This window comes from Vipera berus (genome assembly GCF_964194415.1).
Source record: "Vipera berus genome assembly, chromosome: 2".
In the NCBI taxonomy this organism is placed as follows: domain Eukaryota; kingdom Metazoa; phylum Chordata; class Lepidosauria; order Squamata; family Viperidae; genus Vipera; species Vipera berus.
In genome coordinates, this window is record NC_138203.1 from 266,064,128 (window position 1) to 266,206,430 (window position 142,303).

A 142,303-nucleotide genomic window follows, 5' to 3' on the forward strand; every position below is an offset into this window, starting at 1 on the left:
AAAGGGGTTCTTTAATATACCACTTGTAGTAGACATACTCAAAATTACTGTAATTCCCACAATATTTTGAATTTTGCATGGAACTCTGAGGAAGATAGGTGGTTAAGAAATACGAAATATAAATAAATATCCATTAAATCTGCATTATATTGTTCTGTTCCATTCTATGGGGTTCTTCAGTTCTGATGGTATTTTTGGAAAAGATGCTAAGGTTGCATTCCCGAATCTAGAATTATGCCATTGTGCATACTTTCTGACCAATAACAACTTTTGGAAAGTTTCACAGTATAAATTCTCTTTACAATAAATAGCGCGCAATAGAACTGTGAAAATTGTAGGATAGGGTACTCTCTGCATTATGGGCTCCAATCCTTTATATCTATTTTTTTTTGTCCCGTTCAATCGTGTCTGGTTCTCGGAGACTGCTTGGGCAAGTCCCTGCATGGATTTTTTTTGGCGTTTTCGGATATTTGGTTGGAAACCAACCTTGCATCCTTATTATACATGAACGCAGCCCGATCAGAAAAAAAAATCGGTCTAGAAAACTCATCACAAGAGGAAGAGGATTGTTGCGTGGACAGTCTAGCGCTTATTCTTTTTTTTTCTACTGCTCTTGAAGAGTGGCCGCTCTGCGCTCTCGAGCTTGTCTCTCCGGGAAACCGATCGAGCGTTCTTTCTGAGTCTGCACGTGGGGTTACATTTAGAAGCCGACGACAGGTGGTAAATGGACTGAGAGCAAAGGTATTTTTTGATTTTTATTATAGACTATGTCGAATATAGCGATTAGGATTATGATTCGAGCATTTGGACTTTAAGATGCAATCACGAGCTCCTCCACTAAACTGTTACACTACACTTGGGGGGGGGTACTTAAGAGTGGTAGAAATTGCATGGAAACTTAAACTGCTCGATTTTCTCAGTTCAAAGCGAGCTTAGTGAGAGGCATTCACAGAAATCCTTTTCTTCTCAAAAACTCGGGCGCAACGTTTCTTCAAGTGTCTCTTACTCCCGATTTGGAGGAAATTCGATTCCAACCCTCATTATTCTCAGCCGGTGGAAAGGGCTGTCTAGAATGAGGCAGATCGTCAATCTAGCACACCGAAGAGCTTCCAGACCGGAGAAAATCGAAGTAGATGCAATTACTCTTCTGCAGAAGTAGACCATCTGCTTCTTTTTGGTGGAATGGCGACATTCCATGGTGAAAAAAGCAAGGTTCTACATTTAGGCAGGAAAAATCAAATGCACAGGTATAGTATAGGTGGTACCTTGCTCAATAGCAGTAACTGTGAGAGGGATCTCGGAGTCCTAGTAGACAATCACTTCAATATGAGCCAGCAGTGTGCTGCAGCTGCCAAAAAAGCCAACACAGTGCTAGGCTGCATTAACAGAGGGATAGAATCAAGATCAAGGGAAGTACTAATACCACTTTACAATGCTTTGGTAAGGCCACACCTGGAATACTACATCCAGTTTTGGTCACCACAATGTAAAAAAGATGTCGAGACTCTAGAAAGGGTACAGAGAAGAGCAACAAAGATGATTAGGGGGCTGGAGGCCAAAACATATAGGGAACGGTTGCTGGAATTGGGTATGTGTAGTTTAACGAAGAGAAGAGTGAGGGGTGACATGATAGCAGTGTTCCAATATCTCAGGGGCTACCACAAAGAAGAGGGAGTCAAGCTATTCTCCAAAGCACCTGAAAGCAGGACAAGAAGCAATGGATGGAAACTAGTCAAGGAGAGAAGCAACCTAGAACTAAGGAGAAACTTCCTGACAGTTAGAACAATTAACCAGTGGAACAACCTTGCCTCGAGAGGTGGTGAATGCTCCAACACTGGAAGTTTTTAAGAAGAGACTGGACAGCCATTTGCCTGAAATGGTATAAGGTTTCCTGCCTGAGCAGGGGGTTGGACTAGATGACCTCCAAGGTCCCAACTTCTTCTTCTTCTTCTTCTTCTTCTTCTTCTTCTTATTATTATTATTATTATTATTATTATTATTATACCAAGACAAACCCATTTCGTCACATTGATAAGAAACTTCGTCGAGAGGCGAGCTAGATCTAGAGCGTTTTTACTTTTCTGGGGGACGAGTTAAGCAGCATTTGGCCAAGTTCAGTATACGGAGTAGAGAGGGAAATGTATGGCTCTGGAATTGTGGTTGAATTTCAGCTTGTATCAACCCAGATCATTATGGCCAATGGTGATCTATTATTTGGGAACATTTATATTTGTTTCTGCATTAAATTATATATCGAAATATACAGAACAGTATTAACCGTTTTGGAAAAATAGATAGATCCACGTTAAACTAGTTCGTATTAACTAAACAGCTTGGGAAAATTATTTACATTTTCATTTCATACATTTGCATTGTATATAAATATAGCTGCATACATTAATTCTTTCACTATTTACTCCAGGTTTTTTCTCCCCTCTTTCTGGGTTTAAAGTTATATGGAAAGAGACCTGTCCCTATTTATTTGACAAAGTACCAGACCCCAAATCAATAATTTTAATATTAGAAAACATTTGAGATAATGAATGATTGATTAGGGAAAGTGGCTTTTCCATATAAGATGAAAAAACATCAGCTTGCCAACCAGCAAAAGAAGGTCAGAAATCTCAAGTGGCCCTCAAACGTGTTTATTCTTAAGATAGGGTATGAGTGATTATTCTGGGATCACCTTTTGATTTTTATGATCAAGTGTATGTGTTCTTTCAAATACAGCCTCCGTTTATTTTCTAATTATGGAACAAGGAGGTTCCTGCTTTGAGTCAGAACTTGATTTTTGTCCTGAGTGTGGTACTGTCCTGCCTCTGCCAGGTATCCAGGATAAGGTGATATGTCCCTGTTGCTTTTTCAACATTGATGTGCAAGGTAAGTTCTGTTTTGTAGGTGTATATTCATCCAGGAGCATAGATACCAAATTCTAAGCATACTTTTCAGCGTTCTTTTATTAAAAGAAATTGGTAATTATTTTCTATCTTTCCCATCTGAGTTCATTCATTTAATACTTCCACCATTTATTTCTGCACTTGAAGCAATGAATGAAATCTCAGTTTCATGCACTATTAGCGGGCGGGGTGTCTATTACTGTAATGAACATCCATTTAAATTGGAAATTACTCATTTCATGTTTAAATATGGAAACGTGTTTATTCTGAGTCCTAAATGTGCTTAATTTTTCAAAACAACAGAAGAGATTAGTGTATCCCTTATAACTAGAATCTATCATTTCATAGAAAACACAATCTTTGAAAACAAAAAAAATGATACAAAAAGTGGTACCCTTGATTTAGAAAACTAGTTGTCAGGAAAAAGTTGTAATTTAATCCTCTTCCTGATATGCTAGATTTTTATCTGTTGGAAATAACACAGCTTTAGTGATCATGTGTTCCACTCCAAATTGTGAGAATATAAGGAACATTAGATGAAATATAAAACCAGTTTGGTATAGAGGTTAAGCACCAGGCTAGAAATTGGGAGACTCTGAGTTCTAGTCCTACCTTTAGGCATGATGCCAGCTTGGTGACCTAGGTCCAGTCACTTTTTCTCAGCTCTAGGAAGAAGAAAAAGAAGACAAGGGCAACACACTTCTGAAATGTTGCCGGTAATATTACAGAGATTTGTCTATCAACATTGACTTAAAAGCAAAAAAAAAAAGAAGAGAAAAGAAAAATTGACAAGCTTGAATTAAGGAGCATTTTAATCATTCTTCATACATTTTCCTCTTTGCATAGATTTTGAAAAGAGAGTCATCCATACATCTGTCACATTCAACAAAATAGATTTTTCTTCTTTGAGTGCAGAGGACGGAAAAGAAGTTAAGGGTCCACTGGTGAGTGAATGAGAAGACTAGTTATTAGTTCCATTAGGCACCATAGGCAAGATGGTGTCAATATGCAAATGATGAAAATTACATGATTTGTGGCTCTTTGCTTTATTTGCATAATTACGTCACCCTTGCAGATCCTGTCTGGGTCACCCTGTGCTGACATGGGAAATAACAGACCCCACCCTGCCCCATCAAACATTTAAAATAAGCTTTGACTGTATTATATTTTCTGGAAACAATTTTAAGAAATAATCAATCTGGAATAGCTGCAGAGAAGGAAAATGAACAGGAGAGCAGAAATGAATTCCTTTGCAGTGGGGGTCATGTTTACCCTTGAGGAAAGACCAACTCCATTCTTAGATTTTTTTTAAAAAAAAATTGTGTGTAGGAGGTTACACGAGACATAAGCTTGTATAAGGGCACCTTGAAAGACTCTGCAGCCTGTACTTATTGCCTCAGTTTCACCTTAAGGATTCTGCCATACCAACATCAAAAGGTTTACTGAACTCTTTATTTTGTCCATTTCAATCTTTTCAGATTGACAGAAAATGTCCTCGGTGTGGGCATGAGGGCATGGCCTACCATACTCGGCAGATGAGATCTGCAGATGAAGGACAGACGGTTTTCTATACCTGCATCCAATGCAAGTAAGAGCTTGTATATTTTAGATTTAGATTTTAGATTTTATTAGATTTATATACCGCCCTTTTCCCGTAGGACTCAGGGCAGTTTACAGGGTGTTTAAAACATCAATACAAAAATTAAAAAACAATTAAAAATGATTAAATTCAGTCCCTGAAATAAAAATATAAAAACCCCAATTAAAACTCTCAGCCTGGGCCGGAAAGCTCAAAGAGCCAGGTCTTCAGGTCCCGGCGAAATGAGCGAAGGTCGGGGGCAGTCCTAAGCTCCACGGGCAGCTGGTTCCAAAGGGCAGGCGCACCCACAGAGAAGGCCCTCCCCCTGGGTGTTATCCGCCGGCAGTCTTACCGGCGGCACCCTGAGAAGGCCCTCCCTGTGGGAGCGCACAGGACGAAGGGAACTTGATGCCGGCAGCAGGTGTTCCCTCAAATATCCCGGACCCAAGCCATTTAGGGCTTTATAGGTCATCACCAGCACCTTGAATCTCACCCGGAGGGCAACCGGAAGCCAATGCAGCTTGCGGAGTAAAGGTGTTACATGGGAGTATCGGGAAACCCCCATCACAACTTGCGCAGCTGCATTCTGCACCATCTGAAGCCTCCGAGTGGTCCTCAAGGGCAGCCCCATGTAGAGAGCGTTGCAGTAGTCTAACCAGGAGGTCACGAGCGCATGAGTGACTGCGTAGGGCATCTCGGTCCAAGTAGGATCGCAACTGGCGCACCAGGCGAACCTGGGCAAAAGCCCCTCTGGTCACGGCTCCTATGTGATCTTCAAAACTGAGCCGTGAATCCAGGAGGACGCCCAAGTTGCGAGCCCTATCAACGGGAGGTAACACCCCACCCCCCATCGTTAACGATGGAATAGATTGGTTATATTGCCTCCCTTGACTTGCTTATGATGACTAGATATTTTAAATTAAGTCCCATTTGTTTTGTCCCAGCTATATTGTTTGCTTGTTACAAGACTCAACATTAAATGTTAGGATTAGCCCTTAAGACCATAAACTATTTAGGATTTATATATTTTACTATTTTATTCAGGGATTATCTAAACCTGTACAAATTCCCCCAAAAATATGGCACATTGTTTTCTGGTTTACCAGTAGAAGCTGTGAATGTTGTTCTTTTTTTTTTTTTAAATAATTTTTATTAATTTTATTATTTAAAAACATTGGACACAGTACCAGCGAGCTGACAAACCTTTTTGTCTACAATGTTTAAATATATATATATATACATGTATATATGTACATCAAAAATACACTTAAATACACTTAGATTACAAATCGATAAAATACCACAATATTTAAAACAGTGAGCTAGTCTGTAAAACCTAATAGAGACCTTTCTTTTTATCCATCCAAAGATACAATTTGTTCCAAATTCTATAATAGTCTGATTGATCTTTATTCTTTAATTCCAAAGTTAATTTGTCCATTTCAGCGCAATCCCAAATTTTCCTAATAACCTCTTTTTGTCCTGGGATCTCATTCTTTTTCCATTTTTGCGCAAATGATAATCTAGCTGCTGTGATAATATGGATCGTTAAGTATAGCACATCTTTAGGATATTTCTCTTTCGTGATTCCCAACAAGAAAAGTTCTGGACTAAACTCCAGATCTTGATTCAATATTTCTTTCAGCCAAATCCAAATCATTCTCCAAAATTTTTGTGTTTTACTGCAAGACCACCACGTGTGGAAGTATGTTCCTATCTCTTCAGAACACTTCCAACATTTGGGAGATGCTGTTGTGTACATTTTTGCTAAGCGAGCTGGGGGAAGATGCCATCGGTAAAACATTTTAAATAAATTTTCTTTATACGATGAGGCCAGTGTTATCCTTTTATTTCTATCCCAAATTGTTTGCCAAGTATCTAGGTCGATGTTATGTCCTAAATTGTTAGCCCAGGTCAACATGGGGTCTTTCACTTGCTCTTCAAACAGCTTATATCCCAAAAGTAATTTATAAAAATTCCTTATTTGTTTAGAGTCCGGTCCCAATAATATTTTGTCCAATGCTGTTTCAGAGGTATATATCCCCCATTCATTTTTATCCTTCCTAAATCTCGATTGGATTTGTAAGTAGGCCCACCAATCGAGTTTTATACCTTGTAATTCTAGTTCATTCCTAAGTTTCAATTCCCCCTCCTCATTCAGAATATCCTTGTATGAGATTATGTTACCCAAATCAAACAGATTTGGGTAAACTATCGCTTCAAGGGTGGATAGCCAGACCGGAATTTTGGTGTAGTTGTGAGATCTAATTTTTTTCCAAGTATTAAGTAGCGCTTGCCTGATCCGATGTCTTTGAAAATGCGAGAAAAGACCTTGTTTCTCCGTCCATAGGAAAGCATGCCAGCCATATTGCAAATCGTGACCCTCTAAAGTTAATAGTCTTCTATTTCTCAAGATTACCCATTCTCTAATCCAGCTCAGGGCCGCGGCATGGTAATATAATTCCCAGTCTGGCAATCCAAAACCCCCATTTTCCTTCGTGTCCTGTAAATATTTCAATTTAATTCTTGATTTTTTCCCCTGCCAAATAAAACTTAGTGATAATTTATCCAAATTTTGAAAAAATTTAGAGTCGAGTTGAATTGGGATATTCTGAAACAGAAACAGGATTTTAGGCAGAATATTCATCTTAATGACAGCGATTCTTCCCAATAATGAGAGTTTTAGGTTTCCCCATCTTTCCAGATCACCTTTTATTTGGTTCACTACATTATCATAATTATCCTTTTTGAGTGAAGTGCATCTAGCCGTAATGTTAATCCCTAGATATTTTATTTTCTTGACTATTTCTATATCCATGATTCCGGCCAGATTACCTTTTTGTTTATTGGTCATATTTTTAACAATCATCTTGGTCTTATTTCTATTTATTCGCAGTCCGGCAACCTCACCATATTTAGATAATTCTTCCAATAGCTTTGGTCCCGTCTGACATGGATCCTCCATAATAAAAACCAGATCGTCCGCAAAAGCTTGCAATTTAAAGGTTTCCTTTTTAATGGTTAATCCTTTTATCTTTGGGTCATTTCTTATAGTTCTCGTTAATACTTCAAGAGTCAATATAAAGAGCAATGGTGATAAGGGGCAGCCTTGCCGTGTTCCCTTTTGAATTTGAAACTTGCTAGATGCTTCCCCATTAATAATTATTTTTGCTTCCTGATTGTCATAAATTGCCCTAATTATATTTATAAATTTTTCACCCATATTCATAAAGCTAAGCTGTTGGCACAAAAAAGACCATTTAACGTTGTCAAATGCCTTTTGGGCGTCTAAGAAAAGTAATGCCATCTGTTGTTCGCTATGTAATTCATAGTACTCCAATGTATCTAATATTATTCTAATGTTGTGCTTAGTGTGTCTCTTAGTGAGAAAACCATTCTGATCTGCGTGTATGAAATCATTCAGAAATCGTTTCAATCGTTCCGCTATAATTGATGTAAATATCTTGTAGTCCGAGTTAAGAAGTGATATGGGTCTGTAATTTTGGATTAATGTATGGTCCGTGTTATCTTTCGGGATAAGGGTTATGTTTGCCTCTAGCCAAGATTTAGGCGTCCTTGCGCCTTCTAATACTGCGTTAAATACCTCCACTAGGGGTTGAGCTAGGATATTTTGTAATTCTTTATAAATTTCTGATGGAAGACCGTCGGGTCCCGATGCTTTATTATTCTTTTGTGCATTAATAGCTTTTATCACCTCAGATAGTCGAATTTCCTCATTTAACATATTTCTGGTATCTTCTGTGACCTTGGGTAGTTTGGCTCTTTGAAAATATTCCTCCATTTTCTCCACACTTGCCTGACTATCTTCTTTGTATAAACGTTCATAAAATTCCTGGGCTATAATTTTTTTTTTTTCCTCCTGGTGGAATATTCTCCCTTCCTCATCTCGTAATTCGTGAATCCAGTTTTTCCCCTTTTGTTTTCCCAATTTATATGCTAGCCACCGGCCCGGTTTATTTGCATTTTCAAAAAAATTTTGTTTCGTGTTTCTCAATTGTTGGGCTAATTTCTCTTTGTCTAGAATGTTAAGTTTGTGTTTAATCAGATCCATAGATTGCTTGATATTCTCTTTTTGTGGATCTTGTTGGAGTATAACTTCTAAGCTCTTATATTCCTCTTCTAATCTTTCCCGTTGTTGTCTTTTCCCCTTATTTTTATATACCATATATGCCCTCGCTACCCCTCTCATCATTGCCTTAGCTGTATCCCAATTGTTTTGTACTGAGGTGTCTATAGCTTTATTTTCCTTAAAGAAAAAACTTAGTTCTCTCTCCATCTTAGATTTGAATTCGTCTTCTTTTAAAATTGCTCTTTGGAGCGTCCATCTGGGAATTTTTTTGGAGCCTTTCCAGATAAGTTTAATAGGATTGTGATCTGCCCAAGTACCTGTCGCTATATGTACCTCGTCTATTTCTGAACTAATTTCTTTCGTCATCCATACCATGTCTATTCTAGACCATGAGCTATGTCGGTTGGAGTAATATGTATATTGTCTAGCCTTACGATTTCTTTCCCTCCAGACATCTTGGATATTTAGTTCCTCCGCCAAGTTGAGAAAAGATCTCGGTAGAGTTCTTCTCTTCTTTTTCCTAAGCGTCTTTCCCATATAATCCAAATTTGTATCTAGGATAGCATTAAAATCTCCTATTAAACAAATCTCCTCATAATCAATGCTACATATCTTATTGTGAAGTGTTTTGAAAAATTGTTCTTGGTTATGGTTTGGGGCATATATCTCTACCATCATGACCTTCCTGTGATTTATTATAACCTCGACTATCAGTATTCTACCCTCTTTATCGTTATAAATTTGTTTTGCAGTCAATTTTGGGTTTACATATAGTGCCACTCCTCTCTTTTTCTTGTGTCGGTCTAAGGAAACGAATAGGTTCCCTATTCTTGGTTGTACTAACAAATATTTTTGTTGTTCCTTTATATGGACTTCTTGTATTGCCACGATATCCAATTGTTGGTGAATAAGCCTATTAAAAAATTTCCGCCTTTTCACTGGCGAATTCAATCCATTAATATTCACAGACATAATACTACACTCACCTCCCTTCATCTTACTTATTTCTGGTTTTTGTGGATCTCGTGATTCGGGGCTCTCTCTCTTCCTTGTCTCTAGTTCCATGTTTCTCTGTTAACTCACCGGATTTGTTCCTTCTATCCTCTGTAGCTAAGATCTTCCCATCCATTGCCACACGTATTGTATCTCTTTCTCTTACCTCCCTTCCATCTTGATCTTCTAAATCTGCTTCCTCTTGGCTATGGAAGTGACGTTTATAGAAATCTTCTGCCTTCTCTATCGTGTCCAGTCTATGCCTTCTATCCTGCCACGTAACTAGAATACCCTCTGGAGTTAGCCATCTAAAGTTTACATTTTCTCTTATTAATTTAGATGTTAAAAATTGATAGCCGCGTCTCAGATCCCTCATCCTTTTAGGTATCTGTTTAAGGATGGTGATTGGTTGGCCCCGAAATTCTAATGGTTCCTCTCTAGATCTATGCAGAAGCTCATCCCGAATTGATTTTTTAACTAACCTTACATGTACTTCTTTTGGGAGGTTGTGCCTTCTCGCATAATTAGTTTGGACCCTGTATGTTTCATCAATTTCCGCCAGCATTTCCTCCTTCCCTACACCGAGTGCCTTTGCCATCAGTTCTGCCATCATGACCAACAGATCTTCCCCTCTTTTTTCTTGAACGTTTTGGAAGCGTAGATAATGAGCAGCCTTTTCTGCTTCCAGAAAAATAACTGTTGTTTCTAACTCCTTATTAGCCTGAAGGAGTGTTTCATTTAAATCATCTACTCTCTTTTCCTCTTTTTCCATTCTAGCTTCCATATCTTGAAGTCTTTGTTCATTTTTGACTAATTGTTGTTGAATCCCTTCAAATTTATCATCTATCGCTTGGATCTTCCCCTTTAATTCACCAGTGTCGTTTCTTATTTGGCCTATTTCTCTCTTCATCTCCTCGTGATTTTTGGCCATTGCCTCGTGTAGGTTTTGCAAAAGGGCATGTAAATCTTTAAAGGAATTCGAGTTAGATCTTTCCCTTTGCAGCATATCCTCTATAGATTTCTGATTGGAGGGACTTGAGGCCATCCCCTGTCCCTGTGCTGCCGCCTTTTTGCCAGCGCTAGGCTTAGTTGCTCCCGAAATGCTTGTCATGTTTCCCCAATTATAGCAGCGTTTTATCAATGTGTAATACCCTGAGTGTTATATAAACCTTTTAACTCTATGACAAAAGATATATAAAACAGTTACCACCAGATACTTATTACCAACTAAGCAATTTATATAATAGAATTCTATAGTATGAATATATTCAAAGTCACGTTCTTCTTCTTTTTTTCCCCCGTTTCCGGCGCAGAAATTGGCACCTTTTCCGTCTTCCTCTGCTGTCAAAGACCAGTAGGTGTCCCACTAAACAAACCTCCAGTTACTAAATTGCTAAATCAAATGGCCGCCCGTGACAAGTAGAGTAGAGTTTCAAAAGTTTCAAAAGTTCACGAATTCAAAATTTACCAGAATAGACCAGACTAGACCAAGCTGATCGCTTTCCACGCCCGACAATCCAGAGTTCAGTCTCTAAGGCTCCAAAGCTCAGACTTTGACCTGTTGTAGCTTATCTCCAGCTAAAATACAGTCATATAGTCTTCGGCTTTCTTTCCCTTGCTGTTTTTGCCAAACGCCTCCCTCAAGACTTCTATCGCCGCTTATTCCCTCTCCATGAGGCTCCCACTTCGAACCAGTACCTCTTTCACAAGCGCTTCCTATTTAATATTCGGATACACTCTCCGTCAGCTCCGCTCTACCGTTGTCCCGCTGCTTACGTGCTAGCTCCGTCCCTCTGTCAGATCTTCATGTCGGCCATTACTGGCCTCCTTCTCCCCGGTTCGCTCGCATCAGACTTTCTCCGGATCTTCAACACGAACCGCCGCTCATGAAGGTTCTCCGGGCTGCCTGCAACTTCGGATGTCCCTACAGGACCTCCTGAAGCTCCGAAAAGCCCCCGCGAACACTGGGTGAGAGGTTGTGCGTGGAGAGAGCTCCGTTCACACAGCCGCCCGCTCTGACAGTTGGCTCCGCCCCCCCGTGAGAGCTTGTATATTTTAGATTTAGATTTTAGATTTTATTAGATTTATATACCGCCCTTTTCCCGTAGGACTCAGGGCAGTTTACAGGGTGTTTAAAACATCAATACAAAAATTAAAAAACAATTAAAAATGATTAAATTCAGTCCCTGAAATAAAAATATAAAAACCCCAATTAAAACTCTCAGCCTGGGCCGGAAAGCTCAAAGAGCCAGGTCTTCAGGTCCCGGCGAAATGAGCGAAGGTCGGGGGCAGTCCTAAGCTCCACGGGCAGCTGGTTCCAAAGGGCAGGCGCACCCACAGAGAAGGCCCTCCCCCTGGGTGTTATCCGCCGGCAGTCTTACCGGCGGCACCCTGAGAAGGCCCTCCCTGTGGGAGCGCACAGGACGAAGGGAACTTGATGCCGGCAGCAGGTGTTCCCTCAAATATCCCGGACCCAAGCCATTTAGGGCTTTATAGGTCATCACCAGCACCTTGAATCTCACCCGGAGGGCAACCGGAAGCCAATGCAGCTTGCGGAGTAAAGGTGTTACATGGGAGTATCGGGAAACCCCCATCACAACTTGCGCAGCTGCATTCTGCACCATCTGAAGCCTCCGAGTGGTCCTCAAGGGCAGCCCCATGTAGAGAGCGTTGCAGTAGTCTAACCAGGAGGTCACGAGCGCATGAGTGACTGCGTAGGGCATCTCGGTCCAAGTAGGATCGCAACTGGCGCACCAGGCGAACCTGGGCAAAAGCCCCTCTGGTCACGGCTCCTATGTGATCTTCAAAACTGAGCCGTGAATCCAGGAGGACGCCCAAGTGGCGAGCCCTATCAACGGGAGGTAACACCCCACCCCCCATCGTTAACGATGGAATAGATTGGTTATATTGCCTCCCTTGACTTGCTTATGATGACTAGATATTTTAAATTAAGTCCCATTTGTTTTGTCCCAGCTATATTGTTTGCTTGTTACAAGACTCAACATTAAATGTTAGGATTAGCCCTTAAGACCATAAACTATTTAGGATTTATATATTTTACTATTTTATTCAGGGATTATCTAAACCTGTACAAATTCCCCCAAAAATATGGCACATTGTTTTCTGGTTTACCAGTAGAAGCTGTGAATGTTGTTCTAAAGGCAATCTTTGGTAGCCTCACACCTGGTCATTCCCCGTGATGGAAATATATCTGAGTTCCAGGAGGACTTTAAAGACTTAATTTACAATTCATTTTAGTCCTCACCTAATGACAGTAAAGCAGCCGTAAAGTGCAATGTCAAGTGACCATGACCCTTAATGATAGAAATTCCAGTGCTCCTGCTTGCTGTCATTAAGTGAATCACTGAAGGTTGTATAGCAAGGGCTTCAAGAGATTGCAGTTTGCATCTTCCTGCTGGCTTCTCCCTTGACTTTGCTTGTAGGAAGCCAGCAAAGAAGGTTGCAAATGATGATCACATGATAATGGGAACCTGTGACTTCATAATTTGAGCTGAGCATCAAGCACCCAGATTGCAAGGTCACCATAGGAAGATGGCATACAATGACTGATCATAACTACCACTCTTGTTCATCTCCAGTACTCATCTGAGTTCTTTTCAAAGATATGTATTGGAGATACCATTTGATGATGGCTCCAGATTTTTCTGCAGAATAGGTCTCAGATGAGTCTTCATTCTCTTGCCTATTCTGCTTTTGAAGTTCTGAAATAATCTACCTTGTCAGGTTATTTAAATTATGTCTAAAACAAGTGGGAGAGTTGTACAGATGTTATAATATTAATTGCTGTGTAAAATGATTACATGAGTCATTAATTACTCCAGCATATGTTTTTAATCCGTAGTCAGCAGTCGCGTGGAACTATAATACATCTCAAGAGTATTTATGCTGTTTGTTCTTTAAATTCTAGGTTTCAGGAGAAAGAAGATTCTTAATCGTGTTTGCCAAGATATATGGGGGAGAGTACTTAAAACTCCACTCGTGACAGAGAATCATTTCTGGATTTTTATGAAGAGACTGTAACGTTCTTAGATACTTTAGAAGCATCTCATTTAAACTGGATGATTGACAGATGGTGACTGGTTGCACAGTTCAAATGAAAATGGAAACAGCAAAAACGGGACAAATGGCCTTGCATAATTTCAAATCTCCTTTACCTCAATTGTTTTGATCAGTGAAAGAACACTATTGATAACATGGGTTGAGTTGCAAGTTTCTCTTTATTGCTGCTGTTACCTGTATTTATTTCCCTATAAATTCATGTTTTTATTGAATTTTACTGGTTCCTCCTGCTTCTATAAGCTTCTGAGCTTTTCACAGGACAAGGAACAAGATTGATCTTCCACTTTCCTTTGGATATGTTATGGCTTTCGTCATGCAGGTCTGAATTCTGTTTCAAAATGGAATTAAGAGGATTCTGTGGGGTGGTTGCTTAGCAATGCAATTGTATGAACTAATAATCCTATATTTTGCAAAGTGATCTAATTCTTCTGTTTTGTGGCTCTTTAAGAAATTGATGTGAGACTTTAGTAGCAATTAAATGAACATGATAGGAATAAATAATTTGTAGTCTTTCATGAGACATCATGAGGAAGCTATGCAAATGTTCTGATTTTTGTTATTGTGAGTCTCAAAAGTACCTCCCCTTAAAGGAGATGGGGCTGCTTGTGTAGTTTTTAGATATTGTACTAAATATCGATGAATAGGAGACACTATTCAATCACTTTTGCCTTTATTGGGACTTTCCAGGCAGTTCTGCATCCTCCATACTAGTTATTCAGTGTCCAATCTTTTAATAGGATTTGAACTCATTGGCCATTCACTTGTTGATTACTGTATTACTGTGCAATTAACTTTTAAGTTATCTTGGCCTGGCTGCCAGTAGCTTGCAGGAAAGATAGGCTTATAAAAGCCATATAATAATGCCTTCCTTTTCTTATATCCCTTCATATTAGAAAGTTTTCTGATTGAGGCCTGTAGGTTCAACTTCCGTTAACAGTTGAACATAGATCATAGCATGAGGCTGCCTAACCTGAATAATCCTAGTAACAACCAAACATGTTACATAGTGACTCCTACTGGTCAGTAGCTAACATAACATCAAAGCATCTTGAAGATTTCAAAAGGGTTACTAAAGTCCATTTCAGCTGGATACCAGTACTGTTTGATACACAGTCCTTTTGAATCATTGTGGGTCCTTAGCATCCCAATGCTGTTTTCTATCAATCTTTCCCCTTGGGTTTCCAAAATTTGATTTTCTTGATAGCATTCAATACAAAACAGAACACTGGGAATTGGCTTGTATATTGAAAAGTCATTGGGTTGTTTTAATTCCAATTCCTCTCCAAGGTGTGGGCTTATATTACACTTCTCTAATTAGGGAGGGAGGACAGAAGCGTACTCTTTGATGGTGTTGCATAATTTGGACAGGTGGGCATCTTTTTGGCCAGGGGTCAGCAACCTGAAACAGTGAAAGAGCCACTCGGAACCGGTTCCCTCACAAAAGGAAAAACTGGGAGCCGCAAAAAATGTGTGCACATGCGCATACATGCGCGCATGCACAGAACAGGGTTTGACTGAAGAGTGGAGCCAAGGCGAGATATGCACCTACCCTGCATATTTGAATTGATTGGTTGAACTTTTTTAGTCCCACTTTTTTTTGGACTGCACATGTCAGAGGACTGGGAGCCGCAGGAGCCGGCTGAAAGAGCCGCATGCGGCTCCGGAGCCGCAGGTTGCAGACCTGTGTTTTTGGCTCAACTCATGCACTGGTGTTAATGCATTGGGACTACACACTTACCAAACTGATAAAGCAGTTTCCTAATAGAATCTTGAAAAAGCCATTATAGTTCTTGTTTAAAGTCTGGACTAGTTAGCTGGGGCGTAGTTGGAAATCTTCTCAAATACAGGTATCAAATGTTGCAGGAAATGAGTGATCAGCTATTAACGGTAGAAAAAAACCCCTTCAGATTCATAAGAGTTCATTTGTCAGATAGTAGTTTGAATTCCAAGTCAGGAATTTGCCTTTACTGGCTTGCAATATTAAAATATTGAAAATGACGATACCATCAGAAGGTTGTCACATATTCCAGGATAGGTGTAGATGTTATATAGGTATCTGGTGATACTCCATACATCCAAGTTACAGAAAGAAAAAGCTTTTATCAAGCACTGCCTGCATTTTGAGATCCATGGTTTGCTTTGTACCATTCTAGGCAGCAGAGATTCCTGATGCTGTGTGCAGAGATTGTCCCTAGAAAGAGGTGTTCCTTAATGGACCATTTGAAAATTTACTGTGATGCAAAGTAGATCTGACCAGAGTCCTAAAGCATTTTTACAGATAGCAGCCCTTCAGAAGCCAGTGCTCCAGGGGGCAGCTTTTGTTTGCATAAACTGACAATGAAATTAACTGACCTTGCATTTTTGTTCCAATTATGTCAGGTAAACGTCAGGCAATAATGTGACAATTTGAAGTTCTTCGATAGTTTTAGGTTAAGCGTCTTGCTTAGCAATGGAAGGTTTAGGCTCAGTTGTGGTTGTAAGTCAAGGACTATCTATAAATGTTTCTATGATAGAGGTCCATAATGGGAGCTGATCCAAGGCAAATGGCTTACATAGACATAATGGTCTGTTTCATTGTGAAGTCTTTAACATTTTAACCCTTCAATAAACATGAAGTAGTATTTGGTGAGTCAGCATTTCTAAAGCTGGAAGTGTTATTTTAAAGGCTACAGGATTCTTTATCATCAACATTAAATTCCTGACAATGCCCCCTAATAGAAGTCGGCTGTTTTACTTTATTGATTCATCAAACAAAAATTACAAATTCAAAGAAAGAAAACAAAACTGACAGGGACCACAGGCACGCCAATGCACTTGATGCACGTCCCCTTAGGGCAGGGGTAGGCAACCTCGGCTCTTTTATGACTCATGGACTTCAACTCCCAGAATTCCTGAGCCAGCATGGCTGGCTCAGGAATTCTGGGAGTTGAAGTCCATGAGTCATAAAAGAGCCGAGGTTGCCTACCCCTGCCTTAGGGACTTCTTAAAATGTGAAGCGAGGTCCACGGGAGTTAAGTTAGAATGAAAGCTGGAGAAAGTTAAGAGCTGCGACAGCTGAACCGGGTAAGACATTCCAGCCATTAAACATTTCTATTACAAAAATCGGATTATTTTTTTTACAATCGAGTTTCCGTGGTAAAGCTTCGGGGCTGCCGTAAACAAAAGCCCGTCTTTTCATCGAGTCCGAAACTAGGATTGTGACCGTCATCTCTGCAGAACCAACCATGCCCCCACCCCCACCCCCCACCCCGGTCTCTAACGCGCTCAGGCGGCTCGCTTTCCTTTGGGGCACACCGGAAGTGAGTCTGGAATCTCCACGGGGATCGCTTAAGGCAACGCACATGCACCGGAAGTAGGAAGTAGGGGTTGGAAATCGACCGCCGCTGCTCCTGCTTGTGAGGTAGAGGCGGCGACTCCAGCGGGAGGGGTGGGCGCTGCGGCTGAACAGGCGCCGGGAGGTGAGGCTTGAGGAGGGCTCCGTCGAGCCCTGGATCGGGGCTCGAACGGAGATTCTTCCTTCCCGCAAGCAGCTCCATCGCAGACGGGCTCCCGCATCGCCGCAGCATGGCCGAGTCCACTTCTAAAGTGAGACCGACCACGACCGTCACCGAGACGGAGGTGACTGAGCCGGTGAGGAGAGGGCCGGGGTGGGGTGGGGTGGGGGTGCAGCCGGCGGCATGGCAACCGTGATGACGATAGAGAGGGAAGAGCCCCGCCCGCGGAACGTCGGCGCCTGCGGTTGTCGTGGCAACCACGAAGCGTGGGGGGGGGAAACTTCGGCGGTGGCGAGAAGGGCCGCGCGGCTGCGGCGCCAGCTGGCCCGGGATGGAAGGGAAGGGTTGCCATAACTTGGCGGCCAGTGGCTCTAAGGAGCGGAGGGCAGGTCTTTTGCCAGGTACTGATTCGCTGAGCGGAAGGTCTTCTCTCCGAGTCGGAAGAACATCTGGAGCAGGGGTCTTCAAACTTGGCCCTTTTATGACTTTTGGACTTCAACTCCCAGAATTCCTCAGCCAGGCACGCTGATTGAGGAATTCTGGGAGTTGAAGTCCACAAGTCATAAAAGGGCCAAGTTTGAAGACTCCTGATCTGGAGGGTGGGAGGAATGCTGAGGCTGCCCTTAACACCTTGCTGCAGTGGGAAGCAAGACCTGGTCAATAGAAGTCCATGTGTGAACTGAACCCGACCCGGTTTGAACCTTTTAATTGAGTCGGCATAATGGAGTAGATTTGGAAATAAAAGAGACTTCTGTCTCAGAATACAATCGCCTGGAATTTGGCAGATTATCACATAAATGATAATGTGACCCAAGTAGTAGTAGCAATAATAATAATAATAATAATAATAATAATAATAATAATAATAATAATAATAATAATAATAATAATAATAATAATAATAATAATAATAATAGAAGAAGAAGAAGTAGAAGTTGGAAGGGACCTTGGAGGTCATCTAGTCCAACCCCCTGCTAAGACAGGAAACCCTATACCTGGGATCAGCAACCTGAAACAGTGAAAGAGCCACTCAGAACCGGTTCCCTCACAAAAGGAAAAACTGGGAGCCGCAAAAAATGTGTGCGCATGCGCGTACATGCGCAGAACAGGGATTCATTGAAGAGTGGAGCCAAGGCGAGATATGCACCTACCCTGCATATTTGAATTGATTGGTAGAAATTTTTTAGTCCCACTTTTTTTTTTTGGACTGCACATGGCAGAGGACTGGGAGCCGCAGGGGACGGCTGGAAGAGCCGCATGCGGCTCCAGAGCCGCGGGTTGCAGACCTGTGCCCTATGCCATTTCAGAAAAATGGCTGTCCAGTCTCTTCTTAAAAACTTCCAGTGTTGGACCATTCACCACTTCGGGAGGTAGGTTGTTCCACTGGTTAGTTGTTCTAACTGTCAGGAAGTGAAGAGAGGAATTCTGGGAGATGGAAGTCCACAGGTCTTAAAAGTTACCAAAGTTGAGAAATAGCAATAGCACTTAGACTTATATATATCGCTTCAGAGTGCTTTACAGGCCCCACTGTAAAGCGGTTTACAGTATTAGCATTTCCCCCCACCCCACCCACCATCTGGGTCCTTATTTTGCCGACCTTGGGGAAGATGGAAGGCTGCTGTAGGAAGAAAAGTCTCCATCATGGTTCCTCCAAGCGGGGAATAAACATGGCAACTGCTTTGGGAAGAAGGTTGTAGTTTATTGCAGAGGAAAGGCAGACAGAAAGATGGATCCAACAGGAAAAGAATTGCTGAGCACATGTGGGTAGTGGGTTTTTATACCCCCTGGACTCTATTGTCTGGAGTTATTTCCTGTTCCAAGCTTTGTATTTCCTTTGTCACGTATTCTGTCCTGAGCCTAGGTGTGCCACTCTAGGATTCTTGCTGGTTGTCTGTCCAAGCCCACCTCCCTGGGGCAGGGGTATGTAGATTTTAGAAGTCTTCTTAGCTTCAACCTTCCTGAATGGTTTACATCTGCATTTCTATAGAGTTGGTTTCCGCTTGGGGGAGGGAGACTTGGGACTTGGGAGAAGGGCGGTATATAAATAAAATAATAATAATAATAATAATAATAATAATAATAATAATAATAATAATAATAATAATAATAATTATTATTATTATTATTATTATTATTGTTATTGTTATTGTTGTTGTTGTTGTTATTATTATTATTATTATTATTAAAACCTGGGCATGCTTTTCTGTCTCTTTAAGATCCTTTTAGGAAATATATTTTCCTGCCCTTTTAATATTTCCTTCTCTGGGGAGTTGACTTCCCACACTGCTTTGAATGCTTCAAAAGCCAAGATAGCATCTGCGCTAAAGGCACTGAAAATGAATCGGATTGATTTGAAGTTCTCTGATTCCGAGAACAGTTTGATCAAAGTGTTGTTCATAGAAACAAATTCCAGTATAAACTTAATCCAGAGATTCAGCTGAACCCCTTATGAACTGAATCTCCAAAAAGGGCGTGTGTATAGGCATATTGATCAGAAGCTAGACCTGTGGTGAGATCCAGTAGTGTTGCTTGTGCAATCTAAATTATTTTTAGGTGCACCTATTGTCTTTTTTTTTTCAATTATCAACTGTCTTCACAGACATTATTTATTTGAATTTTACTTCTACCTTGGATATTACAAGGGGCTGAGAGAATTTGGCTCGTGATCACCTAGGGCTAGGCCACTTACAATATTGTTTCAGTTGCAGAAGGTCCTTGACTTACAACCGGTCGCTTATTGAATAAAGTTATGACAGACCTACTTTGGGCTTATTTACGGTCATTTGCAGCGTCCCGCAGTCATGTAACAATGGTTTCGCTGAAAACCAGCACTTCCTCTCTTTTTTTTTCCCTTTTGGCAAAACTGTGCCCATAGCGAACCATGGATGATTTTGTAGATTGTTGATGAGTGTATCATATCAAGTATACCATTTAAATTTTCTCTATTTTAAGATGCTTTCTGATAGGGAAGAAACGTGCTAGACACTCTGATGTGATTATTAATGGATATAGTATTAAAGTACTACATTGTCTTGCAGCAGTGCTGCCCGTTTAAATGTTCTTCTGCTAGTGCTCTTCATAAAACCTAAGAGCTCTTATGTAGAATTCAATTAAGCCTTGGGTTCTCTATCAATATCTATGGACAGCTCATATTTCTGCTCCAGAACCCATTAAAATATAAAATGTAATTGTCTCAATATATAATGAAAGGCTTCTTTGTTTTGTCTCCATGGGCAAGATAATGGCATAAGATATTGTGGTATAGGTGGGATTTGATCCAAAAAGCAGCAGCAATTAAACTTTGAAGTTGTCTTCAGAACTGTCTGGAGTTGTCTTTACTGGCAAAAATAAAGAGGTTTTTCCTCAGGTACAGAGGTATGTAGAAAGTATTTCCCAGAATTGAAAATCAAGCTGCTGTAATATTGAATGAGAAATTCCTTCATTATCTATAAATCAAACCCTCTTCTCTTCTGCCTTCTTGCCAGGAAAATCGTAGTCTCACTATCAAATTAAGAAAACGAAAGCCATCCAAGAAGGTGGAATGGTCAAGTGACACAGTGGACAACGAACACTTGGGGCGGAGATCTTCCAAATGTGAGCACTGCCCTTCTCTACCATTGTTTCCTAAAATACTTCTCCCTTACTTGTATTTCTCCTGATGTGCGTGCATCATCCAGGATGCACTAATTGAGGGTAACTCATTTTTTACATTGTTTTAATCCACCCCTTTCTTCAGAGATGTGTACATGTAGATTGTTGGCTTTAGGGTTACTCTCAAGTGTTCTTAAGGGCCATATGACTCTTCTTTAGACTGGTCATCTTCTACCATACAATATCAGAACATAAGCATAGGTAATGAGATCCAATTCCACAGTATACTGACAAAACTAGTGGAAATAGGGGAAACATTTCTGGTAAAATAGGTGGAGTCCTGTATCATCATGTATGCTGGCCCATACATACTCCATTGGTCCACTTGCTATAATGGACATGCTCCATGGTTGTTTCTTGATAATATTTAGAATATAATCTTTAAACTTCAATTGGAAATGATAAGCTTTGGGGACACCAGGTTGCTTATGGCATTGTAACTTGGAGAGGATACTAATTGCCTCAACCATAGGTACTTAGCAGTACTTATTGGAAATTGATGAGAAGGCAACTTGAGATGATCACAGTAGAATATTACTATAACAAAAAGTGAATCAACTGGAGAGATGCTCTTTGTCCTATTTTTAATTACTCCCTGCGGTTCCCTGGCCAAATAAATGAGCAGCAAGAAGAATTGCGACATAATTCAAACATCATGTAGAGTCTTTACTTTTCCTTGATGGGTTGGTGGGTATAAAGAGGCTAAGAACTTGCTGTATCTCTACTATCCTGGCACCCAGATGTATCAATAAAGTGAATTATTTGCTTCTGGCTATCCTGATCTGATCCCTATAGATTCATATGGGCAGTGCTTTTTTTGTAAAAGAAAAAGGTGCCGGAACTCACACATGTCATACAAACCACCTTGCCTACCCTACAAGGTTCCATCCAAAAAAGGTGCCGGAACTCCGTTCTGAGCGTTCTATGAGAAAAAAAGCCCTGCATATGGGATAGAGAGAAATGTTCTGAGTTTGAAAAGGTCTGCATAGTCTTTCATTTTCTAAAAAGTGAAAATTGTGAACAAGTGACTATTCCTTTGTCTCCTCTTCCATTGCTCTAACTGCTAGTGAATTCTTGTATTTTTGTGCTTATCTCTCTCGTGTTTTCCTCCTTTCTTTCCTTCCTTCCTTCCTTCCTTCCTTTTGTTCTTCCTTCTTCACTGTCTTCCTTCGATTCCTTATCTTCATGCACCCAATATTTCCGCTTCATATATTTCACTCATTTTGCGTTTTATTAAACGCTGTCCCATGCCATTTCAACGCTCACTTTCCTCCTCCTTCACAATCTTCTCATGTCTCTTTATTCTCCCTCTTCTTTTTTCTTTTTTTTTTTTTGTTCCATTTTTTTTATGTCCTCGATGTATTGCCTCTGAGTCCTTTTTACCTTCCCCCTTTTTTTTTTTGGCCATTCCTCTCCACTTCTTCCCTTTTCTCAACACAGGCTGCTGCATCTATGAGAAACCCCGGGCTTTTGATGAGAGCTCAACAGAAAGTGAAGATGAGGACGACGAAGGCTGCGGCAATGCCCACTGCATCCGAGGCCACAAGAAAGGCCAGCGGGGGAAGGCACAGTCTAAAGCGGGAGATGGTGCTGGTCCAAAGGAGAACAACTCCAAGAAGGTGGAGCTACCTGACCAAAACCACGCAGGGGCGATGCAGCACTGAACCGTACTGGGCCATGGGGCAATGAAGGAGTTCCTCCACTCTCCCCCAACGAAGGACTGACACTGCCCCAAATGAGGCGAAGGATGAAAAGAAGGGGAGGCCTATACATCCAATTCTCAGCTGTCTTGTGCTGGTGCTGCCTTGACTGTGGGTAAGGGGGAGGGAGGGGAGAGAGGGCACGCACACCCAGCTCCATGCCTGTCTTGTGTCAGTGCTGCTACTGTTGTCTCTATCCATCTGTGGCTGGTGAGTCTGTCTGGTGCCACCCATCCTCACCCTGCCCAACGAGGAATGTATTGGCAGGACCTTCTTGGGTGCTGTGGCTGATTTCCCCCCCCCCCTGCATCTTAATTAAATATTTGTTATCAGTGATGAATGTGATGGGGAGTGGGGTCTGCTTTGAGAAGAGCAGTGAGAGAGCTTCAGCCAAGATCCTTTCTCCTTCCCCTTGTCTCCCTCAGTATCTCTGCTTTCTTCCTTTATTGCAAGCTCCTTGCCCCTTGTTCTTTTTTCAGCCCCGTGTCAGAAACCTACAGTCCACCTGGTTAATCCTTGCTTGGATTCTTCTTGTGCGCTTGAACCTGCATCACTGTCGGCTCCACTGCCTCCCGCTTGCAGGCTCACTCACGCAAAATCACTGCTTCTGACGTAAAGCTGCCTTAAAGGTGCAGTCATCAGATCCCTCCACCCTCTTAGGCTCCTAGTTCCTGGAAGGGGGTAGGTTCCACCTCCTCGGTGATAACACGACAATCTTCACTTGTTTTCAGGTATCTTCTTAAAAGGACATGTTTCCCCTGTGATGTTTTCTTTTAAAAAAAAAAAATCTTACAAACGTCTGTAAGAATTCTTAGTAGTGGGAATGAAAGGAATGGAGAGGGTGCAAAGGACGCGGGAGATGGTTGGAAGCACTGCGATTCTTGCTGATTTGGGACTGAGAGGAACTTGAAAGATGTCAAAGAGGTGAATGTTGTATGCAGAGGCACGGGCTGACGTATGGACTCAAAGAGAAAAAGGAAGTTGGGCCCAGTCTTTATGATTGATAAAATCCCCATGATCACCTTGCACAATCCCTGTATGTTCTATTCCTTGGGCAAAAGTTCCTATTAAATAAGACCTTTCCTAAAACCACACGGGGCTCAGCAGGAGCCTGAGGTACGGGACCTTTTCTTGCGCTGCATGAACATTTAATTACTCTGGCTACCTGTGGTTTTATGTGGGAGAAGAGACAATTGTACACTCTCGAAATCTTTCTCTTTCCTCCGTGTGTTTATCTTAGCACCCTGCTGATTAAAAAAAAATACATTCCACAAGAAATGCTCACAGCAGTGTAACCTTTTGGACGGGCAAGCAGACTTGGGCTCACTAGTGAGCCTTAGGGCAGGTACGTTTCTCAGCAGCCACGATGCCTGAAGAACTACCTCTTTCAGAGGTTAAAGTTGGAAGGTGCGTGATCATTCTCAGTGGAAACCTTTAAAATATGAAACCAAGGGATACAGGTCTTGCCCCTTAGTGAGGCTTAACCCTGTTAATTTTTCATCACTTATTTGCTGAAGTGGGTTCTTGCTTAGGGAGAAGTCTATGCAGGAAAGTTTGGGCTTCGGAGATGCCTGTTGTATTTTGTGTTCTCACTAGAGGAAAGTTGGATTGCAAAATAACAGAAGAAGGCTGGACCTCCTGGCATTTTGAGATAAGCCTCATACTTAGCCACTATTTTTAGGCAAGTTGCATGGCACAATATGATAAACACTGTGGTTGATTGAGCTTATGGACTTCATTAGGTGCCCTTTGCTTTTCCCCCCTCTACAATACAAACTTTTGAGTAAACTACAGATGTACAAATCTGAGCAGGTTCTATAAGCTTGTATAGTATTATTGTCTTTTTTTTCCACCAAAGAAGTAAGATATGTGTCTGTTTGCTCATAACCAGCTGACAAAATAGACTACGCCTCTGTGACTGCCGTATTTCAAAGCTAACATGTTGTAAAACAGGACATTGGATGGAAGAGTTCGGTGGACTGGCCCAGCAAACACAAGAAATTGCTTATAAAATGCTATAAAATATTTTTTTGCAGGAAAGCACACATTGGGTAAAATGATTGGGAGGTTATTTAGACAGTTTCTTGTTGGCCTTGTTGGAAAATGTTCATATTTTGAAAGCATTAAAATTTATAGTATAGATTCATACATTTGAACTAAAGCCTTGGCTTCCTGGATCCCTACAGCAGCCTAAGAAAATTGGCTCTGCGTTTAATCAACACCACCATCTCAAGGTCGTGCACGACGGAGGGCCAAATTTTGCATGTGACAGATTTGTATCATTCTTACATACAGCAATTTAATTCTAGTTCATTGAATAAAAGTCATGCTTGGCAGATAAACAAGCTGCCTACATATTTCCGAGGATGGTGGCCTTAACATTAAATAGCATAATAGAAATAACATGCATAACGTTGGGGAAAATTGGTATGCATTAACGCTAGGAGACCAGAAATTCAATCAAAGAACTTCTTCACCCTCCCAAGTTCTAAACCTCCTTGCACTTTCAATTTCATCAACTTAAGATTTTGCTTGAAACTTTTTGAGAGTTAGGATTTTTCCTGGTTTAAAACACTCCTGAAATAGCTCTAATCTAAATAAAGTACATTGCCATAAATGGCCAAACTAAAAGTCACTGGTTATTTGGGTCAACCATTGTTTGGATGATTTTGCTACAACTGTCCCTGTTGTTATGAACTGCCGGGTGTTGTTTTGAAAAGCTGTGCCATCTTGTCAAGCTCTTGCATCTTGACGTGCCGAGCCTGTGCCAAAATTGTGGTCTGAACACTTTAAGTTGTATGGGTTTCGCTGGTTAATATGTCTGATTTATGTTCGTTTGGAACTGTGGGAAAGCTGCCTTGAGCTTCTTGGAGAAGCAGGATATAAATATATACTGAAGAATAAAATGTCCGTCCGATGAATAAGATATGAAGTTCTTAAATGGATGTCCCTCAGAATATAGGAAAATGACTGATGCGCTGTATCTTGATCTGGTAACTTAAGGTTTTAAACCTTTTTCTAAGAGGGGTGGGGGATCTGAGCAGCACCTGGTCCCACAGAATGACGGATTACAAGGTCCCTGTGTTTCTGAGAAGTCATCAGCAATCTAGCGGAAGATTCTTCTCTTACCCTGTTCTAGCAGTACTGCAGATGTTCCTATTTTAAGTATATGTGCATTTCAGCCAGGAAAAAGTTAGTTTATTTTTCCCATCCCACAAGACATTGGGGAAAAGAAATGTGTAGTTCACTGCATGCCACAATTTTTTTTTTATGTAAGGTAAAGGTAAAGGTTCCCCCGCACATGCGTGCTAGTCGTTTCCAACTCTAGGGGCCGGTGCTCGTCTCCGTTTCAAAGCCGAAGAGCCAGCGCTTGTCCGAGGACATCTCCGTGGTCATGTGGCCGGCATGACTAGACACCAAAGGCGCACGGAACGCTGTTACCTTCCCACCAGAGTGGTTCCTATTTTTCTACTTGCATTTTTACGTGCTTTCGAACTGCTAGGTTGGCAGAAGCTGGGACGAGTAACAGGCGCTCACTCTGTTACGCGGCACTCGGGATTTTTTTACGTACAAACCTCTAAAAGCAAACACCTCTAGCAGCATCAGTGAAAAAGATACACCTTGTTATTTTTATAGACCAAAAGGGGGAGCAAGGTCACCAAGCAAGCATAGTTCTAAAGAAGAATTTTACAAACAGGTGGAGAGTATAAAGTTATAAATTGCTGGAATGACTGTATTAAACACGAGTTTGTTAAAGTAATTCATAGTATTTTGGTTCCTTCATAGCCAAAGCAAAATCAGAGAAGTCACAGTATTATGGCTTAACACCTTGTGTTGGCCTCTCTAGAGACTTATCAGTTAATATAGTTATTTATCATTTCCAGGATCAGAAAGAGCACAGACCTGAAAATGAATTATTGGAGACCACACGTCCTGCTTGAAACCTTCTTAAAACACGTGTTTTCTAAGAAAGAAAGTTGAGCTGGATAATTTTTATTGTGCTGTTGTGTTTTTATAACGTGGCAGGTATTTCAGTTCCTGGGGGCAACCTTGGTTTTGGATCTGGTGCTGCTTATAAACAACTCTGTGCGTTTCGCACTTGAAGAATCTGAATGGTAATATAAATTCTGCCTGAAGTATAAAAGTCTGTTTTGCATAATTGATTCTACAGTGGCTGATTTGTCTAACTCTGGGATTAGTCATGTAGAAAAGCAAAAGCTATGCAATCACACGTAACTGTTTTGAACAAAATATAGTTTCAGCAGTGATCCAGTATATGTTGCCATGAAACCACTCAGTTTTAGCTTGGCAGGTTGTGCTTTTCTCTCTTCCTTTTTCTGGTGTTTCACAGGGAAGCATTATCATAACAGCAGATGGATGTCAGCTGCTCTTTACATATGGCATTCCAGAATGGCAGGACAAGGGCATTTAACTCAAAATGCTGTAGAGCAGGGGTGTCAAACTCATTTTTATTGAGGGCCGCATCAGCATTGCGGTTGCCCTCGGGGCCGGGTGGGTGTGGCCTACTGGGTGGGTGTGGCTAGAGTGGGTGTGGCCTACTGGGTGGGCATGGCCAGCTCTACATCGTTCGCATGGGGGGCTGGGCAGGAGTGGGACAGATCTGAGGGTCTCTGGGCCAGGGCCAAGGCAGTGGGGGCCGTTCCCTCACTGTTTCCAGGATGGCTTCGCGGGCCACATGAAACCACTTTGCGGGCCGGATCCGGTGCCCGGGCCTTGTGTTTGACATGTCTGCTGTAGAGAATTCATAGCTCAATGCTACCCAGCCTCTCTTCTGCCAGATCATTGCTATCCATCAGGTGGAGGCGAGGGAGCCAATTGTAATGGATATCAACCTCATCATACGGAAGACCAAAATCACAAAGGCTCGCTTGTCATTTCTTTTCTCACATTAGCAACTCACCTAGGTGATACACAAGCTTAAAACTATATTCTAAGAGGTAAATCCCACTAAATTACAAATGCAAATTTTGAGGCGCACATGGAAAAAAAAATTGGCTGCCGATGAGGCCTGGACATCCAGCTAGGTGGAGAACCAGCCATTGGCAAAAGGTCTCCAAATTCTGTGAGAAAAGTAGGGTTGCAGGCTGTCCCTGTGTTTCTGTTCACTGCTTAGGCACCTTTCAAAGTTGGTGCTGGGGTGCCCCTTTCTACTTAAACCGGGCTTCTTCCTACGACTTTAAGCTGAACTTGCAGACATTTACCAGCTGATCCCTCCCCTTCCTGTATCACACAAATCTTTGGCTGAAGTTAAAATGATAAACGATGAGGCTCCTGCATTTGCTCAAATTGCAGAACCAAGATGAATGATAGTGCAGTGCAAGAGAATTGGTGGTGTGTGTGGTGGGGCGGTGTGTGTGTGTGTGTGTGTGTGTGTGTGTGTGTGTAATCATTCAAAACACCCTACTTTGAATCTGTTCTCTTTGAGCAGGTGCAGGCACAGAACGCTAGCATGCCTGTTATTTATGGCTGTCGGATACAGGAACAAAGATTAAAAAGAAATAATTAAAAACTGGGATGAACACTTTCCTGTTAAGACTTCAAAAGGTTTAGCAGCCCTTCTCCCGCTTCTTTTTTCCTCCCATGTCCTTAATAGTGTGCTCTGCTCGGCTCCAGGCGAATTCCTTTTTATTTTCCTATCTTTTCTTAATAAAATAGTGCTGTAACAGCTACAAAACTACTGCTGAGGTTTTAACCTGTCTAGATAATATAAGAATCTACCATTTTCCCCCATTGCTTTTCTAGATTAGGCTAATCCTATCTGGCCAGCAAAACTCTTAGCCTTTCTGTTTCACTGCTGCCATTTGATGGTTATCCGGATTCCTGCCTCCCAAATACGCTAGTACAGACAGTCCTTGACTTATGACTTGTCATTTTGCTAAAAAATAATAATATATGACCTAGGTTTGAAATTGCAGCACCTACCCCCCCTGCATGGTCACACTACCTCACTCTGGGCACTCAGCAACCTGGTTGCATGTGCAGTTGTTTGCAATGTCCCCAGGTGATGTGAACGTGTTTTGTGATGGTTTCGCTGAAATTTACTTGCCACTTTTTGGCAAAAACCAGCCCATAGTGAACCACTGGTTCACTTAACCACGTTGTTTGCTTAATGGCCACCGCAAAAATGTTAAAATCGAATCAGTCGAAGCAATGACCCTAATGTTTGACTGTCACGACTTTACAACTGTGATAGGCAGGTTCCATTAAAGTCATCACTCGAGGACAACTTGTAATATTTTAGAAACAGAGCTGCTGTTTAAAGTGATGAGAGCCCCCCCCCTTGAAATGGGAGGAAAAGAAGCAGCTGTCATTTCAAGATAAATCTTCAGTGTTTTTGCACAAGTGACGCCTTTGCATTCTCCAAGCGGCCTCCACGCCAACATTGGATGGAAACTGGCTGTAATCAGGTTGTCATCTGCCTTATAATATATCATTCCGGCATGCTGAGGCAGAGAGAGACCACGCTCATGTAGGAACAATTAAATAGGTATTTTGAACAGGCCCCAACTTCTGGGATGTATTTCAATCTAGGCTTTGCCTGAAGGGGCCTTTAGCAATGCATTATAATTGGAGGAGAAGGTGAATTTGTTACAGGAGGTTTTCTACTTGTTTCACCTCCCCCCCCCCCACACACACTTGAAAGTGATTTAAGGTCAAGGCTCCCTGAAGTTGAGCTCATTTCCTGTTGACTCCATGGGTGCATTCATGTCGTTTTTCTTGGCATGTGCTTGGAATGGCTTTTTTTGTTGTTCTTCCTGAATGTGGTTTTACCTCTCGGTTTAGCCTCTAGCCCTGGGGTTTCTAGTGGTCTCTCTCATCCAAGTATTCACCTGGCCTGACCCTGCTGATCTTTCTTGGGTTAGCCAAGGTTGATTAAGTGCTGCCACTATCTGGCTGTGCTTTCTCATATTTAGCAGATTACAACTCCCATAAATATCAGGCATTTGCTTCTGTAGACCAACCCCTCCACAAAGGTGCATAAATCCAGCTGGCTAAACAGTTGTTCTCTAAATGTCCAACTTAACCCCTCTCCCCTGTATGTTTACACATTCCAGATGGCAATGGCAAATCAGATAAAATATATTGACTGGCTCCACACATTCTATTAAACCATATTCTCCTTTAATGAAGATTTCTTAAATATGATACAAATGACTAGATTCATGGCATTGAGCCAGTCACACCAACTGCATTCTGGCTTGGCTCAACTGCAGAATTACAAGTGAATTGAAACAATTCCATATTTACATACCGTTTCCCTGAAAGTAAGGCCTACCCAGAAAATAAGCCCTAACTTAATTTTGGGGTGGTGGGCCTAATATAAGCCCAACCCCAAAAATAAGCCCTATTTTTGGGGTGAGGCACACACTTAAAAATCAAGCTAGGGCAGGGGTGGAGGTGTGGATCTGCCCGTGCGCTCCACATCCACTCACCTTGCAGCCAGGCTTCTCCACGCCGGCACCCTTCTTCTGAGGCATCTTCTGCAGCCAGGCCTGCATTTCTCAGTCAGGCCTGCATTTCTGGAAAGGCCACTGTAGCCTAGAACTGAGCCATGGATTGAATCCATAGCTTGGTGCTCGGCTGCAGAGGCCTTCCAGAAAGGCCTAACTGCGAAATGCAAGCCAGAATGCAGCTGCAGAATGAAACTGCTTCTTCAGCTACAGAAGTGGGCCAGCTGGGCAGGGCTGTCAGTGCAGGAGGTGAGTAAAAAAGACGCCACCACCCCGAAAATAAGACCTGATGCCTTTTGGGGAGGCAAAAAAAAAGACCTGGTCTTGTTTTGGGGGAAACACGGGTAGCTCTGTAGAATGAACACCTGCATTATTTATTTCTTCATTTCTGTAGCTGTTAAAAAATGATTTATCAGCTTTCAAGAAGAACTCTTGTGTGTTGAATTACAGCAGGGATCTTCAAACTTGGCCCCTTTATGACTTGTGGACTTCAACTCCCAGAATTCCTCAACCAGCGTGTCTGGCTGAGGAATTCTGGGAGTTGAAGTCCACAAGTCATAAAAGGGCCAAGTTTGAAGTCCCCTGAACTACAGCATCCTTTCCTAAAGAAATTGTGAAAAAGTTTTCGTAGCTGCTACTAGAAATACCAGGGGTGGTGATGAAGGAAAAAACAGTGTCTGCACAATCAGAGAAAGCCCTCTTCTCTTTTTCCAGCCCCATTTTTGTAACCTAGTCCCGATTTCCATTTTTACTATTGGTAGTCCTCAACATACGACCACAATGGGACTGTAACCTCTCACTAAGCAAATTTTTCTGTCCTTTTTTGCTGCAATCCTTAAGCGGATCACCCAGTGGTTAAGCAAACCAGGCTTCCCCCATTGACGTTGCTCATTGGAAGCCAATTAGAAAAACCACAAATGGCAGTCATAGGATCCCAGGACACTGCAACCATCATAACTGGTGGCCAAGTACCAACATTTTGATCCTGTGATTGTGGGGACGCTACAACGTAAGTGCAAAGACTGTTTGTCAGTCACTTTTTTCAGCACTGTTTTTAACTTCAAATGGTCACTAAACAAATGGTTGTAAGTTCAAGGACTACTTAGATTCTGTTGCTATTAGAAAAGCAGGAGCACTACAAAGATGGCAACGTTTCTAGTCAGTGTTTTGGATTTCTGATCTGTATTGTTCTGCAAATTGATTTATTCTCCCCATTTCTACTGTGCACAGTCTAGACTCTAGAGCCTCTTGATGGCTTGTATCAAGTATTGTATGTCCTTCACAGTTGATATTGGGCAGGAGGGGGGGAGAGGCAAATCATTTAAATGCTGCCCAAGGATTGACTCCAGAGCTTACACTTGAAGTTATTATTATTGAAAATTCCAATACAACAATTCCTGCAAGAAGATGCCCCAATTGCCTTGGCGGTCAGCCTTTTGATTTGCTCTAGGTTTTACATTCAAGTCCAGTGCCATGAAGGACCCGAATACATTTACAATCAAGCACAAATTAAAAATCACTCTATTACAGATAAAATAAAAACAATCCAGTGTTAACTATGTGATAGTAATGCAGTCTCCTCCGCCTTCGTGCACGTGTGTACCATTCAGTAGGGGAACAAGAAATCTTGTTAATTCGTTTTAAAATTTTTTTTAAAAAGGCAAACAAAGGTAGAACACTCCAGAGGTTTCCCCATAAGCAGGCTCTGGCTCAACTTTATAAGAACTGGTTGACATTAGTGACATTTCTTTCCCCTCAAGTCCTAACGTTTTCACCTGTTGGTGGTTTAAGGAATGATTGTACAGTGATTTTTCAGCAAAATTTGATTTCATGCCAAAAATGCTCTCATTTTTGCTGCTCCTCAGTGATCGGCATAGAATGGGTTTGTGAATGGTACTCAGTATTTGTTCTTGTTTGTTGAACGAGGCCACTGAAGCCTGGTTTGCACGTTCTGCTAAGCAGCAAACAATCCAGGTTACCCCTTTATCCACACTGTGGTGTCCTTGGTGTACTAAAGAAAAGAACAACTCGCCTCCTGGAGGTGTGGGTGCTCAATGGCTGGAGGTTTTCAAGAAAAGATTGGGCAGCCATTTGGACGGGATAGTACAAAGTCTCCTGCCTTGAGTAGGGTTAGAAAACCTCCAAGGTCCCTTCCGACTCTTTGGTTCCATGAATGCAGAAGGTGGAAAGAGAGTTCCCATCAGGAAAGAAGATGAAGGAAAGTGACCAGTGAAATGAATTCTGGGAGTGAAATGGTAGACAACTAACTCAAGAAGCTCCAGCCCAGGAGCCTCAACTTTGGCCCAGGAGACTTTATAAAAGATCTTCTTCCTGCCTTGTGCTAGAGAAGGTGAAAGAAATATTGCCCACAATATTCTGCCAGTTTACAGGAAAATTACATACTTTACAACCTTTTGCTGACTGGGACTGCTCCTGGTAGCTGTGAAAGTGATGCCAGGCAGGTTTGTTGAAATGGCATTGTACACCTTTCTGTGTTTTGCAGGATTGCAGCTCCAGTGCCCTGGTTGCCCATCCTTACCTGACATCCGTTTCCCCTCTCTGGGTTAATTTTCAGTCTAGATTCAGCAGCAACCTTAAAACAAAAACCCACCAGCTTCTTTCTGTCACGTCACCCATATCTAGTGACGCCTGGAGGAGGCAGAGGGGGATTTTTCCAGAGTGCTGGCTAGAACTCCCAAGTCTTGGCCTTAAAAAAGTAAAGGCTTTTTCTCTAAGTGAACCCATCCCAAAATCTGGTCTGCTCAGTTATGGGTGGGACTTCTTCTGAAGTAGAGGCAACTTCAATCCTGAAATTTGGTTCTACTGTTCAGGTTCTGTTGAAGAGGATATGAAGAAATGAAGTCCGGAGGTTTCCAGGCATCTGCAAAGGACTTTTTTTTTTCTCAATGTGTCCAGAATTCAGGACTGGCAGCAACGTTAACTTCTCCATCCCTTCCATGCAGTGGGTTTTGGAAACCAGAGACAGTCACTTGGAAGAGCTCTGGTTGAATATTCAGGTGAAAATGGGTGGTGAAGGTTCCAAACCTTAGCTATGGAGAGGGGAAAAAATAAAGTATAAATCGGAAAGAATGGAGACAGCAACATTCCCATTATTGCTTTGTGCCAATGTCTCAGTGGGGAATCAGAGGCTGTTTGTAGGAGAGGTTGCCCTTTGGCATGTAAGCTGATGATATGACACATTCATACCACGCTAACCTGCATTTGTATCTAGGTGAAGCTCGGTTAGTGTTAACCTTGTTTTGTTTTTTAGTAGCTGAGTGTTATGGTTCAATATATTATGCTGCTGTGATATCACTTGGCGTTCACAGGATTGACAGCCACTCCCCAGCCAAAGAAATACACATTTCACATGTCTCAAGCAGAACCCTCCTCAGAAGTGCTGGCCAATTTATCACATAGCCAGATAATTTCCCCATAATTTCTCCCTATCCACGTGGAAAAGTTTTTGTCCTTTTTGGAACTTGTAAACAATGTTCTAACTGAAAAAGGCAAACTAGGAGCTGTGAGCTGAAATGGAGACATGGGAGAAAGACAATTCAAAACCACTCTCTCATTAAAACGGGAATTTGTAGGAAGAAAGATTTTCCAGGTGCTATAACAAATTGACATAGAGGAAATACCTCTTCAAAAATCATCCTTTCTGTAGAGAAGTAAAAAACAACAACAAAAACCCCCCTAAAATTGTGCTTACTTTGTTTTTCTGTTTACTTAAATTTATTTAATCTATTGTTTCTGGTATCTACTGTCTCTATACAAGCTCAATCACTATGTGTTTTTATTCAACTTGGAATCTTTTTTCATCAGTTTTATTTATTCATGCCACTTGGCTTACATGCTGCTCCAATCATTCACTGATTGTGACAGGCTACATTCCAATCATGTGTAAACAAGGTTAAAATAACAAATGATAAGAATAAATAATATAAGTAATAAATTATTCTTATGGCAAAGAGTCATGACGTGTGTATTCCTCTTAGATCATTTTTCCTCAAAGGCCTGTTGAAATAGCCAAGATTTAATAGCTTTTGTGTATGAACAAATACAATCGTCCTATATTTTGATTTTCTTCATCACTGAATGCTTTGTGAGTAAGTAAGGTTAAAAAGCAATGCGTACTTTCTCTCTTTTTCTTTTTAAAATAAAGTTTTATTCATTTTGAGGTCTTATCTCCTCAAACAAAGAAAAGGAAGCTTGGTGTTTCTAGCTCCAACCTCATTGTTACACTTTTCCCATTTCCCCCCCACTGCTAGGCCCTATTTCTCTCACATACTGGTGGTCCTTGTTTAGCAACTGCAGTTAGGTGAAACCACAATTGTGCTAGTGATGTTACGTGAGCTTTCCTATTCCTTTACAGACATGTAAAGGATTGGTTCTATAGTTACATTGTCATCGCCATCTTAGCTGCAAAGAATAGAGTAGAGTAGAGTAGAGTAGAATAAGAATAAGAATAAGAATAAGAATAGAATAGAATAGAATAGAATAGAATAGAATAGAATAGAATAGAAAACAGAACAGAATAGAATAGAATAGAATAGAATAGAATAGAATAGAATAGAATAGAATAGAATAGAATAGAATAGAATAGAATAGAATAGAATAGAATAGAACAGAATAGAATAGAATGACCTTGGAGGTCTTGCAGTCCAGTCCCTGCTGAGGCAGGAGAACCTACGCCATCACAGGTGATTGTCCAGTCTTTTCTTTAAAATCTCCAGGGATGGAGCGCCCACGATTTCTGGGAGTAAGCTGTTCCACTGGTTGATTGTCCTCGCTGTCAGGAAGTTTCTCCTTAGATCCAGGTTGCTTCTCTCCTTGATCAGTTTCCAACTATTGTTTCTCATCATTCCCTCTGGTGCTCTGGTGAACAACCTGACCCCCCTGCCTTGTGGCAGCCCCTCAGATACTGAAACACTTCTATAATGCCTCCCCTATTTCTTCTTTTCTTTAGACTAGTTCAAATTCTTCATTAAACCAGGACTACCTGTATTGGACAATCATTTGTCTCAAATAGTATAGGCCAGCGTTTCCTGCTTGAGCAGGAGGTTGGGCTAGAACATCTCCAAGGACCCTTCCAACTCTGTTATTCTGTATAAGATGGACAGGGGGGTGCAAGGTCCTGCCTTCTGTAGAAGATAGGTAATAGAGGCAAGAACCTCTGATTTGCCCATCAAAGCAGGTGGAGGTAGAGTTTATAGACCCAGAAGATCTCTAGAAGATGAGAGATGGGTCCTCCAACATTTCAACCTATGGATCCAGCTCTGCTCCCATGTGTCCAAACTCAGTACATTGTTTAATTCATCAAGCAATTAATTCAGTAAATGACTTGTAAGGGTGCAGTCTTTGGAAGCATTCAATAAATCTTGTTTATCAATATTTCCAGTTTCCACAAAAGACAGGATTCCTAACTGCACATTTTGTTTAAAGCAGGACACTACATATTTTAGTTTTGCTTGTTGAATAAAACAGATTAGGTGGGCGATGATGTGAAATCTTTCTGCTGGAGACCTGGAGAACACTTTTTTCCAGTTGAGAGATTCCTAACCACATCATTTTTTACAAATAGCTGTGCTACCTGGAGCTGGTGGAGTTATGATCTAAGGACTCAAAACTATTGTTGATAATATTGAGTTACACAGATGAAGAGCTTGGCAGGACACCAAGCACTTCCTATATACTATGTTGTCCAAAACTGTAAAAGAAAACCCTTCCAGAATGAGTTCACATATCGCTAAGCAATTACGTGGATTTTTTTTAAATCACTGGATACAATGGTATGTGAGAATGACCTTGGAAGACAGGAGAAAGAACCACTATCTAGACAACAAACAATGTCTGAATTTGAAGGAGAGGTAGGGATGAGAAGGCATCTCAGAAGGGACCATCCCTTTTCAGGAGAAAAGTGAGAGAGGAGAGAGGTACTTTGAGATTTGCAAGCTTCTGTGACTATAACTTTACAATAAAGGCAGTGTTAATACTCATGGTTGGTATTTCCTGTCTGAACCATCCCAAAGGAGTGGCATCACTTTTGCAAATCTCAAAGTACCTGTTCCTTCCCTTACTTTTATTTTCTCTAAAACCTAGGGAAGGTCCACCCCCACTCTTCCTTTGGATTCAGATTTTATTTGAGGGGTCGTTGATGCTTGGAGAGCACCAAAGACCCCTCATTTCAACCCTGAGCTACAAATATTCTCCTATTTTATAGGTATCAGATTTGATTTATCAGACCACTGTCTAGGCTGCAATTCTTCCTCCTGTCTCCCACAGTCATTTTCACATTACGTTTAGTACAATGTATGAATGTAGCCATTACAACTTGTAAGCTACAATGTATGCCTTGCTTGTTGTGTCAAATATTTATTAAACCATAAGCAAATTATAGCTTATATATATGTGATGCATGAATCAGTTCTAACCTGGCATAAGAATCACCCAACTGTAGAGTAGTTTACACATTGCAAATAAGCTGTACGTAGAATGTGTTAAACCATAAATCACTATGTGCAAACCACAATAGCTGAGCTCACACCTCACGCTTAGCCAGCCCCAACAAGCCACACAATATCTTGGCGCAATGTGTGAATCCTGCCCAGTGACAGTAATAGGCCATTGACTTTGGATGCAGACAATTCCAGATTCCGCCTCTTGAAACTGTTTCTAGAAAAATCCCATGTGATGGGAAAATGATATTTTCAGAGTCATCTGAACCATGAGATGGGCAGAAAATAAATTAGATATATTAGATAGATAGGTAGATAGATAGAAAGATAGATAGATAGATAGATAGATAGATAGATAGATAGATAGATAGATAGATTTGTTGTTGTTGTTAGCTGCGAAGTCGTGTCCGACCCATCGCGACCCTATGGACAACATTCCTCCAGGCCTTCCTGTCCTCTACCATCTTCTGGAGTCCATTTAAGCTCACGCCTACTGCTTCAGTGACTCCATCCAGCCACCTCATTCTCTGTTGTCCCCTTCTTCTATTGCCCTCGATCTTTCCCAGCATTAGGCTCTTCTCCAGTGAGTCCTTCCTTCTCATTAGGTGGCCAAAGTATTTGAGTTTCAACTTCAGGATCTGGCCTTCTAAAGAGCAGTCAGGGTTGATCTCCTCTAGGACTGACCGGTTTGATCGCCTTGCAGTCCAAGGGACTCGCAGGAGTCTTCTCCAGCACCATAGTTCAAAGGCCTCAATTCTTTGGCGCTCAGCCTTTCTTATGGTCCAGCTTTCACTGCCATACATTGCAACTGGGAAAACCATAGCCTTGACTATACGCACTTTTGTTGACAGGGTGATGTCTCTGCTTTTTAGTGTGCTGTCTAGATTTGCCATGGCTTTCCTCCCCAGGAGCAAGCGTCTTTTAATTTCCTGGCTACAGTTCCCATCTGCAGTGATCTTGGAGCCCAGGAAAATAAAATCTGTCACTACCTCCATTTCTTCCCCATCTATTTGCCAGGAATTGAGAGGGCCAGATGCCATGATCTTGGTTTTCTTAATGTTAAGTTTCAACCCAAGTTTTGCACTCTCCTTCTTCACCTGCAACAAGAGGCTCTTTAGTTCTTCTTCACTTTCTGCCATTAGAGTGGTATCATCTGCGTATCTTAGGTTGTTGATATTTCTTCCGGCAATCTTAATTCCAACTTTTGATTCATCTAGCCCTGCCTTTCTCATGATGTGCTCTGCATATAAGTTAAATAGGCAGGGCGACAGTATACAGCCTTGCCGGACTCCTTTCCCAATTTTGAACCAATCAGTGGTTCCATGTCCAGTTCTCACTGTTGCTTCTTGACCCGCATATAGGTTTCTCAAGAGACAAATAAGATGGTCTGGTACTCCCATCTCTTTAAGAACTTGCCACAGTTTGTTATGATCCACACAATCAAAGGCTTTAGCATAGTCAATGAAGCAGAAGTAGATGTTTTTCTGGAACTCCCTAGCTTTCTCCATGATCCAGCGTATGTTGGCAATTTGATCTCTAGTTCCTCTGCCTCTTCGAAATCCTGCCTGTACTTCTGTTAGTTCTCAATCCACATACTGCTGAAGTCTAGCTTGTAGGATTTTAAGCATGACTTTACTAGCATGAGAAATGAGTGCAATGGTGCGATAGTTTGAACATTCTTTGGCACTGCCTTTCTTTGGAATTGGAATGTAAACTGATCTTTTCCAATCCTGTGGCCACTGTTGAGTTTTCCAAATTTGCTGGCAAATTGAGTGTAGCACTTTTACTGCATTGTCTTTTAAGATTTTGAATAGTTCAGCTGGAATACTGTCACCTCCACTAGCTTTGTTGTTGCTCAGCTTGTCTAAGGCCCACTTCACTTCACATTCTAGGATGTCTGGCTCGAGGTCACTGACCACCTCATTGTGATTATCTGGGACGTTAAGCTCATTCTTGTATAGTTCTTCTGTGCAATTTTGCCACCTCTTCTTAATCTCTTCTGCCTCTGTTAGGTCCCTGCCATTTTGGTCCTTTATCATGCCCATTTTTGCATTAAATGTTCCCTTCATCTCTCCAATTTTCTTGAAAAGATCTCTGGTCCTCCCTATTCTATTGTTTTCTTCTATTTCTTTGCACTGTTCATTTAAGAAGGCATTCTTATCTCTTCTAGCTATTCTCTGGAATTCTGCATTCAATTGGGCATATCTATGTTTTTCTCCCTTGCCTTTCGCTTACCTCCTTTCCTCAGCTATTTGCAAAGCTTCCTCAGACAGCCATTTTGCTTTCTTGCATTTCTTTTTCTTTGGGATGGTTTTGGTTGCTACCTGTTGTACAATGTCGCGAACCTCTGTCCATAGTTCTTCAGGCACTCTGTCTATCAGATCTAATTCCTTAAATCTATTTGTCACCTCTACTGTATATTCAACAGGGATATGATTTAATTCATACCTGAGTGGCCTAGTGCTTTTCCCTACTTTCTTCAGTTTAAGCCTAAACTTTGCAAGGAGAAGCTCATGGTCTGAGCCACAGTCAGCTCCTGGTCTTGTTTTTACTGACTGTATAGAGCTTCTCCATCTTTGGCTGCAGAGCATATAGTCAATCTGATTTCTGTGTTGACCGTCTGGTGATGTCCATGTGTAGAGCCGTCTCTTGGGTTGTTGGAAAAGAGTGTTTGCTATGACCATTGTATTCTCTTGACAAAATTCTATCAGCCTGTGCCCTGCTTCATTTTGTACTCCAAGGCCAAACTTGCCTGTTATTCCAGTTATCTTTTGGCTTCCTACTTTAGCATTCCAATCCCCCATGATGATAAGGACATCATTTTTGGGTGTTAGTTCTATGAGGTGCTGTAGGGCTTCATAGAACCTGTCAATTTCATCCTCTTCAGCACTGGTGGTTGGGGCATAGACTTGGACTACTGTGATATTGAATGGTTTGCCTTGGATTCGAACTGAGATCATTCTGTCATTTTGAGGATTGTATCCCAGTATTGCTTTTCCTACTCTTTTATTGACTATGAAGGCTACTCCATTTCTTCTGAGGGATTCTTGCCCGCAGTAGTATACCTGATGGTCATCTGAATTAAATTCACCCATTCCTGTCCATTTTAGTTCGCTGATACCTAAGATGTCGATGTTCAGTCTTACCATCTCTTGTTTGACCACGTCCAGCTTGCCTTGATTCATGGATCTTACATTCCAGGTTCCTATGGAGAAAAAATCTTTACAGCATCGGACTTTCCTTTCACCACCAGACACATCCACAGCTGAGCGTCCTTTCGGCTTTGGCCCAGTCGCTTCATTCTTTCTGGCGCTACTAGTACTAGCCCTCTGCTCTTCCCCAGTAGCATATTGGACGCCTTCCGACCTGAGGGGCTCATCTTCCAGCATCATATCGTTTTGCCTTTTGGTACTGTCCATAGGGTTTTCATGGCAAAGATACTGGAGTGGTTTGCCATTTCCTTCTCCAGTGGATCACGTTTTGTCAGAACTCTCGGCTATGACCTGTCCGTCTTGGGTGGCCCTGCACAGCATAGCTCATAGCTTCATTGAATTACGCAAGCCCCTTCGCCACGACAAGGCAGTAATCCATGAAGGGGAGATAGATAGATAGATAGATAGATAGATAGATAGATAGATAGATAGATAGATAGATAGATAGATAGATGATAGATAGATAGAGTAGATAAAAAGAAATAAAGAAATAAAGATAGAAGATAGATAAATAGATACATATAGATAGAAGATAGATAGAAAGATAGAAGATAAATAAATAGGTAGGTAGGCAGGCAGGCAGGCAGACAGGCAGACAGAAAGTCAAGACAGACAGACAACTTAGCAGGACCCTATGGGATGCATGCATCAGCCCCCAGTCCTGCACCTTGAGCTAGAAAAAAGTCTGACCTGGTATAAAGCAGCTTTGTTTGTTCTTTCTGCATTGCTTTCACTATTCTGGCCTTGCTTCTTTCCAGCCATCAGTCTTCGGGCAGGAGGATTTTGCCAAGTCACCATAACTACATAAGAAATCATGGACCAATTCAGAGACAGCAACATTACTTGCATTCAAAATGGCGGTGCCTGCTGTATGAATGGCTGCACTGGGTTTGGCATTCTCCACTGAAAGGTATCTTCAGAAAACTCACACAAAATCTCTGGGAGGGTGTGTAAATCCTGTTCTAAGGGTAACTCTTTTTATGAACATAAATGAGGATTATTATTTTTTAGAAAGCGTCCTAGAGATTCATGTAATACTGACTTAAAATGCTCACCATTTGGGAAGTATGAATAAGTGTAGTATGCGTAATACAAAATAATTTTAAATTTAAATTCACAGAAACTGAAGGAAACAAGAGCCGGTTTTAACACTTTAAGCCTAGAAAATAACAGTGGTGGAAACTCCTTGTGGCCACTTCTTCACAATTAATTTGTAAATGCCACAGGGTCATCCAGCCATCCTTATGGCAAGATTTAAAAAACCACCTTCATTACTTATTATTATTATTATAAAATCTTTTATTCATAAAACATGAAACTCAGTCAACTGAACACTCAAATTGACTGGCACTAATGGTTGACATGGGTTGCTGCCAGCATCCTAGGTACAGTATATTATTATTATTATTATTATTATTATTATTATTATTATTATTATTATTATTATTAATTTCAAAAATTCCATTTCTATATTGAACAGTGTGTTGTCTAGGTATACAAGTATTAGAATATAAAAATCTTGCTTATCTTTGCTATGTTCTTGGCCATTTCTTTATTTAAGAAGCTCATCTACTCTTATTCCTAAATAAGAACATAAGGATTTCACAACAGTCTTTTAACCACACATGATGCTTCATTTTAGTTCTGTCCCACAATTCCACTGAGGCTGGGACTGCCATAAAATCTTAAACCATAGACAACCCTACACAATCATGCGTATACAACATGATTGCAGCCACAATTTAGGCTAACATTGTATGAATCTGCAAGTTCCTGAAGACCTGGCTATACCATCAGACTTGTCAGAAGGGGTCCCAGAGGACAAGGGAGACCTTGCAATGATTTCCTGTCTGTGGCTAATTTTATTTCTTGGTCTTGTGCTTTTCACAGTTTTTAATAACGGCTGTTTTGATGTATTTATTGGTTTTCTTTTTTTAATTACCTCTAGAACACCATACAGAGTCATGCTCTTGTGAGATGAGTGGCTGTACAAATATGAAAAATCAATAAAATAAATGAATCCATCTGGTGAGATCCATGTTTTCCCTTCATACATCACAGACCAACTATATAAATTCGGGGGTGGGAGGGGAGTGAGCCTGATTGCTGCTTTTATCGGTTTTTTCCCCCAAAAGAAGAAGAGAGTGTGACTCACCAGCTGCAGAATTCTCTGAAGCTTTCCTAGGAAGAGACAGGGAAGGAAGATAGCATTAGACAGGTACATAAAGAGGATTATTTTTGCACACCTGTTGATGAAGTGAGGCAAAGGCAAATATAGAGCTCACGGGCAGATTTTCTTTGGTTGACAGCAACTTTGAAATGTTCTTGAATAGTAGTAGCTCGGGTTGGTAGTTGGGATGTTGGTTTGATCTCCAAGCTTGACTGTCAGAGCATGCACAGTCTTATTGTGCTGAGGTAACCCAGGAGTAAACATAGTAAACAGTGGTCTATATTAAATGGTGGTTTATCTTACACTATCTACCATATCATATACCAGGAACAATATACATACATGTGTTAATAGAGCAGTCTCCAACACACAGCAGTTACAGCAGGAAACAGAAGAGAGAGAACACAGCAGCAAAGCCTTCCCTTTTATACAAAGGCTCTTAAAGGGATACAGACCCAGATGAGTCATTCCCAACATTACATCATACATTTTACATTACATCAGCTGTTTAGCTTTTAAATAATTACCTTGATATTGGCCATTTGGTTGCAAATGGACTGAAGATGTCCGTCCCCCCAACCGAATGGAGGTGAAACATTTGCAACCAAATCACCAAGTTTGGAGATTAAACCAACAGCTCGACAACAACTTTCCTTTATCTGGCTATATTGAACCAGAGTTCCCTTCCACCAAGCCAGTTGCATTGTCTTTGCCAAAGATGGGGAAAAAATGATGTAGATAGAACAACTGCTGTTCAAACATATTGGAAGGTGAAAACCAGCAGCACAAGTTAGAATAATGTGAAGATCATGCATAGAAGAGTGATTGAAAGCGTTGGACTAGGATTTGGGAGACTCAGGTTTAATCTCTCCTCAACTGCAGAAGCTAGCTGAGGCGCTCCGGGCTGTGCCTCCTCTCTCACCCAAAAGGCCAAGAGGGATATAATCAGGGCTTTTTTTGGTCATAGAATGCTCAGAACGGAGTTCCGGCACCTTTTTTGGATGGAACCTTGTAGGGTAGGCAAGGCGGGTTGTATGACGTGTGAGTTCTGGCACCTTTTTCTTTTACAAAAAAAGCACTGGATATAATAGTGAAGGTATTGGATGGAGTGGAGAGATCAAATCCCTCTCTCCTCAACCACGGAAGCTCCCCAGATGAATAGGCCAGTCACTCAAGCTCAACCCATCTCATTTCACCGGGCTGTCGTGGGAACCGTACGCTTTTCATTTGTAAACTGCCCAGAGTTGCTTAGTGAGATGGGCGCTGTATAAATTTGCTTATTAAATAAATAAATAATAAGTACTTCAGGAGGACAGGCAAGAATGTAACAAACAAATTTTAATTTAATTTAATTTAATAACATTTATATACCGCCCTTCTCCCTGAGGACTCAGGGCGGTTCACAGGGCAGAATAAAATAGCGAATACAAACATTAAAATAAGATTAAACAAATTGCCCTAGTTAAAAACAATATAAATACAACACTAAAAACCCCCAGAAAAGTTAAAAAACGAAAAATAAAATAACCCCAACACTCCCCCTCAGGCTAGGCCGGCTTGTACAAACAGAAATGTCTTGAGATCGCGACGAAAGGAGCGAAGATCGGGCGCCATCCGGAGCTCAACCGGTAGCTGATTCCACAGCTCCGGAGCGCCCACAGAGAAGGATCTCCCCCTGGGGGCCACCAATCGGCATTCTCTGATCGGTGGCACCCTGAGGAGGCCCTCTCTGTGGGAACGCACAGGGCGCAGGGAGCTTGATGCCGGCAGCAGATGTTCCCTGAGGTACTCCGGCCCCATGCCATGGAGTGCTTTAAATACCGTTACCAGTACCTTGAATCTCACCCGGAAGACAACTGGCAACCAATGCAGCTCACGGAGCAGAGGCGTAACGTGGGAGTATCGGGAGGCTCCCAACACCACTCTCGCGGCTGCATTCTGTACCAGTTGGAGCTTCCGAGTAGTCCTCAAGGGCAGCCCCATGTAGAGAGCGTTGCAGTAGTCCAGACGAGAGGACACGAGCGCATGAGTGACCGTGCATAAATCGTCCCGGCTAAGATAGGGCCGCAACTGACGCACCAGGCGAACCTGTGCGAAGGCCCCCCTAGTCACGGCTCCTATATGGTCTTCCAAAGTGAGCCGTGAATCTAGGAGGACCCCCAAGTTGCGAGCCCTATCTACGGGGGGTAATAGTTCACCCCCCATAACTAGAGGTGGAATGTCCGAATAAACCCGGGACGAAGGTATGCAAAGCCACTCAGTCTTGTCGGGGTTGAGTTGGAGTCTGTTCCTCCCCATCCAGACCCGAACCGCCTCCAGGCAACGGGACATCACGTTGAGGGCATCACTGGGGTGGTTTGGGGTCGAAAAGAAAAGTTGGGTATCATCAGCGTACTGATGATACCCAACTCCAAAGCCACGAATGATCTCACCCAGCGGCTTCATGTAGATGTTGAACAGGAGAGGCGAGAGGACCGACCCCTGAGGAACTCCACAAATGAGAGACCTCGCGGTCGACCTCTGCCCCCCTGCCAACACCGACTGCGAACGTCCCAAGAGATAGGAGGAGAACCACTGTAAAACTGTGCCTCCCACTCCCAATCCCCTGAGACGCCGCAGCAAGATACCATGGTCGATGGTATCGAAAGCCGCCGAGAGGTCTAATAGGACTAGGACAGAGGAATGCCCCCTGTCCCGAGCCCTTACTAAGTTGGTAGCCTTATTCATAGTAAATAGACCAACTCGTAAAGGAGGACAGAGATAACCAACAGAGGACAAGAACAGCAGAAATACCTCAAGCAAAGGTTCTTGCTTTTGACACTCAGCACATCTCACTAGTAGGCATGTTGGCTACTGAATGGAATTAGGTCACCAGATAAGATGCGTATTTGGCATAAAAAGATGATAGTTGCATTCTTACCCAAAGCCTTTTTGAACATCCCAACTAGGGATGGGGACTTAATTGCCAAACCCTTTGCAGAGCAGCCATTGGAGAACGCTGGACTTAGCATAGGAGAGTGCGTAATTTTAAGAAGCCATTTTTCAGGTTAGGGTAAGGTCAAGAAGTGCCCTAGTCCAGTCTGGGAGGCTTTCTAGTGTGGAAAAGCTGGAGAGAATCCCAGCTGGAAGGGACCGGTAGAAGCTGGAAAGAGTCCGTTTCTTCAGCTCTTCCTGGAAAGATCCATTCTCCAATCTACAGCAGATAATTCTCTAGGAGTCCTTTGGTGTTCTCCCAGCTTGATTGTTTTCCTATAGACTTTTCATCACCCAAACTAGGTAACATCATCAGTGCTAATAAGGAACCGGGTTTGGTCTCAGTTTATATTCTAAGAGGCTTGGTCTGTCAGTGTTGGTGGCGTTGGCCTTAGCGATTCTGTGGTTGGGCTGTTGGCTTCTTTGGCAGTTTCTTGATTGGGGTATTGTTTACTTGATTGTTGGTCTGATGTTAATCTTGGCGTTAATCTATATTCATCTGACTGCTGATTGCTGGTGGGGAGGTGTTTTGGTCTTTTTGTTGCTTTTTTTGCTTGTTGATTGTCTCTTTTGCACAGCATGTAGATGTTGTTTATCTATGTGACTATCGATGGTCAATTTGTCAGAGTGCCAGGCTGCCAGGAATTCTCTAGCGTTTTGGGACTTGGCTTGGTCTAGGATTGTCTGTCCAAGTGTGGAAATAAAAAGTTTTCATCATATCTTTTGACTGTTTAGTCTTCTGCTTGTTTGTCCTACATCCGTGGTGGCGAACCTATGGCACGCGTGCCACAGGTGGCACGCAGAGGCCTCTCTGTGGGCACGCGCGCTGTCACCCTAGTCCTAGGCCTTCAGCTGGGTTTTATAAAACTTTTCTCGCGGGGAAAAAAAAGATCTCGCAAAGTTGGAATTGATTGATTGAACTTTTTAGTTACCACTGCAGCCTCGCCCACCCAATGGGCCACGCCCACCCAATTGGCCACACCCAGCCAATAGGCCACACCCACCCGGCACCCGATGATACATAAGTGGGCTTTGGTTTGCAGTTTGGGTACTCCATCTCTAAAAGGTTCGCCATCACTGTCCTACATAGTAGCTGTTCCAGTCTTTACACTGTATACGTAGATGACACCTGTTTTTTCTTCTGCAGCTGCTGGGCCTTTTGTTTTGTTTTGTATGTTTCGGAAGGCTTTAGTTAGTTTGTGTGCTTATGCTGATTCCATGAAGTTGTCACAGTCTGATGTTGGTTTCTGAGATGCTTTTGATGTACAGCAGTGTTATCCTTTTTTATGGCTTGTGTGTGTTATGCTATATTGGGTTGATGATGAAGTTGCATGGATATCCATTTTGTTGAAAGATGTTGTAAAGATGATCTATTTCCTTTTTCTGCTGCTCAGAGTTGCTGCAATGTGTTTGTGCTAATCTAAATAGAGTTCTTAACAGCTTCTCTTGTGGGAGGGTGCGTTGTTACCTTGGCAGTGGAGCACTTGATTGATGTGGGTGGCTTTTTTCGGTACACATGTATTTCTAGTTTGCCTTCATAGTCTCTGCTGAGCAGGATATCCAGGAAGAGTAGTGAGTTGTTTTCTTCTTTCCTGGTGAATTGAATTCCTTTGAAGATGTTGTTGATGGTTCTGTGGGTGTTCTCTAATTGGTCTTTTTTATTATGATGAAGGTGTCATCTTCATATCTGATCCATAATTTGGGTTTCATTTGTGGGAGGGCTATTGATTCCAGACATTGCATGATGACCTCAATTATGAGTCCTTAAAATGATTATAGTATGGGACGCGGTGGCTCAGTGTGTTAGGACGCTGAGCTTGTCAATCAGAAGGTCGGCAGTTTGGCGGGTCGAATCCTGAGTGCCGCATAGCAAACTGAGCGCCTGTTACTCGTCCCAGCCTCTGCCAACCTAGCAGTATGAAAGCACGTAAAAACGCAAGTAGAAAAATAGGACCACTATGGTGGGAAGGTAACAGCGTTCCGTGCGCTTTTGGCATCTAGTCATGCCGGCCACACGACCACAGAGACGTCCTCGGACAAGCGCTGGCTCTTCGGCTTTGAAACGGAGATAAGCCAACCCCTAGAGTTGGAAACGACTAGCACGCATGTGCGGGGAAACCTTTACCTTTACCTAAAATGGTGTTCCCATAGGTGTACTTTTTGTTTGTAGGTAAGCTTTTCTGTTGCATTGATCCTGGGTGTTCAATTTTCATGTATTTGATTAGATCAAGTGTGCCATGGAGCAATGTTGCAATAGATTCTTTAGCTAATTCTGGGTCTATCGATGTGAAAAGAGCTGCGACATCAAATGAGACCATGGCTTCATCTTTATCTATTGTCACGTTTTTGATTCTTTGAAGGCACTGAGGTGGGGAATTGATGGAGCATTTGCTTTCCCTTGTGAGGAGAATTCTCTAGACATGTCATCATAGCTTACAAATTTACAAGAGCGGAGAAATTATTTGCAAATGAGGAAAGCCGAGTGACCTACCTAGAATCAGCTACAGTTTTCCCCAAATAAAGGTCATTCTAAACTGAACTGATGTTTCGCAGATCAAATATATTTATTAAACAAATTTATATGGCCACCCAACTCACAATTAGGTGACTCCTGGCAGCTTACGACATGAAGAATTACAACATAAAACCTCACCACCCTTTAGAGGCACCTTGGATAGCTCAGCTCAGCATAGGTCTGTTGAGTGCCTTTCACTGGTCCTGATTTGTTCTACTTTTAGTTTTAATAAAAAAAGACCCCCGTTCCCACTTTTACACAGACAATTCCACACACACACGAATTAGCACAAATGTTATTTTAGAGAAATATATCAAATATTAATTATTCATTTTTATTCTTCTCAGTTATATAAGTACAAGAAGTAACAATTTTGTATCCCCAAGGTGGAGAGTTCATCTCCTCCTCCTCCTCCTCCTCCTCCTCCTCCTCCTCCTCCTCCTCCTCCTCCTCCTCCTCCTCCTCCTCCTCCTGTTTTTCATTTATTTTTGTAATGGAGGTAGAAGGGGATAGTTAGTTTTCATTTATTTAGTTAAAAAAAACCTTTTCAAAAGCAATATTTTTGTATTTAGAAATCTACAGTTGTTCTCAAATGAGGAGGAAGAAAAAAAGTTATCCACGTACAAGACTGAATAATAAGTAGTCAATTTAACATATGCATTCAGAGCAGACTTTCCAGTCTGAGCACTGATATAACAATGCATCAATAGTTTATTACTGATTTATTAGCCATGATTCCATCACAGCACTGGGTGGCACACAGGCATGAAACCATTATATAAAACAACACTTTACAAACTTGGTGGAGCAGTGGGCTAATGCCTCCTTAAGTAACACCAGCTGCCTGCAATTAGTGCAGGTTCGAGTCCCACCAGGCTCAAGGTTGACTCAGCCTTCCATCCTTTCGAGGTAGGTAAAATGAGGACCCAGATTGTTGGGGGCAATAAGCTGACTTTGTAATAATGCCGCTTGGGGTGTGTGTGAAAGCCCTAATAAGCAGGCATATACATAGAATGAAGGCTACTGCTAAGCTTGTAAGCCGCCCTGAGTCTTCGGAGAAGGGCGGGATATAAATGGAATTAAAATTAAAAAAAAATTATCAAGTGGACGAGAAAGCTGTGAAGAATACTCTAATGGCATATATAAGTAGATGGCTCCTCAATAAATATCAGGAATAATGTCATACATATAAACAAAACCATCTCAAGTTGTAACATTGTGAAATGGAGGAAAGCTTCTCTGTTCACGTGTTTATGCTATCCATGATTGCATTTTCAACCTCTAAAGAAAACCTCGGTTGCCTACAATATGTTGTCCATGGCACCAAGTGGAGGAGACAGAGGAAAGGAAAGGGAGATGGCCAAGTTTGATTCTCTGTCCATCTTAAAAAGTGCCATTCCTGACGAAATTAGTTCCTAAGCAGGCCAATGCCTTAGGCTGTAGTCCTAAATTCAATTTGTTGTGTCAATCCTAGCTCACCTAAAGCAACCAAATCACTTTGAAGATACAACATAATCTTATTAGCCTGCAAAAAACGAAACGGTACATACTGGGCTTCCAGCAAAGCATTGGCCTTTTCTTGAACAGCCCTTAGCAAAGGCAGAACCAGATCTCATATACCCTTAACTTACTACAGGTAGTGTTTGACCTTACAACCACCACTGAGCCCAAAATCTCTGTGGCTAAGTGAGACAGTTGTTAAGTGAGTTTTGCCCCATTTCAGGACCCTTTCCTGCCACAGTTGTTAAGTGAATCACTGCAGCTATTAAGTTAGTAATACGGTTAAGTGAATCTGGCTTCCCCATTGACTTTGCGTGTTGGAAGGTCACAAAAAGTGATCACATCACTCACTCACACACACACACACACACACACACACACATACACACACACAGGAGAAGCAACTATCATAAATACATGCCACTTGCCAAGCATCCAAATGTTGATCACGTGACCACGATGGTACTGCATTGGTCATAAGTGTGAAAAAACAATCATAAGTTATTTTTTTCAGTGCCGTTGTAACTTTGATCATTAAATGAGTGGCTGCAAATCGAGGACTGCCTACATTGCAAAGGCAAGGTAAACTAAAAGGCAGACGCTGTGTAAATTACAGCATGGTGTTGGAATGCTTTGGATAAACTCATCTGGATGACCTTGCTATTTACCCTTCCTTATAGATATGCACAGTAGCTATAATAAACAATTTGATTTACTGGGCCATAGGTTCCTGATTCTTCCTCCCCTATTACCACCCATGATCAATTCAATTTCCTCACAAGGGGGTTTGAAGCATGTCTGGAGGGTGGAGGCATCTCATAGGCTTGGTAGTGAATTCAATCCCCAACTGTATTGGGTAAAGAGACCATATCACCACCAACTCCAAAGCACTTATGTTTGAGTTGGCCTGTTGCAGTGTGTGCCCTAGATCAGAGGTCCCCAACCTTTTGGGCACCAGGGATCGGTTTGGTGAAGAGAGGTGTTTCCACGGCCTGGAGGGTGCCTGGTTTTGTGTGCTGCCTGCATCTCGCGGATGGGGTTTTGCTTGTTTGTGCGGCCCAATTGCTGGCATGCTGTGGCCTGGATTTCTGCCCTAGATTGAATTGAGCTTTCAATCCGAGGTAAACAAGAAAGCCGGACCTGCCAATTGTTGAAATGCATAATGTGGTTTGTTTGTTTGGTTTGGGATTATTACAACATTGAGATTTGTAAACCATGAATTATAGCCTAGTAGTGAAATTAGTCATAGCTAAAGAAAACATGGTTTTGTGCTGTCAAAGCCCAGGCTGGAGGCTTGTAGGCATTTAATGTATGTTGTTCATTAAAAAAAAAGTTAATGTTAGGTGTTTTGGTTTTTGGATGAGTGGGTGATGAGCACCACAGCATGTGGGGAGGTTAGAGCTGTCTATGGAGATTCTGAGTCATCCAGGTCTGAAGAACTGAAGAAGCTTCTTGGATAAGAAGCGAAATGTCTACAAGGAAAAACAAAACCCAGTTGCCTTTTGAAAAAGCACCTTTGGGATAACACTTTCCCTCCTCTTCTTTGGTTCCAAAAAATATCTCTTCTCCTTCTTCCAAAGCTTGTATCTACCCTATGAAAACACCTTTCGCCTGCAAGAAATAACTCCATTCTTCTCCACCAGAAAATCCTTCCCTTCAACATTTACACAGCATCCAGAAATTCAAGAGATGCAGCATTTACCATCCCTGCCTGTTTGTGGAGGCAAAGGGTTCTATCTGTTGAATTTCTACCTTTATCAGATCTTACCTTGCATAAAGCTTTGGCCCAGACCTACATGACTCAACTTGCTGATCTGGCATCCTAAGTACTCTGCGTTCCCGAGAACTGGGAGGGTCTGGCTGCTGTCCAGCTGACACAGAGAGTAATGTCAGCCATGGCCTTGATCCACCTTACTTAATTTTTGGCCTCTGAGTGATCAGTCACCAAGCGGGTGGCACCTTTGAGATCCTTCCATTCAGCAATGCACGTGCCCAGCTTCAGCCTCCTCCATTGTGTCATACCATCCTCACCACTTTGCTCTTTCTACCATCCCTATGAAGTCATTTCCATCCAGCTCAGCTGCTAAGAATTCAGGCACCTAAGAAGTTCTGGGTTCCTTATACTAACAAAAATGATGCATTGGTTAAGGAAGCTGAAAAAGAATGATTGGGGAATGAGAGGGAATACAGAATACAGAGGTGGTGATAATTCTGCACACCTAGTTATGGCATGGGTCCGGGTTATTTATGGGATCACCTGCTGCCGGCGTCATCTTCCCTTCGTCCTGTGCGCTCCCACAGAGAGGGCCTCCTCAGGGTGCTGTCGGTCAGGGAATGTCGACTGGCGGCCCCCAGGGGGAGAGCATTCTCTGTGGGCGCGCCTGCCCTCTGGAATCAGCTTCCGGTTGAGCTCCGGATGGCTCCCGACCTTCGCTCGTTTCGCCGTGACCTGAAGACTTGGCTATTTGAACTTGCCGGCCTGGACTGAGGGACTGGGATTTTAGATTTTTAAATTTTAAAAAATTTTAAATTTTAGAATGTGTTTATTGTTTACGGCTATTTAATTTAATTCTATTTTAATTTTTATACATTATGTGCTATTTATAGTGTTTTAATTGCCCTGTACACCGCCCCTTCGGAGAGGGGTGGTATATAAATCCAAATAAATAAATAAATAAATAAATAAATAAATAAATAAATAAATAAATAAATAGTGCAAAACACCAGGGTGTGCGTACTTTGTGGCAAGGCCACAGCACTCCCTATACTTAAGAAGTAAGCTAACATAATAATTGTTTTTTCTCACTGCATGTGCCATTCCTTATTACACGATATTTTTTTCTAAGTGTGCCTATCTAAGATGTTCTTGCTCATCGTAGTAACTTCATGGATTCTGGGTACTATGCTGAAAACAGAGTGGCCGAATTAAAGACCATTACCTGGACTAGGGCAGCTGGACAGGTAGATGGACATAACCTCAGTTATAGGTTTGCCTTCTCATCTGAAAACACCTCTGATTATTTCAACATCTGCCTTGCCAAGCATACTTCAGACAACGCTACTGTATCTGAGTTGTAAAATCCAGATGGCCTAAGCGGATGGCAGCAAACACCTCATCATTGCCTTCCAGTAGCCATAATGACTTCTGCAGTCCACATGCAATATCTCTTTCTTTGAGGAACCCCAAACATCTACACAGGTGTCAAACTCAATCATGTCACGTGACGTATCATGATGTATTGCAAAGTTTTCTGCCTCTGTGGAGCTGGGGTGGGCATGGCCTGCGTGTGACGCATCCAGCCTGTGGGCCACCAATTTCACACCCCTGAATTCTAGGAGATATCTCTTAGGCTGACCATGACGGAACAGGTCTCCAGGACATTTGTCCCAGCTGATAGTAGATGTGGTTTATAAGAATCCCATTAGAGAAATCTAACTGTGGCTCTTTCATGATTTCACCCACAATGGTGTTGAAGTTTAGAGGTGATCCCAGTAACTGAGTCTCTGCATAAAGGTTTGGCCAACAACAACATGGCAGGTGGGAATCCCTGCCTATCATCATGCAGTAAATCTGTTCACTGGCTGGGCGGTATATAAATCCAATAAAATAAAAAAATAAAAAATAAAATAAACATAAACATATGGCTATTAGAAGGATACAGTTGGCAGGATAATTGTTGTGACTACACACCACACCAATTGTTATTACTCAATCAGTCACCTTCATTGCTGTGATCCCCCACTGGGGCCCCAAGCCGACTGGCAGAGCCAGGTCTTTAGGCCCTTACAGAAAAAAAAGGAGAGTCGGGGCTTAGTAGCATTTACATTTATTTGATCAATTTTGGTAAGACAATCTCTTGTTAAGATGGATAAAGAAATCATATATCTAATGGGAGAAAGACAGAGTGCTTTAATCCACTCTCTATTCTTCATTTCTTGGGCACAGGCGACAGAGAGACAGATTACAGGACCAGAGAGACAGATTACAGGACCAGAAGATGAGAAGAACATACCAGAACTGGTGCTACTCTATCTCCCACTACACCTTCTTTCTAGGTGGAGAGGAGAGGAGAGGAGAGGAGAGGAGAGGAGAGGAGAGGAGAGGAGAGGAGAGGAGAGGAGAGGAGAGGAGAGGAGAGGAGAGGAGAGGAGAGTTGGAAGGGACCTTGGAAGTCTTCTAGTCCAACCCCCTGCTCAGGCAGGAAACCCTATATCATTTTGGACAAATGGTTATCCAGTCTCTTCTTAAAACTTCCAATGTTGGAGTGTTCACCACTTCTGGAGGCAGGTTGTTCCACTGATTAATTGTTCTGTCAGAAAATTTCTCCTTAGTTCTAGGTTGCTTCTCTCCTTGATTGGTTTTCCATCCATTGCTTCTTGTCCTGCCTTCAGGCGCTTTGGAGAATAGCTTGACTCTCTCTTCTTTGTGGCAGCCCCTGTGATATTGGAACACGGCTATCCTGTCCCTCCTCATCCTTCTCTTCATTAAACTAGACATACCCAATTCCAGCAAGTGCTCTATATGTGTTTTAGCCTCTAGTCCCCTAATCTTCTTTGTTGCTCTTCTCTGCACTCTTTCCAGAGTCTCGTGGTGACCAAAACTAGATGCAGTATTCCAAGTGTGGCCTTACCAAGGCATTGTAAAGTGGTATCGCAAGGTGACATCCTTTCACTCCCCCCACTCCTGCCTACACCGCTCAGTATAGCACAGAATGGGTGCTTTTACACATTGCAGTGAGAGATGGGAGGCTTAACACAGTCCCATAGCAACCCAAGATGAAACCATCTTGGGAAAATGGCTTGAATTTCACTGATGTTGACTTTTCTTTTCCCAGTTCAGGTTTATTTCATAATTAAGGGTGGAAATAGAAGAGATCTAGAGATAATCTAGCTTCCTCTATGGTACAAACCTAGCCAATGAGATTTGTTTCTGATCACCCTATATCAGCGTAATATGAAATGAATAAACTTTCTGGACTATTGTTTCCATTCCTAATGTAAATTCAAACTCATATCTTGCTCGTGTTTAACTTGGACATCTTACGCGTGTTTCCAAGGGGCCATGTTTTGATATAGCAACTCATCTATTGCAAAAGTTTTCTTGTTTATCTTGCTGGCTGTTATCTCTGCTTAGGAAATTATAATGAAATCCATATGATATGTTGTCTCTTGGACTGTTCAGAGGAAGCAGATAAGATGTGGTGATAGGAATTATACCAAGGGAGGAAAGACAAACTACAAGGTGGTTATTATTTAAAGGTGGTTAGTATAAACACTGGAGATCCAAAGAAAGACTCCTATCCATGAGTTCCATCAACTCTTGTCTCTTTGGCAATAGGGATGTTCTACACGTAAACATCCAACAATGCCTTCACTACATGCAAAGATTTCTTCCTGATATTCCTTTTCAGGGAGGAACATTTTCATAAATAAGAAGACCTTTGGCCTATTTTGAGACACTCATTAGACATATTATCATGCTGTGCTTAAGGCTCATCATGTCAGATTATTCAAAATCCCAGGCAGGAAGATAACTTGGCATTTGTATGGTTTGACTTATTGAAACACCATCTTGAGCAGGAATATGCTGGGACTGCTGAAAATGTAAGCACCAAACAGCTTTACCTGCAGGAGACGTTGGTTCCCATGGAACAGATAAGTCCAGCCCAGTGGTGGGATTCAAATATGTGAACAACCGGTTCTCTGTGTGGATGCCGCTTCCGGAAGTCCGTTCTGGGCCTGGGCAACCAAAAATTAGCTACAGGTTCTGCCGAACTGGTGCGAACTGGCTGAATCCCACCACTGGTCCAACTTGGTGTGCTGTTGAGGTACCTGAACCTCTACTAGGATGTTCAGTGTAATGGCCAGGAGCATCAGCGTGCCTAGTAACAACTCCAATGTCACCCATCAGGCCCCCCTCTTCGTTTAACATCTTACACTAAGTAAAAAGAGGATGTTGATATAATGTAAAATACTAGCCTCCAGGAAAGCCATATTTCCTAAAACTTTCAATCCCCAAATGGCCCTATAAGCTTAGCCCATAATAATGCTGGATAGCTATACTCCGTTGCTTTATTTGGGAATGTGTTTCCTGTCCAGAAAAGAATAAAAATAAAAAAGGTTCATGGGGATTGTCCTGTGGCTGGCTAAAGGCTACCAGGGTGGGAACTATAATTCCGATAAATCTGGGCAAATGATTTCATTCCTAACAACAGGCATTTATAGGTCAGGGCTTGTATAACATAGTCTTGAAATTTCAAATATGCTCACTGAACCCCAAATGTAACGTTTTGCGTGGGAAAATGTCAGAACTTGCTTTACTTTCTTGCTATCACTGTCTCTCAATAAAAGTTCCTTTTTGGACAATGCCTGTTTCAGGAGTTCTGCTTTCTTGGGAGGATTAGTTGAGGCAGGACCTTACAGTTGGGGAGTCCTAGTCTGCCATTTTCCTAATTTCCTATATTTACTATTTCCATATTTGTTTGTGTGTGCCCACATTCCCATTTTCCAATTTCTGTGTTTCTGCCATTGAGTTTGATACATCTGTCTTCATTCATTCCTGAAATCTCCTATCTGACCCTAAGCCTCTGCTGAACTTGAATCCAGCCCAACTATAAAAATTATATTCCATTCCTTTAAAAAAAACACCAGCTAATATATTTGTCCTTCTTTGTCAAGAAATGGCCCCAAACCATTGCATCTGCCCCTCCAAATTGGTACATGAGTATTAGATATGTGGAACATCTCTAGGATAGACAGCCTGATTGAGAAATTAGTCATTATCAGGAGGAATGCTAATCTTAGATGAATTTTCAGCTTTCTGCACATGCTGTTTTATCACACCTATTTTTACCACCTATCTTTCCACATTATTTCTTTCCATCATCGGCTTTTTCTCTTTCCCACCTCTAGAAGCTACAGAGAAACCCATCATGTTTTTAACCGCAGGAACACCTTGCTGCACCATGGTTTCCTTAACAGCAATTTGCTAAAAGCACAATTTTCCTATGGTAAACCACAAATCATGGCTTACAAATCACAGTAATAGCATCCAAACAACATGCTAAGATTCAAACAATCCACACAAAACCTATAAATAAGTCTCTCCACCCAATTTAAAAGACCACTACAGGGGAAGAGATTATTGACTCTTATATAACTGACAGCCTTCTTTTTGGCTGGTTTTGATCTAATCATTTGGACCTTCTCCCTGACCTCATTCAATGTGAGATTCCAGGGATTTCACTTAGAACAGGGGTAGTCAACCTTGGCTCTTTTATGACTCAGGGACTTCAACTCCCAGAATTCCTGAGCCAGCCATGCTGAGGGGAAAGGGAGAGGTTTCTAAGCTGAGCCATGCTTGCTCAGGAATTCTGGGAGTTGAAGTCCATGAGTCATAAAAGAGCCTACCCCTGACTAGAACCTTCTATATGCAAATGCCCCCCCCATCTATGACTATTAGCAGTTGGGGTGTTTGTACTTATTTTGTAACAAAATAATTGCAATAGGAAGTTGTGGAACCTCTTTATAAACCAGGGTTTAAGGACAGGGATTAGGCAATGGACAATTTCCATTTCTGCTAGAATGGAGAGATTTGGAATTAAATGTCTGGAAGGCAACTTGTTGTCCACCCCTGATCTAGGAAGAAATAAAAAGAAAGTTTCCTTTGAATCAAGCTCAGGTAATGGACAGTGTTTACAAAGAAGGGGATACCCTTTAAATAATTAGCCACAGAGAGCTGCAAAACACATGGTAGAACCTCACTGCAAAACAGGTATTTTAAGACCCTTATCGTGAATTAATTAAGGAAGCAATTTTGAAGGCCATACAACTCCAAAACACTCGGTGGTGTACAGCATTAACATAGTAAAAAAACAAGGAAAACAAGGGGAAAACCCCAGTGTATAACCAGTGTATAACCAGACACACAATTGTACTAAAAAGATAAAATCCTATAAGAGGCCCAAAGCCCTCCACACCTTCAACAGATTTCTTGTCCCTAAATATCTCCAAATTATGTGCCTTAGTTAACCTGTTCATGATCCCCATTTGGGGATTGAAAGAACAAAGAATTTAATCAAGAGACGGAGAATAAAGTGTTTCAAATCTCATTCCAGGCATGAGGCAATCCTCTTACCAGACAGAATAGCTAGCTAGGCAACCTAGAATAAAATAGGGTTTTTATGACACCCTAAGTTTCTGAAGCATGGGATAGCTGTTAATAATGTGAAGGTATTGCGTTCTCAGGTTTTAAAGATGAATATTCAAAAGCAAGGCTAATTTAATGCTTTGTTCTCAGCAAAGGAACAATGGGTGACATCCCTCTAGAAAAATGCAAGCTCCTACTGGTTCTTGGGACAACTGACTCCAATGTTCAATAAACAGACTGGCCTTGGAGCTGCTTGTCCCACAGCACTGAAACTCTTACAAAGTAGATCACAAAAATACAAATAAATACCAATAAATAATCATTACATGCATCAATAAAATAATGACCAAAATGTTGGCTAAACTGGGGCCAGACAGCTGGCTTGACTCTTGTCCCTAGAGGTCCTTCAGAAAGGCAGTCCTAGAGCTGGGATGGCTAAGAGGTCAGAAAGACAATGACAACATCCAGTTGCTCTCTTTGGAAAACAGCTCGGTTTCAGCTAGGTCACCATCCCTAGCTTGCAACTACTACCCCTCCTTCATGTTTCCCTGACACGTAGTCTGCCTTGAACTGCAAAGCAGCTCTTTCTCCAGCCTCCACCTTAGCCATGTAGGAGAAGGTGAAGCAAGATGGGAGGAAGGATGTGTGGATAGAGCAGATAAGATACGGATGGTTTAGTCAGGAGAAGATGAATCAGATGAAGGCACGAGGTTCTTCCATTATAACTCAAGGTGACGGCCAGTTGGCTCTCTCTTTCCAATGGGTCTTCTTTGCCATGTTCTGATTTTATTAAGCTTATGATCAAGGTGGCCTCTTCTTTTTAACCAGTCGATGCAAGTTTTTGGACCGAGATGCCCTACGTACAGTCACCCACGCACTCGTTACCTCCCGTATTGATTACTGTAATGCTCTCTACATGGGGCTGCCCTTGAAGACCACCCGGAGGCTTCAGCTGGTGCAGAATGCAGCTGCACGGGTTGTGATGGGAGCTCCCCGATACTCCCATATTACACCCCTCCTGCGTGAGCTGCATTGGCTACCAGTTGCCCTCCGGGTGAGATTTAAGGTGCTGGTACTTACCTTTAAAGCCCTACATGGCTTAGGTCCGGGATACTTGCAGGACCATCTGCTGCCGGGAACAAATTCCCATCGTCCAGTACGCTCACACAGAGAAGGCCTCCTCAGGGTACCGTCAGCTAGGCAATGTCGGCTGGCGACCCCCAGGGGGAGGGCCTTCTCTGTGGGAGCGCCAGCCCTATGGAATCAGCTCCCCCCTGAGCTTCGGATGGCCCAAAACCTCCAATCCTTTCGCCGCGGCCTCAAAACACTCCTATTCCACCAGGCTGACCTAGACTGACAGGCATTTTAATTAATTTATATTTAGTATTTTTAATTTATTTTTTAAATTCTCTAATTTTAATTTATTGCACTGATGTTCTCAATTTTATTTTTATCTTGATTTCTGTACTTATTAAATGTTTTGTTGTTAGCCGCCCTGAGTCCTTCGGGAGATAGGGCGGGATATAAATCCCATCAATAAATAAATAAATAAATAAGTTGAAGGTTGCTAGAGCTTCCCTTTCAGGAAAAGTAGAAATCAAGACGAAAGGGTGTTGTAAATGAAACCTGGATTGGCAAGCAAACTAAGCTCATCACCAATGCAAATAGACTGGTTACACCAGGGAATGTGAATTAATAGCAGACTTTGCACATCCATAAATCCTTGCTGGGGCACATACATATCCTTGTGCAAGAAAGCAAATCATTCTTTTAATTCTGTGTGGTTGCAGCACTGACTTCATTATGTTATGTACATATTATATTATCAACAGAAGAAAGAACACTTGAACATGACTCTGGAAGGATCTATACATAGATGTCCATTTTGCATTATTTAAATATATTTTCTCCCTTTTACTCTGGCAATCCTTCCTCTTCTATTTACCTTCTTTGGTGTAATAATCAGTTTCTTCCATCTTCACTAACCACAATGATCCTTGTTGTTCATTCTTATTTTCACAATTGTAAAAGTTTTTGCCACTGAGGCATTCATCTCAGATTGCAATCATACGAATAAATCTAAGCCAGACCTCATTTCTCAGATACCTGTAGTTCTAGTTCAAGATCTGGCTTAGAAAATATTTAGTTGGTACTACTGCTCCATAAATGCCTATTCTACTCATTTCTTTTGCAACTCGTTGGGATATTTTCTTTCTAGGTGATCTATCTAAAGTAGTCCTAGCATTGCTAACCTCTTGCTTTGACTGTGTTCCTGTGCCTTCAACACCAGCAGGGTAAGATGGCAACGCTGATTTGTGGAAAATGTGGTATAGAATAATTACCAGCCAGTTGAAAAGCTCACATCACTTCATGATTGTGACATGACTTTACTGAAGACATTGCAGAAACAATGTGAACCATGCTAAAAATGAAACATGCAAGAGGCACAATGCGGACAGAGAAACATGCTTCCTGAAACAAGGACAGGAAACTTGAGGCATTTGAGTCATTTTGAAGTAGCTGATTACCTCTGGAAGACATTGGGTTGCTTGTTGTTGTTAGCTGCAAAGTCGTGTCCGACCCATTGTGACCCTATGGACAACGTTCCTCCAGGCCTTCCTGTCCTCTACCATCTTCTGGAGTCCATTTAAGCTCACGCCTACTGCTTCAGTGACTCCATCCAGCCACCTCATTCTCTGTCGTCCCCTTCTTCTATTGCCCTCAATCTTTCCCAGCATTAGGCTCTTCTCCAGTGAGTCCTTCCTTCTCATTAGGTGGCCAAAGTATTTGAGTTTTAGCTTCAGGATCTGGCCTTCTAAAGAGCAGTCAGGGTTGATCTCCTCTAGGACTGACCGGTTTGATCGCCTTGCAGTCCAAGGGACAAGCGGGAGTCTTCTCCAGCACCATAGTTCAAAGGCCTCAATTCTTTGGCGCTCAGCCTTCCTTATGGTCCAGCTTTCACTGCCATACATTGCAACTGGGAAGACCATAGCCTTGACTATACGCACTTTTGTTGACAGGGTGATGTCTCTGCTTTTTAGTGTGCTGTCTAGATTTGCCATGGTTTTCCTCCCCAGGAGCAAGCATCTTTTAATTTCTTGGCTACAGTCCCCATCTGCAGTGATCTTGGAGCCCAGGAAAATAAAATCTGTCACTACCTCCATTTCTTCCCCATCTATTTGCCAGGAATTGAGAGGGCCGGATGCCATGATCTTGGTTTTCTTAATGTTGCTTATCCCTTCACTAAAAGAAAGAGACTTGCTTAGTTCATTTCTATTCTACTTTTCTTCCGAGGAGCCCAGGATAGCACCTGTAGTCTTTGCCATTAGTTCATCCTAGCCCAGGGGTCAGCAACCTGAAACAGTGAAAGAGCCACTCGGAACGGGTTGCCTCACAAAAAGAAAAACTGGGAGCCGCAAAAAATGTGTGCACATGCACGTACATGCGTGCATGTGCAGAACAGGGTTTGACTGAAGAGTGGAGCCAAGGCGAGATATGCACCTACCCTGCATATCTGAATTGATTGGTTGAATTTTTTTAGTCCCACTTTTTTTTTTTTTTTTGGACTGCACATGGCAGAGGACTGGGAGCCGCAAGAGACGGCTGAAAGAGCCGCATGCGGCTCCGGAGCCGCGGGTTGCAGACCTGTGTCCTAGCCCCAAGAAACCAAATAATTTTCCTCCATTCCTTCTAAATCTGGCTTTTGCTTAGGCATCCTGACATCTTCTGCAAGTAAAGCAGGAGCTCTGGTGTTAAGCTACACTTTTCCCAACCTTTGGAGAAAGAAAACTTGATCTGGTCTGTGCTGTCTCATGAGCAGCTTGGGAGAGTATTTTCAGCAAAAATGCAATGTAGAAGAGAAAGGCCAGCCCCTCTTCCCAACTGCATGCCTTTCCCATGTCTCTTATTTACCAAAACTGAAAGAAATCCAAACCCACATTTCCACCCATCATATCATCAAATCCAGCCTCAGGTGAGGCCCACAAAGAGTCAATTAATTTGTGAATTGATTTTTTTTCTCCTTCGGCCTTAATTTATGTTTTTTCAGCTTTTTATTTTGCATCAGGGTTGATGGTTAGCCACTTTGAAATTTGGTGGAAAAGTAAGATCAATCAAATGAGTAAATCCACTAATGTTTTGCCTTGTTATATTCAAGCAAGTGTTATCATCATCATTATCGTGGTAACACCACCTTGGCTTTCCCTTGAAATTTTCCAGATGTGTGAATTACAAAGGGCAACACTGACAAAGCAGACGATGGGACTGTGGTCTAACACATCTGGAGAGCATCAGGTGATGCATAATTATCTTGATGTATGTTTTCTTTAGTAGATCCATAAGCACAAATTCAGTTTTTGCATCAGCATCCATGAGAGGAAATGAAAGACATCTTCATGATAATAGTAAGAATCTCATTTTATGATCTCATTCACACATAATCCAGCAAGCAGAACACATTCATGTTTTCCTCCTGTTAGCTTTTTACCAATCTGGTGCTTTCAGATGTGAGAAATAAAAATCCTGATCACCTCTAGCCTTCATAGGATTTGGAGTTTCCATCATTTCCAGGCATATGAGATCACATATACCTGGTGAACATCTGGCTAGGAAGATGTCTCCAAGTACTGGGACAACAGGTAAAGGTTTGTTTGGGGTTTTTTTGCCCATTTTCCTTTCTGCGTTGAGTCCTGGTGCTGAGAAAAGCTTCATAAACTAAATTAATGTCTAATTTCCCATTGTTTAAAGGGATATAAACCTCTGTGGCTGGCTTCATACCACATGAAGAAGTAGAAATTGTGTATGACTTTGGTAACAACAGGGCATCATAGCAAGATGATGAGAAAGAAAAATAATTCTAGCAAATATATTTCAAAAGCCTATTTCTCAGTACAATTTTCAGACAAAATTATTCTGGTGTACACACCTGGATACCACACACTGCATATTCAACTTCCAAACACCAAACCCAAATCTAATGGGGAGAGGTGCATATGCAGTACGCACTGCGCATGATCAGAGATCCTTTTGCTATCATTCCCCTGGGCAGCTGAACCTTTCACCCATGACCTACCTTTTCTTTCTGGATGCTGGTTGTGGGTCTCCACCCTCCACGGCGGCGCTTGGACTTTGGGGCAAGGGGTACCTGGGCTGTCTTGGCATTGAGGTGTTGAGTGATCTTGACTTCTACAGCCAGCTTGACATTGGTGCGGAGGTTCCTCCTCTCAAAGACTTTCTTGCACAGGGGGCAAGATAGCACCCGATTCCCCTTTGCGGTCTCCTCGTCCCAGTAGCGAGTGATACAAGCCCGGCAATAGCTGTGGTCACAGTCGAGGATCACTGGGTCCTTAAAGTGACCCCTGCAGGCCGGGCAGATAGCCGCTCTCTGCAGCTCAGCCACCAGCCCTTTGCCTTCCATGGTGCACGACTGTGTCATCCTTTGGCGTCTGTGTTCTGATGCCAGCTCAACACCTCGGACTATATAGGCAGGGAGGAAACCAGAGGCGGGTTGGGGAGGAGCATCTGTCCGGCTACAGGTAAACAGCCTTGCATAACCAGCCAGTTCTTCCACCCCAGGGACTCGTGCCAGAACGTGGCAGGCAGGAACTGCCGCTGGGGTAGAAGACAAGTCTGTTTTGCTGTTAGAAAATCTCGCGTCGTGTGATAGGTTACAACCGTGGGCAGGGTGGGGTGTGCAGAGCCTCGGGTTCATTTTGTTTTGATTTCTGACCTCTGCGAAGGCCAGCTGATCCTCCTCCTGCATCCCAGAGCTTTGCAGGTCTGCTCCAGTCTCCTCCACCGATCTCAATTGCTCTGCCAAGCAACACTCGACACCAACTCGACAGCAAACCACCTGTGCCTTCGGACGCTGCGGCTCCCCTGATATGTTCTGAAGCATTAAAGAATGTGTCCAAAGCTCCTGGCCCTACTTGGCGCCTTTCAGATGTGTTGGGACGACAATTCCCGACATTTCTAGATTTGCCAACATTTTCATTTGTTGTAAGAACTATTTTCGAAAGAATCCTTCTGTTTAACGTTATCCAACCGGCCCTTTTCGCTATTGGGTTTAGGAAAAACAGAAACGATTAGAGGGGAAAAAGGAAATTGGCAGGGTGAAACTTCCCTGCTACAGAGTCGTTTTCCTCAATCACTCTGGTTTCTGGGTGATGGGAGTTGCTGTCTGGAGGACATCAGGCACGGCAAGACCCCAAGGTCAAGGTTGAGATTCTCTCTCTCTCTCTCTCTCTCTCTCTCTCTCTCTCTCTCTCTCTCTCTCTCTCTCTCTCTCTCTCTCTCTCTCTCTCTCTCTGTGTGTGTGTGTGTGTGTGTGTGTGTCTGTGTGTGTGTCTGTGTGTGTGTGAAATTACAGCCCTGGAAAAAAAAATGTTGCAGCTACAGACTTCCCCATCAGGTAAAACTGCCCCTGATCAGTCAAGAAACAGAAGTGATGAGAATTGTGGCTACACCCTGCAGTGTAATCTGATATCATTCTAGGAACATTTGATGGCATTACCGACAAGCCCCACCTAAGGTAGGTCTTCTCCCCTCCCTTGTCAAATTCTTGTGTTTCCCCCAGCCATCTGGCACTTGCTATCTTGTTTGTTCTGCCTGCAGTATGCTCTGAATTCGACAGTAGGCTGAAGAGCATGCAATTCAGCAGTTTAAAATTTTCTCTTTGGAACAAGAGCTAACCGTTCTACTGTTTTGCGCCTTAGTTCTATTCTCTTCCCTTCCTGTTTTCTGTTATAAGCAGCAAAGTTTTGCACTTCCAAATCTGCTCCCTTCTTTGGCATCCCCTGCTCTTGCAATGAGTGTCTATCATTTCCGCCCCTCCCCCTCTTACGCCTTGAACCCCTTTCCAAAATCGCCCTCATCTTCCTACAATCCTCTTCTGAATAGGTAGTTCTTGACTTACAGCCGCAGTTGGGAACCAGAATTTCCGTTGCTAAGCAAGGCTGTTTTTAAGTGAGTCAGGCCGATTTTATTACGGCTGTTAAGTGAATCACTGAGGCTGCTAAGTGAATCGCAAGGTCATTAAATGAATCCGGATTCAGCCATAGCCTTGTCAGAAGCCAGCTGTCCAGGATCGGTGGTGGGATTCAAACAGGTGAATAACCGGTTGTCTGTATGGATGCCGCTTCCGGAAGTTCACTCCGGGCCTGGGCAACAAAAAATTAGCTACCGGTTCTGCCAAAGTGGTGCGAACTGGCTGAATCCCACCACTGGCCAGGATGCTTCAACCATTGTAAAATACATGCTGGTTGCTAAGCACCCAAATTTTGATCACCTGACCGTGGGGATGCTGTGACAGTCATTAAGTGTGAAGACCAGTTATCTCACTTTTTTTCAGTGACGTTTGTAACTTTGAACGGTCGCTAAATGAATAGTCGCTAGCCAAGGACTATCTGCAATCCTTGTTACCTTTGGCGGAGACGCTGCCTTCCAGGACCACCAGGGCAGAGCTGACTGGGTTGATTTTGCTCACATCTGGCTCTTGATCAGGGCTTCTCAACCTGGTTGCCCTCCAGATGAGTGAACTTCAACACTCCCAGAATTCCTCACATGGAGAGAATTCTAGATATTGAAATCCATACATGGGGAGGGCAGCTCTTGGGGAAGGCAGCTCTTGACTCATCTTCACTAAAGGTATTTTAGGTTTGGGGGCGGGGCTTCCGATTCTTGCTGAGATTTCTCCTCTGATATGCATAGAAAAAGATGGAATGCAAGTAGAGTCTTTGGCCTACCTTGGGCCAGTTCTACTATAGATAGTTCTCGACTTAAAACTACAATTCAGCCCAGAATTTCTCATTTGTTAAGTGAATTTTGCCCCATTTTGTGAGCTTTCTTGCCACAGTTGTTAAGTGAATCACTGCAGTTGTTAAGTGAATCTGGCTTCCCCATTGACTTTGCTTTTCAGAAGGTTGCAGAAGGTGATCACACCACCTTGGGATACTGCAAGGGCCATAAATATGAGTCAGTTGCCAAGGGTCTGAATTTTGATCATGTGACCCTGAGGATGCTGCAGCAGTTGTTAAGTGTGGAAAAGCTGTTATAAATCACTTTTTTTCAGTGCCATTGTAACTTTAAATGAACTGTTGTAAGTTGAGGATTACCTGTATTTGGCAGCACAGCACTTTGCCTTCAGTGGCAACCAGGAAATCCCCTCTGCTAATCCCAGAATAAAAGTTCACAAGGTTGAGAAAAACTGTCATGTTACAGAACATAACTGCATGATCCCAGATTTCTTTTTCCTCCCCCAATCAAGAGGGGAGGAGAGGAGAAGAGGGTAAGAGGGGAGGGGAGGGGAAGGGAGGAGAGGAGAGGGGAGGGAGAGGAGAGGGAAGGGGAGCAGAGGGAGAGAGAGAAGGAGAGGGGAGGGGAGAGGTACAGGGAGAGGAGAGGAGGAAGAGGAAGTGGGAGAGAGAGGGGAGAGGGAGGAATAGGAGAGGGAGAGGGAGTGGGAAGGGGGGAGAGGGGAGGAGAGGAGGGGAGAGGGGAGAGGTACAGGAGAGGAGAGGAGAGGAGGGAGAGGGAGAAGGGAGGAGAGGGGAGGAGAGAGAGAGAGGGAGGAGAGGAGGAAGAGAAGAGAAGAGAAGAGAAGAGAAGAGAAGAGAAGAGAAGAGAAGAGAAGAGAAGAGAAGAGAAGAGAAGAGAAGAGAAGAGAAGAAGGAAGCTTTGAGAAGTTAGGAGGGATGGTCTCTAAAATATCCCTGTTAGCAACTGGTGTGGGCATACAGTGCTTGAGTGTGGGTGGGGGGAGGGGGAGCCAGGCCTATCTGACCTTCCAGAGAAACTGAGATTGGGACCCTTTCGACTTTTCAGAACGTAATATGCTTTTTCCGCCAGATGTCAGGCCAGGAAATTAGACAAGCTTAGTATAGGTGTGGTTTGTGTTATGAGTTGGCTATATGATGCCTCAGTGTACCGTGTTATTATTTCAATTGTGTTCATTATTTTGTTTATAGAGGTTTTATTACCTTGTTTTCTTGTGAACTGTGAATTGTTGTTAGACGCCCAGAGTTAGGCACGTACAATGGGCAGCCATATAAACTGTGTAAGTTTTTCCAGTCCAAGAAATAATACAGACGTACACTCATCTCACTTCATGTATATTTAAATTTAATCAGTTTAAATTATATAGGTAAAGGTAAAGGTTCCCCCGCACATGTGTGCTAGTCGTTTCCGACTCTAGGGGCCGAAGCTCATCTCCATTTCAAAGCCGAAGAGCCAGCACTTGTCCGAGGATGTCTCCGTGGTCATGTGGCCGGCATGGCTAGATGCCGAAGGCTCACGGAACATGCATTTTCCCTTCTGCTACAAATTCAACCCTAGTCTCTAGTCTTTTTTTTCAGTGCTGATGTAACTCCCAACAGTCACTAAATGAATGGCTGTAAGTCAGACATGTCAAACACAAGGCCCGGGGGCCGGATCCGGCCCACAGAGTGGTTTCATGCGGCCCACGAAGCCACCCTGGAAACAGTGAGGGAACGGCCCCCACTGCCTTGGCCCTGGCCCAGAGACCCTCCTCCTGCCAGAGACCCTCAGATCTGTCCCACTCCTGCCCAGGCCTCCATAGGCACCCTTGATGCGAATGACGTAGAGCTGGCCACGCCCACCCAGTAGGCCATATGCACTCTAGCCACGCCCACCCAGTAGGCCACGCCCACCCAGGCCACACCCACCCGGCCCCCTGAGGGCAACCGCAATGCTGATGCGGCCCTCAATGAAATTGAGTTTGACACCCCTGCTACCTATATATGCTTGAAATCTCAGATCTGGTTAAGGAACTGTAATGATATGTGGGAATGACTTTAGGAAACAAGACAAGAAGACATAGAGAACAATCAAATAATAGGTAGCTTATGCCACAGGAGGAATGTGGATGGGGCAAGAAGCTCAGAAGAGACCCCCTTTAGCCTTGTGATGCTGTAAAGGTGACTGGGAGAGGGGAAAGAAGTAATTTTAAACGGCAAGATTGCAAGATTCTGCTAATCTAACTTTATAACGAAATAGAGTTTGTTCATCTGAATGTGTTTTCTGTCTAACCTATCTAGTAAGCCTGACAAGAATTATTTATTCCTTCAGATGAGGGGCAATTTATATTCATTCAGAATAACAAAATAACAGAGTTGGAAGGGACCTTGGAGGTCTTCTAGTCCAACCCCCTGGTCAGGCAGGAAACTCTATACCATTTCAGACAGATGGCTGTCTTCTTAAAAACTTCCAGTCTTGGAGCATTCACAATTTCTGGAGGCAGGTTGTTTCCACTGATTAATGGTTCTGTCAGGAAATTGCTCCTTAGTTTTAGTTTGCTTCTCTCCTTGATTAGTTTCCATACGTTGTTTCTTGTCTTGCCTTCAGGTGCTTTGGAGAATACACTCACACACACACACACACACACACACACACAAACATGAACTCTTCACTCTATATTGCCCACTGAGTCCTTGGGGGATTTGTTTCTTTCATTACTAGCTTAAAAAGGTAAAGGTAAAGGTAAAGGTAAAGGTTCCCCCGCACATGCGTGCTAGTCCTTTCCAACTCTAGGGGCCGGTGCTCATCTCCGTTTCAAAGCCGAAGAGCCAGCGCTTGTCCGAGGACGTCTCCGTGGTCATGTGGCCGGCATGACTAGACGCCAAAGGCACACGGAGCGCTATTACCTTCCCACCGTAGTGGTCCCTATTTTTCTACTTGCATTTTTACGTGCTTTCAAACTGCTAGTTTGGCAGAAGCTGGGACCAGTAACAGGCGCTCACTCTGTTATGCGGCACTCGGGATTCGACCCGCCAAACTGCTGACCTTCTGATCGACAAGCTCAGCATCCTAACCCACTGAGCCACCGCGTCCCTTACTTACTAGCTTACCTGTATGGCAACACAGACACACAAGCAAATGGAATTTTATCACGTTTTTATTTATGGTCCAAAACCAGTCATTAAAAATATTTCAAATACTGCAGATTACAAGCCCAAAACAGTTCATAATGTAAGGAAGCTGCCAGAAACAATTCATCTCAGCTAGAGCTATTGATAAGAATTTTGCAACCTTCTTGGAAGTATCTGGAAATTGGTCACCTAAAAGAAAAGTGGTCACTTCTCAATCATAAGAACAGTTAAATCTTCTGACAGTGGCTATTTGAGTTCTGTTCGCCAGGGAAGATACAATGGGGACGTCAACAGGGTGTCATACAGTTTCAATTTCTATACTGGTGTTCTGTACCAGCCTGCTACCGGCCCTGCAGAAAAGGCAGGGACAACCCCTTTTACAAGAAGGCAAGAGGCTGGAATTAAGCCTGCCAAATTTATTGATACAAAAACAAACAAGACACAAACCAAGAAACAGGCGCTTTTCAAGCGGTTGCCTTCAGCAAACCAGCCCTCCCACGCATTCCCCTTTTATACAGTTTAGGGCGTGGCTTCTCTCTGCCTGCTTCCGAGGTGCCCCATTGCCTTCCTCTGTTTACTCCTGATTGACTGCCTCCTGCGTCAGGCGTCCTTGAACGGGGCCAGCTGTGGGTCATCTTCATCCACGCTGTCAGGCTCACACAGCTGGGTCTGCATCGTGACCAGGTGGGAGGGGCCTGGCTGAGGGCTCTCATCAGCAAGCTCTTCAACACCCTCCTCCTCCTCTGAGTCATCCGACCCAACTGCCGAACCCACAGGCTGACCCTGAATCACAACAACTGGAGTATGTACAGGTCTGGTTTTGATAAGGGAGGCTAATATACAGGTAGTCCTCAACTTTCAACCAGTCAACCCCCCCCAAAAGGTACTTATGACCCAATTCTGAATTCTGAAGTTCACCTGGCCACATTTTGGGCACTTGGCAACTGGCCTGCATTTACAGCTGTTTGCAGTGTCCCCAGTCACACGACTGTGATTTATGACATTTTTGCTGAAAACTGGTCTTTACTTCTGGCAAAAATTCCCCATAGTGAACAATAGGGCTACTTAAGGATTATGGATTCACTTAATGCTTATGCTGACTTGCTTAATGACTGCCAAAAAAAAAGTCATAAAATTGGGTTGTTCACATGATGACTTGCTTTGGGACTGTCACGACTCGGGCAGGCTCCATTACGGTCGTTGGTCGAGGGCTCCCTGTATCTGCCTATCATCATTCTAAGGGTAAGGCATCGGTTTGGGCCACAGAAAAAAATGTCTTTTATTTGGGACGTGTAAAATGTTGGGGAAAAAATCTTGAGGTTGTCCAGGATGAGGGAGAGGTTGTGCTTTAACAGGGATGGGAAACTTTGAATGCTTTGGATCCAGATCCTCTGCTTAAGCCGTGGTGGCACAGTGGTTAGAGTGCAGTATTGCAGGCTAATTCTGCTGACTGCCAGCAGTTCGATTCTCAACAGCTAAAGATTGACTCAGCCTTCCATCCTTCCGAGGTCAGTAAAATGAGGAACCAGATTGTTAGGGGCAATATGCTGACTCTGTAAATCACTTAGTGAAGGCTGTAAAGCACTGTGAAGTGGTATATAAGTCTAAGTGCTATTGCTATTAACTTTAGCCCAGGTTTTTTCAAGGTCAGTATTGCCAGAAGGCAAATGCCAACTTTGCATTTCAGTATCTGTTCTTTATCACTTAAAACACAGGGAGCTCCAAGTAACTCACTCACCCTTGAACTTCAGTTCTTGAACAGATCATGAAAAGGCCCTGTATGGTTGAAGCAAAGACGATAGATTGACTAAATGGACTGCTTTGATTCAAGAAAAAAATAAAGTTACTTTTGTTTTTACTTGGAAATCGCTTCTGGACTTTGTGCTTGTGCTTGAGGTGGGGAAAAAAATGAAACTTTGATTTTGGTTTTTATCAATTAGATGGGTTTGTTGTTATAGAAATGACCAGTTTATACGACTATGTAAAAGTCAAAGCTGAGGTTTGATGCTAAATATCTTATTCTACTGCACCAAAGGGAGTCGGAAGTCAATGCCTTTTCTTTCTTTTTTCCCCTTTTCCCTACACTTTTACCTTCCCTTTTCCCTCCCATATTTTCCTACCATCTTCTTTTGTATTTTTGTATTTTATATTATGAACTCATTAAAAAGAAAAGATGATAGCCAGTCCAACTTTTGACAGACTAGAAAGAGACTGTGACTCAGGCATCATACAACATTCCTGCTTGCTGAGTGATGTTCACCTTCTTGCACTCTTAGTGACATAAGTCTGAAGCTCCTTGTTACATGATTCCCTGAAACCATATCCTCAGAGGCATCACATTCCCAGAAAGCTACCATCTCTTGCTATGTTCCACGTGCCACAACTGGCAAGTTTCTTGTTCCTTTCCCTTTGCCATGCATTAGCTCAAACGTGGGTTGTGCATTGCACGATAAAAAGAAAGAAAAAAATCTTTTTAGGCTGATCTCAACCAGCCATTACGTCACCCTAACGCTAAGTTACCAGATATCTCAACAGGCCAAGAAGGACACAAACAATTGGAAAGGAGGACACATTGACAGTTTCATTTTCTTGGCATCTACAACAAAAATTAGTGAACAGTAAAAAAAAAAGAAGGCATTTAGGCCTACATACATATGAAATTACTTTTCCCAGCTACAGAAAGGCTGGCTTGATTAAAGGAGTGGATCTTATTGCGGAATAGAAGATTGTTAAATTTGGACACAATTTCAGATATGTTCTACAGCAGCGGCCCCAAAACCTTTGGGCACCAATTCTGTGGAGGGGTTTTCTCCATGGATTGGGGGAGCGAGGTATTGCAAGTTGCCCGGATCTCATGGGTGCATGAATGGGGCTTCGCTAGCTTGCATGGGCCGGCTCCTGGTGGGCTGCGGCCCAGTGCTGCACCATGGCTCAGGGATCGGGGACCCTGTTCTACAGAGGTATCATATCCAGGTTTAAAAATCATTATATGAGAGATGCGCTATTAAAAATCTGGAATAAACACAAGAAAAGGCTGTTTCTGAAATTGTCATTGTATACCTCAACTCAAAGGGATGTGGTGGCTCAGTGGGTTAGGATGCTGAGCTTGTTGATCAGAAGGTCGGCAGGTTGGCGGGTCGAATCCCGAGTGCCGCGTAACAGAGTGAGCGCCTGTTACTTGTCCCAGCTTCTGCCAACCTAGCAGTTCGAAAGCACGTAAAAATGCAAGTAGAAAAATAGGGACCCTATGGTGGGAAGGTAACAGTGTTCCGTGCGCCTTTGGCGTCTAGTCATGCCAGCCACATGACCACGGAGACGTCCTTGGACAAGCGCTGGCTCTTCGGCTTTGAAACGGAGATGAGCCCTTAGAGTCGGAAACAACTAGCACACATGTGCGGGGGAACCTTTACCTTTTTACTTACCTCAACTCAATAAGCTTTTCACAATAGCCATGAAAAATGGTTTAATTTATGAGGATTTCCCGATGTTTGTTAAGTGGAAAACCTATACTTAAGATGTCACTGCACGTTTTTTTTATGTTCGTCAGAAAGTTCATTTCTAACTGTACATTTCCCCTGTTCTCTGCACCTGTTGTGATAACTTATCTGGTAACCATAGTGAATCCCATATGACTAGCTATGTTATGGTTTCAGTCTGTTTAGTGCGCATGTCTAGAGAAAGTTCTGAGTTGTTATCTGTATTGTTTTTTTCCCTTTGCTGTTACTGACTGTTACGTTAGGATGTAGCCCAGCTAGCTCTGTATAATATATATTTAGTTTTTATATTTTTGTAAGTAAAAGGTATTTAGTAAGATTATGCGTCGTGTTTTTCTTGCCTTCCTGCAAGCATATCATGCATTCTCTGAAGCACGGTCCGTCGCCCTCTACAAAGGTGATTTTTACCTTGACATTTTGGTAGCAGAGGATGGTTTGATTTATGTTTTTGGAGATGCATGTTTCTGCGGCTGTTATCAGTTAGTTAGTGCTAGTGAGGCAGTGGTGATTAACTGCTGAAACATGTCAGGAAGGAAGCCACGGCTAAAAAGGAGTCTTTCTATGGGGCAGCTTCCTTCAACTTTAAAAACTCCGATAGCTTCGGCCACACGCCTTGGAGAAGACGCACCTGCTCCTGTCTACGATGCAAGGTCAGTCACTCCTTTTTCTACTTTTCCAAGCTCCCTGGCAGCTGCTTTTGGAAATGTTCACACTCCAGGGGCTCAAGATGAATTTCAAAGGCTTGGAGTGAAACCTAAAGTTCAGCCGAAGAAAATTCCTTCTGCTCTCTCAAGCCCCAAGCAAACTATGCGAGATAGGGCTATGCAAGGCTACTGTGAACTAATTGGGGTTTTTGAAAGGCGTTTGCAGCAGGCAAAGAAATATGTGTCAATGGTTCAGCAATATGAGAGGAATTATGAGCATGAACCGGCCATATTGCCACACCCACAAGGAGAAGCCATATTGCCTCCTTCTTCCCCAAAGCCTAAGTCACGCCCATCATTGAGTGTCATGCAAGACGATTGGGAACCGGAGGCTCCTATGTCACATGATTATGGGCTGTCCCAAAGGACATACAGAGCCACAGTGATGCCTGAAGCAAATGTTATAGCACCATCTACTGGTGAAGCTGCATTAAGACATAAATTGGAGCTCTCACTCTCGCAATTGTCTATGGAGGAGTCTTTGCTCAGAGATACAAGATTTCTGCCGTTATCTGAGGCTCCAGTCCCTGATGGTGCTAGGATTCCTGTTAATATTGCTTCTATGCAAGCCCCTCTACCTGGCAGAGCACAGCCATATTTAACCCACATGCAATTGCCACCGGGTTCTTATATGCGAAGGCCAGTGTCATCTGCAGATTATGCTAATGCACCAGCCCCAGCGCCAGCGCCTCCTGCTGGCCAGGGTGGAATAGCAGCTCAAAGACAGGCACAGCCAGCACCAAGACTACCGGCAGCTTCAATGCAACTGCCGCATGTCCAGGCACAGGCACAGACGCCACTGGTGCCCCCTGCAGGTTATGGTCGGATTGCACAACCTGCACAGCCAGTACCTCAATTGTATATTCCTCATCAAACACCGTCCATTGTACCACTGGCTGGTGATTCAAAATTAAAGAAGTCAGGACAGAATTACAGGGCATGGGTCAGTGAGGTTGGACTTTTGCTACGCAGAGAAGGTACTCACATGATGGTGTTTAATCCTCCTGCCCAGCCATGGACTCCTGACATATGGGACTTGGATAATAGAGCATGCACAACATTATTGATGTCAATGGACATTGAATTGCAGCTCACGTTTTCACATGATGCAACTGCCCAACAAATTTGGACTCAGTTAGAGGCATGTTATCGGCCTACATCAATCGAGTCTACATGTTTACTTTTGTCTGAGTTCCATGGTTCCAGATTAAAATCTGGTGAACATATTGGAGCACATTTGACTACAATGAAAGGTATTAGAAAAGAACTGGGCGAAAAAGGCTATCCTATTGATGATTTTCAAATGATCAGCATTATCATCAATTCTTTGAATCATGAGTGGAAAGATGCTATTTCCAAGATTAATCAAGTGCCTATTGCTCAACGCACAGTGGATCATGTATGCAGGATCTTAGCCGAAGAAGAGGCAGTTATGCAAGCTGCGCCACATTTAAGGGAACCACCTGCATCAAGAGCTTCAGCGAGGCGTGCCTTCCGTGGAAGGACCTACGTTCCAAGGATGCCAAGATGCTACATCTGCAATCGTGTGGGACATGCCACCCGGGATTGTCCCCAACGAGTTCCAGCGCCCGTCACATACCAGCCCAGAGGAACAGATTCCAGAGGAGGCAGAGGTAGAGGCGGACGACAAAGTCGTGGTCGTGGTTCCAGGCGTGATCCACAAGCTCCACTTGTCACATTGGTTGTGACCAACGATCCACAGCCTCAACCAGAGTACGACAGACGACTTCTTTGGACTTTGGACAGTGGAGCAGCATTACATGTTACCTACAGAAAAGAGCTTTACACAGAGATGCACGAGCCTGAACCTGAACTTCGTGAACTTTATTCTTTTTCCAATCATCCTGTTCAGGTCATGGGAAAAGGAACTGTCTACATTGAAGAGCTTGATGCTCTCATTCCAAATGTTTACTATGTTCCGTCTGCCAGTAGTAATTTGCTTAGTCAGAGTCATTTGTCTAGGTTTTCTCATTTTCAGGTCCACCATCTTGAAAAAGCAAGTTATATAGTCAAAGACGGAGATATTGTTGCTGAAACCATGTTGATTGGTGGTGTTTATTACTTAAGACCAAAGTCTAAGCAGCAAGAGCAGGCAAGTATACACGTTCCAAAAAGCACAGGCCCAGAGAGAGACGTCCCAGAGAGAGATCCTGTTGCTACTCCAAAGGTTCCTAATAATGATAAAAATACAAAAAAGACACAGGTTGCTCACAGCAAGCCTGGGGTTCCTAACAAAAATGCTAATGTTGAGAATTCACTAACAGGTAAACCTTTGCATTCCAGGTGTATCCATAAGTGGCACAGAAGATTGGGTCATGCCAGTTTCCGTGTTCTGAAGAAGATGCCAGAGTTCGCAAGAGGTTTGGATCTAAAGGGGTGTAAGGTGTTCTTGGACTGTGCTGTCTGCAAGAAAGCCAAATCCAAAGCAGCAGCAATTCCAAAACGCGCTACACGCCTGTCAACACGCATTTTTGATTTGGTACACACTGACATAGTTGGTCCTTTTGCACCAACACTTGGTGGTAAAAGATATTTCTTGACAATCGTTGATAATCATTCTAGATATGGATATGTATATCCTATGAAAGAAAAATCTGAGACCTTTCAGATCTTTAAAGACTTTGCTAGTCTTGTCTATACCCAATTCGAGGTCAACATTGCCAGAATCCAGAGTGATTGCGGTGCTGAATTCATGTCTCAGCGTTTCCAGGACTGGATGCGTGAGAATGGGATAGTACATCAGACATCCGCTCCTTATACTCCAGCTGAAAATGGGGTGGCAGAACGCAGAAATGGGGTTTTGCAAACCATGATGCGTTGCCTCCTTGAAGATGCTAACCTCAGTCTTCCATACTGGGGTGAAGCTATCAAATATGCTAACCATATCATCAACCGTATTTGGAGTAGTGCGATAAATCAGACCCCTTATTTCATGTTGTATGGACACAAGCCTGATCTCTCACATCTCCATATTTTTGGTTCCTATGCTATGGTGAATATTCCTTTAGCCCAAAGAAAGAAAGGGGGTCCTGCAGCAAAAAGGATGAGATTTATGGGCATTGATGATAATTCAAAATGGAGCAAATACATTGACTCTCATCATGTTATTGTGGTTTCACAATCTGCTATTTTTGAGGAAGATGCTGACTGGTCCAGGATTCATTCTAACGATCCTGGAGTTTATTTTCCTAGAGATGATGTTGCTGATGCCACGCAACCTGATGATCAAGATTCACAGGATATTGTTCCTTCCACGAGTTCTTCTCAACCTACTGTTCCGTCTTCGCAAGCCACTGATGTTGCTGCTGGCGACGATGATAAAGACGAGGACGACACAGAAGAAGAATGGACGGTTGGCCCGAGACGTTCCAAGAGGACCACAAAGGGAATCCCTCCAAAACGGTATTCGTGGCAAGTAACAAAAACACCTGTACCTTTGATTTGTAATGTTACACTTCCACCTGAGAAGTTCACACAGATCAAACATCTTCCTGAATCTGAACAAGATAAATGGTTTGAGGCGATGCAGGCTGAAATGGACAGTCTAAAGAAACTTCAAGTGTTTACGCCTGCAAGCCCTCCAGCAAACAAGAAAGGTATTGGTACTCGATGGGTCTACAGGATCAAAAAGAAGCCGAATGGTGAGTCGTTGTACAAGGCCAGACTCGTAGCCCAGGGTTTCGCTCAACGTTATCCTGAGGACTATACAAATACATACCCACCCACGGTGCGAACTGAAAGTGTGAAAATTGCTTTAGCCACTGCAACTATCCTTGGCCTGGAAGTGTTCCAGTTCGACGTTGAAACGGCTTATCTTCACGCTGATCTTGACGAGGACATCTACGTCAAAGGTCCTCCAGGTTTCCGACAGCAAGAAGGGGATACCTGGTTTCTACACAAAAGTCTTTATGGTCTGAAACAGTCTGGTTTAATGTGGTACTTATGTCTTTCTGACAAACTAAATTCAATGGGCTTTATTAAGTCCGAAACAGATAAATGCGTGTTTACTAAAAGATCCGGTAATAGGTATGAGATAATTCTTGTTTATGTCGATGATATTGTTTACATTGGTCCAAATAAGCAGATGAGTGAGGTTTTTGCTAAAGCTTTACAAAAGTTTTTCACATTGAAATGTTTAGGATGTATTAACACTTATTTAGGTGTTCAAATTGCCAAAACTCAGAAGGGGTTTAGTGTCACACAAGAAGAGAAGATTGAACAACTGTTACATCACTGTAACATGGAGGACGCTAAGCCTGTGAGTATACCCATGCAAACTGATTTTCACATTTTGGCACATGAACCAAGTCCTGAGTTCGAAGATCAAACACTATATCGCTCAGTCATTGGGTCGCTGCTGTATATTAGTAGTTGGACTAGACCCGACATTGCACTTAGTGTTAATCTTTTATCACGACACGTAGGCAAGGCAAAACAGTTTCATTGGACATGTGTTAAAAAGTTATTGAGGTATCTAAAACACACCAAAGACATGAAGTTGTTGTTGGAACCCACACATACTGACTATGCAGAGTTATGTTGTTATGCAGATTCAGATTGGGCGAGTGATAAGAAGTCACGGAAAAGTACATCAGGTTACATGATGTTCTTAAATGGATGTCCTGTTTACTGGCATGTGCGTAAACAGAATCTTGTTTCTTGTTCCTCTACAGAAGCTGAGTATGCTTGTGTGTCTGATGCATGCAATTCTTTAACCTGGTTTGATGCTTTAATCACAGATATCTGGACACATCCGATTCGACCAATCACAGTGATGGAAGATAATGAATCTGTGGTTTATATTTCTGAAACACGTTTTACAGGTTCAAGGTCCAGACACATTGACATACGATATCAAAACATAAGGCAACTGGTGAAACAAGGTTTTGTGTCATTACAGTATGTGCCTACACGTGATCAAATTGCTGACATGCTGAACAAACCACTTCCTACAGCCCAGCATGAGTATCTGCGTGAGAAGATGTGCCTTACTTGAGTCTTCACTTTGCTGACGAAAGAAGGGGAATGTCACTGCACGTTTTTTTTATGTTCGTCAGAAAGTTCATTTCTAACTGTACATTTCCCCTGTTCTCTGCACCTGTTGTGATAACTTATCTGGTAACCATAGTGAATCCCATATGACTAGCTATGTTATGGTTTCAGTCTGTTTAGTGCGCATGTCTAGAGAAAGTTCTGAGTTGTTATCTGTATTGTTTTTTTCCCTTTGCTGTTACTGACTGTTACGTTAGGATGTAGCCCAGCTAGCTCTGTATAATATATATTTAGTTTTTATATTTTTGTAAGTAAAAGGTATTTAGTAAGATTATGCGTCGTGTTTTTCTTGCCTTCCTGCAAGCATATCATGCATTCTCTGAAGCACGGTCCGTCGCCCTCTACAAAGGTGATTTTTACCTTGACATTTGACTATGTACTTGACCCGATTTGCCTATGCATAAATAAAGGCGCAATTTGAAAATGACGTGAAACAAGGAGAAATAGGAGGGAATAACTATCATCCGAAATAGAATTATGCGAAGATGACAAAACATGTAATTGCAAGAATTTATAAACTGCTGTTAAAATATGATACAGAAGCTGCACAAGTTATAGAACATATTATTAAATGGATTACATTTTGGGCACAGTACCGACATGGATATTTGGGGAACCTGTGGAGTAGTTATGAAAGACTGGTTTTTCAGTATGAACGTTTTTTTAAAACATATTTTAATTTTCAAAACCACAGGTAGTCCTCAACGAACAACCCCAATGGAGCCTAAAATTTCTGTTGCTAAGTGAAACATTTGTAAAGTGAATTTTGCCCCGTTTTGCAACCTTTCTTGCCACAGTTGTTCAGTGAATCACTGCAGTTAGTAACACAGTTGTTAAGTGAATCTGGCTTCCCCATTGACTTTGCCTGTCCAAAAGCCGCAAAAGGTGATCACATAACTCCGGGGCATTGCAATTGTCATAAGTACAAGTCAGTTGCCAAGCATCTGAAGTTTAATCACATGGTCATCCAGATTGGTGTCTTTTGAGTGTTTATTCTGGGTTTTTCTCCCATTTTTATTCCAAATGGTTTTGTTGGTTTTTTTTTGAAGTGGACGATTCTGCCAATCTCTTTGGGATTCTTTGTCATGAGATTACAACATCAAAAGAAAAAAAAAACCTTTAATGATGAGGAGGAAAGGCAAGAAGAAAGGAATCTGATGATCTGGGTGATGTCGGTGAAAAACACTCCCAGTGACAGAGGAAACAAATACCTTACTGTGGGGAAGGGAATTACGTACCTTGGCTAAATCAATAACCTTTTTGTTATGTCAGCTGCCCACAGTGCTGCTGAAACCCAGTGCCTTTCAGACGCACTTAGTACAACTTCCCTCATGCCCAACCAAGCTAGGGAGAGGAGGTGATGAGGTTATGTTCCTCATACCAGGTATGTGCATGTTCCGTCAGTCAGATTTCTTTGGCAATCACATGGACAAATGTTTTAGCAAGATTTTTAGAAGTGGCTTTCCTTTGCCTTCTTGCTAGGCCAGTGTGTGTATGTGTGTGTGTGTGTGTGTGTGTGTGTGTGTGTGAGAGAGAGAGAGAGAGAGAGAGAGAGAGAGAGAGAGAGAGAGAGAGAGAGAGAGAGAGAGAGAGAGAGAGAGAGAGAGAGAGAGAGAGAGAGAGAGAGAGAGAGAGAGAGAGAGAGAGAGAGAGAGAGAGATATCAACTGGCTCAAAATCACCCAACTGGCTTTGTGCCTTAAGGTTGAGACTCGAACTCACCATTTCTCAATCTCTGGCCCAACACCTTTAACCGCTACACCAAATTGGTACAGAGCCACGGTGGCGCAGTGGTTAGAATGCAGTACGGTACTGCAGGCTACTTCTGCTGCCTGCCGGCTGCCTGCAGTCTGGCAGTTCGATTCTCAACCTGGATTCTCCAGGTTGACTCAACCTTTCATCCTTCCGAGATCGGTAAAATGAGGACCCAGATTGTTGGGGGAGGCAAATATGCTGACTCTGTAAACCACTTAGAGAGGAGCCGAGGTGGGCAAGGCGGGCAGCGCTTCAGCAGCTCCACATCCCACAAGGTGGGAAACTCCCGGTTTTGGGAGTGACGTGGCGCGGATCTTTGCCTCCAACCGTTTAAAATGAGCCGTTTCCCACCACGGGCATCACAGAAAATTGCCGGTTTCGGGAGAACAGCCAGGAGCCAGCCAGCCAGCCAGCCAGCGAGAGCAGGGTTGGGTGGGGGGATCTGGATCTGGCCCCTTTTACCTCGTGCAGAGGCCGGGGAGACGTTGCCTGCCAAGCATTCCTCCCTTTCTTTGAAACAAACAATCCCCCCAATCCTCCCGTTTCTGCCTTCTGAATTAAAACGAGAGAAAGCCAAGTTTTTTTTTTCTTTTGTGGTCTTTACATATTTAAACTGCAGCTAGAAGGAAGTGGGGAAGAAAACCATTGCGAGACACTCTTCTGTTTTAACTTTTTTTTTCCTTGTTGCTTTTTGGACTTTTCATCCTGCTTTTGTGAGAGGGCAGCGTTTGGGAGGGGGTGTAGCTGCCCCCTTCCACCCCAAGCCATCAGCTGAGCAAGTCGCCCGCCTGCCCAGGCTCTTCCCCCTGTCCCTGTCCGAGGCTTTCGTTGTTGTGAGCATTTCTGTTGAGGATCGGGGGGGGGGGCTGTTTGGTCTTTATTCCCCTCCCATCTGCTGGGTGGTTGCAGCAGGTTTTGGTCTCTTCTGTCGTGCTTTGAGGTTACCCACGAAGCACATTTGTTTTTTGGAGGGAAAATCCCCACTCTGGTTGCTAAGCTTGCTTAAAGCCTCTTCCTTCTCCTCACCGGAGCTGCCCTGTCTGCAACCAGCCCCTGCCCCAGCCCCTGCCTCGCCTTGCCTTGCCCCATGGCAATGGCACCCTTGCCTTCCCCCTCCCTTGCCTCACCTCACCCTGCAGGGTGAGCCTCCTACCCACTGCCCCACTCGCCAGAGAAGCCCTGGATCTCCTCCAATCCTGCCCGGCCCCCACAGGCATCCCTCGCCAGGAGCGACATCAAGGTGGCCACGTCCACCCCAGCCACGCCCAACCATGCTGCCATGACTACCATAGCCATGCCCACTCGGTGGCAACACCCCCAGTACCCGGCGATGCATAAGTGGGTTTCGGGTTGCAGTTTGGGCACTCGGTCTCACAAAGCTTCGCCACCACTGCCCTATACCATTTCAGCCAAATGGCTGTCCAGTCTCTTCTTAAAAACCTCCAGTGTTGGAGCTTTCACCGCTTCTGGAGGCAGGTTGTTCCACTGGTTAATTGTTGTAACTGTCAGGAAGTTTCTCCTTAGTTCTAGGTTGCTTCTCTCTTTGGTTAGTTTCCATCCGTTGCTTCTTGTCCTGCCTTCAGGCGCTTTGGAGAATAGCTTGACTCCCTCTTCTTTATTTATTTATTTTTTTATTTTAATTCCATTTATATCCCGCCCTTCTCCGAAGACTCTGGGCGGCTTACAAGCTTAGCAGTAGCCTTCATTCTATGTATATGCCTGCTTATTAGGGCTTTCACACACACCCCAAGCGGCATTTTGTGGCAGCCCCTGAGATATTGGAACACGGCTATCCTGTCACCCCTCGCCCTTCTCTTTCTTAAACTAGACATATGCAATTCCAGCAATCGTTCTTTATGTTTTAGCCTCCAGTCCCCTCTTTGTTGCTCTTCTCTGTACTCTTTCTAAAGTCTCAACATCTTTTTTTACATCGTGGTGACCAAAAGTGGATGCAGTATTCCAAGTGTGGCCTTACCAAGGCATTGTAAAGTGGTATTACTATTAACACGTCACGTGATCTTGATTCTATCCGTCTGTTAACGCAGCCTAGCACTGTGTTGGCTATTGCAAGCTCTCATGTCTATGTGAACAAAGGAATACTTAAGGACAGCACAGAAAAATTAGAATCCTTTTGCTGGAAAGACCATTTAGCTGAATATTCTTTACTCTATGCACCAGAAGTAAACAGGAAGGAAAGAGAGAGGGAGGACATTATTATTGCAATCATATGCTTATTACTGAAAGTTTCCTTATTTGCCCAAAGAATTAAACAATCCATTAGATCACGGGTCGGCAACCCGCGGCTCCGGAGCCGCATGCAGCTCTTTGAGCCGTCTCCTGCGGCTCCCAGCTGCCTGGTGCGTGCGCACCTCTTCGAACAGGCAGTGGTACGCGCGCACCTCTCCAAATGGAGAGTGGCACCGCCCGTTTGGAGAGGTGCGCACGCACCTCTCCGAATGGGCGGAGGTGCGCGCATACCTCCCCAAACCTTTGGAGAGGTGCGCGCGCACCTCCGCGCGAACGGGCAGCGGCGCCGCTCTTTGAGAAAGCTGCCGCGGCACGTTTGCAGGCTGCCGAAGGCGGTAGCTCTGCAAACGGGCCGTCGCCGTCGTGCAACCGGGAGCTGGTTCCATCACACATAAAAAAATGGCAACTGTGTGTGTCTGCGCATGCGCAAGAAAAAACTGTTTTGCGCATGCACAAAACATTTTTTTGTGCATGCGCGTGCATGGACACACGCATGTGGCTCCCACTTTTTTTATGTGTGATGGAACCGGTTCCCAGTGGCTCTTTTCCTTTTTCAGGTTGCCGACCCCTGCATTAGATAAAGCACTGACTATTCTTGGAGCAAGGACTTCCCAAATGATACTTTCTAAAGGGCTCATCATGGGAAACCACTGCCGTGTCTGTTCTTAGAAAATTGCTTTTTTTCATCACAGTATTAGAAAGCAATGCTAAGTAATTAAGCACTTAGCTTGGGGTAAGCAAATTGTCATCTTTCAGTTGCTTGTACAGCTCTCCCAACCGGAAAGGTGCAGTTAAGATCTCCCTCATCAGCTCTGTTATTTGTCAATGCTGAAAAACAGGAATATGGCAGGATTGTTAGCCTCACTTTCTCCAATTAAATGTTAAACACAAACTTACGAGGATTCCTAAGAAACTGACTGGTGTGAATTTTCTGTTGTGCGGTGCAGGTTCTGAGGTTTTGCTTGATTAAAAAATACAGGAAACCAGACGTTGCCTTTAAGCTTTACGTTTTTATTCAGCTGAACAAAGACGGGCTCCTCTAAAAGAGAGAAGCCCTGAATGACAAGAAATCCTTGTATTTATTCTTTCTGATTACATAAGCAATCCACCCAGCAAAGCTGACACACACAAGATAAAGATTTCACCCAGTAAGTCTGGCACGCTGTAGATAAGAAGGGAGAAAGCAGAAGTAGCTAAAAATGTTCCCTTTGGGGTGTTTCTCTAAAGCAGGGCTTTTCAACCTTTTCACCCATTGTACCACTTTTAGGATATGGCAACATCTGAGTACCACCAGTCACTTAGCAAGGTGTCAAAAACTTGATGACCAAAAAAAAAAAAGGAAAAAAGTGATGAAGTACAGGTAGTCCTCGACTTACAACAGTTTGCTTAGTGACTGTTTGAAGTTACAATGCCACTGAAAAAAGTGCCCCCCAAGCCACAGCCGAGCAAGACACCTGCCTGCCCGCCCAGCGGCGCTCTTCCTCCTGTCCGAGGTTTTCATTGTTGTGAGCATTTCGAGGATTGGCAACAGGGGTGGGGTGGGGTGGGGGGTGTTTGGTTTTTATTCCCCCCCCCGCTGGGTGGTTGCAGCAGGTTTTGGTCACTTTACATGACCTTGGGACACTGTGACCATCATAAATATGAATCAGTTGCCAAGCATCTGAAGGTAAATCACAAGACCCTGGAGATGCTGCAACATTCCAGCTGATCGGCGCTTCTTCTGGGCTCAGCAGAAGCACCAGGATCAGCACCAAGCTCCAGCTGGAGCCTGGCGCTGATCCTGGTGCTTCCATTGAGCCCTGACAGCCCTGAAGAAGCGCTGATCAGCTGGAAAGCGGCACTGATCCTGGCGCTTCCGCTGAGCCCTGACAGCCCTGCAGCTCCAGCCGTCTCTCGCTCAGGCTTGTGCGGTGCTGCCACCAGTTCAGCTCATTCTCCTCCCCCGCTATGACTTTTTTAGGATGGTCTCGTACCACCAGCCAGGTGCCAAAGTAGCACAGGTGGTACCCATACCACTGGTTGAAAAGCCCTGCTCTAAACAAGTTGGAAATGAAATCTATTGGGCCCTGCAAATATTTTGAGAGCATGTGAAATCTTTACTTGAAGCAATTGGTGCTGTGAAATCTTATTACAGGTAAACCTCACTTACTCTGACTTTTCACTGTTATGACGGTGATGAAAAAGTAACTTTGCAATCTTCTCAGGTCTGTAAAGCAGGTGAAAGGTGAAGTAAGATCACAAGCACAACTGTGGTTTCACTTAGTGACCAATTCTCTCTAAATGACTAAGTTGCCAGTCCCAGTTCTGGTTGTTAAATAAGGACTATCCATAATCAGTTTGGGATCTTCCCCCTATTGGGCTTTGCCAGTAAAATTATTCAAGGAGTTTGTCTTTTTTCTAGGAAGCTTCATATATTGCAGACATGTCAAACACAAGGCCCGGGGGCCGGATCCGGCCCGCGAAGTGGTTTCATGCGGCCCACGACGCCATCCTGGAAACAGTGAGGGAACGGCCCCCGCTGCCTTGGCCCTGGCCCAGAGACCCTCCTTCTGCCAGAGACCCCCAGATCTGTCCCACTCCTGCCCAGACCCCCATAGGCAGCCTTGATGCGAACGATGTAGAGCTGGCCACGCCCACCCAGTAGGCCATACACACTGTAGCCACGCCCACCCAGTAGGCCACGCCCACCCTGGCCACACCCACCTGGCCCCTTGAGGGCAACCGCAATGCTGATGCGGCCCTCAATGAAATTGAGTTTGACACCCCTGATATATTGGATCTGGCCCGCTGGGCCCTTGGACAGTTTGCTGTCCAGCAGAAGAATCCAAATTCATTAGATCAAAAATAGCATTCCCGATTTCAGAGCTGAATAATATGATTGCTAGGATCCACCAACATGGGAACAAAAGAGGGCATGTTTTGAATTCTTCAGATTTTTTTCATTAGGCAAGATGAGACAAATCCCCCACACCCACCCCCGGGGGGGGAATATGGAAAAAGCTGTAATTTAAAAATTGGGCCAGATGTACAGATAGAAGAGAATATTTGTAGAAATAGGACTAAACTGTGGGGTTCTTGGTACTCCCTGAACTTGGTTGTTTTCTAGCAGACATTTCACTACCCAACTAGGTAATATCATCAGCACCCTTCTAGCATTGATGATGTTGCCTAGTTAGGTAATGAAACATCTGCAAGAAAAGCACCAAGCTCAGAGAGCCCCACAGCCATTCCATCTTCCCTTTACAACAGGGGTGGAGAACTATGGCCCTCTTATGACCTGTGGACTTCAACTCCCAGAATTCCTGAGCCAGATGTTTTAACCATTCGGTAGCCTGCAGCTCCACAGCTCAAAAGCTGTTCTTGTAGAGCAGAGGTGGGGAACTATGGCCTTTCTGAACAGCAAGAAGAGCTGTTACGAACGCATGTCACAGAAAACAAGCCTTTTCTAGTTCACACAAGGATGAAGTGACAGGAAAAGCACATTCAAGCTTGCAAGATTTTTTTTTTTGCTACAGTTGCTACAATAAAAAAAATTGTTCTGGCCTACATGACACTGATTTCAATCTGGTGTAACCTCCATGATGGAAAATGTAGACTGAATATGTTGTTATTGTTGTTTTTATTTAATTACCTGGGCCCTCCCATCCAACTAATAACTATGGGTTATCAAGCAGACCTATCTGTTCCAAATGTCCAAACATGAAACTATACTTAATGACCAATCAAAAGAAGTCAGTTCTTACCCAGATGAGCAACTCTCTTCTCTAATTAGCCATTACTCTTAAATATTTAAGACCTCTATCATAGCATACGGCATATTGATTGGAAGATTGAATACAAGCAATGATTGCCTCATATTTGTATAGTCTTAAATATCTTTAATAAATTATACTGATTGGTTTTTAATTATAGCCTCCACAACAACCACAACACATTCAGTCCAGAATTCATATCATGGAAATTAAGATTTAATAGATATTTTCTTGTGATTAGCTGTTGCAAAAATAGTTTCGCTGTGCATATTTTATTTCCAAGGATATTTTCTGCTTTTGAGGAACCTCTTTTGAAGCGGTCATTGGAAAATTACAGTCATAAGAGATTTTTCAAAACCCCCCCCCTCTCTCTCTCCCCTAGCTTTGGTTTAAGGCAAATCCCTAACATAACACTAAACACTAGAAATAAAAAATAATCACAATGTACCATATGAAACACTATTTGCTCACGAAACTAATGAACAATAGTAATCAAAGTCAAGGTCCTAGTATAAAAACAAGGAACAACCTGTGCTGTCAGTATTAGACAAAATTTAACTTTATATATATATAGAAGAAGAACGAAGCTGAAGCCACCAGGCTGAGGATGAAGGATGAGATTTCGTCGAAACGTTGCTCTTATACCTTCAATTCTACGTGGGGAAAAACCCGAATGACCAGAGATCTACACACACACACACACACACACACACACATATATACAGTATATATATATATATATATATATATATATATATATATATATATATATATATATATATATGTAATTCTTTGTTAGCAATCTAAAACGTTACACAAATATGAGCTGTCACTGGTGTGACTACTGCCTGTCGATGGCCTTCGGTTAGGCCGAAACAGGAAATAAAGATTTGTCCCATGTTTGGGGATATATATATATATATATATATATATATATATATATATATATATATATATATATATTGATTTTTTAAGATAAACACCTTGATATTTGGTGAACAGCGTGTTGTCTGGGTTTATGTTTACAAAGTAATCACTAACAGTCAGTTTCTGTATTCCAAAGTCCACATAATAGCTTTGCTTGGTTTTCTCGCCTTCCAATAATATTCTCTTTGCAACCTTAAATTAATACAATTCTTATTAATTTGACAGGTAACAATTAAATATAAAGATTTTTCTAAAATTTCTACCAATGATAATCCCATCAATATCATGCTTTTTTTTTTGTCTGGTCATCCTGGTTATCTCGTCATCAACCCTGTTTACAATTCTTATTTAAATTTATTTTCCCTACAATGTTCAAAGCATTCTTACTGGTTTTAACCAGTAAAAATTTAACTTAAAAGTAGAAAGAAAAGCTACTTTCTCAGACTCTTTGATAGTTCAGCTGGTAGAGAGAGGGTTGCAGAACGTCCAAGAGCAGTCGTCCTTAGGTTGCTGTTTCAATTGTGGCTAGTCACATTTTGCTTCTTGGGATCCAAATACGTCTGTGAAAAGGCAGGGAGCAATGATAGAATCAGGAAAACAGAGCAACACAAGTTGTATGCATGAAGTCATTGTTTGTGGCAAGGTGTGCCTTCACAACTTTTACAATTCACTGACCAAAGAGGAGTTATAAACAAGGAAGCAAAATTTCAAATTGAGCTGGGCATGGAGGTATGACATTTGGTTAAGCTGGATGTTGAAATCTCAGTAAATATAAAATGGCATTAAAAAAAAAAACATGGATCAAAGTCCAGTTCTCTTTTTTCACCCTAGAAAGTTCACTACTTTTGCTTTAAGGAAGTAAATAAGATTTCAGAGGGGACATGCAATGAAGAACTGCCTGCAGCTACCATAATTTCAGCCTTAGCCAGGCAACAGGAAGCCCTTTTCAGGTTAAATAGTATATGTGTATGCAACTAATTCACCAGAATAATAGCATCCTTACTCATCCCAGCTTCTGCCAACCTAGCAGTTCGAACGCACGTAAAAATGTAAGTAGAAAAATAGGGACCACTACGGTGGGAAGGTAACAGCGTTCCATGCGCCTTTGGCATCTAGTCATGCCGGCCACATGACCACGGAGACGTCCTCAGACAAGCGCTGGCTCTTCGGCTTTGAAACGGAGATGAGCACCGGCCCCTAGAGTCGGAAACGACTAGCACGCATGTGCGGGGAACCTTTACCTTTTACCTTACTTAAAGCACATCCTAAACATTCCCTGAATCTCATCACACACTTCACCAGTTTTGGCCAATACAGCCTAACTGGAGCAAAGAGAAATTAGAAAGTTGCTTTGTTCCCTTCCTCAAATTCCTCTACAGCTTTTTCATGAGCTACAGTAAACCAGATTCTTTTCATGATAAAATGAAACTATGGATGCTTTTAAGCAACGAGTCATAGGATTTCCCTTTTTCTTTCCATTTAGAAAGCTATAGTCAATAGTACCATGTGAAGATGCCACTCTATTGATCCCCAGGACTTCATTCAAGATTCATATAGATCCGTGGTGGCAAACCTATGGCACGCCCTCTCTGTGGGCATGTGTGCCATCATCCCATTCCTAGGCCTTCAAGCTGGGTTTTTATAAAAGTTTTCACTTTAGGCCTTTGCCGCCATGTGCAAAAAAAAAAAGGTTCAATCAATCAATTTCAACTTCTTGCAGGAAAAAAAAAGATCTCGCAAAGTTGGAATTGATTGATTTAACTTTTTAGTAATTATTATTATTATTATTATTATTATTATTATTATTATTATTATTATTATTATTATTATTATTATTATTATTATTATTATTTTATTTGTATACCGCCCTTCTCCCGAAGGACTCAGGGCGGTGAACAGGGCAAACATATAAAAGTACAGGAATACAAAAATTGAAAAAGAATTAAACAAGATGCCCAAGTTACAACAGTAGATTAAAATACGTTTAAAACGACAATAAAACCCAAACCCATCCCCCATCAGGCCAGGCCGGCTTGTTCGAACAAATAAGTCTTCAGATCGCGTCAGAAGGAGTACCACCTAGTTTGCCGTTACCACCGCAGCCATGCCTACCCAATGGGCCATGCCCACTCAATGGGCCACACCCACCCTGCACCCAACGATACATGTGGGTTTTGGGTTGCAGTTTGGGCACTCCGTCTCTAAAAGGTTTTCTATCACTGATATAGATCTTGCAAGACTTCAGCAAATCAGACTTCTGATTGGTCTGATTTGCTGAAGTCTTCGTCTCCTTCATCCACTGTTTGGTGCAAGAATCTGCTATTAAACTATCCCCGGTTGATATCCATGGAGATCCTCAGTCATCCAGGTCATGGTTCTCCCAGAGGTGCTTTTCAAAAGGCAACTGGACTTTCTTGGGGTTTTTCCTAGAGAACATTTCACTTCTCATCCAAGAAGCTTCTTGGAAAACAATCAAAAAAGTCCACTTGCCTTTTGAAAAGCACTTTTGGGACCCAGTTGATAGTCATTCAGTAGCTGTTGGATAATCTCCAGTGGGGGAAATCACTGCATTGTTATGTGACAGCTTGTACGTTCAGGAAGTTCTTCCTAATATCCTCCTTATAATTTGGATCTTGCCCCAGAGAGCAATAGAGAATAATCCCTCTTCTCCTCCTAGGGGACAGTTCTTTAAAACACCATCTTTGTTTTCTCTGTTTGAACACCCGCCTGTTCTTGCAGATTACTGTTTTCAAATAGTTGTAAACCACTATCATATAACTCCTTATTTTTCATGCTAAATATGCTCAGACCCTTTTTGGTATTCTTCATAGGATTTGCCTTCTGGTAGCTCTCCTCTGTCCTGGCTCTATACAGATAGTCCTCAACTTACGACGATGGGGACCAGAATTTCTGCAAAGAAAGGCAGTTGTTAACTGAGTCGTGCTCAATTTTATGATCTTTTTTGCCATGGTTGCTAAGCGAATCTCTGCAGTTGTGAAGTGAATCAAAGAATGATAGAATCATAAGAGCCCTGCTGGCGCAGTGGTTAGAGTGCAGTACTGCAGGCTTCTTCTGCTGACTGCCAGCTGCCAGCAGTTCGAGTCTCACTGGCTCAAGGCTGACTCAGCCTTCTGAGGTTGGTGTTGTGATTCAGCATCAGAGCCTGTGGTTTCGGCAGCTGAGTTGGACAATTCTGAAGAGGAGGAGGAGGAGGGTTTTGGAGAGCCTTTGGTTGCAGAGGAAAGTTCTGATGCACCGCAGAGCTCTCAGCCAGGCCCCTCCCATCTTGTTCCTCCTCAGACCCAGCTGTGTGAGCCTGAAAGTTTGGAAGAAGACGATCCACAGCTGGCTCTGTTCAGGGACGCTCGAAGCAGGAGGCAGACTAGCAGAAGTGAACAAAGAAAAGCAACAAGGCACCTCGGGAGAAGGCAATGAGAAGCCACACCTTGAGGCTGCTGTTTAAAAGGGGAATGTGTGGGAGGTGCTGGTTGCTGAAGGCAACCGTTTGAAGAGCTTCTGATATAGTCTGAATTTGTTGAACTCTGTTTTGAACTGTTTCATTTAGTTTTTGCAAATAAATTTGGTTGGCTTAATTTTAGCCTATTGAATATAAAAAAGGGGTTGTCCCTGACATTCCAACAGGGCCGGTCGTAGGCTGGAACAGAACAGTTGGTAAAATGAGGGCCCAAATTGTTGGGGGCAGTATGATGACTCTGTAAACCACTTAGAGAGGGCTGAAAAGCACCATGAAGCAGTATATGAGTCTAAGTGCTATTGCTATAGGGTTGGACAGGACCTTGGGTCACATGGTTGTTAAGCGTATCCAGCTTCCCCATTGAATTTGTTTGTTGGAAGCAGGCTGGGAAAGTGGCAAATGGCAATCAATGATACCAGCACACTCCAACTTTCATGAATACATGCCAATTGCCAGGCGCCTGAATTTTGATCATGTGACTACGGGGATGCTTCAACAGTCATGAGAGCGAGGACCGTTGTAACTTCAAAGGGTTGTTAAATGAATGGTTGTAAGTCAAGGACTATCTGTATTCTTCTGCCTCCATAAACTGCTTAGAACTCTGGGAATGGAAATGAGGCCTGATCTCAGAATGCAATGATGCAGTATTATAGTTCCTACAAAGATGAAGGTATCCAGAGTAGCAAGTGAAACTGTATATGGGAAGAAAAGGGGGAAAAAATAAAGATACTATGAACAGTGGAAGAAACAGATTTACAGAAGAAAGCATAAAAAATGGGCTTAGACAGACTATTATTTACCACTTCCAACAGGGAGAATCGGAAAGGCAATATTAGAAATCTAGCTAAGGAACGATGAGCAAAGTCACAAAAACACCTTAGCTTCCCAGGTTTCTTCCCCTCTTTTCCCAATATGAATTCCCTGTCCCTAACTTTGTAATTAACTCTACGTTCTCCGTCTTTCTTGTAGTTAGCCTTACTCACCATCTTTTCTCTTGCCACTCTTTAGCATTTCTAATTGCACCTTTTCTTCTCTCTCCATGCTAACATTCTCGTTAACAGTTGCCACCAAACTCTTGCTTGAAAGGCCACAAACTCTGCCTGATTTCCAAGTGTGTGTGTGTGTGTGTGTGTGTGATGCCACAAGGCGTGTCCTAAAGGGGTGGAGATCGCAATACATCAGTGTGATGCTACTTTTGTCATTTCCATCCTTGATCCATCTCTCTCCTCCCAGACATAGCCACGCAGGAGTGATTTGATTTTAGCCATAGTACAGAAACATTTCACCGTTGTCTTTTTCTGTGATATTTTTCTACTTTCGGTCTAGTTTGCCACCTAGGATCTCCTGTTGGTCTCCCATCCAGTCCCTAAGGAGGCCTGAGTGTGCTTAGTTTGCCTCTGAGCCCAGATAAGGCCAGTAGCTGGATAAAGTATTATGACTCCCATCCCACGAGTGGATAAGTGGTTACCCAAATAGTATACTAAAGTATCAACTATTGTAGTTGCATGTTTTCCATTTAGGTAGCAGGCAGGGACACTCCTGAGGCAAGGAAAATAAATAAGTAAAATAAAATAAATCCAGAAAGCCAAAGATTGTGCCAACGCCTCCCACATACCTCTTCTTATTCTCCCCAATCCAGACATCACCATAATAATGGCCAGAGTTTTGTGGTGATAATCTTATTTTAAATGCAGCCTGAGCTGTGGCTCTGGGGTTTCCTTGCAGACGTTAGACGGAAATGCTGCTCTCCTGTTTCACGGGCTGTGGAATGCCATCCCTGCTTGGCTCCACACCCACCACTCACCTGCCTGCCTGGCTCATTTGCCAGGTAGCCGGCGTCATCGCCCAGAGCTATTTTTGGTCCCCGCGTGCGGTCAATTAATGGGCGTCCTCAGCACACTCATTCGGGCATCGGATCCCTTTGCTCGGAGAGAAAGCCGCTCCAAAGGGAGCAGCCCAGAATTTTATGCACTGACTCAAGCTGGGAATGGAAGAGGAAGTGGGGCTCAGAGGCCCGCCTTGCCCCAAGGCCTCCGGGAGGCCAAAAAGCTTCTTTCGTTATAGGAGAAAACACAGACTGTCACTGCAGCTTGGAAACAACAATAGGGATGCATCTGTGTTGTGAAAGAAGAGTCAGATCCTTTCTGACCCAGCCTCTGGGCTGGGTCACGTGAGATTTTCATTTTTCCCCAAGGTAGTTTTGGGGTGGCATTTTTTCCCCTCAATCTCATGCGTGATTGTTTCCTCTCTCATCTACCCACCCACTCACCTACCTACCTGCCTGCCTTACAGTTTGATTGGAATAACTCTAGCCACCTTGCACACAAAGGCTTAAAAATAGCAAGAGAAAAAAAATAATACAGAAAAAGCAAGAAAATAAAAATGCACAGAGCACATCTCTGTAGAAAGGACAAACCAAATGTAGTCATGGCCAGTAAGTCAAGGTATGCTGACAGGAAATGTGGTTGAAACAAAGTCAAGATGGTGTCCACAACAGCGTGGTAAAGCTGATAAATAATGCACATCAAACCAGACAGAATCTTGATCATATACCTGCTGTAACAGGGAGATTGCCTCTCCTAACCCAGGAGTTTCATGGTTTAAAGCAGGGGTCCCCAACCCCCAGTCGGTGGACCAGTACCGGGTCATGGCATGCCAGCAACTGGGCCGCACAAACAAGCAAAGCCCCATCTGTGGGATGCAGGCAGCACACAAAACCACGCACCCTCCGGTCCACAGAAAAACCTCTCTCCACGGAACTGGTCCCCAGTACCCAAAAGGTTGGGGACCTCTGGTTTAAACGCTGTTTCGCAATCTTAAAAGCTTTAAGATCTGTAGTTTTTAATTCCCAGAATTCCCCAACCACTGCAACGCCTAGAATTCCTTAGCTAGTTCAGTCCCCTAGTCAACCATTGTGCATTTTCTGCCTCAGAATTAATGGAAATTTGCCAGTCATGTGTAAAATGGATGGATATTGAAGATCTCTTTTCACACAGTGGTTTGAGGCTTGCCATAAAGACAAGAGTTTGGAGACAGACCTGTCTCAGGTCAAGATGGCAGCCATGAACTTCCTGATCACACATGTAAAAAAAAAAGGGTGGGTGGGTGGGGAGGCTTTGCCAGCACCATCAGGTAGACCAGACAAGGAAATCAACTCCATCTGAGCTAAAGTTCCTTTTATTGAGATTGGCCGTAACAGAATCTTACTAGTTTGATTGTCCTCCTCCTCCGAATTAGGGAGGCATCTGCCTGAGCCGCTTCCAAATGTTCTCATTGTTCTGGCTTAAAAAAGTTTCAATATCTTTTGCCTATGTAATGGTTCCTGAATATTTTCCCCAAGGTCATCTTCCTGACTCTCTACAGCCTTTGATCACATGGCACAACCATGTGGCACATCCAAATATCTTGACTTTCTGGATCCTGGAAGCAATAGGCAGGAACTTGGTTTCCTGGTTGCTGCCACAAATATAGCCAAGTCCTTCTTTTATTTATTTATTTATTTATTTATTTATTTATTTATTTATTTATTTATTTATTTATTTATTTAAATTTATATGCCGCCCTTCTCCCTAAGGACTCAGGGTGGCGCACAACAATAAAAATTAAAAACATAAAATAGAAAATTTAAAAAAGAATTAAACAATAAATACAATAATTATATGACAATTTAAAAACCAGTAAAAAGCTAATTAAAACCGTAGTCAGTCCAGGCCCGCTTGTTGGAACAACCACGTCTTCAGGTCACAGCAGAAGGACCGAAGGTCAGGGGTCGTCCGCAGCTCCGGGGGCAATTTATTCCAGAGGGTCGGAGCGCCCACAGAGAAGGCTCTCCCCCTGGGGGTCGCCAGCCGGCATTGCCTGGCCGATGGCACCCTGAGGAGGCCAACTCTGTGGGAGCGAACTGGGCAATGGGAGGTTGACAATGGCAGCAAGTGGTCTCGCAAGTAGACCTTACCAGCCCTACCTTACCAGCCCTGTAAGGTAGACCAGACTAAGAAACCAATATCATATAGCTCAGAACTTTTTTTTATTAGAACATCCCTGAAACTCTGAATGTGCTTCCCCCTCCCTCCCTTCCTGAACTTGGGAGGGGAAAATATGAGATGTTTTCTTATTTTTTTTAGTCAGAGGTCAAGTTCCGCTTATCTGACTATTGCCTTGGTAGTGGCCCTTCCTCCTGTCTTCAAGGCCATTCCCTCTGCCATCTACAGGTAGTTCTTGACTCACAATCATTTATTTAATGCCGATTAGAAGTTATGATGGAGCTGACCATCCTTGAAGTTACACCATCACACCACCCCCACTGTCACAGCATTACAGTTTGGCCACTTGGCAATTGGCTTGTATTTATAACAGTCACAGTGTGTCCTGCAGTCACATGTTCATGATTTGCGACCTTCCTAGCAAGCTTCCAACAAGCAAAGTCAAAGGAGGAAGCCATGTTTACTTAATGACTACAGCGATTCATTTGTCGACCATGATAAAAATGTTCATAAAATCAGGTATAGTCACATGATAAGATTTGGAAATAGAGACTTCTGTCTCAGAATACAGTCACCTGAATTAGCACTGGCAATAGCACTTAAGACTTACATACACTTACAGTACTTTACAGCCCTCTCTAAGTGTTTTACAGAGTCAGTCCCAACAATCTGGGTCCCCATTTTACTGACCTCGGAAGGATGGAAGTTTGAGTCAACCTCGAGCCGGTGAGGATCAAACTCCTGGCAGTGAGCTGAATTAGCCTGCAATACTGCATTCTAACCATTGCACCACCAATGATGTCTTGCTTAATGACTACACTTAATGTTCAAAATTTCAGCCCGAAATGATGTCAGGCCCAAGGACCAGGAACATCATGTGGAGTTACGTCTGATTAGTTGCTTTACTGTTGTTCACCTATGGACAGAATCTTGCCAGAATAAAACAACTATCTGCATAACTACATAAGATACACTCTCTGAATTGCTAGGGAGGAACTGTCTTTGCCCTCTTCCTGCTTACCAGACATCCCAAGCTTTGCTGCTCTCGCCCTCTGACAGGCAGACCCTCCCTCCTGGGACTCCAGACTACATTTCACTACAAATGTGGTTGTAAGTCAAGGACTACCTGTATATCTCTACAGGTTTTGTTTAGAATCTAGTAAGTCCCACTAACTGAACTGGTTTCATTCTGTGCAATAATCTTTACACAATAACAATCCTGCAGAGGGTGGCTACATTCACACAACATGCTAGGCTGAACTAGGGCAAGTGTACTACACACCCACGCAAATGGGTTAATTCAGCCAGACCTACATTAACCAGGAGTAACATCAAAAATCCTCAAGATTAAATGTGATTTATTTGTACTTCAACTCCAATCATTTCTCTCCCTGCACCACCACACCACTCCCCCCACACACACACACACTGCATTCTGCAGAATGAAAGTATGCCAGTTCTGCTGCAGATCTGGCACGGATTTAGCAAACCTTATCACTGACTCTGGAATGTTTACAACAAGGTGGTAAGACTGGAAAAGCTAAGTTTCTGGAACGTAGTTACGTAATCGTAACACACTGTGAAGTACAAATCTTGCCTCTCCCATCAGAGCTTGTGATTTCTAATCTGGGGCTGTGGACATGCTTGGTTATGTAACAGGGCTGATGCCTTGTGAACGGTACATCTGAATTGAAGGGGAGCAATTAGCATGCTAATTTATAAAGCTCGTTCCCTGAAGAACTCTCCCAGATTTGTTGAAACCTATTCGAAAATCCGCTGAGGCTCAGACAAAAATTATGTGAGAAATGAATCAGCCAATGCAGGATGACTGTCTGTCTGCCTGGTGAACTAACCCAGGGTTGAGGCTTGACTGTCTGGTTTCCAATTGCTCTGTGGCCAGACAGCAGATAATCCAGAGATGGGATATTCCCCCTGTAAGCTCCTCTGTATTCAGATTCACCGACAAATACAGTATATGTCTGATGAACATTTTTTAGCTAGTAGCTTACACTGTGGTTAAAGGGCAAAGAAGCCACAATTTTCCCTGTTGAAGGTTGCATTCCCTTGAGAATTGTTTGGAAACACCCAGCGAGGCAGGGGGCAGGGGAGGCCTCAAACATAGAATTAGCCTTGGACCCTTGCATAGCCTGAAGAAGATAGCCGGAATTGAGCCTTGTCTATCTGTTGCCATGCTGGGGAGATTCCTGTATAATAGGCAGAATATAATAAAGTTGTTAGCTTGAACTCTGCATGAGTGGATCTGCATTCTTGCGCCTGGCAGAAATACAGGAACTATTGGACATACATTTGCCTGGGATGGTATAAGAACTCTTGCCTTGGACAGGGGGTTGGACTAGAAAACCTCCAAGGTCCCTTCTAACCTATGGTTCTATGTTCCGCTTCCAATTATTCTGCCAGATGATAATGTCAGGCAAGGAGAGATATCCAAATCATTGTGATACAAATCACGCCATGTCCATATTAGACCAGCCCCAGACTGATGCTTTCCATATATTCTGAATTTGAGTTGCTATAAGGCTCTTGCTAATATGGTCAACACATCTGAAAGGCAGCAGGTTGGGAAAGACTATATTAGACATTACATGGAAATGAAACAAGATTTCAAGAGCCCTTTGGCTCTTTGTCCCACACATTCCATTTAAGCAGGGTTTCTAGACTTGCTCATTGTTTTCAAGACCATGAAACAGATCTACATAGTTGATCTTCTTCATTCTAAAGGATCCACAGATTGGTATCTACCCTCTGTCCCTCTCCCTCCCTCCCTCCCCCCCCTTCCAAAGAGGGACCTTATTCCAATACGTCTGGATATTTTTCCACATCTTTGATTCTAGCTTGGAAGTTTATCAAGAACCAAATATTTCTGTTGCCATTTGGATAACATTCTACTGTAATTTCAAGTCTTTTTTTCACATAATCCTGGAGAATTCTGCTAGATGGGAATGGCAGGTGGATCAAAGGACCCAGCGAGGTGGAAATGAGAGGGAGATTATTTTTAGAGCTGGAATAGCAGGAGCAAGAAGCAAAGGGCGCACCAAATGCATGTGCAAAAGCATTCCTGACCAGAACTGCCACTTCTTCCTCAAGCATGAGCTATAAGTCCAGGAAGGCACTCAGATTTGGTACCAACCCTAATAGGCTAAGCGTAACCTTATTTAAAATTAACTAGAAAATACTAGATATAGGTGCCCCTAAAACCAGAGTCATTCATTCTTGACAAGGTTGAGTCTACTCCAGTTCCTTCCTATCTAGCTTCTGCAGCCCGCAGGCATGGATAAAGAACTTCAACAGCATCCTTTGGACAGCCTGGGGCAGAGATCTACAACTACATCTCATCATCACACTAATGAAACATCACCCTGTGTCAACAGTTAGCCTCATGAATAATCTCGGATGCCTGAAGACTATCTGTCATCGTTCTTCCATGTTCTGCCAGAATTCTTAGATTCTGCTCTGCTGCTTACATCGGGTGATGAAGAACCTGTGACTTTTCTCATGAATCACTCCCAAACTGACAAACATCAGTTTGCCTACAGGGGAAATAGGTCGACAGACGATGCCATAGCTACTGCTCTACATTCTGTAGCAAGCCATCTGGAGAAACCTGGAAGCTATGTCAGGATGCTTTTCATTGATTATAGCTCGGCTTTCAACACCATCCTGATTGAAAAGCTGACTGACTTTGAATTTTTCCCCCTCCATCTGCGATTGGATTAAAGACTTTCTAAGGGACCAGCTGCAAACAGTGAGGGTCAGGTCTGTTTTATCCACCACCACCACCCCGAAGCTTTGCATGGGCTCGCCACAGGGCTGCGTACTTAGCCCCTACCTGTACTCACTGTACACATACAATTGTGTATCGTCTGACCCATCTACTGCGATCATTAAGTTCGCAGATACTACCGTAGTGGGTTTTATTACAGGTGGAGATGAAACGGCGTACAGGGGGGTGTTTTACAAAAACTATCCCTATGGTGTCTAGAGAACAACTTGCACCTGAATGTCGGCAAGACAAAGGAGATGGTTCTAGACTTCCGGAGGAAAAGAGAGGAACCTGCCCCACTTTACATTGGGGGGGAGCTGTGTGGAGAGAGTTTCCTCCTTTAAATTCCTGGGAGTCTATCTCTGTGAAGATCTTACCTGGAAAGTCAATACAACCCAGGTGGCCAGAAAGGCCCAACAGAGACTCCACTTCCTCAGGGTCTTGCGGAAGAACAGGGTAGAACAATGACTAATGACCTTCTTTTACCGGTCTACTATAGAGAGTGTCCTCTTGCACTGTATTGGGGTTTGGTATGCTGGCCTGACAGCCGTTGATAGGAAAATATTACAGAGGGTGGTGAGCACAGCACAAAACAGGCTGTTCCCTGACACCACTGGATGACATCGCCAGGGCTCGCTGCCTTGGAAGAGTGAGGAAAATTCTCAGGGATGACTCACACCCTAGTCGGTACCTCTTTACTCTCCTACCATCGGGTAGGAGATATAGGAGTATAGCCAGCCGCACCAACAGGCTGAAGAACAGCTTCTATCCATAGGCTGTTGAACGGGGTGTGGTGTGCAATTAGCTCACATGGTGTAACAAGAGGGTGGGTTTGTTGTCACTGTGAGTTGGAGGGGGCACAAAGGGAGGCTCAGCCAATCTCAATGTATACATGGTTGTACTTTGACAATAAAGGTTCATTCATTCATTCATTCATTCATTCTTTCGCTCACCCAATAAAGGGGATTGGGAGATGGGAGAGGATGTGATTTGACTGGTTGAATTGGAGAATGGGGAAGCTGTAAAGTGCCTCACGTCCCATTTCAGAAATAGGCATCAAAAATGGAAAGAAGAATCACTGGGCTGCAACAGGCAACCCGTTGCTTGAACAATCTCACCTCTAGAAAATTTTTCCTGCTCTCTGGATATTTGTCACACTCCGGGACAAGCAAGAAACATGATTCCAAGAAACCAGATTATTTTTAAGAACCGGGATAAGCAGGGACAAGGAACTGCTTCGATTTAAAGGGTGAGCACTCCTGAGTTTGTAGCATGAGTCTTGCAGCATAAAGAGCAATGGCTCTTGCGCATTCCTGTAGGGCAGATGCACAGAGCACAACAGGATGGAAAATACATGCCCTCCGCCTGCAAATTGCATTCCTTCCCTTCTCCTGGCAGGGACAATTTTCCATATACAAAAATGTATTACAGCCACCAAGCTCCAATCACATACAAGTCTTGTCTCTGCAAGCAGGACCAGGGGGCGGTGTACTACAATACTGTCAGTTTTGCTTTAAATTCTGCAGTGGGCGTTAGTATTGCACTACTGCATGCTGCCTGGCAAGTAGCATTTTCAGTTCTCACCTGTAAAATATATATTCCTCAACGTGCGATCACAACTGAAACCAGAATTTCCATTGCTAAGCAAGCTGGTTGTTAAATGAGTGTGTGCCCTTTTTGCCACTGTTGTTTAGTGAATCACTGCAGTTAAGTGAATTATGCGGTCATAATTCAGCGAATTCAGCTTCCCCCATTGACTCTGCTTGACCTGGCTGGGGAGGTCACAAATGATGATTAGATGACCCTGGGATGCTGCAAATTTTGATCACTTGACCATGGGGATGCTGCAACAATGGTAAGTGCAAGAACCAACTATGTCACTTTTTCTAGTGTTGTAACTTTGAACAGCCACTAAATGAATGGTTCTAAATTGAAAACTACCTGTAAGTGCCTGGGGCCTGGATCCACATACCAGTCCCCCACAGGATCCCAGAAAGTCTCTATTTAGCCTCCAGTGCATTTTTTTTTCTAAAATGGGCAGCTGGGGAAGCACTATTGTTATTCTGGTGTGCATTAATCACCAAGGACCAGTTTTTGGTGTGCTACACAAAGGGAGAAAGGGAAGAATAGGGATCCAGTTTAGAGAAGACCATCTAGTATCTCTAATATAATAATAATAGTAATAATAGTAATAGTAATAATAATAATAATAATAATAATAATAATAATAATAATAATAATAATAATAATAATAATACAGCTGATTGATATCACTGTACCAGGAGATGCCAGAGTCAAAGAAAAAGAACTGGAAAAAATTACAAAACACCGCGACCTGGCCATCGAAACTGCATGATTATGGATGAAATGTGTAACAGTGGTACCCACTGGGAACTATGTCCAAAAACTTTGCAAAATACATCAAGAAACTGCAGCTTCCTGCAATAACTCCAACAACGCTACAATGCTACTTGGAACATCTTACATTTTAAGGAGGTACCTGGTTGATACCTAGGACGCGGGCAGCAACCCGTGTCAACCATCAATTTGAACAGTCAATTTGAATGTTCAGTTGACTGAGGGTCATGTTTAATGAATAAAAGATAATAATAATAAAAAAGTTGGAAGGGACCTTGGAGGTCTTCCAGTCCAACCCCCTCAGGCAGGAAACCCTACACCATTTCAGCCAAATGGCTGTCTAGTCTCTTCTTAAAAACTTCCAGTGTTGGAGCTTTCACAGCTTCCGGAGGCAGGTTGTTCCACTGGTTAGTTGTTCTAACTGTCAGGAAATTCTCCTTAGTTCTAGGTCGCTTCTCCTGTTGGTTAGTTTCCATCCGTTGCTTCATGTCCTGCCTTCGGGTGCTTTGGAGAATAGCTTGACTCCCTCTTCTTTGTGGCAGCCCCTGAGATATTGGAACACTGCTATCATGTCCCCCCTCGCCCTTCTCTTCATTAAACTAGACATAGCCAATGTGATGAAGATGCTATAACTGATTAGAGCAATTGATTCCAACCTGGTGTTAAGTCTACAGGACTTCACAATGGCAGCTGGTATATAAAGATCTCTGCACGGTTTCAGGTGGGATAGAAGATAGGATAAGTTCATGAGAGGGTTGGAGGTCCCAGGTTCATGAACAAAAGGAAGAACGAACATTGGACAAGAGAGATGTGTGTGGGGGGGTGTCTTCCTCTTTGGCCTGGAGTTTAATCAGTCAACAAGCTGGCACATTTGGGAGGAAACATTTTCAGAGCAATTACTTAAAATCCCAGAGGGAAAGGATAGTTGGGATAGTTATTATTAACAGCTCTCCTGCAGAAGACCTGAAACACCTGAATAAATAAAGTTACGCGGTCTAAGGGATTAACTTTGTATTTTAAACTCATGAGCTCCCTTGGAGTCAAAAACATGAGGTAAGATGCTCCTGTGTTAAACCTCCCCAACCTGAGGCCTTCCAGACATGTTGGGACCTCGGTTCCTGGAATTCTTAACCATGAAATCAATTGCCATAAACACTTAGAAACACATTCTCACTTTTTTTTTATGGCCAAGGGAGATCAGGCTAGTCCTCCTCCTACTGTCCTTCCCAAGTAAATGTAGAAGCAGGTTGACCATGAGCCAGGGAAGACGTGGTGCAGGCTATCCTGCCAGTCATATACTGTACTGATCCAGATAATCTTCTCTCCAAATCTATGGCTTGTCAAAATATGCATAAGCCATCATAATGGAGATGGTTTGGATTTTCTTCAGACCAGCCAGTTATGGTTTACGACTTAGTTGTGTGTGAAAAAGGTCTGTGGTTCCCCAGGCTATAGAATGTATTTTATCTTCTGCAAGACTGAACTCATCAAAGGGGGGGGGGGAGTAACCCTGCTCTTTCCTCATACCAAAATAGGGTTTACTAGATTGCAAAACGTGCCAATGATCATGTTTGTTCTTTCTACATTTAATTTGATGGTCTGGTTCCATATTCTATGGCCCACCCAGGTTTGTAATTGGTTTATGATAATCCTGCCCTGCAGTGGGGGGGGGGAAAAACACCAATTACGTAAAAGTCACTTGAGCTTCAGGCATATGTTGACTGAAAGCAGTTCTGCAAAGGCAACGGAACAGAGTCCAAACCAAGCAAGTTTCCTTCCACTCACACCTGGGCCTCAACCGGAGCCAGCACACCCTGAAGCAGGAAGGGCCCGTATCCTGTTATTTGATCCACCCAGTCCCTAATTTGCCCATTTATGTCCTAAAAAGTAGTAAGCTCTTGGCATTTCCTGCCACAATCAGAGGGGTTTTTATACTCTGTACAAATGAGATGCACGGGCTGCTTGTTAGCATTTGCAATTTCATATATTTGTGTTTGCACTTTTGCTTAAGTCTCCAAAGCTTGAGAGCACTAGAGTACAAACACCACTGTATCTGTCAGCAACACCTTAAAAGTACTTGCTCTTGACACGGCTGCTTTAAAGTGCTGTGAAGGTGATTGTGTGTGCCCTCCAAAAGACCACCTGGAGATCAAGTTGGCAGTTATGAATGTGCTGCATTGTTTATCAATGTTCTTCCAAATACTGATGATCATCTATAACAGGGGTCCCCAACCCCTGGTCCGTGGATGAGTACCGGGCCACGGCATGCCAGCAACCACGGCATGCCAGCACAAACAAGGAAAGCCCCATCCACAGGATGCAGGCAGCACACAAAACCATGCCCCTTCTGGTCTGTGGAAAAACCTCTCTCCACGTAACCAGTCCCTGGTGCCCAAAAGGTTGGGGACCTCTAGACTGTAAAACTCTAGAAGGCACAGAAAGCTGAAGATATTACCTAGTTCGGTAATGAAATGTCTGCAAGAAAACAACCAAGCTCAGAGAGCACCAAGGACTCTACATGGCACAGGGTAAGTATTAGTGGCATTGCCTTCCCCTGGTTCTTTCTACCTATCCCTTTAGATCCAAAATTACACATATGTTGCAGATCCCATTGGACAATGAATGCCATCCGATGGGACCCAGACAGCCAACATTTTTTTATTGTTGCCCCTGCCCTCTGGAACACTGTGCCCCGAGCTTGGATTGGCCCCAACCCTGCCAGACTTCTGGAAATGTCCGCCCTCCCAAGTAACTAGAAAGGAAACAAGACCAGGTGAACTAATTCTACTTTATTGTAAGGCTACGTTAACAGAATCTTGTAGGTCTGAAAGTGTGAACTTCCCAACCACCACTTTTAACTGTTTAATTCAGGAGTCTCCAACCTTTACAACTTTACAACTTGTGGACTTCAGTTCCCAGAATTCCTCAGCCAGCATGGCTGGCTAAGGAATTCTGGGAATTGAAGCCCACAAGTCATAAAGTTGCTAAGGTTGGAGTCCCCTGGCTTTAATTCATTAGATACTTCCTTTCTTTGTCTCATCCAGGGGTCTTCAAACTTGGCCCTTTTATGACTTGTGGACTTCAACTCCCAGAATTCCTCAGCCAGCTGAGGAATTCTGGGAGTTGAAGTCCACAAAGTCATAAAAGGGCCAAGTTTGAAGACCCCTGGTTTAATCCTTAAGCGATTGCAGGCTTCTGCCCCTTATGTCCAATTGTTTCCTAGGCAGCTTTTCTCCTTCTCGCCCTACAAGGTCAGTCATATATTCCCTTACAGGAGGAGTCTTAAAACATGGTTGTGTTCTTGAGAGAACAGCTAGTCCTTGATTTACAACCATTCGTTTAGCCACCGTTCGAAGTTAGAACGGCACTGAAAAAGGTGACCTATGACCGCTTTTTACAACCATTGCAGCATCCCCATGGTCACATGATCAAAATTGGGTCACTTGGCAATTGGTTCATATTTATGACGGTTGCAGTGTCCTAAGGTCACGTGATCGTCTTTTGCATCCTTCTGATAAGTCAATGGGAAAGCCAGATTCACTTTTCCACCGTGTTACTAACCTAACAGCTGCAGTGGTTCACTTAACAACTGTGGCGTGAAAGGTTGAATCATGGGGCAAAACTCACTTAACAACTGTCTCACTTAGCAACAAAAAAATTGGGCTCAGTTGTGGCCATACTGCTGAGGACTACCTTTATTAGTGGGAGGCTGTGATGCGCTATGCTTGTTTAGACTGACTTAGTGGTTCAGTTGCTGCGTACTGCTGTGCTTTACATTGTTTCGTATGGTTTCTAACCTTCTATTAGCCACGCCGAGTTGCTTTGTGAGATGGTGGCAATATAAACAGAAGAAATAACTGAATGAAAACTTCAAAGCACTATACAGCACCAACAGTGGGACTGCCACCACAAGTAGCATAGGGAGTTTTCATGATGATGATAACACAGCGACGATGTGAAGACCTGCAAATCTGCCCCCATTAGTGTAAAGCTGAGAGCCCTTAAGCAGAGGGACAGACTGCCTCCTAGAGTTGTGGATGCTTCATCGCTGCAGGTTTTCAAACAAAGGTTGCAATGCGTGTGCTCTGAGCAGGTTGGGATAAAAGACCTCCAACAGGGCTCCCAACTTTAAGCCTTCCTTAGTCTTGGCATTTGTCTCCTATTGTTCCACAGGAAGCAACAGTCAAACCCCGCTTTTCTAAACTGTTAGGAGGACTTCAGAGATTGCTCTTTTAAACCGTTAAATATCTCACTTCGTTTTGCATCTTTGATGAGCTCTTCATCTGAGCTGCTAACAAAAGTGTTGTGGAATACTGACTGCAGCACTGTGTTCAGTACCTCACTGATGAGGAATTGCAGATCGGCATTATTTGTAAGCCAGCTAGTGCTTAACTCACACAACCAATCATTTAGCGACTGTTACAATGGCACAGTGACGTATGTGTTGTGTAAAAAAGGTAAAGGTAAAGGTTCCCCCGCACATGCGTGCTAGTCGTTTCCGACTCTAGGGGCCGGTGCTCATCTCCGTTTCAAAGCCGAAGAGCCAGCGCTTGTCCGAGGACGTCTCCGTGGTCATGTGGCCGGCATGACTAGACGTCAAAGGCGCACGGAACGCTGTTACCTTCCCACCGTAGTGGTCCCTATTTTTCTACTTGCATTTTTACGTGCTTTCGAACTGCTAGGTTGGCAGAAGCTGGGACGAGTAACAGGCGCTCACTCTGTTACGCGGCACTCGGGATTCGACCCGCCAAACTGCCAACCTTCTGATTGACAAGCTCAGCGTCCTAACCCACTGAGCCACCGCGTCCCTTGTGTATGCCACCTTAGAACCAGGTGGCATGAGTCAGGTGGCCTGATTGGTCATCCTGGCCGGCGGGAAATATAAGGCATCGGGTTGGGTGTCACCTGGCCGGTGGGAACACGGGGCAACCGGGTTGGCTGGCTCCTGGAGTTTCAGTAACTATAAGGGGCACCAGAGGTGGGGGGCAAGTAGTTACAGCTTGTACTCAATAAAAGGCATTACATACAATGCTGTCTCTTCATTGTCTCCACGCGGTTACCCGCGTTACAACAGTATGACCAGTCCTCTCACTTACAACTATCACAGTATCCCCGCAGTCATGTGATTGAAATATGGCCACTTGGCAACTGGAATGTATTTGTAACAGTTGCCGTGTCCTGGGGGCGGGGGGGGTTTCACACGATTGCCATTTGTGACCTTCCAGGCTAGCTTCTGAGAAGTAAAGTCAATGGGGGAAGCCGGTTTTGCCTCGCAATGGCAAGATTCAACCAGCAGGTCTCCAGGGCAGAAAGCAGGATTGAAGCAGACACCACAAGCCAAGAAATGAATAATGGCTGTGGGAAGCCCGTCAGACAATGTCCTTGCCCATTCATCCCATTGCCAACTTGAGCTACGTGACTTATTATGACTTATGGGAAGGCCAGCCCTGTCATTTGTGTCTTTTTGATTTGATTTGCATATTATATTCCATATTATATTATATATTAGAACCAAGGAAAAACTTCCTGACAGTTAGAACAGTTAACCAGTGGAACAACCTGCCTCCAGAAGTAGTGAATGCTCCAACACTGGAATTTTTTAAGAAGAGACTGGACAGCCATTTGTCTGAAATGGTATAGATGTCAGGTTTCCGACGTATGGGCTTTTCAAGTATGGGCTTTTCCTGCCTAAGCAGGGGGTTGGACTAGATGACCTCCAAGGTCCCTTCCAATGTTGTTGTTGTTGTTGTTGTTATTATTATTTTAGTTCACCCAAGAATTGGGTGAGTTCTTTGAGCAGATTATGTTATTTAAAACACGTGCCCAGTAGAATACAAATAATAGCATCATTAAGATTTTGTGTATGGCTTGGAGCTCCTTCTCAGCTGGTGCCATGAAGTTACAAAAATGCTATAAAAAAAACTCAGTACAGGTCATCCTTGACTTACAACCATTTGTTTAGTGACCGTTTGACGTTACAACGGCACTGAAAAATGACTTGTGACCATTTTTCACACTTGTGACAATTGCAGCATTTCCCCCTGGTCATGTGATCAAAACTTGGACGCTTGGCGACTGGCGTGTATTTATGACGGTTGCAGTGTCCCAGGGTCATGTGACCGCCTTTTGTGACTTTCTGACAAGCAAAGTAAATGGGGAAGCCAGATTCACTTAACAACTGTGTTTGCAGCGATTCACTTAACGAGAGTGGCAAGAAAGGTTGTAAAATGAGGCAAAATTTGCTTAATAGCCGTCTTGCTTAGCAACAGAAATTTTGGGCTCAATTGTGATCGTAAGTTGAGGATTACTTGTAGCCATTTTATAGCCGGCTTTCCCTAATTTGGCACTCTTACTGGGCTTCACTGCTCATGCTTCTTAGTCATTCCTTAGCCTTGGGCAGAGAATTCTGATCATCGGATTAGGAAAGACTAACATAGACGGATAACTAAAGATCCTTGCTTAATGAGCGCTGATAAAAGTCAGATGATGTACCTAAAATTAGGAATGCAGATCGCAACAAGAGTCAGGCCAGCCATAACCAGTTTTATCTTACTAATCAGTTTTATCTTACTTATCATAAAATAAGATATGTTTATTTAGTAAGGAATTCTGGGAGTTGAAGACCATGAGTCATAAAAGAGCCGAGGTTGCCTACCCTGTGCCCTAGTGGTTAGAATGCTGGGCTAGGATAGAAAGCTCCAACTGCATTTGGTTTTTGTAAAGCACCTGAGCGATTGTGAAGCAGTTTTACTGTCTCTCGATGTAATCAGCCCTTACTGGGTTGTTGTATGAATTAAAGAAGTGAATTGGTGGGGGAGGGTGAAAACCAGACATGCTGCCTTGAACATAATACAGGACATTAATTAAAAAATGAATAACATTAAATAATTAAAAACACACACAAACACACAGCCAAATCAAATATCATTATGGGAGCAATAAGGTTGGTATGTGAGGTAGATGTTTTTTTATGAAACAATGATGCTGAGTTCCTTCTATGATAAAACCATAGCTGTGCTAAAGCTAATTACTAATATATTAAGGGCCTCCCCTCCCCTCTTGTGGCTGCTGAGATTTCCTAGGCACTCTGATTAGGGGAAAAAAGAAGCTAATGCATATAATCATTACCAAATTACCCTTTATCTTTAAAGCAGGTGTTCCTTTACATTTGCTAGCCACGCAACTGGAAAGGCAGGGACATTTGCACATGAAAATCCAGCTCAGTAGGCACCACACCCAAAGTGAAAAGCAGCAACAGAGCAGACCAGGCTCATCCCTTCGATAGCTCAGCTGGTAGAGCGGAGGACTGTAGAGAACTACCAAAGTCATCCTTAGGTCGCTGGTTCGATTCCGGCTCGAAGGACAAAGGTTTTTGTTTGGTTTTTTTCCTTGCAAAATACAAAATTTTAAGCAAGGAAAGGATTTTTCACATCTGATACTGAGGCCCACATTAACAGCATTCAAGGAAAGGGCAATTTTTTAAAAGAAATTTTACTACTCTTACTTCACCTTCCGGCACTCAATATTGGGACAAAAGCTCTGTCTTAAGACAAGACCTGAGCTTGTCAATCAGATGGTCAGCAGATTGGCGGGTCGAATCCCGAGTGCCGCGTAGCAGAGTGAGCGCCTGTTACGCGTCCCAGCTCGAAAGCAGGTAAAAATGCAAGTAGAAAAATAGGGACCACTACGGTGGGAAGGTAACAGCGTTCCGTGCGCCTTTGGCGTCTAGTCATGCCGGCCACATGACCACGGAGATGTCCTCGGACAAGCGCTGGCTCTTTGGCTTTGAAACGGAGATGAGCACCGGCCCCTAGAGTCGGAAACGACTAGCACACATGTGCGGGGGAACGTTTACCTTTTTAAGACAAGACCAGGTAAAGGAAATAATTGAAAATTGCAAGGAGCCACAGGAACAACACAAGGACATCATAAGAAAGGAAGGTGCAGAATTTTTGCTTTTGAGGGGGAGGGGGCCTTCTTTAAATAAAACTACTTATGTTCAACTCCCATTGCCAGTGAAAACAAAACACCACTTTCTTTCCTCATGCATTTTCCAGAATGCTTCTCAAGTTCAGAACTGGACATTTAGTAAAGGACCACCACCCAGTGTTTTGACTGTCTAGAAAAAAGGCTAGGAGGTAGCAATATGATATGTGAAACTTGCACACTGGACGATCTGAATTCTGTTTGGTGGGTACACACGCTGTGGGCTCAATTACACAATGTCCGATCAAAGATCTAAACATGCCCAACTCAACTTCTGTCTACTGAACCAACTGCAACTCCAGAGCAGGTAACTACTCACATGTCATAAACTGCAGCAGTCATTTCTTTGCCATCACTTATCTAGCCAACAAGTCCAGCTGATTTTATATTTAGCTTATCAGAGGAAGGAAGTGCGGAAAATGAAAATATTGGCTATTGTTCTTTTATGCAAGGTTTAGGCCCGGGTAAACTGAATCAGGCCTCATGGACAAAGTATTGAACCAAAATCTGTGCTATGCTTAATTTTACAGTTTGCAATTGTATTTCATTTAATATGATTTTGCTTGTTTCAAATATATTTAGAACATAAGGACTGGAACAGGAAGAAATAGGGAACTGAAAGTAGCTGATGGATGCAGGTTCTAATGTACATAGGTATATGTGGAAAGTTATGTTCAGCAGGTCAGCAGGAGGTCAGTAAAAAGTCAGTGGACCATCTGACTAGTCTTAGAACGAGAAAAGGTATAAAGGTTTGGGACTGGACCTGACTGATTTGCCATTGGCCGACAGCTGTCCTTTTGGAATCTACTATGCCATATGGTCCTCATTGCAATGGGTTATTAATGTAAGTGATGTTATGCTTGCTATATTCTAAATCATTAGCAAAATAAACCTCTGAATCTTAAAGTAAGAATTATTGTTTTGTGTTGCTGTCTCTTGTCTTTTCCATTGGGTTATTGCAGGAAGGAAGGAAGGAAGGAAGGAAGGAAGGAAGGAAGGAAGGAAGGAAGGAAGGAAGGAAGGAAGGAAGGAAGGAAGGAAGGAAGGAAGGAAGGAAAAAATAAATGTAGTAAATAGTTAAATAGAACTCCCAGGCCTTGGTGGGCCTCCCTCCTCCATCACCCACGAGAGAGACCCATACGCTTACCAATATTGCCATGAACCTGTTGGGCTCCGTTGTAACAGACACAAATCAGAATCACAGCTTCTCTGCTGTCAATTCCTTTTGCCAAGCAGGTCACCATTGCTATTTTGGAATCCCGGATATCTGGACTTTGGACAGACCATTTTAAAAGATCTGCTAAAGAGGGATTTCTCACCGTTTCTCCCAAGATAATAAATAATTTGCTCTTTTGTACAGCCCTATGGTTTCAGAGAAGCAGGAATGTTGATGCTGATCAAGGTGGATATTTAATGCTGCAAATCTAAAATGGTGCTTCCCAAATCTGGGTAAATTACCTAAATTTGGATAAATGTCCCCCCCCTTTGTGGGTAACGAAACCCATTACCCATCACAACAGGGACCTTAAGATTGTCACATTGACTAAAATATATTGGAAGAATCTCTGGAAGTATTCCTATTAAGAGAGAAATCAAAAAAATTACCCATGGTAATTACACTACCATTATCTAAAGATCATTCAATGATATTGGTTTTATGATACAGAGACTCCTTGAGTTATATCCATTCATTCAGCAACCAGAGTTATAATGGTGCTGAAGGAAGGGACTTACAACTGGACTTTGAAGTTCAATAAGACTTTGGGATAAGCAGTTTGGGGAACAAAGAAGAGCGATTGAGAGGTTTTGCTCTAATGACTAAGGCAGAAAGCAGTCATATGTTTTATAATAGCAGTTCTGCAGGCAGCTCAGAAATGAAACAGGGCTGTGCCTGATTAATGCCTGGAAAGGAGACTATCAGGAATTCCAGACAGAGAAGTCAAAACACATCCTGGAAAAAGGTACACTAATGTCATAGTCTTGTAAATAAAAGAGCATGAACATTCCCATGAAATTGGTAGGAGGTGAGGATAGCATTGGCCTCCTGGTACCCACTCTTCACTTTTTCACTGCAGGAAATGGGGCTCAAGAGAGAGCAGTTTCCCTTCAGGCAGGTTAATGAATTCACAACAGAAGCTGTCCTGGAATTCTTGAATCACAGCTCAGTCTTACCTGCTATCCTACACCAGCTTCTGTGGTAGACGTAGCTTTGACAGTAAAATATGTAGAATAGAGAGTTGAATTATGACGTTCTTGGTATTCTCTGAGCTTGGTTGTTTGTTTCCAGATGTTTCATTACCCAACTAGTAACATGAAAAGTCTGCAAGCAAACAATCAAGTTCAGAGAGTACCAAGAACCTCACCGAAAATATATAAAATAATTGTGAGATGAGAAAAAGATAGAAAGAGGAGAGAGAATAGAATAGAATAGAATAGAATAGAATAGAATAGAATAGAATAGAATAGAATAGAATAGAATAGAATAGAATAGAATAGAATAGAATAGAATAGAATAGAATAGAATAGAATAGAATAGAATAGAATAGAATAGAATAGAATAGGAAGGGACCTTGGAGGTCTTCTAGTCCAGCCCACCGCTGAAGCAGGAGAACTCATACCATCTCAGACAAGTGACTGTCCAGGCTCTTAAAAATCTCCAGTGGTGAAGCACCCACGATTTCTGGAGGCAAGCTGTTCCACTGGTTAATAGGAGGTAGTAGCTTGTTCCAGTAGTTAAGGTGCGGAACAGGACCGGGGAAACCTGAATTCCAATCCTGCCTTAAGCATGGAAGACAACTGGCTGACTTTGGACAAGTCCCCCCCTCTCTCTCAGCCCTGGGAAGCAGGAGGCAAGGGTACGTCCCTTCTGAAAATGTTTCCTAGAAAACTTCAGGGACCTGTCTATATAGTTCCCAGGACCCAAGAATGACTTGAAGCAAAGAATATAAATAATAATAATAATATTAAACCTGTATGTCGCCCAACTCTCTCTCAGTGGCTCACAACAAAACAAGAAGTTATAATAAATCAATAAAAGATAAAGCATTATGAAACAAGGGGGTTCACTCTCCCTCACCAAAGGCCTGGGTAAACAACCATATCTTCACAAGTCTTCTAAACAAGTGGGGAGCTTCTGGATCTTGGGGGGAAACCTCATCCCACAGGATAGGTGCTGCTATAGAGAATCCATCCATCCGTCCATCCATCCATCCATCCATCCATCCAAATCCAGCCACATTTTTCAGTAGAGAAAGTCAAAACAAGTAAAATGGCCGTTGTGGTGTCCCAGTGCAAGTGGAGTTATCTGCTGAACACTTTTTCCAAGGCATCAGATTTTGGAAGCCTGTTTAAAGATAGTAGAACCTGGTTCAGAGAACATAAATACATTATTTTGGTATATTTTACCATATTTTAATGCGTAAAACCCAGCTTGGCTTCACATAAAAAAAGATGGAACTTTCAGTTGCACAACACTGACTTTTCTGGCCCTCTTCTATGGACACTCCAACCCCACTGATGACCATCCAAGGTGATACTTATTTACTGTGGCTTAATCAATCCAGAGGGACGTGATGGCTCAGTGGGTTAGGACGCTGAGCTTGTCGATCAGAAGGTCAGCAGTTTGGCGGGCCGAATCCAGAGTGCCGCGTAGCAGAGTGAGCACCTGTTACTCGTCCCAGCTTCTGCCAACCTAGCAGTTCGAAAGCACGTAAAAATGCAAGTAGAAAAATAGGGACCGCTACGGTGGGAAGGTAACAGCACTCCGTGCGCCTTTGGCGTCTAGTCATGCCGGCCACATGACCATGGAGACATCCTCGGACAAGCGCTGGCTCTTTGGCTTTGAAACGGAGCACCGGCCCCTAGAGTCGGAAACGACTAGCACGCATGTGCGGGGGAAACTTTACCTTTACCTTTACTATGTTTACTCCTGGGTTAAAGGTAAAGGTAAAGGTTCCCCAGCACAATAAGACTGAGCATGCTCTGACAGTCAAGCTTGGAGATCAAACCAACATCCCAACTACCAACCCGAGCTACTAATATTCAAGCACATTTCAAAATTGTTGTCAACCAAAACAAATCTGACTGTGAGCTCTATATTTGGCTTTGCCTCACTTTATCAACAGGTATGCAAAAATAATCCTCTTTATGTACCTGCTAATAATGGCTTACCTTAGTTGACCACAGATAAATCAGATACCTGAGCCTAGCTGATTCCATAAAATCCAAATGGGTGACTTGATTTCATACTTGAATGGGAACTACAAGGAAGTTCTAGCTATAGGCAATGCTGAATAATAAGGAAAAAAATCCCAGAAAAATATGATGGCAAACTGCTTCCATTATGTTTGCAAGAAAGCTACATTCATGTAGCCATTAAAAGAAGTTTGATGAGGGAATTTTCACCTTTTCTTGATATAATTGCACTATATCTTTGTATTCATAAATAACTGTGGTTTTATGCTAGCTTAAATTTTTATGCTTAGACTAACAATGATGTTACCTAGTTAGGGTAATGAAACGTTTGCAAGAAAACAATCTCGGAGCACCAAGGACCCCTTATTCTAGCTGTTTAAGAAATCATGCTTTATAGCAACTAAGGCATTTTAGAAAGAATAAGCATTCAAACATATCTATGCATATCAAACACCCTCAAAACACTTTCAAATCTGCATGTTAAAAGTAAACAAGTACTTGCAGTTCTCTGTAATTTTTTTAAATGCTCTTGGAAATTCCATGTCTTGAATTCTGCAAAGCTATTTATTTCTGTTTGAAATAAAGATGCATTTGCTTAATGTAATAGTGACTCATAATCAATAAGTAACAGCTGTGCTTTGGCTGAACTATAAACCAAATTGCTGGAAAGGTTCCCAAAATTCCTTATGGTATACCAAGGAATATATCCTTTGTCTGCATCCCAATTATTTTACAGGGAATCTGTAAAACTTGCATGCCACCTCATGGTTAAAGTGTGTATCTGCAAACACATTCTTCCAAGCTTGGCAATTTACATTTGCTAGGACAGGGCATCACTAGGTGGGTCAAGGACAACTTGCCACATGCCAACTCACCATGGCCAACTCACTGAGGGACATTAAATCATTAAGTAAAGGAGGGACAAAATAAAATGTAAATGACAAAAATTAAAATATTTTAAAAATTATTTTAAGTAATTAAATTGTATAGTATAGTATAGGTGGTACCTTGCTCAATAGTAGTAACTGTGAAAGGGATCTCGGAGTCCTAGTAAACAATCACTTCAATATGAGCCAGCAGTGTGCTGCAGCTGCCAAAAAAGCCAACACAGTGCTAGGCTGCATTAACAGAGGGATAGAATCAAGATCAAGTGAAGTACTAATACCACTTTACAATGCTTTGGTAAGGCCACACCTGGAATACTGCATCCAGTTTTGGTCACCATGGTGTAAAAAAGATGTTGAGACTCTAGAAAGAGTACAGAGAAGAGCAACAAAGATGATTGGGGGACTGGAGGCTAAAACATATAGGGAATGCTTGCTGGAATTGGGTATGTGTAGTTTAATGAAGAGAAGGGTGAGGGGTGACATGATAGCAATGTTCCAATATCTCAGGGGCTGCCACAAAGAAGAAGGAGTCAAGCTATTCTCCAAAGCACCTGAAAGCAGGACAAGAAGCAACGGATGGAAACTATTCAAGGAGAGAAGCAACCTAGAACTAAGGAGAAACTTCCTGACAGTTAGAACAATTAACCAGTGGAACAACCTGCCTCCAGAAGTGGTGAATGCTCCAACACTGGAAGTTTTTAAGAAGAGACTGGACAGCCATTTGCCTGAAATGGTATAGGGTTTCCTGCCTGAGCAGGGGGTTGGACTAGATGACCTCCAAGGTCCCTTCCAACTTCTTCTTCTTGTTGAATTGTCCCTCAGCAAGGTGTCCGCTGGTGAGTTATCCGTGGGGAGTTGTCCCACATTGAGATGGCCATGGCAACTTGGCTGCAGCAACTTGGCCACAGTGAGTTGTCCCATTCTGTCCTCAGGCAACATGGAAATTGAAAATCCAGATTTTTTAAAAAATTCAAATATATCTTGGGAAATGAATAAAACCAGATAAAGCAGGGATTTTCCCTTCTCTGCTTATTTTTCCTATTATTGAGTTCACCAACAGTTTTTCTGGAGAAAATTAGAGGGGAGTGAGCTTTCTTCTCTCTTATTGGTGAACATACTGGTAATTGTTTTTGTTTTTTCCCATCATGGCTGAAAAACATCAAATGCTTCAGCCCTGAGTCTTAGAAACCTAGGCACTGCATCCCTGCATATCTGAACAGCATCAGGCTGACAAAAGTAGCTAGTACAGAGTTAACAAATAATTCTTGACTTAACAACCATTCATTTACCAACTGTTTGAAGTTACAAAGGTACTGGAAAAAAGCAACTCATGACTGGTACACATATTTATGACCTTTGCAGCATCACCGTGATCACTGATCAAAATTTGGGCACTTGGTAACCAGCATGTATTTGCAATGATAGCAGCATCCTGAGGTTGTGTGATTACCATTTGCAATCTTCCCAGACTTCTGTCAGGCAAAGTCAGTGGGGGAAGCTGGATTCACTTAATGACTGTTTTATTCACTTAACCACAGCAATATCCTTAATATTTATTTATGTATTTATTATTGGGACTTATATGCCGCCCTATCTCCCGAAGGACTCAGGGTGGCTAACAACAATAACCTATAATAACTGTTGCAAAAAAAAAAGACCATAAAGTTAAGCATGATTCACTTAACCATCTTGTTTAACAATGTAATTCTGGGCGCAATTGTGCTTGTAAATTGAGGACTATCTGTGGTGTTATCTGCTGTGGCAAATAGAAAAGTGTATTTGCAGTGTCCCAAAGATGCTTCTCCACAAGGTAACTGGACTTTCTTGTTTTTCTTTGAAGAAGTTTCGCTTCTCATCCAAGAAGCTTCTTCAGCTCTGAATTCTGGGAGTTGAAGTCCACAAGTCATAAAAGGGCCAAGTTTGAAGACCCCTGGTCGTAAATGTGAAAAATACTTGTTTTTTCATTGCTTCTGTAATTTTGAATGGTTACTAAGCAAATGCTTGCAAGGACAACCTGCACAGTCCATAAGCTCAGCAAACATGATGCAGTGGATTGATTCAAACTACAGGTAATCCTCGACTTACAACATTCATTCATTCAAAGTTACAAAGATACTGAAACAAGTGGCTTATGACCATTTTTCACACAACTGTCGAAGCATCCCCATGGTCATGTGATCCAAATTTAGATGCTTAGCAACTGACTCATATTTATGACGGTTGCAGGGCCCTGGGGTCATGTGATCACCTTTTGTGACCTTCTGACAAGCAAGGTCAATGGGGAAGCCAGCTTCACTTAACAGCTGTTTTACTAACTTAACATCTGCAATGGTTCGTTTAACAACTGTGGCAAGCAAGGTTGTCAAACGAGACACAAAACTCACTTCACTAATGTCTCGGCAACAGAAATTTGGGGCTCACTTGTGGTTGCAAGTTGAGGATGACCTGTAATGTCGGGATAGACCTACATAATCACCACAGATGCCATCATTAATGCTCCTCTCTCTGATCAATAATAATTTATGAAATTGTGCGCTGCCTGGCTCTCAGTGCTTCTCTTGACCATTGCATCTTGAAACGTAGCTCTACCCGTAAACTGGAGATGCTGAAGGTGTTGGGGGAAAATAAAACCCGCGGTTAATGACTTACAGCAGGGGTCTTCAAACTTGGCCCTTTTATGACTTGTGGACTTCAACTCCCAGAATTCCTCAGCCAGCGTGCCTGGCTGAGGAATTCTGGGAGTTGAAGTCCACAAGTCATAAAAGGGCCAAGTTTGAAGACCTCTGACTTACAGCTTGGTGTAATATAACGATGCAAGCCTAAGCCATCAAGCTGGTTAATCGGTTGACCCCCCACAGATAATCGGGTTAATTTACCCCCTGCTTCAGCTAACCATGGCTTAGCGTGCAGAGGCCGGGCAGCCTGAAAGCCAGAGGTTTTCCTTGGCCGTTTCAAAATCTGGCCGCCTTTTTTGGGGGGGGGCTGGAAATCGATCTTGGCGTAACGAGGGGGGAAGGCAGGTAGGCCTTGCCTTCCTCGCCCCCCCCCCACATCTGCGCCCCCCGCCCCCGAGAGAACCCCCTTCGTCCACCCGCGGAGGAGGCTTCGTCTCCGACCGCCGCCAGAGGGCCCTGGGTGGCGCCGGGGAAGAAGCCCGGCTTTCCGTCTCTCTCGTTCCCCGGCTCGGGGCGTCACGCCTTGAGCTTCCTGGGTGATTCGGAGGCAGCAACGGCGCCGCGGAGCGGACCAGGAGAACCACCCCGCCAGCCGCCGGGAGACCTTCCTCGCAGCCGGCTTGGCCCGGCCCAGGTGGGGAACCTGCCGCGGATCGGTGCAGGCAGCGCTTCCGGGATGCGAAGGGTGAATCCCGCCTGCAGCGCTGCGCTGATCCCCTGTGCCTGGCTGGACAAGCGATGTAAGGACAGGGGGCTAACGGGAGCCGCGCCCGCTATTAAACATCTAAACCAGGGGTCTTCAAACTTGGCCCTTTTATGACTTGTGGACTTCAACTCCCAGAATTCCTCAGCCAGACACGCTGGCTGAGGAATTCTGGGAGTTGAAGTCCACAAGTCATAAAAGGGCCAAGTTTGAAGACCCCTGAATTCTAAACAGCCCCCCGCGGCCTCGGTCATCCGGTCCTTTTTTTGGACGTGCACGGCGTCAAAGCTACCCTCCGTCAGCGCCAATGAGAGCAGTAGCTTCATCAGGCTGACAGGAGAGGAGAGGGCGCTGATGATGTTACCTAGTTTGGTAATGAAAGGTCTGCAAGAAAACCGCCAAGCTGAGAGGAGGAAGAGTGTGCAAGCTTTAGAGTTCTACAGAGCCCTTTGGCTGGATTCTGCCTGACGAAGTGTTGTTCTGCAGAACTCAGAAAGCCTGCAAATTGCTCCTGAGGGTTTATTTATTTATTTATTTTTATTTTTATTACATTTATATCCTGCCCTTCTCCGAAGACTCAGGGCGGCTTACAAGCTTAGCAGTAGCTTTCATTCTATGTATATGCCTGCTTGTTAGGGTTGAGTTGATCAGTAAAGATACTGTTCCTATTCCTCCCCTCTCAAATTACATTTTTCAATTATTATTTTTTTAGCATCAGTTTGAAGCCTTGACTTTTAGCCTTCCTTCTGTTCAGTGTTAACTGAGGTACAGAATTGACTTTCTCTTGAGTTTTTTATTGTGTCCTGGTGAGTGAAAACAGGCTTTAAAATGGTGATCTACATACAGTGTAGCAGCAATAAGCCGAATTTAATGCTGTTTAATTAAGAACCACGTACGTTAATATATATTTAGTACCATTCCAACAATAGTACACACTGCATTTTGATTTAGATTAAGGTAGCTAATGTAATGTATGGGGGGAAAAAATGAGGGGGCAATTGTAAAGGATTCTAAACTGAAGCATTGTGCAGCTTCCAAAAAGGCAGATGTAGTTTTAGAGTTCATTTCTTTAGATGTCAAATCAAACCACGGGTTCATCTGACTCTCCTTTGTTGACCTTCCTGGATTTTGTTTGGCCAGCTACTGGCTGCACTTAAAAAGGATATTAAAAAGATTGGAATGGGGTCAGAGGTAGCAGTGAAGCTGGGCAGAGATATAGAAAGCAGGCCCTACTTTATTATTTATTAAGCAATTTATATAACTGCCCATCAAACAAACTCTGGATGGTGTAGAGTAGACAGAGCTAAAAACCTTGCCATGTTGACAGCCTGGAGCTGAAACAGATTAGAGGTGACGTAATGTTTACGCAGAACCAGAAACTACCCAACCGTGTTTTAACCTCGCATGTTCTGTAAATTTGGCCCTGTGGATAGTTTAGAGATGAGGACAAAAAAATCTATAAAAGTCTAGGATGCTATTAACTGCCCTCTTTTGCTTTTTGCATCTGCAATGGGATGGTATTGCACTTGTATTTGAAGGCTTGACTTTTCTCTTAAAAACTGGAAAATTCGGATGGTTTTAATTCTGAATTTCGTAAGGGACCTGGGTCTTTTGCAGCCTGCAATCTTGTCTCTTTGCCGAGCATTTGATCACCCCAAATAGTTGACAAAAGTAGAATCTTCTGTTTTGTTTATTTTCCTGAAGCTCCTCAATCTGCCCACTTTTATGTGTGGAATTAAATTTCAGGTTTTGGAAGTAGAGGTAGTCCTCAACTTACAACTATTTGTTTAGTGACCATTTGAAGCTACAGCAGCACTGAAAAAGTGACTTGCAATCAGTCCTCGTACTTGCGACTGTTGCAGCATTCCCACAATCACTTGATCAAAAGTCAGGCAGTTGGCAACCAGCGTGCATTTATGACTGTTGCAGAATCTTGAAGAGGAGGATCACGTGATCATCATTTGCAGCCTTTCTATCTGGCTTCTGGCAAGCAAAGTCAATTGGGGGGGGGAGAGATGGACTTGTTTAACAACTGCATGATTCCCTTAACAACTGCAGTGATTCGCTTAACAACTGTGGCAAAAAAAAGATTGCAGAATTGGGCACGACTCACTTATCAACCACTTTGCTTAACAATGGAAATTGTGGTCTCAGTTGTGGTTGTAAGCCAAGGACTACCTGCAGCCTGAAAAGGTGAATGCTAGAACGAATTTGATGCAGGGAGGGGTGTTTTTCCAGATGCCCTGTGGCCTCCAAGGTGGAACGGCCTCCTCGTATTGGAGACTTCTCGACCAGAGGGACATGCAAGAGAACTACGAGACTCTGATCTCTCTGGGTAAGGATCAATTTCTCGGGGTTAATATGTAAAGCTAAGGAACCGTCCTCAGCAGAAGCCCCCAACCTTTTGGGCACCAGGGACTGGTTCTGTGGAGAAAGATTTTTCTGTGGGCCAGAGGGGGTGTGTGGTTTCACGGGCTGCCTGCATCCAGCAGATGGGGCTTCACTTGTCTGTGCGGGCCAGTTGCTGGTATGCCGTGGCCTAGTGCCGGTCCACGGACCGGGAGACCCCTGCTCTATAGGATCAGACCCCAAATCCAGAGAGCCTGACTTGTTGTCCTCAATGTGTGGGACATCGCTTCTGGAAAACTCACAAGCAAGAAATTACGATGTTGTTTTTCTCCATCGTTTGGTGTTTGGAAGGTATACAGTATTTGAATGTGAAGGTTTGACTTAGGTGTCGTGGTTTATAGGCCTCTCTTCCATGTATTTTTCTCACCTCCCTCGCTCTCTGCATTTGGAGCAAGGCTGATCACAATTATAAAGTTACTTAGCCTTCACCAATTAAGGTCCAGCCCAGCGTGCTGAACACCAAGTGGGTTGTTGTCCAGAGTGGTCACAATATAATTCAGCCAAATGCAGGGACCCAGCTGCATCAGTGGCCCACTGTATCCACATGGTTCCAGCCAATCTGCCCGGTGTCCTAATGGGGGTCTGTCACACTTTTTCTTGTTAGCAGAAGAGATGGCAATCAATCTGCCCCGAATCACTGCACTAGCTGAGCCCCACCGGAGAGGGTTGCCGTCAGGTAAGACTAGTGGATTTTATGATCCTGCACCCAGGACAAAAATGATTTTCTGTGCCTCAGGTGCAATTACCAAAACTGCTCTGTTCTCCACTTCTGCATAAAGCTTATGTGAATAAACTTAGCTGTGTGTGTATATGTGAAAGTGTGATAATAACAAGAAACAAGAAAGAAAAATACTGGCCTGCTATTTTTGGTCCAAGATAATCAATCTCCTCAGTCACGCCTTCCTTACTAAAAATATTTTTTTAAACTTTTCAATCCAGTATTTAAATATAAAAAGTGTACTGGATCCAGCCAAAGAGCTCTCTTGGCACACTTCCTGTTTCCCAGAATGGCCAAGAAGATAATATTAAGACATGTAGTTGTCACGAATGGGCAGTCAGGAATAGAGAACTTCTGCTGCTGGTGGTAGTATATGCAGCTGTCTAAATTTCCACCTCTGGTTCCTGTTTTCCAGCAATTGTTTTTTAGACACATCCTACCTTTTTGGATATTTGAGATAATTTATGACAATGTGAACTAGTAGCCTTAGGCTGAATTAAGCCCCAGACTTCCTCCCGTCCCCATTTAGAATATTTTAAGTTGATTGCCATCACTAGAGCTATGGCAGTGGGTATCATAGTTCAACTATGTCCTTCTCTGGGTCAACAAAGCCAGTTTCTGTATCTATGTGGTGGAATGTAGTCTGGAGTCCCTGGAGGCAAAAAGGCAGCAGAATTTGGAATGTCTGGTTGGCAGAAAGAGGGTGAAGGCAGACCCTCCCTATCAGTACACAGAATATACCCTTAGTTATGCAGGTAGTTGTTTTAGTCCAACAAGATTCTGCCTGTTGTTGTTAGCTGCGAAGTCATGTCCGACCCATCGCGACCCCATGGACAACGTTCCTCCAGGCCTTCCTGTCCTCTACCATCTTCTGGAGTCCACTGAAGCTCACGCCCACTGCTTCAGTGACTCCATCCAGCCACCTCATTCTCTGTCGTCCCCTTCTTCTCTTGCCTTCAACCTTTCCCAGCATTAGGCTCTTCTCCAGTGAGTCCTTCCTTCTCATTAGGTGGCCAAAGTATTTGAGTTTCAACTTCAGGATCTGGCCTTCTAAAGAGCAGTCAGGGTTGATCTCTGACTGGTTTGAATGCCTTGTCTTCTCCAGCACCATAGTTCAAGGGCCTCAATTCTTTGGCGCTTAGCCTTTCTTGTGGTTCAACTTTCACAGCCATACATTGCAAATTCTGCCTGTAGGTGAACAAAATAAAGAAACTACTCAGCTGTTGCAGCATCCCCATGGTCAAATTTAGATGCTTGACAACTGGCATGTATTTATGATGGTTGCAGTGTCCCAGGGTCATGTGATCCCCTTTTGCAACCTTCGCAAAGTCAGTGGGGAAGCCAGATTCACTTAACAACTGTGGTACTAACTTAACAACTGTAACAAGAAAGGTCATAAAAGGGGGCAAAACTCACTTAACCAATGTTTCATTTAGCAACAGAAATTTTGAGCTCAATTGTGGCCATCGTCGAAGACGACCTGTATTAAAGCTTTTCCTTGCCAGCAGGATTTCCACTTTCTAAATCTGATCTGCTCTCCTGGATGGATCGAGAAGATTCATGGATTCCAGAACTTCAGGCCTGTGAGGAAAGGACAATGCCAACTCAGATAAATCCAGGTGAGAATTGTGGTTTGTTTATTTTAAAATATACAGGTAGTCCACGGCTTACAACTGGTTGCTTAGCAATTATTCAAAGTTATGACCTACCTGAAAAGAAGGACTTATGACCTGGATCTAGAGTTCCAATGGTCAGGCCCCTTCCTCTGGTCACATGATTGTACTTTGGACACTCAACAACATGGCTGCCTTTACAGCTGTTTGGAGTCACGTGACCGCATTTTACAAAGTTTTGCCGAAAACCAGCATTTATTTCCGGGTTTTCAACAAAATCATAACAAACAATGGATTCACACTTACCATCACCATGTTCATTTAATGACCGCTACACAAAGTTATAAAATTGTTTTGTGACCGTCATGACATATGACTATAATGGACAGGCTCCATTGCAGTCATATGATGAAGACTACCTGCATGGGATGGAGTTTCACTGTGTAAGAGGAAAGTTTTGTTTGTCACCATCCATGCTAGATTCTGGCACATAAGCCCTGAATAGTGTGATAGAATAACTATTCATATTACATTTATCTTCATGTCTTCTCAGCAGGGTGTTAGGAAAAAACAACAATCACAATTAACTATATAAATTGAACGACCAAAAATAGAGCAGGCTTTCGTCTAGCGCAGGGGTCTTCAAACTCGGCCCTTTTACGACTCATGGACTCATGGACTTCAACTCCCAGAATTCCTCAGCCTGGCTGGCTGAGGAATTCTGGGAGTTGAAGTCCATGAGTCGTAAAAGGGCCGAGTTTGAAGACCCCTGCTCTAGCGCATTAGTTTTCATTGCTTCTTAAAAAACCAAAGCTATCCAATTAGACCAGGGGTGTCAAACTACCAGCCCCTGGGCCGGTTGCATCATGCAGAGGCTGCACCCACAACCAGCTCCGGTAATGGGGAAAAAGTCTCAATACGTTGCGACATGCCACATGATGTGGTGCATTTGACCCCCGTGAATTAGACGGTGTGTTTCAAATAACAATAGAGAAACAAAATTCATCAAGATTAATAAAAATGTTTTCAAAGTTATGAGCAAGTTTGTTCTTCAGAGCTTGTCTTCTGATAAGTGAAAGAAGTGCCATAGAAAAATACCAAATTTTCAGTCTCCAAATCAACAACATGATCCCATATAGGTAGTCCTTGACTCACAACAGTTCATTTAATGACTGTTCAAAGTTAAAACGGCACTGAAAAAAGTGACTTATGGCCGTTTTTCAGAGTTACAACCTTTGCAGCATCCCCATGATCACGTGATCAAAATCCAGATGCTTGGCAGCTGGTTCACATTTATGACCATCGCTGCATCCTGGGGTAATGTGATCCCCTTTTGCGACCTTCTCACAAGCAAAATCAATGAGGCCAGATTCACTTGACAACTGAGTGACTAACTTACCAACTGCAGTGATTCACATAACAAGGTGAGGCAAGAAAGTTTGTAAAATAGGGCAAAACTCATTTAACAAATGACTCACTTAGCAACAGAAATTTTGGGCTCAATTGTGGTCATAAGTCAAGGACTACCTGTACCAGTCAGTTTTAGCAGATTTTGCCTGTATGTCAGAAAGGCAACAACAGGGACATTTTATCTCAAGTTTGCTCATATATACTACCAAATTAGGCTCTTTAATCAAAAGTGTGTCTTGCAAACCAAGACAGTTGTTGCCAACATGTTACCAACTTAGCATAGGCTTTGCTGACACACATAGAATGTAAGGTGGAAATAGAAAATGTTTAATGCAAATACATGTTGAAATAATGTTATAGCAACCTTCTGTTTAATGGTTTCTGGGAAAGGATGGCTTTCAAGTCATCTCTGCAATATTTATCTCTTCAGGGGAAGGATTGAGAGGAAGGAATGAACCTGTTCCTCCGGAAGTAATTCCTAGCAAAACAAATCTACAAAAGGGGGATGTCCTAGAGAGGAATCCAATGGAGGCCGAGAACCAACCATCAGGGACTGAGCCGAGGGGCTCCCTAACCGAAGGAAAGGAGCAGCAAGACAAACCCCTCCCACAGACCATGGTTGCTTCCAATTCTCAGGTGTCCCTTAGAAAACCACCAGCACATGGCAAGAACCACCAATGCACAGAGTGTGGCAAAAGCTTCAGCCAGAAGTCCAATCTTCTCCGGCATCAGAAGCTGCATATGGACAAAAGACCCCACAAGTGTGACCAGTGTGATAAAAGTTTCTCTGAGGCGGAGGCCCTGGCCACGCACCAGAAAGACCACGCAAGTGACAAACCGTACAAGTGTGAGGAATGCGGGAAAAGCTTCAGCTGGACCTCGCACCTGGAGAGGCACCGGCGGATCCACACCGGAGAGAAACCCTTCCAATGCAAGGAGTGCGGGAAGGCCTTCAGCGTTGGATCACACCTGGAGAGGCATCGGCGGATCCACACCGGGGAGAAGCCTTATCAGTGCAAAGAGTGTGGGAAGAGTTTCAGTGTTAGCTCCACCCTGGTGCAGCACCAGAGGATTCACGCCAACAACAAGCCCTACCAGTGTGAGGACTGTGGGAAGGGCTTCGCACTCGGGGCCAATTTGGTGGCCCACCAGAGGAAACATCTGGGCCAGAAGCCCTACGAGTGCTCCGATTGCGGGAAAAGTTTCAGCTTCACCTCTCACCTAGAGAGACACCAGCGGATCCACACGGGAGAGAGGCCCTACGAATGCCCCGACTGTGGGAAGCGTTTCAGCCGCAGTTCCCACCTTTACAGGCACCAGAGGATCCACACGGGGGAGAAGCCACACCAGTGTACAGATTGTGGCAAAAGCTACTACCTCAGTGCGGCCACCCTCCATCATCTCCAGGAATCTCCAGCCCGGAGCAGGGACCCCACCAAATGCACCGAATGTAACCGGAAGAGGGTGGCCACGCAGCAGCCTCCTCCCTCCCTGCCAATGTCGACCGAGAAGCCCTTTAAATGCTCCGACTGCGGGAAAGGATTTGCCCAGAGTTCGTCTTTGGTGAAGCACCAGCGGATCCACACTGGAGAGAAGCCCTATCAGTGTCTGGAGTGTGGGAAGAACTTCAGCTGGTGCTCGGCCCTGATCAAGCACAAGCGGACCCACACAGGAGAGAGGCCCTTTCAGTGTGGAGACTGTGGGAAAACATTCAGCGTCAGCTCCCATTTGGAAAGGCACCAGCGTGTGCATGCTCCCGACCGGCCCCACAAGTGTGCCGAATGTGGGAAAACCTACAGGGAACTGGCCTCCTTAGTCAAGCACCAGAAATCCCACGTGCCCGGGAGCAAGCGTTATCGATGCCCTGACTGTGGGAAAAGTTTCAGCTGGAGTTCCCACCTGGAAAGACACCAGCGGATCCACACGGGGGAGAAGCCCTACCAGTGTGGTGACTGTGGGAAGTGCTTCAGTGTCAGTTCCCACCTGGACCGCCACCGGAGAATCCACACGGGAGAGAAACCCTTCCACTGCGGTGAATGTGGGAAGAGCTTCAGCGTCAGCTCCACACTCTTGCAGCACCAGCGGACGCACTCGAGCGGAAAGCCTCACAAGTGCAAGGAGTGTGGGAAGCGATTTGTGGCCGGGGCACAGCTGCTCACGCACCAACGGGCTCACCGGGGCGAGAAACCCTACGACTGCACCGTCTGCGGAAAGAGCTTTGGCTTCATCTCCCACCTGGAGCGGCACCTGAGGGTCCACACGGGTGAGAAGCCCTACCCGTGCTCCGAGTGTGGGAAGTGTTTCAGCCGCAGCTCACACCGCAACCGCCATCAGCACACTCATGCGGCAGAGAGGCTCCCCAAAGGACAACCTGAAAGCCAGAAGGACACCTCCGTTTCAACCGAGAATAAGCACCCCGAAGAGCTGCTTCCTGTTGTTCCTGACCCTCCTCTTTCTCTCATGCCCTCCTGGTGGAGCGAGGCGGACAGGAACAGCATCCCCACAGCTGCTTCCACCTGGCCCGAGGCCCCACCACCTTTCCAGAGCTTCATCCCCAATGCTGTCTCAGCTGGAGGACTGCGGAGCTGGGGTGGGAAGGGATTTTTACCTCCAGATCCATGGAGGTTAGGGGAAAACAGCTGTAGATGGGCATCCCCTTACCCGCAAGAGGGATGGCCGCCCCCTCCCCCAACATCCTAGCAGGGTGGGTGGGTTGGAAGAAGCAATGATCTTCCCGCCTCACTCGACAAATTGGGCAGAGTGCCGATTTTGCCCCATTGGAGCCAAGGATTGCTAGTTTGCACTGGGTTGGAATGGAAACCTGCATGAAGTTGCTATCCTAAAAGAGAAGGAAGCCATATTTATGTTCTTCTGAGGGAGGTTTACACGGGCCTGGAGCTTTTGATATGAGGCATACTTGAGAGTTGCAACAATTCCTGGATCTTCTCCATTCTGAAGTGGTAGAATACTGTTGTTAAGAGTCCTTGGTGCTCTCTGAGCTTAGTCCTTACTTATGGATCTTTCCTAACCCAACTGGGTAACTTCATTGATGACAGTTGGATAATGAAAGGTCTGCAAACAAACATCACCTGTGATGTTTTTTACCTATATTTTTTTTAACCTAATTGGGTAATGAAATGTCTGCAAGCAAACACCCAAGCTCGGAGAACACAAAGAACTCCACAGTTCAACCCAGAGCTACAGATAGGGCCTTCTGTTGAGAGAGTAACTGCTGCTTTAACTGATGCTTTGAACTGGTTATTACCATAATTTGGTGGGGGAAAGTTTAAGGCAGCAGCCAGCTGACAAAAGCTATAATCTCCTTCTTTTCCTAATGAATACAATTAAGTGGAAGCATACTAGAAACAGGGTAATGGTGCTGTACATGAGGACCCATTTATTTACAGGTAAGATGTCCCAGCTACCTTGTTAAGGCATCCAAAGTTTACCTGGCATTGCACCACAGTCTGAAGAAGCTGCAGAAAACACACTTGAAGCATTTAGCTTGCCTAAAGTTGGAGAGCTTTGAGACTCAGTATCTTCTTTTTAAGGGACGCAGTGGCTCAGTGGGTTAGGACGCTGAGCTTGTCGATCAGAAGGTCGGCAGTTTGGCAGGTCGAATCCCGAGTGCTGCGTAACAGAGTGAGCGCCTGTTACTTGTCCCAGCTTCTGCCAACCTAGCAGTTCGAAAGCACGTAAAAATGCAAGTAGAAAAATAGGGACCACTATGCTGGGAAGGTAACAGCGTTCCGTGCGCCTTTGGCGTCTAGTCATGCTGGCCACATGACCACGGAGACGTCCTCGGACAAGCGCTGGCTCTTCGGCTTTGAAACGGAGATGAGCACCAGCCCCTAGAGTTGGAAACAACTAGCACGCATGTGCAGGGGAACCTTTACCCTTTTTTATGGATTCATGGCACCTGTTCAAAGAACAAGCAGCAGCTGTGGCTAACAAGGCCATTGTACACCTTCAGATGGTGCACCACTGTGCCCATACCTGGACCAGGAGGCCCTGCTCACAGTAACTCATGTCCTTATAACCTCTGTTTAGACTACTGTAACACACACTATATGAGGCGGCTCCTGAAGATCACTCAAACTTTTAACTGGTGCAGAATACGCCTGTATGGGTAGTGAATGATGCCAGATATGTAGCACACATTACACCACTTTTGCGTGAGCTGCATTGGTTGCCGGTGTTTCTGGATTCATGTTGCAGTAATTAGCTTTAAAGGTCTATAATGGCTTGTACTGGGGTACCTGAGGTATCATCTTTTCCCAAGAGTCTCTACCTATTGAACCAGGTTGAGCAGCATGCAGCAGATCCTGTCAGCCAAAGAGTGACAGATGATGGAGACTAGAAGATGGAGCTTTTCTTCAGTGGCCCCTGTTCTATGGAGCATCTTCCCTTCGGAGATTAAAATGGCCCCAACCCTGTTAGCCTTTCATAGGCCCTAAAATCCTGGCTACGTTCCTGAGCCTGGGGCACCAAATGTCTTAAGGGCCTATTGCTAATTGGCCAAGTGTCTTGGCTGCTATATGTATTTATTTTGGATGTTTCTATTGTTTTTTTGTTTTAAAATGTTTTTAGTATTTTGATTGTAATATATTTTTTTGAACTGTAAGCCACCCAGAGTCATTGACTGAGATGGGTGGTTAAAGAAATGGAATGAATGGATGGATGGATGGATTTTATTGAGAGGAGAGCAATGGAATCAAGCATAAGAACTGTTGCTACAAATATCAATTTATAAATGTTCCTGCCTCTCTAATTTCGAACACAGAATAATATTTTAGAGGGCTCAAAAGTCAACTTAAAATTGATGAATTTTGCATGGGATTGCAAAGAAATTTCGGCTGCAGCTCTACTGATGCTTATTTGTTATTAAAGTCTGTGGAACTCACATTTATTTTGTAAATATGTTTTGTTTTAAACATACAGCACTCATTTGGAGAAAACTGCTATCACCAGATAAAAGTAGAAAGTTGGAATTTATTTTTGCACCCAAGTGATTTAAGTTCAAATCCCACTTCAACAGCAAAATCACCAGATGATTATTGTTTAACTGTCTTTTAGCCTCGGTTCCCCATCTGTAAAATGGAAATTAAACCTTCTTATCCTGAAGATTTACCATTTTTTAAAAAAACCTGTATTTTCTTTTGCCCAACCCAAAGTCTGATACTACATTGCCACAATTCCCTTAAACCTTTATTTGAATTATAAACAAAATATAATTGTATTAAAATAACAGGAATTCCCCAACCAATCATATAATAATGGCCTGATCTATCATGCTAAGGCAGCGAGTGGGTTTCTACAACATCTTGAGCTATCCAATTCCATTTTAGTCAGGTATGTTGTGTGAACCTGCCAATCAATCCTATCCACTTGGTTGGAATATTCTTTGGTTTATCCAGCAGTTCCTAATAGTCACTGTATTTCCCACCTTCTAACATGAGGCTGAAACAATAATATAACAAACATATGTGAACTGCAGAATTCACTGCAAGAGATTGATGAATCTGGAACTTCAAAATTCACATCAGATAAAATAGACATAACTGTGCATACCTGCGGCAGAGACATCACAAAGACATCACAAAATAATAATTTCACCATCTGGAATTGGAATTCAGTTAAAAGACTTGTATAAAAATAACTTAATTATACTCTGATATTAACTATTGTTGAAGCCTGTGGACCACAATAAAGAAAGAAACTACAATTGGAGTTAAAGGTATCAGTGGTTTAATAAGTTTCTTTTAGTTACTTCGCCTTAACTCAGTATTTTTACCTCATGCCTTCCAGATGGATCTCTAATCCCAAAAATGTGGTCTTAACTTTGGAATTATCATTGACACAACCTCCTTGAGAGTTCCAGGTTGAGAAAAGCTGATGTATCCAAATCTGACTTGTTTTTATTACTTGTTTTTATCTCCAGACTGGTAAAAGGCTTCACCTGCTGAAAAGATAATGCTCAAGGCATCGTTGAACTATTCCTTCACAAAGATGAAGAGTTAGGCTAAGGGGGGGGGGGACTTTTCCTGCGTGATAGTACTGTAGCCTAAGTAGAAAGATGGTGGACTGAGAAGAGATTGAAGTGAAAATAATCGCGTCTACTTTTCCTTGTTTTCAAACATAATCGTGTTAAACACGCCATGTTAGTCGATGAACACAAAAAAATCAAGAGTTTATGCCTTTTAGTAAAAAGTGGTTAATCGGAAAGGCGTTATTCCTGAGTGTTTCCCTTTTTTTGTCTAGTTCCAGGAAAGCCTAGAGTAGACCATGATAAATGCTTTACTTTTTAAAATCCGTCAACATTATTTCTCTTCCCGACCCCTGAGTAAGTAAGCGTATCATTTCCTAACGCTTCGCGTCTCTGTATAATCGACTAATAAACAAGAAGAAAGCCAGGGTACTCAGCCCGGAGTTGAAACTGAGTTTCTCAGAATGTTGGGCGGGGGGAAGGTTGCTGGAAGCTGATTGGTTACAATCAAATCGGACCTGAGTGGAACCCACAGGTAGCCGCAATAGAATGAATGCACCTGAGTGGTGTATAAATGTTCGAGTTGTAAGCGAGGCTGGTTGCTGGTCGGATCTCTCCGCGTTAGGAGGATGGAAGGGCGGCGAGTGGAGGAGGTGGAAAGCGCAATGACTTTGAAAGAAGATTTGCGGGTAGAATTGGGTGAGAGAGATGTCCAAGAGCTGTTTTTTTAAAAAAAAATATGGATAAAAGGGAGATCGTCATCTGCAGTGAAACGAATGAAATATGACTTAAAGCTTTACTTCTAGAAAATAGATTTATAATACGAGCAGGCGAGGAAGTATTTTAGGAACTGGGTATGGTTTATTTGTAGATAGGTAAGGGCAATTTGGGGTGGCTTTGTAGTGAGGGAGGAACTCTGCACATGAGCAAATGGTCTGAGGGACAGGTTTTATCATTGGGGAGAGTAGGGTGAAGTTATTTTGTAAATGCTGATTCTCAACTTGCCTGTTTGTATACAGTATTGGTCTTCCTCAACTGGATGCGCTCCTGATTTGTTTATACTCTGCCTATTTAGCTTTAAACCCTGAAATTGTGCCCCTGTTATTTTAATCTTATACCTGCAAAGACAGGATGGGGAAAGAAACACTGGCAGCAAAGTGTTTTATGGCTGTGTTCACACAACACTCTGAAGTAGAAATTATCCCATCTCATTTTTGTGATGCAGGACACAAAAATGAAAATGGATAACTCTAACTGTGTTATTAATGACTTCCATAGGTTGAATGAGCCTAGAAAGCTGACCTAATTGAGTTAGCCAGAGTTAAGCATATCCTGATATTTCCCGGGTGTATACAGTAAAGCTAAACACATTCAGCCTGAGCTTATCCAAAACAAAGCCCATGATAAGCTCAGAAATGGTTGTCCTCAGCTGTGATTCAGAAAGACCATGAATCAAGTTTCCCATTAAGAAAATCCACAGTTGAATTTCCAGCTGGCAAATGGTAATTAGTAATATTATGCTAAAACTTGGTAAAAGAAAACTGGTTCCAGTAAAATGAGAACAAATGTCTTTTTAAACTGTTTGCTAAAGGCAGTAACAATCAAGAAGCATTGAACAAGGTGGCCCAACAAAGCCAGCTACGTCTGCTGCCTTCCCTCTACTTGGAAACATCACCAGTGAAAGCTACCCCTGATACGCAGCCAAGCAGTTGCCAGTGGTACCCAGAAGCCATGCGGGGTAAGTGACAAGATGCCACTGAACAATAAGTTGGAGGTCTGAGCTGTGTCCATCCTGACTCTTTCTCAGTCTGATATCCTAGTCTCACCTGGGATAATGGTAATCCAATGCATTGGAAGCATCAGAGTTGGGACCTGTGCTTTTCCTAGAAAACATAAAGCTTTGTGTAGAGTGATTGTACAGAGTGATTATACAAAGATTGTATGAGCATACAATCTACACAATATATGTAATCAATATACAATTTTTAATATATAACAGCAATAGCACTTAGACTTAAATACTTCTCCATAGTGCTTTACAGCCCTCTCTAAGTGGTTACAGAGTCAGCATATTGCCCTAGTAATCTGGGTCCTCATTTTACTGACCTGAGAAGGCTGAGTCGACTTTGAGCCAGTGAGAATCGAATTGCTGGAAGTAAGCAGAAATAGCCTGCATTACATCATTCTAAGGACGCGGTGGCTCAGTGGGTTAGGACGCTGAGCTTGTCGATCAGATGGTCAGCAGTTTGGCGGGTCGAATCCCGAGTGCCGCATAGCAGAGTGAGCGCCTGTTACTCGTCCCAGCTTCTGCCAACCTAGCAGTTTGAAAGCACATAAAAATGCAAGTAGAAACATAGGGACCACTACGGTGGGAAGGTAACAGCGTTCTGTGTGCCTTTGGCGTCTAGTCATGCCGGCCACATGACCACGGAGATGTCCTTGGACAAGCGCTGGCTCTTTGGCTTTGAAACAGAGATGAGCACCGGCCCCTAGAGTTGGAAACAACTAGCACGCATGTGCGGGGGAACCTTTACCTTTACCTTTTTACATCATTCTAATCACTGCACCACCACAGCTCTTATATATAATTTACACAAGATTGTATGAGCAGGTGTGATGTTTGAAATAAGTTAGAACCTTTCTGGATTAAACAAAAAAAAAATCTTGGCTCCCTAGCATTGTAGGGACCGTGGCAGTAATAGGCTGACTAACCAAAGGTGTGGAATTTTTCTTTTCCTTCAAGTGACTTCTTAGAATGATCACACTTCTATGTCTTGTCTTACGTAGATGCTATTCTGAAGAATCAAGAAGCTCTGCGTATGGTGTTAACCAACCAGGATATGTTAAAGAATCTTGTGGAACAGGTCCAGAACACCATGTCTTCTCTTGAGGATCGAATCCAAGCTATTGAACAAGAAATGAGCATCTTTACTCAGTTCAACAAAGAAATCGATCAGCTTGGAGATGAAACTAACTTCAGTGAGATTGTTTTTTACCCTTAGAGTCCAATTACCATCTCAGCCCCCTTTTATTGATCTGACTTTAACATGTAATACTGTGCAACAGAAACAGTTGTGATATTTGACCTGTATAAATATAAATGCTGATGTTCCTAGAACCTGTTTAACAACTCTGTTTTCAGCTGGCTTACAGAGAATACTTCTCTCCTGAATCAAAATGTGGTTTATCCTAAGATACAGTTAGCCTTGGTCTAGCTCTAGCTCACTGTTTCTGAACTTCAGCACCTTTTAAATATGTAGATTTCAACTCCTAGAATTCTCCCAGTGTAAGAGTTGAAATCCATGCATCCTACTGTTTCTGAGGTTGGGAAACATTAACAAGTTACCTAAAGGAAGCCTCTTGCTGTCAGGACATCTTGCCTGCATTATACGTAGTTAATAATCCTCAGCTTTCTGAATGTTTGTTCTGAAGGAGGCCTAAACTGTTTCCTCTTCTGAGAAATGGCTTTAAAAATGCTATGTAAGAATCTTTTCTTTTCCTCAAGTGGCACAAAAACATTTTTTAACATCTGGAAAATTGGTCAGATATGAGCCAAATGAAAAATTCAGAACTGCCTTTTATTCCGTCCCCATGTCAGCCAATACACAGCACCATTGGTTAATTGTAGTGTTAATTTTGGGGAAATCCTTCCTTGATCAGATTTCAACTGTGAAACAATATTGATGTTGAACTCTGGTGGTGAGTGACAATTCTGTGGTAGTACCATATGATAGCTCTTTTTTGCCACATCCCCAGATTGCTTTATTTGGTATAGTCTTGTGAAGAGCAGCCCGCTGTTGAAAAATATGCTCTAAATGAATACTGGATTAAATGTATGCTGTCAGAGGTGATGGTTCCAGCTTATGGATAGTTCCGTGAATGTACTTTGACATTAAACACAATGGAATGACATTGATGGTATAAGTAATATTGCTGCCACTGATTTGGAAAAGTTTTCTTTCAGAGGTATTGGTCCAAACTCTTTAAAAGGCCCCCTTTCCCAACAATATTTTCCCCAATCCAAATAAGAAAGAAAAGGCAACACACACCACATCTATTGCTGTCTGTGTTCTATCGGAAGAGTGGCAGCTGGATCAAAGCAAACATTTATTTATTTATTTATTTATTTATTTTATTGTATTTATATACCGCCCTTTCCCTGAGGACTCAGGGCGGTTTACAGGGAGTTAAAAATCAACCATACAAAAGTTAAAACCCAATTTAAAAAATATTAAATCAACCCTGTACTATTAAAAACCCCAATTAAAATGAATGTCTCCTCAGCCTGGGCCCGAGAGCTCAAAGAGCCAGGTCTTCAGGCCCCGGCGGAATGATCTTCATTCTTTCCAAAGATTTAGTTCCAGTAGGGCTGGCCTAAAAACCAGTCCCAAAAACCAAATATCCAGTCCCTGTTGATTTAATAAAACTGCCAGTTCTGAGTTTGAGGTTCCATCTGAATATTTTTCCCATGTCAGACAGAATAGCTGGAAAATCTGCCTGGTTTGGAAATATAACATTTGATAAAAGTTGATGGACATATGGGCTCTCAGGTTATCTTCAGGTTTTAGTCTTCAGGAATGATTGTACTTTTCATGATGTCCACCTCCTCCAAACTCGAAGGCAAATTGAATTGCTCCTGCTCTCATTGCAACACACTGGGGAAAACTGCCTTTCTAGGAGTTACAAAACTTTTCCTCAAGAGATGACACAAAAGAATTGCTTGCTGGAATGACAGCTGTGTTCCCATTGTGGGTTGCAGCAGGATTCTCCATTCTCATCTACCTCTTCTGCTCTTCCATTCTCCAACATTCAGGGAGCATTCTTAGTTACTGAATGTGCTCAGTTTTCAGCCATGCTAGCTCACATACATACGGTAGCACCATTAATTCTAGTGCTTAATTTGGAGGAAATGCTCCCTTGATCAGATTTCAACTGTGAACAATACTGATGTTGAATTCTGGTGGTGGGTTTGATGTAATCCTAAAAAAAAGGGGGGGGGAGCAGAAATTGCTTATTTGTTGTAGGTGGCTTGGAGTCACTAGTTGGGAGGCTAATATTGTTTAAAATTTCATCTTGATGTATTTGGGATCATCATTGCCTATACCAGGGGTAGGCAACCTCGGCTCTTTTATGACTCATGGACTTCAACTCCCAGAATTCTGGAAGTTGAAGTCCACGAGTCCTGGCCTATACCTTCGCTGAGATAGGCTTGAGAGGGCTTAGAAATTTAACCCAAGAAAATTACTGATTATTACCTAGTTTGGGTAATGAAACATCTGCAAGAAAACAACCAAGCTCAAACAGCACTCATTTCAACCCTAAACTACAAATATTCTCCTTTATTGAAAGAAACAAGCCTGTTTTGTAAAAGTGGCGAGAGGCGTCACTATAATCCCCCAGCCTTCGAAGCCAACTCGCCTGTGCACAAACCCCCACCCCTAGGTGCCGGACCTGAAAGGCGCCTCCGATTTTAAACTCCGGGAAGGGGCCCAGATCCGGCTCCTGGCCATTGGCCGGACCAAGTTCCGCGTCCGAAGCGTTCTGCCTCGAGTCGGCCGCGTGTCACTTTGGAAAGTGTTCCGTCGAAGAAAAGCCCGAGGAGAAGCCGAAAAGGGCGCCCGGTTGGCGCTGTTGGGGGCGTGGTCTGGTAATTCCTTCTTTCGCATCGCTTGCCTTGACAGATAGGATGACAGGCTCGATTCTGCTTTGCTTTCCTCCTTACTTAACAGAACTTAGTTAACACAACTTAGTTAACACAACTCAGGTGGCTAGAAAGGCCCAACAGAGGCTTCACTTTCTTAGGGTCTTGCGGAAGAACAGGGTAGAACAACAGCTAATGACCCTCTTTTACCGGTCTACTTATAGAGAGCGTCCTCTCGTATGGTATCGTGGTTTGGTATGCTGGTCTGACAGCCGCGGACAGGAAAGTATTACAGAGGGTAGTGAGCACAGCACAAGACATTGTGGGTCTGTTCCCTGACACCACTGGATGACATCGCCAGGGCTCCTTGCCTTGGAAGAGTGAGGAAGATTCTCAGGGATGACTCACACCCTGGACGGTATCTCTTTACTCTCCTACCATCCGGTAGGAGATATAGGAATATAGCCAGCCGTACCAACAGGCTGAAAAATAGCTTTTATCCGTGGGCTGTTAGGCTTTTAAATGGGACATAATCTTATGCAGAATTGACTTGGGAGGCCGGTGTGTGGTGTAGTTGGTTCACATAGTGTGTGGGGATGGAGGGTTTGTTGTCACTGTGTGTGTTGGGGGGAGAGCAGGGGGGGAAGGCTCAGCTAATCTCAATGTACACACGTTGTACTTTGACAAAGGTTTGTTTATTTATTTATTATTTATTTATTTACTTCGCTTTCCCGCCAGCTTCACTCCCTAGCCTGCGGCTGTGTTACTCTGGACGTGAGCGGTTCCATCAGCTACAGCAGGGGGGAAATCAGGTCTCTGTCGAAGAAGAGTCGAATAAAGAGGCGGAAGGCAATCGTTTCCCTCCCAAAGTTCATGGAAGCAGCGCAATTTACTCTCCCTCCCCCATTTTATTTGGCTAGAGCAGGGGTCGGCAACCTCGGCTCTTTTATGACTCGTGGACTTCAACTCCCAGAATTCCTGAGCCAGCATAGCTGGCTCAGGAATTCTGGGAGTTGAAGTCCACGAGTCATAAAAGAGCCGAGGTTGCCTACCCCTGGGCTGGAGAGAGAGGCGCCGTCCTTTCTCCAGGCGAAATCGGTGTTTTTAGGATTTGGTTTCGTCGAGTTCCTAATGGGCGTATCTATTCCTAGTAAAATGGCGTCGGTGAGCCCCCGTGGATACGCACGACCTTTAGCAGACGACCCAAATTTCTGAATGTATTAACACGGGATGTATTATTATTATTATTATTATTTTGCCCAACTTTAGATGGGAACGCTCATCGGGGGAACTGCTAAAGAAAAATGGGAGGCAGGGGCTGCATTCACACATGCCTGAGCTCGGTTCCCCAAAGAAACGCAAGAAATCACTGCGGCATTTCTTCTTTGTAAGAGATTTCACAAACAGATTTTCAGCCAGCAGGAAGATGTTTCCTTTTTTTTTTGCTTAATCTTCTTTTGGCTGATAACAAGGGGTGGTGTGTGTTTTGGAGAGTTTTGGATCAGTTTCGTTTTCCGTTTCCTCATTCTGGTGAGGTTTGGGAAATGGTCTACCAATCAGCTGCCTGAAGTGGTCTCAAGAGGAGGAGACTTATCCTCCTGTTATTCCGAATCTCTGTGGATGTAGAGAGCAAAGACTGAGGGTTGCAGATTTGGTCCCATTTTGCCATTATCTTGGCCAAGTCATTCAAGGCAGCGAGAGGTGGCCAGGTTAGGGAAGGCTGTTCTGCAACATGGAGGTGAAAGGTGAGTTTTTATTGGTTCCTTCCCTTTGCTCATCAAAATTGAAAACTACCCTGGTGATTTGCAGATTAAATAATAATAATAATAATAATAATAATAATAATAATAATAATAATAATAATAATAATAATAATAATAATAATAATAATAATAATAATAATAATAATAATAATAATAAAAGTTGGAAGGGACCTTGGAGGTCATCTAGTCCAACCCCCTGCTCAGGCAGGAAACCCTATACCATTTCAGGCAAATGGCTGTCCAGTCTCTTCTTAAAAACCTCCAGTGTTGGAGCATTCACCACCTCTGGAGGCAGGTTGTTCCACTGGTTAATTGTTCTAACTGTCAGGAAGTTTCTCCTTAGTTCTAGGTTGCTTCTCTCCTTGACTAGTTTCCATCCGTTGCTTCTTGTCCTGCTCTCAGGTGCTTTGGAGAACAGCTTGACTCCCTCTTCTTTGTGGCAGCCCCTGAGATACTGGAACACTACTATCATGTCACCCCTCACCCTTCTCTTCGTTAAACTACACATACCCAATTCCAGCAACCGTTCCCTATATGTTTTAGCCTCCAGCCCCCTAATCATCTTTGTTGCTCTTCTCTGTACCCTTTCTAGAGTCTCGACATCTTTTTTACATCGTGGTGACCAAAACTGGATGCAGTATTCCAGGTGTGGCCTTACCAAAGCATTGTAAAGTGGTATTAGTACTTCACTTGATCTTGATTCTATCCCTCTGTTAATGCAGCCTAGCACTGTGTTGGCTTTTTTGGCAGCTACAGCACACTGCTGGCTCATATTGAAGTGATTGTCTACTAAGACTCCAAGGTCCCTCTCTGTTGCAATTATTGTTGCAAGTTTTGACTGATTTATGTATCATTAAGTCATCTGCTCCTAGCAGTCACATAGATTTTCTCCTTGATGCTTTGCCCCTCCTGACTGGTTCTCCCAACTATACACTCATTGCCACTGTTAAGTAAGCGTGCATGACTTGTTGCTGGTCTTTCTCTTGGCTTTCCTTCTGCTTTCCCAGCATTGGAGGTTTTTCTAGAGGGTTGAGTCTTCACATCATGTGTCCAAAGAGGATAACTTGAGCCTGGTCATTTGTGTCTCAAATGAGAACTCTGGGATGATTGTTGGATGATCCATTGGTTGGTTTTCCTAGTTATCCAGGAGTCTTCTCCAACATAAAGTTCAAAGGCATCCATATGCTTCCTATTCTGCCTCGTAAAAGTCCAACTTTAGCCTCTATAGAGTGTCACAGGGAATACCATGGCTCGAACTATTCTGATTGACAAAATAACAGCTGGAAGGGACCTTGGAGGTCTTCTACTTCAACCTCATGCTTAAGCAGGAGATCCCATTTCAGACAAGTGGTTGTCCAATCTCTTCTTAAAGTAATGGATGGAAATTAATCAAGTTCTGGAGGCGAGCCGTTCCACCGATTAATTGTTCTGTCATGAAATTTCTCTTTAGTTCTAGGTTGCTTCTCTCCTTGATTAATTTCCATCCGTTGCTTCTTGTCCTGCCTTCAGAGAATAGGTTGACCCTCTCTTCTTTGTGGTAGCCCCTTAGATATTGGAACACTACTATCATGTCACCCCATAGTCTTTTTCATTAGACTAGACATACCCAATTCCTTTAACTGTTCTTCATGTTTTAGCTTCCAGTCCCCTAATTGTCCTTGTTGTTGTTCTCTGCACTGTTCCTAGAGTCTCAACATCTTTTTTACATTGTGGCAAGCAAAGTATAACCTTAGAAATCTTCTTTAATGGCAGTTTACTGGGCTGTAAGTGATCCCTAGTAGCATTAGAGCAGTGCCTTCCTCTCCCCACCCCATGTATGGCCTACCCTACACCTTTCATATTTGGGAAAGAATTTGGAGAAATTGTTTCATATCCTTGGAAACAATGCTGTGCCAACACTCCATTGTCCTCTCTCTCTGCCCCTCTCTTAATACCAGTGGCTGCAGATGGTGTGTTCTTGTGGTTTTGAATGGTATTCCTGTTTCTGTTGCTGGCATTTTTGTAGTGACCTATGAAATTTCACAACTTCAATAACTTTTTCTGGCTATACAGGTGGTTCTTGCGTTTGAACTTAAAACAGCACTGAACAAGTGGGACTTACGATGGCCCTCAAACCTGTGACCATTGCAATGTCTCTGCAGTCACGTGACTGCAATTTGGGTGTTTGGCAACAGGCACATAATTACAACAGTCACACTTATCCATGGTCACTTGATTGCCATTTGCAACCTTCATTTTTTGATTCCAAGCAAGCAAAGTCAATGAGGAAGCTTGCAGAATGTCACAAGTCAGAGTCATGTGGCTTCACATTTAACCACCATATATGATTTAATGACCACAACTGGAACTGTTAATATAAATCGCAGTCACATACCGTAATTGTTCAATTTACAATCAAGTTGCTTGGAGATGGAATTGCTGATATTGACTGTGGTCATTAAGTGAGAACTACCTGTATCTTTCCTGCAATAGCTTGCATGAGGGGTATGTATTGCTGGGAAGTGGCAAGCATAATAGCACTAAAGGGTATCATTATTTAATGTTTAATCAATGCAGGTAAACATGGGAGAATGGCCACAATGAAATCATAGAAGTGACAAATTGTGTTGTCACTAGATAGCCTTTTGTAGTTTTTGGAGGCCAAAATAATTAAAAATGTAAATATAGCTTCTGGGAAATATATATTATATATGCAGGTCATCCTTGACTTATGACCACTCATTTCACAAACATACGGTGTTAAAAAATGTGATAACAGGTCCTCACACTTTTGACTTTCACAGTGTCCCCATGATCAAAATTTGGGCACTTGGCAACCAGCATGTATTTATGATAGCTGCGATGTCTTTAAGTCATGTTATTGCCATTTGTGACCTTCTCAGGTGGCTTCTGGCAAGCAAAGTCAATGGGGAAAACTGGATTCGCTTAATGACAATGGGGATTCATTTAATGACTATGCTGATTCACTTGACGACCAAAGGCAAAGTGGATCATAAAATTGAGCCCAACTTATTTAATGACTGCATCCATTAGTGATGAAAGTTCCCACTGTGGTCATAATCAAGGACTGCCTATATAGCAATTGACCAAGCTATTTTTGAATTTGTGTTTGGTAATGGGATAAACTAAAGAGGCAGGAGTCAGTCACCTTTTCAGACAATGGGCAGCTTGACCTTGTGAGAATGGGCAATCTTACCAAAATTTTCACCTGTTTAAAGTTCAAAGAAAACCATTTAGAGCAGGGGTCTTCAAACTCGGCCCTTTTATGACTCATGGACTTCAACTCCCAGAATTCCTCAGCCTGTGTGCCTGGCTGAGGAATTCTGGGAGTTGAAGTCCATGAGTCATAAAAGGGCCGAGTTTGAAGACCTCTGATTTAGAGGCTTTGGCAGTACTGTGGCAGTTTGGGCAGTAGGTTTGGTGCTGTTTGTGGCTTAGGAGTCCCTAATTCCAAACTCTTTTTTTTCCTTGACAGCTCTTGCCACTATGAAAGAGGAGAATGATCTCCCTAAGCTTTTTCTGCTTGATGAAGAAGGTAATGAGCTCAAACTGGTTTGTAGATCTTCCTACCTGAAGAAACTCTGGGGGCTCCGTTACAAAAATCAGTGTTACGATTATGCCACAGTGTTATGGCGTAAGATAAAGAGTGGCATCAAAAATAACATGTTCTGCTCCTCTCACAAGTACACAATAACTCTGCCTCCCATCAAAAGTCTCACCTTGGCTTTCCTCCTGGTTGTTTTGGGTTTTTTCTTATTTTCATCTTTTTTATTATCGAAGGTAAATGGGCTGGGTGCAATGTATCCATTTGGGAACAACGTGCCCCCCAGTGTTGTCCATACTAAAGGAGATAACACAGAAGCAGTCCCTAAAAATCTCACTGTGCCAATCCTGCTGGAAGCCAAGAAATCCGAACCGTTTTGCGAAGCCATGGATAATTGCTTCAATAAAGCGATCAAGGAATTCACGTTGGAGCCACAGATTCTACAGGAAAATGCCAAGATGATCCTCGAGTGTAACGGAACAAGGAAGGAGTTCGTGTCTGGAAAAGGAGAAAACTATATCGAGGTGTTCTGGGTGGATGGCCAAACGCATTACCGGGTCAGAGAAGCCAATTCACAAGTCTATGTGGCAAGGCTGGGGCGCCAACCTTTACCACTCAGCCTTGGCAGCCTCTTGAATGTCTACCAACAGCTGGCTTCCCGCGAAGGATCAGAGGAGCTGCGGCAGTGCCTAAATAAGACAATAGAGGAATTTCCCAAGGAGCCGCAAGCTGTACAGAACAATGCCGTGTTGCAGGTTTCATGCGGAGGGAGCAATGTGACCTTCCGTTCGGAAGCTGGGAAGAATGAAATCAACGTATACGAAGATATGCATGGGAAGATTGTATTTAGGGTAAAAGCCAGAGGATGGCCTTGGTTGGCCAGAATATTTGTATGGCACTAAGTTAAGGAACGATATCGGAGAAGCCAGGGTGGGTGGAAGCTTTGTGGTTCTGCGATAGAGACAAATGATTTACAAGTAGCCCTTGACTTACGATCACAGCTGAGCCCAAAATGGCTGTCGCTCAGCGAGGCAGTTGTTAAATGGGTTTTGCCCCATTTTACGATCTTTCTTGCATTAGTTGCTAAGTGAATCACTTTCAGTTGTTAAGTTTGTATCACGGTTGTTAAGTGAGTCTGGCTTTCCCCTTTGACTTTGCTTGTCAAAAGGTCGCAAAAGGGAAATCACGTGACCTTGGGACACCGCAACCTATCATAAATGCATTCCAGTTGCCAAGCGTCCAAATTTTGATCACATGACCATGGGGCTGCTGCAAGGGTTGTGTGGAAAAATGGTCAAAAGTAACTTTTTTCAGTGCCTCTGCAACTTCAAATGGTCACTAAACGAATGGCTGTAAGTCGAGGGCTACCTGTATTACAAACAGAAGCATCTCCTCACTGTACCTTCCCACATGCATGATTCCTGGGATCCTACCAGTGTACTGAGCCTATCAATCATTTTGTTGCTGACAGATTATTGCTTGTTTTACATAATCAGAATGTTTGATCAGTTCACAGTTGCAGAATTTCTTCTGTAAGTGAACAGCTGTAGATAAATCACAACTCCATATATAAAAAGTAATTAATGGTCAAAGTCTTGCAGAGCAATCGCTTTATCTCCAATCCAGGAATCCATCAGTGCTGTATTTTCCATATTGTATTCTTCTGTTCTCTTTTTGATGATTGCTTAAATAAAGTTTTAAATTGTTACTGGGTGTCCTGTTCCTTCTAGGACAGTGATGGCGCTTTTAGAGACCGAGTGCCCAAACTGCAACCCAAACCCCACCTATGTATCGTCGGGTGCCGGGTGGGTGTGGCCCATTGGGTGGGCGTGGCCCATTGCGTGGGCGTGGCTACGGTGGTAACGGCAGACTGGGTGGGACTAAAAAGTTCGATCAATTCCAACTTCGTGAGATCTTTTTTTTCCTACGAGAAGTTCAAATTGATTGATTGATTGAATCTTTTTTTTTTTTTTTTGCACACGGCGGCGGAGGCCTAAAGTGAAAAAGTTTATAAAAGCCAGCTGGAGGCCTAGGACTGGGGCCATGGCACGCGTGCCTACAGAGAGGGCTTTGCGTGCCACGCGTGCCACAGGTTTGTCACCACGGTTCTAGGATATCCTAGGCTTCTAAACTCTAATTCAACTGTTAGGATATGTTTTGGATACAGATCCTGCAATATTTGTATTAGAATGAAGATAAAAGGGAGACAAGATGATTTTTCCCTGTCTCAGCACTTACTTTCCCACAGCAGAAGGGTTTGGCAGTGATATTTGGTGGTTCAAGGTGTTGGGGGGGGGGGAGAAAAATCTAGCGAAGGAGAGCTGCTTTGCCCTGGGCCACCAGGAAGTTGTTAATGATATGTGAAGACTTCATAGAATACCGTATTTTCCGGTGTATAAGACGACTTTTTAACCCATGAAAATCACCTCAAAAGTTGGGGAGTCGTCTTATACGCCCAGTCGCCTTATACGCCAGAAAATCAGCGTCTGGCGTCTGGCGGGAGCCGGCAGGGCAGTCCTGCGCACGCGCGCACTCCCCGGCTGCTCCTTAGCAGCTGGGGAGTGCGCGCGTGTGCAGGACTGCCCTGCCGGCTCCAGCCCGAGGCTTTTCCCTCTTGAGGCAGCATCGCTCCCTGGCTCCTAAGGAGTCCTCGGGGATGCTGCCTCAACTGTCCTGCATTGCCCCCATTCGTCCTCCTTTCCAATTCTCCAAATCCTCCTTTGCTTCATGAATTAAGGCTAAGCAACGTGGAAGGGAAGCGGTATTAATTACACATTAAGGCACCCGGAGTGATGCTCGTCTCTGCCTCATTTTATTTCAACAATCTGTTTGGGGGGGAGGGGTAAGTTTCGAAAGGTCATCCCATTCACCAATGGTTTATTTGGACACGAATCTGCGTATAAACATAAACCCACCTTATCCTACAGCAGTTACAAGCACCCAAAGGAGGAATTCAACAACGATTATAGAGATCTCTCCAAGAGGGAAGAGAGCAACATTAACCCCTCCCTCCCTCTCGGACGCGCGACTACTCTTCCCCCGCTAGCAAAGAAAGCGCTCCTGCTCAAGTAAGCCCGCCGGCAGTTGGAAAGGGAAGAGTCAGAGGGGCGTCGAAGGCAAACGCGCGTGCAGGCTCTGATTGGTGACTTCTCGCGCAGGCGCCCGAAGGCAGGAGCCAAGTAGGCCGCGGGGCTTTTTGTCAAGGAAACGCCTGTTTACAGTTGTTGCGTCCTTCTCTGCTTCCACCGCAACCGCCTTCTTTTCTCTCCCCTTAGAAGACTTGCACGTTTTCGCTGTCCACGTCTAGTTCCAGGCAGGCGAAGAGTCATGCCTGTACGCTGGAAGGTGAGAGGGCGCTGCCGTCGTGTCCTCGGCAAGAGGCTCTCCCCTCTTTTCCTAAGAAGCTTTAA

General features: G+C 43.3%; 5 protein-coding genes across 9 annotated transcripts; 4 read left to right on the plus strand and 1 right to left on the minus strand.

Annotated features, from left to right (window-relative positions):
- Positions 1–664: 664 nt before the first annotated feature.
- Positions 665–14,175, plus strand: POLR1H (RNA polymerase I subunit H). Of its 2 annotated transcripts, none has more exons than XM_081320195.1 (5): positions 665–741; positions 2,731–2,880; positions 3,744–3,841; positions 4,376–4,485; positions 13,488–14,175. In XM_081320195.1, exons 2-5 carry the CDS (start codon positions 2,751–2,753, stop codon positions 13,510–13,512), a joined length of 363 nt encoding a protein of 120 aa, XP_081176321.1. In that variant the 5' UTR covers positions 665–741; positions 2,731–2,750; the 3' UTR covers positions 13,513–14,175. The 2 variants fall into 2 exon arrangements, with proteins under 2 accessions (XP_081176321.1, XP_081176320.1); XM_081320194.1 differs by having other exon boundaries at positions 4,376–4,481.
- Positions 14,176–16,942: 2,767 nt separating this feature from the next.
- PPP1R11 (protein phosphatase 1 regulatory inhibitor subunit 11) lies at positions 16,943–41,658 on the plus strand. Of its 3 annotated transcripts, none has more exons than XM_081320198.1 (5): positions 16,943–17,269; positions 20,619–20,727; positions 22,225–26,599; positions 32,788–32,973; positions 40,385–41,658. In XM_081320198.1, exons 1-3 carry the CDS (start codon positions 17,204–17,206, stop codon positions 22,446–22,448), a joined length of 399 nt encoding a protein of 132 aa, XP_081176324.1. In that variant the 5' UTR covers positions 16,943–17,203; the 3' UTR covers positions 22,449–26,599; positions 32,788–32,973; positions 40,385–41,658. The 3 variants fall into 3 exon arrangements, with proteins under 3 accessions (XP_081176324.1, XP_081176325.1, XP_081176326.1); XM_081320199.1 differs by having other exon boundaries at positions 22,225–22,599; XM_081320200.1 differs by lacking the exon at positions 32,788–32,973 and having other exon boundaries at positions 22,225–22,599.
- On the minus strand, positions 32,769–62,363 carry RNF39 (ring finger protein 39). Of its 2 annotated transcripts, XM_081320197.1 has the most exons (4): positions 62,005–62,363; positions 41,782–41,807; positions 40,317–40,426; positions 32,769–33,006 (listed from the first exon to the last, which is right to left on the minus strand). In XM_081320197.1, the coding sequence occupies exons 1-3, from the start codon at positions 62,347–62,349 to the stop codon at positions 40,360–40,362; spliced, it is 438 nt and encodes a 145-aa protein (XP_081176323.1). In that variant the 5' UTR covers positions 62,350–62,363; the 3' UTR covers positions 32,769–33,006; positions 40,317–40,359. The 2 variants fall into 2 exon arrangements, with proteins under 2 accessions (XP_081176323.1, XP_081176322.1); XM_081320196.1 differs by lacking the exon at positions 32,769–33,006 and having other exon boundaries at positions 39,760–40,426.
- A 53,217-nt stretch (positions 62,364–115,580) lies between these two features.
- On the plus strand, positions 115,581–125,602 carry LOC308663560 (uncharacterized protein). The gene is made up of 5 exons (XM_081320083.1): positions 115,581–115,740; positions 118,048–118,144; positions 118,823–118,894; positions 120,445–120,555; positions 122,390–125,602. Exons 2-5 carry the CDS (start codon positions 118,048–118,050, stop codon positions 124,657–124,659), a joined length of 2,550 nt encoding a protein of 849 aa, XP_081176209.1. The 5' UTR covers positions 115,581–115,740; the 3' UTR covers positions 124,660–125,602.
- Positions 125,603–135,204: 9,602 nt separating this feature from the next.
- Positions 135,205–141,109, plus strand: LOC308663598 (uncharacterized protein). The gene is made up of 2 exons (XM_081320177.1): positions 135,205–135,331; positions 138,825–141,109. Exons 1-2 carry the CDS (start codon positions 135,319–135,321, stop codon positions 139,793–139,795), a joined length of 984 nt encoding a protein of 327 aa, XP_081176303.1. The 5' UTR covers positions 135,205–135,318; the 3' UTR covers positions 139,796–141,109.
- Positions 141,110–142,303: the final 1,194 nt, after the last annotated feature.

Bases quoted from the DNA above. Each gene is read 5' to 3' on its own strand.
- POLR1H (XM_081320194.1), top strand. From the start codon at position 2,751: ATGGAACAAGGAGGTTCCTGCTTTGAGTCAGAACTTGATTTTTGTCCT. The intron at 2,881-3,743 runs GTAAGTTCTGTT...CTCTTTGCATAG, and splicing joins TTTCAACATTGATGTGCAAG to ATTTTGAAAAGAGAGTCATC. The intron at 4,482-13,487 runs GCAAGTAAGAGC...TTTAAATTCTAG, and splicing joins TTTCTATACCTGCATCCAAT to GTTTCAGGAGAAAGAAGATT.
- PPP1R11 (XM_081320198.1), top strand. From the start codon at position 17,204: ATGGCCGAGTCCACTTCTAAAGTGAGACCGACCACGACCGTCACCGAG. The intron at 17,270-20,618 runs GTGAGGAGAGGG...CCTTCTTGCCAG, and splicing joins AGACGGAGGTGACTGAGCCG to GAAAATCGTAGTCTCACTAT. The intron at 20,728-22,224 runs GTGAGCACTGCC...TTCTCAACACAG, and splicing joins GGGGCGGAGATCTTCCAAAT to GCTGCTGCATCTATGAGAAA.
- RNF39 (XM_081320197.1), bottom strand. From the start codon at position 62,349: ATGGAAGGCAAAGGGCTGGTGGCTGAGCTGCAGAGAGCGGCTATCTGC. The intron at 41,808-62,004 runs GTAGGTCATGGG...GTCTCTTCCTAG, and splicing joins CCAGCATCCAGAAAGAAAAG to GAAAGCTTCAGAGAATTCTG. The intron at 40,427-41,781 runs GTGAGTCACACT...TTTCTTATGTAG, and splicing joins TTCAGAGAATTCTGCAGCTG to TTATGGTGACTTGGCAAAAT.
- LOC308663560 (XM_081320083.1), top strand. From the start codon at position 118,048: ATGCCCTGTGGCCTCCAAGGTGGAACGGCCTCCTCGTATTGGAGACTT. The intron at 118,895-120,444 runs GTAAGACTAGTG...CCTTGCCAGCAG, and splicing joins CCGGAGAGGGTTGCCGTCAG to GATTTCCACTTTCTAAATCT. The intron at 120,556-122,389 runs GTGAGAATTGTG...TTATCTCTTCAG, and splicing joins GCCAACTCAGATAAATCCAG to GGGAAGGATTGAGAGGAAGG.